Source organism: Oreochromis niloticus, linkage group LG20, assembly GCF_001858045.2.
Source record: "Oreochromis niloticus isolate F11D_XX linkage group LG20, O_niloticus_UMD_NMBU, whole genome shotgun sequence".
Lineage (NCBI taxonomy): Eukaryota > Metazoa > Chordata > Actinopteri > Cichliformes > Cichlidae > Oreochromis > Oreochromis niloticus.
Window position 1 is genome coordinate 16,649,260 of NC_031984.2, and position 116,152 is coordinate 16,765,411.

General features: G+C 40.1%; 7 protein-coding genes and 1 non-coding gene across 19 annotated transcripts; 3 read left to right on the plus strand and 5 right to left on the minus strand.

Moving 5' to 3' along the window:
* Positions 1-924: 924 nt before the first annotated feature.
* top1b (DNA topoisomerase Ib) lies at positions 925-18,781 on the minus strand. Its single transcript, XM_003439033.5, has 21 exons — positions 18,594-18,781; positions 18,255-18,279; positions 16,116-16,212; positions 15,436-15,568; positions 15,085-15,140; positions 13,785-13,889; positions 13,611-13,701; positions 13,421-13,506; positions 13,184-13,299; positions 12,976-13,097; positions 12,768-12,890; positions 12,500-12,687; positions 11,441-11,585; positions 11,188-11,331; positions 9,737-9,922; positions 9,141-9,209; positions 8,906-9,020; positions 5,664-5,791; positions 5,403-5,497; positions 5,010-5,159; positions 925-2,152 (listed from the first exon to the last, which is right to left on the minus strand). Exons 1-21 carry the CDS (start codon positions 18,624-18,626, stop codon positions 2,050-2,052), a joined length of 2,310 nt encoding a protein of 769 aa, XP_003439081.1. The 5' UTR covers positions 18,627-18,781; the 3' UTR covers positions 925-2,049.
* Positions 18,782-19,375: 594 nt separating this feature from the next.
* Positions 19,376-35,263, minus strand: ncoa6 (nuclear receptor coactivator 6). Of its 3 annotated transcripts, none has more exons than XM_019349562.2 (17): positions 35,134-35,263; positions 30,287-30,609; positions 29,677-29,832; positions 29,408-29,530; positions 29,035-29,157; positions 28,123-28,938; positions 27,860-27,991; positions 25,494-26,790; positions 25,268-25,383; positions 24,575-25,101; positions 24,242-24,481; positions 21,083-24,113; positions 20,848-20,904; positions 20,704-20,734; positions 20,209-20,250; positions 19,823-19,956; positions 19,376-19,732 (listed from the first exon to the last, which is right to left on the minus strand). In XM_019349562.2, exons 2-17 carry the CDS (start codon positions 30,567-30,569, stop codon positions 19,686-19,688), a joined length of 7,155 nt encoding a protein of 2,384 aa, XP_019205107.1. In that variant the 5' UTR covers positions 30,570-30,609; positions 35,134-35,263; the 3' UTR covers positions 19,376-19,685. The 3 variants fall into 3 exon arrangements, with proteins under 3 accessions (XP_019205107.1, XP_019205106.1, XP_019205108.1); XM_019349561.2 differs by having other exon boundaries at positions 25,268-25,386; XM_019349563.2 differs by lacking the exon at positions 20,209-20,250 and having other exon boundaries at positions 25,268-25,386.
* A 1,103-nt stretch (positions 35,264-36,366) lies between these two features.
* On the minus strand, positions 36,367-47,444 carry ggt7 (gamma-glutamyltransferase 7). Of its 5 annotated transcripts, none has more exons than XM_005448821.4 (16): positions 47,168-47,444; positions 45,924-46,512; positions 45,582-45,808; positions 45,245-45,396; positions 45,045-45,162; positions 44,857-44,924; positions 44,283-44,356; positions 44,003-44,196; positions 41,384-41,471; positions 40,837-40,964; positions 40,639-40,727; positions 40,378-40,530; positions 40,154-40,268; positions 39,922-40,059; positions 39,717-39,816; positions 37,879-38,051 (listed from the first exon to the last, which is right to left on the minus strand). In XM_005448821.4, the coding sequence occupies exons 2-16, from the start codon at positions 46,138-46,140 to the stop codon at positions 37,879-37,881; spliced, it is 2,034 nt and encodes a 677-aa protein (XP_005448878.1). In that variant the 5' UTR covers positions 46,141-46,512; positions 47,168-47,444. The 5 variants fall into 5 exon arrangements, with proteins under 5 accessions (XP_025757096.1, XP_005448878.1, XP_005448879.1 ...); XM_005448822.4 differs by lacking the exon at positions 47,168-47,444 and adding an exon at positions 46,823-47,101; XM_005448823.3 differs by lacking the exon at positions 47,168-47,444 and adding an exon at positions 46,722-47,101.
* Positions 47,445-50,843: 3,399 nt separating this feature from the next.
* tp53inp2b (tumor protein p53 inducible nuclear protein 2b) lies at positions 50,844-65,647 on the minus strand. 6 transcript variants are annotated; one of them, XM_005448825.3, is made up of 5 exons: positions 60,321-60,609; positions 55,615-55,964; positions 54,584-54,901; positions 54,328-54,484; positions 50,844-54,233 (listed from the first exon to the last, which is right to left on the minus strand). In XM_005448825.3, the coding sequence occupies exons 2-5, from the start codon at positions 55,736-55,738 to the stop codon at positions 53,969-53,971; spliced, it is 864 nt and encodes a 287-aa protein (XP_005448882.1). In that variant the 5' UTR covers positions 55,739-55,964; positions 60,321-60,609; the 3' UTR covers positions 50,844-53,968. The 6 variants fall into 6 exon arrangements, with proteins under 6 accessions (XP_005448882.1, XP_013131353.1, XP_019205507.1 ...); XM_013275899.3 differs by lacking the exons at positions 54,584-54,901; positions 60,321-60,609 and adding an exon at positions 65,583-65,647; XM_019349962.2 differs by lacking the exon at positions 60,321-60,609 and adding an exon at positions 65,583-65,638 and having other exon boundaries at positions 54,328-54,901.
* A 720-nt stretch (positions 65,648-66,367) lies between these two features.
* On the plus strand, positions 66,368-66,439 carry trnaa-ugc (transfer RNA alanine (anticodon UGC)). Its single transcript has one exon. It is a non-coding gene; the product is annotated as a tRNA-Ala (tRNA).
* Positions 66,440-68,290: 1,851 nt separating this feature from the next.
* Positions 68,291-71,791, plus strand: LOC106098628 (uncharacterized). The gene is made up of 2 exons (XM_019349314.2): positions 68,291-69,512; positions 69,658-71,791. The coding sequence occupies exons 1-2, from the start codon at positions 69,181-69,183 to the stop codon at positions 71,789-71,791; spliced, it is 2,466 nt and encodes an 821-aa protein (XP_019204859.1). The 5' UTR covers positions 68,291-69,180.
* A 9,586-nt stretch (positions 71,792-81,377) lies between these two features.
* Positions 81,378-83,948, plus strand: snai1b (snail family zinc finger 1b). Its single transcript, XM_003439036.5, has 3 exons — positions 81,378-81,747; positions 82,060-82,596; positions 82,943-83,948. The coding sequence occupies exons 1-3, from the start codon at positions 81,666-81,668 to the stop codon at positions 83,122-83,124; spliced, it is 801 nt and encodes a 266-aa protein (XP_003439084.1). The 5' UTR covers positions 81,378-81,665; the 3' UTR covers positions 83,125-83,948.
* A 15,037-nt stretch (positions 83,949-98,985) lies between these two features.
* On the minus strand, positions 98,986-111,101 carry samhd1 (SAM domain and HD domain 1). Its single transcript, XM_003438887.5, has 16 exons — positions 110,748-111,101; positions 110,557-110,623; positions 109,463-109,535; positions 107,881-108,041; positions 107,296-107,411; positions 106,994-107,064; positions 105,629-105,787; positions 104,831-104,931; positions 104,613-104,721; positions 104,425-104,516; positions 104,198-104,313; positions 103,321-103,460; positions 102,034-102,129; positions 101,759-101,863; positions 101,470-101,607; positions 98,986-99,920 (listed from the first exon to the last, which is right to left on the minus strand). Exons 1-16 carry the CDS (start codon positions 110,926-110,928, stop codon positions 99,777-99,779), a joined length of 1,869 nt encoding a protein of 622 aa, XP_003438935.3. The 5' UTR covers positions 110,929-111,101; the 3' UTR covers positions 98,986-99,776.
* Between the last annotated feature and the right edge of the window lie 5,051 nt (positions 111,102-116,152).

Below are 116,152 nucleotides of genomic sequence, written 5' to 3' on the forward strand. Positions count from 1 at the left end.
TATAAATTTCAGGTAGATAACTTTTTGAAGTTTTAGTACTGATATTAAGAGACAAAAGTGTTGGTTTTCGTTGTAGTACTGTGGTTTAAAAGTTGTCTTTCTGTTCTGCGTTATAGCTGGAAACAAAAACATTTGTGTCAACAGACTGATTTATGTCCTTCAAAGAAACCACTGACATCTTTATGAGTTTATTTTCATTTCTACCTTACTAAACCCTGTTTCCCTAATTATTCTCCAGTATTATCAAGACACCGATATTTTTTTGTATTGGCTCAACAGAATTGTGATATTCAAGTTCTCCGGCTGCCTTTAATGTTCATGTTTTATGACCCCAAAGACAAAGTGTTGTTGTTTTGATCTGATTTCCCATCTCTAAAAGTCAGTCAGTTGCCATGTGTTACAATATTCAGCTAAAATATGTGTATATAGCTGCCAATTGCTTCGAGGTTAAAGCACCATTACCTGATTTGCGTTCTAAATCCAACATATGCAAAACTCTTTTGAGGGTAAACGTTGTGACAAAGACATGCACTTAATTTGTAGTCAATCATGGCACTTCCGCTTTGACCCTGCTGTTCTGACTGCAGTTAACGGCACAAAGAGCAGTTGAAGCGAATGGTATCGGCCTCTTAAAGACCCAGACTTTTCCTGAATACAGAGGTTACTGTGTCTCCTAAACATAGCCTTGAATCAACTTTTATTTTTTTAGTTATTTTTTTCATTATAATTGTACATTTTAAAACATTGATCTAAATACTGACAGTATATCTAACAGTAGAGAATAATGATAAGTAAGTTGTTGACTGATTCATGTTGATTCCCTCCACATCAGGAATCACTTTCTCTTTATGTAATCAGACAATGAACTTATATTTAACACCCACTTGAAAACTAATCAAATATGTGAACACAAAGACGAAAAAGACAAGTCTGATGTTTTATTCTGAAACCTACAAAGCTCAAAACAAGCATTCAACTAATCAGGATTGCGATTGTGTGGTACAAGATCATATAGCAAGAAATATTAATGACAAAAGTTAGAATATCCATTCACATTTGCAAATGAATTCAAAGACACGTTCTGCTTTATCAGAGCAATACAAAAACAGTTACAACGTTACAATGACAGACTTTTGAGATCTTATTTGGCAAAAATCCACACCCCTTCTGTCAGGAGGAGCTGTCCTTTATTTATAATTTTTTTTTTTAGCTCTGGCACACAGTACATACACTGCCTTTCAGCTGCTTCAAGTAACCAAGATCCATATTACACGGAGTTCATTGTAAAACTGAGGAAACGAACACGCAAAAGTTGCATATGAGCAATGAAAAGCCTTCTGTTATAATGCTTACAGCACACATTTTAAAAAATACTGAATCAGTCACTAAAAAAACAAAACAAAACAAAAAAAACAGACAAAAAGTATATGTACATCCCTGAAAGAAACAGCAAACTCAGAGAGGAGATGGAAAATAAGACGACATTCTGTGCGCTAATAGTTGTGCGAGCATAGTGCTGGGGGGTTTCTGATCTTCACAGCAGTCTTTACCAGTCTGTCACTTCATTTCATCTTACACACTAAAATTACACAAATGAAAAGTCATCACATCATCTCTCTCTCATGTTGCGTCTCAGTCTCCCATACAAACATTTTCTGAATTCATTATTCTATGACAATATAGATTTATTTCTCAATAAATCTGATGGCTTACAAATTTCAGTACATTTTATCTCACAAAAGATAATACTAATGTGTCCGTCGCTGCTGGGTCACAGGCAGATAGCTGCAGCTACATACGCACTACTGTAGTTTTGTAAGAGAGAGATGCCCTTCGGCAGCTTGGTCAAATGGTTAAGGAGTTATTTTCCTATACACAGCTAATCCTTATGTACAGCACAATTATTCACCTGCGATCGGAGCTCGAGCAGAGGCTTACCTTCCTCCTTCGCTGCCCTGCAGCAGCAACACAGTGGAAACATTTTGACATCTCCTGCAAAACATCTTCATATCAAAGGCATGGGTATAAAAGGTAAAACATTAAATAGGTTTAAAACTCATAGTCCTTATCGGCCATGTCGATTGCCCAGGCAAATTTCTCTCTCTGGGTTTTGTTGTAGATCTTCTCAATGGGAATGCCGAACTTCTTGCACCTGGGATTGGAGGAAAGACAGACAGAATAAAAAAAGAAAGACTAGGTGAAATGCAACAAAGGCAGGTCGACAAATAGGCTGATAAAAGAGTCATTTTGTTTCAGTTGATGGCTGCTTTTAGGTCTTGCGAGCTTCCGTTAAGTGCAGTTTTCTTACGCTTCTCTATAATTATGGTTTCAGATCCCCCTTTTCGCTCTCGCTACTTGAGTGTTTCATTTGACAAAAACTATAAAACACAATATAAACAATTTAAAGATGAAGAGATTTGACTTAATTTTTCATACATTCTATACATATTGTGATAGCTTGATTTCACATTGATTTGGCCACAAAAAACATACAATGAAAGTCTGCTGTCACGTCAATACTAATACTGGATTTTATTTTTTGTTACAGTACTGGTAAATTTGCAGCAGTTTGTTGGACATTAGTTGGATATCATTGCAAGAAATTCTCGATGTCTTTGGCTTGGAGACTCTGACTGGGCCGTTTGTACTTGGTTTGCAGGTAATCTAAACAATGTGGCACGAAAGTGCCCATGTGACTCACTGACCAGGAAGGTCTATGAAGAATATTAGAGAGCAAATCAGTTTTCAGCAAACAGAAAACTAGATTCTGTTTTCTAAGAAAAGTTTTACGCACACATTCACAGAACACTGAACTACTCGTGATAGTAAAAAAAAAACAATTCACTCCGGTTACACGGCCCTCGTGTAGGCCTCTCTTTCTACCACAAACTTATCAGTAGAAACACCTCATACCAACTGTCAAGCATGGTGGTGGAGGGGTGATGATTTGGGCTTGTTTTGACCTGGGAACTCAAGTATTCTTGAGGGAGATATCAGGCCATCTGTTCAACAGCTAAAGCTCAGCACAAATATGGGTAATTATTCCAAGCACAGCAGCAAATCTACAAAAAAAAAAAAAAGTCGAGGTGTTGCAACAGACCAGTCAAAGTCCAGACCTCGACCTGAATTAAACACTGTGGTAGGACCTTAGGAGAGCTGTGCAAATGCCCACAAACCTCAATGAACTAAAGCAAAACTAAAGCTGTAAAGAAATGTGTGACAAAGTTTCTTCACAACAATGTAAACGACTGATTAAGTCATACAGAGAACAATTACTTTGAGTTACTGCTGCTAAAGGCGGTTGTTGAGGTGTAGTTTTTGAAAGCTTTCTTTTTCACATCATTGTGATGTGAGACGTCTAGAACAAAGGTACTTAAATGACACACGAAATTTCACAAGCCTGCTGCCTGTGGTAGGACATAAAACATATTTATCCATCCTTTTTTTTTAATCTGTTTATTCAATTCAGGGTCGCAGGAAGGCTGGAGTCTATCCCAGCTGCGTTGGGCTGAAAGGTACACGTTGGACAAGCTGACAGTCAATCATTATGCTCTCATATTATTTCTAATACACACAAACAAACACACAGCTTTTGATTTTGTAGATTTTACAATAAGAAACCAATTACGGTTATCTGAAGGTTAAAGCTTAACATGTTGATCCAATACTCAACAAACTAACAATCACACTTCACACATCTTTACGTGACTGTTGAGGGCAAAGTTAAAAGCATAAAATGTAGCAAGAATGGAGTAGAAGAAGAATAAAGACAAAACGAAACACACTTGATCGGAAAGCTTTGACAAAGATAACTTAATACATATTAAAATACATATGAAGTATTTATACTTCTTCTGCAGTGGGGTACTGTTTATGTAATGGTCTCAAGGGTCTTGTGTGTTATTTGGACTCTCGGTTAACATTAGTGAAAGTGAGTTTCTGTTTAATTTCTGCTGTTGCTGCTTTTAATGTTTAAGGTTTTGATCTTGGTGTTCAACTTTTGACTCCTTGCTTCAGATTTACCATTCAAGTGATTCATTTCTGATTTGTGTTATTATTATATTTTGGTTTCTGTCCTGACTCCCCAGTGTTCTTCAGTCTCATGAGTCATGTGAGTTTCTTGTCTGTGTTTAGCAGGCATCGTTCGGCTTGTGTTGGCCTCTATGTATAAACAGTCCAGCCTCCCTCGACTTCAGCTCAGAATCAGAATCCCGTGTTTCCTGTGAGCTCTTGTAGCTTTACGATTCTCTGTTTATCATTTTGGAACCAGTTTATTTTGAAACTTGTAGATAAAGACTCAATAATGACTTTCCTGGTTAAGTCATCCAAAAGCCAAAGCTGTTACTGAGATATAACAAAATGAGAGAAACCACGATAAACTAGCCAGTGTACCTTCACCTTACCCATTACTCACATATACCATAGTTTACACCACGTTCCCATGCACCACCCTTTATTGGGATCCCCATCCCTTACGCCCTACAACCAAGCAAATCACGGAGGATTCCTGTATCCATTGTGCTTGAAGAGGAGGCTCTCCATAAATAGCTGTGGGGCATCGGTTAAGGAGGGCGGCCCACCGTGTTCCCCCTCTCTGTGGCCAAGTCCCTCCATTCACCCACAGACAGCACCTCATTGCCTTCCCACATGGAGGAAGGAGGGCTGTTTTGCGACGCTCCCTAGCTTTCAGAAACAAACCCCATTGTTCCTCGCGCTCACACGCTTTTCTTCCTCTTATTTTCCTTTTGCAGCAGTTAGCTTTTTGCTTGAGCTGCTCCTTTTCCTACAATGCAAAAGCATTTCCTGCCTTTCTGTCACCAAGGGGAGATATGGACTGCACATGCCCACCCACCCAGAGACCGCCTGACTATTTATCAGCAGGGGGGTTGCTCATAATGTCATAGTATAAAAAAACCACAAACAAACAAACAAAAAAAGACGCTCTGATTAAATAATAATTAACAGCTAATAAACGCAGATACAGAATGTCTTCTGTGCACAATAAATACCATGCCACAGAGATGCGTGGATCCAGGTAATTGAGCTTGGAGGTTCCCAGAGCAATTTGTTTGTTCTCCTCTCTGTCTGTGGCTTGCACCTGGAGTTTCATCAGCTGCTCCTCTATCCTCTGTACAGCTTTACGCTTCACCTCCACAGCCCTTACAAAGAAAAACAAACACAGGGCAGAGAGAAGGAAGAAGACAGATACACAAGATGCAAAGGAAAACAAAGACGGGGGTGTACGAAGGCAGGGAGACAGAGAGAGACGAGGAATTATAACGACAGACTTAAAATGTCCTGGACACCATTTAAACTTTGTTGCTCAGGAGCAAAGATGGTTAAGTAATTAAATAACTGATCAAACTCTCTTGTACTGATTAGCGGTGCTAATATTTTCTTACTTTTTGCTCTTGTCATCATGGGAAGCCTTGTGATCAGCTTTGGCAGCCTTCAGCTGCTTCCTGGCTGCTGACAGTTGAGTTTGTTTCTCATCGATCTACAATCACAACAAATGCGCACAGAGTGAAGTCTAAAACCTGCACCACGAAAGAGTGGATAGCTTTATCTTTAATGGGTACATAAAAATGCCTTATTACCAAGAAAAAATTCTAATGGAGCGATAAATGCAAAACCAGAAACGGTCGTAAAAAACAGACGTTTACCTTGTTCTGAAGATTTTGCATGGACTTCTCAAATGTTTTGGGTGGAGCTCTCTGGTGGTTGCAAAGAATGGCTACGGCCCGGTTGGCTCGGTTGTACGATAGGATCTTTGCTGGGATGCTGTCATCAGCTGTCGATCCAAAAATAACATAAGAGGAAAAGTTGAGAATGATTTAAATTTAAAAGGACCCAAACTTTGCTTTGACTGTCTGCAGGCACAGTAAGGTTTTAGCCAATTTGCTAAATTGCCGCTAACCTGCTGTTATTATAATGTGATATTAAATAATGTAACAAAGTAGTTATTTTTTGAATGGGAAGGCGAAAAGACGTTAAGTGTACAATACTCATGTGAAGGGTTATTATTTCATTTCATTCATTTCATTTATTTGTTCATTTCAGGCATACATATATTGAACATAAAGTGCACAAAACAAAAAACAAACAAAAATTACCTGAAAAGGAGTGGGACGAAGAAAACTTATTAAATCCCACCCCTATACTCACTCATCAACAAAAACAATAAGCTTCCCGCAGCTACGCCCATCGTTGCAAAGCATCATACATATACATACATACATATATATCTACACACACGGACATATATATACATACATACGCGCACACTTTTTTTTTTTTTTTTTTTTTTTTTGAATCCATACCAGCAATGGTAAGAGAACAGACATTACAGAGCACACTAAAACCATCATTGATTATACTGTGACCAGACCAACTGTTTGTAGAGGAATTTAAATCTATGAATATTTTTGCATTGTTTCAGTTGTAAACTCAGACTGTTCCAGATTTTCACACCACATACAGACACACAAAAACCTTTACGGGTTGTTCGAATTCTGGGTAATTTGAATTTTTCGAAGCCTCTCACATTATAACCTCTTTCTCGAATTTCAAATATAGTTTGTAAATTTGCAGGTAGAAGTTTATTAAAGGCTTTGTATAAAATTATGGTTGTATTGTAATTAACCAGATCCTGGAATTTAAGTAACTTTGCCTGAAGAAAGAGTTTGTGAGTATGATCTAGATAACCAGCCTTGTGAATAATACGCAGTGCTCGTTTCTGTACTGTAACTAATGGATTAGTTGTATTTTTATATGTGTTTCCCCACACTTCCACACAATATGTAAAATATGGAAGGACCAGGGTACAGTACAGAGTACGAAGTGCATCTTTATCAAGGTATGGTTTCACTTTGTTCAAAACTGCGAGGCTTCTGGAAATTTTGGTTTTTATGTGTCTGACGTGGGGTTTCCATGAAATTTTATTATCAATTACGACTCCCAAAAATTTGTTTTCACTCACATTATCAATGGGTACACCTTCAATGATAACTGGCAATTCTATATTATATTTTAAATTACCAAACAACATTGCTTTAGTTTTACTTATATTTAATGATAATTTATTTATATCCATCCATTTTTTTATTAATTTTAGCTCCCTGTTTACGATCATTACAAGATCAGTATAATCATCGCTGCTGAAAAATATGTTGGTGTCATCTGCGAACAGTATGAGTTTAAGTACTTGAGAAACATCAAAAATATCATTTATGTATACATTGAAAAGTTTTGGTCCCAACACTGACCCTTGGGGAACACCACATATAATACCAAGTTTCTCTGAGTGGTAATGCCCTATGCTAACATATTGTTCCCGACCCGTTAGGTAACTTTTTAACCAGTTACCAGCTTTCCCTCGAATACCATATCTTTCCAATTTATCCAATATAACATTGCTCTCACAGTTTTAATGAACAGACACATGTATAATAAAATCTGTCTGTCCAGTACAAGCAGACTGGTATACAGCATGAAACTACAGGCTTAAAGTTACCTGTGGGAGAGGAGCAGGAGTCAGTACTTTTGTTTACATGGTGGAAACAATACCTTAATACCCGAACTGTAATGAACATAAACTCCAGAGTCCAGGTGTCACAAACCTTGACTGTAGAAAACAAAATCTCTTCTACAGTCACTGGTCACAACACAGCACAGAAGCCACCAGTTACAAGCTCACATAGACTCTCAGGCCACTTTATTAATCAAACTTGTTCAGCTGCTCGCAAATATCTATTCACCCATGGCAGCAGCTCAGTACATTTAGGAATGTAGACACGGTCAAGTTCAAAGCGAGCGTCAGAACGGGAAAGAAAAGTGATTTAAATGTCTTTGAACCTGGCATACTTGTTGGTGCCAGGCTGGTCTGAGTATCTGAGAAACCTCTGATTTTCTGGGATTTTCCCATAAACCATCTCTAACGGTACAGAGAACTATATGAAAAAGAAAAAATATCCAGTGAGCAGCAGTTCTCTGGGAAAACATGCCTAAGGATTTCATGTCAGAAATTAGAGAAGAATAACCTGAATGCTTGGAGCTGACAGGAAGGAAACAGTAAAAGTTAAAGAACCAGTTGTTATAGCCAAGGTATACAAAAGAGCACCTCTAAAAGCACAACACATTTAAGACTGAAGAAGATGGGCTACACCAGCAGAAGACGACACCGGGTGCCACATCGGCCAGCAAAAAAACACTGAGTCTACAGTCTGCACAGGCTCACCCAAACTGCACAACAGAAGATTGGCTCATCTGATGAGATTTGAGTTCATTCTGTAGGTTCAGAATTTGATGTACATGAAAACACTGATTCATCCTGTCTTATAATAGTTCAGACTGCTGCTGCTGGTGTAATGTTGTGGGATATGTTTTCTTGGCACACTTCAGGCCCCTTAATACCAGCTGAGCATTGTTTAAATGTCACAGCCTGCCTGAGTATTGTTGCTGAATCCATCTAACCCAGCTCCTGTCAGGATAACACACCATGTCACAAAGCTCAGATCATCTCAGTCTGCTTTCTTAAACATAACAAGAAATTCACTGTACTCAAACAATCTCCACCGTCACCAGATCTCAAACCAATAGAGAAACTTTGGAATAAGGTGGAATGGGAGATTTGAGTTATGGATGTGTAACCGACAAATCTGCAACAACTGATGCTGTAATATCAACATGCACCATCTCTGAGGAATGTTTCCAGCACCTGTTGAATCTATATCATGAATAATTAAGGCAGTTGTGAAGGCCAATGAGGGTTAAACCTGAGAGTAGCAAAGAGTACCTAATAAATTGGTCCATCACTATAAATGATAGAGATGGAAGAGACTAGCACTAACTTATTTAATGATGACAATGAGTTGGTCTATGACTGTATGAAGCCGTTTTCACTCACGACAGGTCAGCTCCTTGAGCTGCTGTTGCAGGGTGATGGAGGCGTTATAGGTACGGAAAACTTTGGCTGTAAGTCCATCCATCAGCTCCTGTAAGTGCTTATTTAGAATAGATGTCTGCAGGAAACACCGAAAAGAAGAGGGAACAACAATTAAGGAGGGCAGGTGACTCAAAATTATACAAAGTAGAAATGTAAACAGTTAACGTGAAGGCAGGTATTCTTGTGTGTTTCTCACATTCAGTCTGTCAAAGAGGTCGTCTTCAGGCTGTTTGTTTTCCAGGAACAACTGGAGGTTTTTAAAGACCTGACAGGAAACAACAACACAGATTTACTCAGCCTGAAATCGGTCACTTACATTTAACTCTTAAAACCGTCACCATGGATGCACTGACACATTGTTACCAGCAGAGGGTGTCAGCTTATTTGTGCCCATGATGACAACTGCAGGTGGTTTATGGACTGCAGGTTAGTGCGCTTTGTGTGAGTGCTTTTTAACTGGCATCTCAGAGGAAGTGCAGCCAAATAGACACGACCCAGGCGTGCTGAAGAATTTGCAATTAAAACCGAAACACTCGGTGTGTGTGTGTGTCTGTGTGTGTGTGTCTGTAGTTTGTACACTCTGTTAATAGCAGGAAACAGACCACCCTGTGAGGCAGAGCTGACGGAAAGCTATTTCTTTCTGATCACCTGCCTGTGCAAACTTCCTCCATAGATTAGAACATTTTTATCTCATTAACACTAAATTCCATATCCGTCATTACACAACCAATATCTGCCACAGCACCTATTTCTTCCCTCATTAACTCCTCCCTCTCTCATTTCTTTCCTTACCCTCTTCTCCACGGGTATTTTGTTGTAGTAGCGGATGGAGTCTTTTCCTAAAAAGTCAAACTCCACAACGTACTCCTGGTCGTCCAGCTTGGGGTACAGTTTGATGTGTTCCACTCGTAGCGAGCAGCAGCCAACAGTGTCCGCCGTCTCGCCTTCCTCCTTTTCGTTACCTGCCCTCAGAGCCAGCTACGAGAAAAACACCAAACATCACAAACATAAGCAAAACTTCAGAGCAGAACATTTGGTCAGGATTTATGTAGGCCCTGTTATGAACTGCTGAGCTGTTTGGCATGTAACCCGCCCCCGGCCCACTGACAGTTGGGATAAACTCCATGTCACCCATGTGACTCCGAACAGCATGACTAGTTAAGAAAATGAATGGAGTGGATTTGTTTGAGGTTTAATCTTAGACTTAGTCTAGCAGTGGAACTAAAGAAGGACCCATGATTTGTGTAAATTAACAGTAAATTTAATTTGCTGATACAGACTGGGTAATATGTTAGGAATGAAAGGATACCACCCTGTTTGATGGGAATTAACATTGTCAGCCTAGACAGGGTTGAATTTAAAGACATCCCAAAAACCACAAAGATGCTGGTCTTCTATGGCAAATGCCAATCAGGGTCCACGGTGCCATGCAGGGAGCACAGAGCCCAGCTCACCTTGCCCCTGCACAAAGGATACTGGTCCTACTGATGGGTTAAGGACCTTCTACGGTCAGCAAACATTTTGGTAATGACACGCAGTGATGTGCCATCCTGGAGGAGCTGGACTATCTGTGAAACCTCTGTAGGGTGCAGGTGCCGCCTTATGTAACCAGTAGTGACACTGACCCTAGCCAAAGGGGGAAGGAGACGAGGGGAAGCCGTCTAAGATAACATTTAATTGCTGCAATTTTTATAGATGGAGATGATATGACGTATGATAGGGAGCTAGCCAAAGCAGCAATGTTAAAAAAAGAGAAAATAGACTGAAGCTGGAGGGAAATTCATTCTAATTTGGTGGGGTTTATATCTCAAGTACTAACATCAGGTCTGCCTCCGCACCTGGGCCCACAACTCTGGATGTCTGGAGTGAGACATGAGACGAGGGCTCAGGAATGGCATTGTGGTGGCCTGGAATATGTTCAGCTCTGAATAGGAACTGGTGAGTGACTGACAGCTGTGGAAGACAACACATAAAGGGCATGATGGATGAAAAGAACGAGAACGTAGTGCTTGGAGGCACAGGGAATGTATGAGGTGTGAAATTTAGCTGAATTATCTTCAGGAGTTCACGTCACTTTACACCGATTTCTCTTTTCAACCTACTACTTCTACTAGTTCTACTTCTACTACTTAGATCAAAGCTACTGTAATGTACGTTCTTGTCTATAATCTACTTTATCTATTTATCTCTCTCGATTTTATCACTTGGTGCAGTCTCCATAGTTTTAGTGTATTCTTACTTACCTTGTCTATGAAATACAGCGCCACAGCTCTCTGTCTGATCCTCATCTCTTTTGACTTCCAGTCCTCTCTGTACTGAGCACGGATGCGATCCACACACTTCTTTAAACGCCGGGCAGTTTCATATTTCTGCCAGTCCTTCTCACCCTGCACACACACACACACACACACACACACACACGTAGGTCCCATCAATGGGAAAATGGTAGAAGAAAAAAAAGACTACTGGGGGATAAGGCAGCGAGAGCACGGGTACCTTGATCCTGGAGCTCGGGTTTAACATGATGTACTTGATGGAGCCCTGGATGTTCTCTGTCCAAGATGCTAACCAGGTCACTTTGTTGTCATGTCGAACCTCCTTCCATTTTGTCCCTGGGGGAGGTTTGGGGTGCTTGGAGTCCCTACAGAAAAAGAGCCAGAGTTACCAAACAGGTGCAAAACATGCTGGCACATTTCCCCTGATCTACGTTTGGAGCTTTTCTCACAGTGGAGCTTTGTGCTGATTTACAAGTTTTCCTCAGAGGTACCAAAAATTAAATAACTGATCTTTTTTCTTCAGTGTAAACACCACAGCTATGAGACAATAGTGCAAAGAGAACTGTTAGAGCAAAAAAAATAAAATCCCACCTTCCAGTACGCGGGGGTGAACATGTCCTCCCTGGCTCGTGTTATTGTTTGCACAGATACAGTTTACACTGACAGGAAGACAACCTTTGACACAGTGCCAGAAGCACATGTGTGTGTCAGTGATACATCTGCCATACTGTATATGCGACAGGCAGCACGTACAATCTTTTACCCAGTGTTTTTCTTTAATGGCAACTGACTGCTACAATTTAGTTTTCCCATAAACTCTCACACACATCCCGCCTCCAAAGCAAAAACAGCATCATCTCCACAGTCTGTAAATAAATACGGCAATCACAAAATCAAAAGACAGAAGCACAGATTAACAGAAAACAAGGCAGAGAGGTGGAAAACAAGGCGATCGATGTGGGGTAAATGCCTGTGACCTCCCGACCAAACACTTCATCAACACTCAAAGCCTCATCAGTTACTGCTTATTATATTCTTTCCACATGCACACATCTTCTTATCTTATCCCTGTAACAACAACAGTCTCATCATCTTTCAGACCTCCTCACCTAAAATGGTTTTACAGGGCCACCTTGTGGTAAAGCTCATAACTAAACACAATAACAACATCAACTTGTCTCCAGATTTTATGTTTTTGCTATCCTGCGCCTCTGAAACAGGAACGGTTAAAGATCACAGCAGCTGAGGCGGTGATAACGGTGGCAAAGAGATTTCCTACTTGCTACAGTTAATAATGATGTCTTCAGGTCTGATGCGCCGCTTCAGCATCCCCATCTTTGGATGGTCCCCCCGTCCTCGGAAAAGGCCCGGCGGCTCGATGCGGAAATTCCCGATCCTCTCCTTGTGGTTATCCATGATGCAGAAACCATACTCCTGAAGGAGCCGCTCATTTTCCTCTTTGATTTTCTACAAGATGTATGAAAATATATTGAGAAATCCTGGAGTTCTCAGGGTTGGAAGAGTGCACCTGACTGCAGCAGGCATACCTGTTTCTCCTCTTTAGACATCTGTTTCCGAGCTTCTGACTGGGCCTTGAAGTACTCGCTCATCTCACTGAAGTCACATTTATTCAGGTCAGTAATCACAGACTTCTCTTCTGATGTCATTTCCTAAAATAAAACAGAAGACATGTGAAGCCCCATTTAAATACTTGGAACTTCACACTATCTGCAGAGCCATGTCCATTTCCCTCACCTTCCTCCAGTCTTTAAAGAAGTTCTTCCTAAAGATGTCCTTCGTGGTGTACTCATGATCCAACATTTTGGCAAAAAATGTTGCAACCTCTTCAGCAGAAGCACTCAGCTTCATAGGCTTACCTACAAATACAGGAAATTACATTATTTTAATAAAAAAAAAAAATAAGTCCACAAAAATACGTTTTCTTTAATACAAACTGACTCACCATCATAGTAAAATTTAACTTTGTCTGGCAAGGGTTCGTATGGAGGTGCAAACACTGGACCTTTATGTTCCAGGAAGCGCCATTTGGAGCCGTCGGTATATCTTTCCTCCTCCCACCTAATCATCACAAACAACAACACAACCCAACCAGTGAGAGAGAAAAAAGCTGCACTTTATCTAAGTAAGTGGTTTGTAATTTCCTGAGGAAAAGATCTATTTGTGTCTATAATTAACTCACCATTTCCACTTCTCTTCTTCTTCTTTTTTCACTTTCTTCCCGTCTGTTCCTTTTTTGTCTTTTATCTTCTTTTTGTGCTTTATACCCTAAAAAAATGGATTCAACTAAATAGATCTACAAGGAGACACACAGCAGACGCCCCAACCCAGAATATATTTTTGTCATTACAGTGTATAAAAATGTAAAAAACCTCATCTTCCTCGTCTTCTTCGTACTCGTGTTTCCTCTTTTTGGCCTTTTTGTCGTGTTCCACCTTGACTTTTTTGGGCTTGTATTCATATCTGTAGAAAATTACAGCACTACATGAACAACCAAAGCAGAACTGCAACTACAAGAGTTTTGGATTCATTTGAAAGACACCTACTCTTCATCATCATACTCTTGTCTGGAGCTCTTGTTGTGTTGGGGTGAGGGGTAGAAGCCGTTGTCTTCCTCGGGTTCGCTCTTAATGCCAGCGGGGCTCCTGTCTCTAATTGACACGTCAAAGACATTGAACAGCATTTTAGTAAATGACAACAAAGTAATCACTGATCTTTAGCATAATTATTTCAAGAACAAATAATGGCTGATTCATGAGTACTTTTACTGCATGATGGCTGCAAAAGTCTTGAACCATCCCTCACTTCTTGTTATTTTGCTAGGAAGACGGGAAATGGGTGCAGTGATGGATTGAAATGTGCAGACATAAATGAAACTGCAGACTATAAGGCAAAAACAGGGTTTGTGCAATTCGAATGTGTTTGAAAGTCAATATTTGGTATGACCACATTTATAAAGTCTCTTAGGCAAGTTTTCTTGTAATTTCTTTAAATATTCAAGAATAGTTCTCAAGGCTTATAGAAGATCATTTAAAACTCTTTGTTGGATGTTGGCTAATCCATGACTGACAGTGTTTCTCTCTGCATTTTCTATTTTTCTGCTTTTAACTGTATTAGTAGTGTGTTTTGGGATAAATGGCATGCTGAAAAATAGCATGTGCCAGACTCTTTTCAGATGATATTCCAGGTTGAATCAAAATCTGATGCCATATTACTGTATTCACAATTTTATCAATTTTGATAAGAGCCCCAAAACCACTGGATGCAAAGCTTTTTAGGTCTGTCATGCCTTCTATGTTCTTGTCCAGTTTTCTTAAGGTTTTAAGGAAGCACTGCACGCTATGCTTAAATATGCCAAGTTTCCAGCTAACAGCTCTTTGAGGATCACCTTGCTGGTGCAAAAATACTATTATATGACAGTAATGCATAGACGTTGATTCAGCTAAAGAAATAGGAACAAATGTTTTGGTTCTGTGACTTTGCCAGCAACAAAGTGCCTAATGACACAATTTAAAATTGGAACTCTGCTAACCTGTTGGCTACATATTGCCATAACATACATACGGTCCAGTGAGTTAGGTGCCATTTTCATGCTTGAATGATTCATAGATCAGTGTTAAGTGTCTTACCAAACAAAAAAACATTCCTCTGAAAATGGTCGGGTACAAAGACTGGACTGAAAATGAGTAAAATAGCCAATGTCCAAAGTTAAACTGAAAAACTTTCTGAAATCATGGAAAACTATTGTTCAAGCCTATTTTACCAATGGAAGTAAAATATAAAGAAATGAAGTGTGCTTCAGGACTTCTGCAGAGTCTGTAGTTGCAACAAAGCGATCATGTTTACCTTACATATCCATTTTCCTTCTCCCTTTTAGGCTTCTCTAAATGAAATGATTGAATCTGAGAGAAACGGGAAAATATACAAAACCATGTTAAAACGTATGCCACACCTTTGCCAACTTTAAAAACAAATGTTAAACTTTAGCATATCGTCAGAGTTAACGGAAAACCAGAGGGGCTCTGGGTGCTTGTTAGTGTTTGTTTCTAATGAGGCCAATCTCTCTGGAGGATTTTAGAAACATAAAAAAACCAGGACCAAAAACAATTTGTCACAAAAAATAATGACTCACAATCTTTACTCCAAACACATATAAAGCCTATCATTTAAAGGCATACCGACGACCTATAAACAAACCTTCTCTTCTCTCCTCTTCTCTTTGTCCCTGTCTTTGTGTTTTTCTCTGTGTTTGTCTGAGCTGCTGTCGCTGTGTTTCAGTCTCTCTTTGTCTTTGTCTCTGTGTTTCTTCTCAGAGTGCTCCTTATGCTCACTAGAACACAGGAGACACAAAAGGCAGAGATCAAGCGTAAGAAGTCAGACGAGGTCCGGATGTGCAGACACAGAAGATGCCATCACAAAAAAAACAAAAAACAACCACCGGCAACGTATGCTTATCGTTTTTAATCACACAAAGGCAGAGATGCAGGCTGTCAACAATAACAGACAAAGTAATGATAGCTACTTATGACACACAAAAATAAACCATAGCAAATCCACAATGGTTCCAAGATTGAAAGATTTCATTAAGAAACTTAATTTGAGGTTTCTGTATTTATTTTAGTTAAATCAGCAGTCCCTTATTGAGTCTTTCATATTACTGTGTTTGATACTGACAAAATGAAATTTGGATTTTGTCAGTATCCTCCTCATTTAAAATGCTCCCATAATACCGCAGAAGTGAATACATACCATTACTAAGACTTAACTCTGAAAACCGACTATTTCAAGAGAGTAACGGAGCAGCCAAACATAAAGGCAGCAGTGAATGATGTTTAGCAGATCACCAAACAACCGAGACAAAGAAACAGACATCTTACCTGTTGCTGTGCTTGAATTTCTCTCGCTCCTTGTCTTTTTTGTGATCTTTGTGTCTGTGTTCCTTGTCTTTGTGCTTGTCTTTATGTTTGTGTGTGTCTACAGTACAAGGGAGAAATCAACTTGTTGAGAAGCATCTGAAGATATCAGAACAAAACAAACTTTTTAAATGATTCTTTCACAATTAGCTGTTTGCAATTTCTAGTAATTTCCATAATTTTTCAGTATGTGTCACCTCCAAGGCAACATTCACTTACCAACACTTTATTAGGTACACCTATTCAATTGCTTGTTAATGCAAATATCCAATCAGCCAATCACATGAAAGAATTTATGACCCATTTAGGCAGCATCAAAAAGGTGAAGAAAGGTGAAGTGATTTTTGATGTGGTATGGTTGATGGTGCCAGATGTCCCAGGCATTTCAGAAACTGCTGATCTACTGGGATTTTCCCACACAACCATCTCCAGGTTTACAGAGAGTGGTCCAAAACAATTTCCAGACAGCATCAGTTATCTGGGAGAAATTGTCTTGTTGATACCAGAGATTAGAGTAGAATAGCCAAAGTGCATATAGGAAATCAACAGTAAGTCAAATAACCACTTGTTACAACCAAAATGTGCAGAAGAGCATCTCTCAGCAGCAGAAGACCACACTGGGTGCCACTCCTGTCAGCTAAGAACAGGAAACTGAGGCTAAAATTTGCACAGGATCACCACAATCACCAGATCACAATTCAAAAGAGCACGCTATGGGATGCACACCTGGATGGATATGCAACTTACAAATCTCCAGCATCTCTGATGCCATCATGTCAACATGGGCCAAACTGTCTGAGGAATGTTTCCTGCACGTTGTTGAATCTATACCACGAGAAATGAAGGTAGCTCTGAAGGTAGGGCACAGCCTGCTATTAGCAAAGTGTACCTAATAAAGCGGCAGCTGAGTGTACATGCCTTGGTAAAGCTTAAACAAATCTAGTAAGAAGTGACATCTTAAGGACGAACTGTGCAACAAATGTCCGTTCCCTTACTTCTGGTTTCAAATCTCAGAGAAACACTTTGTCAACAAACATGGAAACACAAAACAAAAATCTCTTAATGCATGCAGAGATACTTGCTATGAGACAATAAGAGACGCAAATCTCCAAAGAAGAACTTGGCTGGCGAGGACTGGAGGGGTAAGTATGTTTCATACGCACCCAGCAAAACATCATTCCTCCACGGGTATTTTCCACATAGATCCATTTTGTTTTCATACACTCCTGCTGCCAGCCAAACGACTAGCCCGTAATGATTCTGCATGTTCTCCTAATATTAAAATGTTTCCTGCTGAGTAAAATCCCCCCTAAGGTAGACCTGAAACAGCCTGATCATCACCTTGTGACTCTCCGTTGTCATGGCAGTTTAATAACAGCATAATCAGCTTTTGTAATATATACCACATTTTAATAAGAAACTAATTTCCCTCTGACAGCTTTGCTTTTCATCAAATAAAGCCTTTAAACAAAAAAGGGTGCTCCCAACTTAAGTGTAATTTAAGTATAATTTGTGCCAAAAAATAAAAAATGTGGATGTTTTTAATAATGCTGTGCAACTTTTTTTTCAGTGTGTGTGAGAGGGCTTTAAGTTTTGTATGAGTATTCCTCGTTAACAGTGCAGATAAAAATCTCTTAAGCAAGGATGGAGGCAGAGCACAGGTGGTGGTGAGATAGGGGCAGGGAGAGGCGATAAGCTCCCAGCTCTCGCCTCCATATCACGGCAGACAGTTGGCTCTGTGCTCGGCGCCCTGCCTGCTTCATACAGAAAAAGAAAATGGCGCAGAGACTAAGTCCTCAGCCCCAATTCGGCCACTTTCGGCTCCAAAATTCGTTGCAATTGCACGCACGTATCGCCAGTCTAAAGCATGCAAAATTTACACGACGCCAGGCCCTTTCGGAATATCCCGTCAGATTAAAAAAACGAGACTGGCAAGTGTGCATTTCAGACCCTCTTTTTGAACAATAGCCGCAAGAGAGTGGAGGAGAAGGGACTTAGTCTCTGGGACGCCATTTCTGTCCTTTAAAAAAACTAACAGTAGACAGGTTCCAGCTGGAAATCAAGAGTCAGAATGAACAAGAAAATCCTCATTAGAGGACCTACCGCTTCCTTTAGATCCGGAATTGACCTGAAAATTGTGAAAAAAATGTTTTTAATATTTCAATTTTAAAAACGCCGGTAAGCTCGCTTATTCAAGTTTCAATAGGAATATGCGCGGAGCCTAGGAATGTGCGTATTTCTGCACAACAAAGAGCCGAGAGAGCACAAAAATGTAAAAGTTTTCTCCTAAAATAAACAGAGCAGCCTAACTTGCGGCGACAGCTAACGTTATTTTGCGCTCATTTCATATCCTGACGGTTAATACTTGCGTTATGTGTGTTATTGCTGAGAGAATTGATCCCCAAACTGTACAGAAGACACTAATTATCGGCCAAAAGCTACCTGGGAGTCTCCGCGTCCGTGGTCTCCGCTCATGGTCAAGTTGTTTTTGTTTGTTACGCAGGTAAAGTTGTTAAGAGCAGACAGCTGTTAAAGGATGCAGTCGCACAGGATGCGAGGCTCGGGGAACCCTCACTGACAGCCTGGAATGGAGTCCCGATGTTTACCGACTGCGCATGCTCAACCCAACCTGGAAGAAGGCTGTGCTTACCTGAACCGCTATCATAACACCAGCTTTACCGGTTGGTGAGGACACTGGACATAAAAGATTCGAAAACTGGAAAATGTGAAGATTTGTAACTTTTAGCTGTTTCATAAGTTTTTACAGCTTTTCCTGTTGGGCTTAAATTTGATAAATATTTGTGTAAAATTACGGAAAAAAGTTCTGTTAGCTCAGTGTGAACATTTGTTGTTATTTTACAGAATATTTCTATAGTACATATTGGGGGAAAAAAACAAAAAAACCCAGAAATTTTATTTAATTGTTTATTCGTCATTTACAGTATGAATGGCCACGGGGGAGATCCTCATCAGTAGGAAATGCTATAAAAACCTATGAAAATACAGTTAAAAGTCTAAAATTTATGTGATGTACAGTGGGTCAGATTGGGGTCTTTTGATCATCGGGCCTCATGTTTGACACCTATGTGCTACACCCAATGAACTGTAATTTAACACATTTATCATGTAGTTTCACTGGTCTGGCGGCTGAAAATCAAAGTCTGACATTCCAAACTAAAGTGAATTTAGGGCAACACACAAATCGAATGACTCATTTCCACAGACAAAAGCGGTAGAAAATTTTATTTGTTTTACATTATACCATCATGACAAGCTGCACCATCTATCTTCACATGATTAATCCAGCATTTCATATAAAAAGCACATTCACACAAACTGTATGCACACCTTCTAACTACAATCTCACGTGGACACGACAATAGCATGATTCCTTTTAAAACAATCTGTACACAGGTCTCTTCCTCTAGTAAAAATTTATAATCCTGCTCAGAGAAACCATTATCAAGTGATTCACAGCGGGGAAACAAAAACATTTACAGTACATTTCACAGGTAAACACAACTGTAGTCGTGCCTACTTAGACTTCCTTCTCTTGGCCTGTGTGGGGCTCGCTCCAGCTTCTGTCAAAGAGAAGACATGCATTTGTGTCAGGGAAATACTAGCAGGCACAGCTTGGATATAGTGATTGATACTGTGTCTTTTTTAATTACCTTTTACAGCAGCACTGGTTGCAGGCCTGGCCGATCTCTTCCTAAGGCTGCTGTCTGCTACTGGCTCCTCCTCCACCTCTTTCTCAGCCCGGGAGCTGCGCCTGCTTGGCCCTTTGGGCTTCTCCACAGCAGCTCTGGGAGAACAAGATAGAAAAGGGGAAAAAAGGAAAAGAAAAGAAAAGGAGAACAACACAAGAAAGTGTTAACAAACAGACAAAGGTGTGAGTTAACTCTGCTCTAGTCAGAGAAAGATATAATACCAATCAGGACTCTGCTGTTTTTCCTCGTCTACCACAGATACTGTCCGTCTTCATCCCGACAGCATCCACTACGCTGACATGATCACTGCTTGTGTCTTTTCAGCACAAACGTGTTAAAATACATACCTTGAGACTAAGTTGATGGGCGCCTTTCTTTTCTTTGCCCATCTGTGATAGAAGTGGAAAAACAGCGGTAAACTATACACTGTGCTGAACAAAACATGGCTTCACTTCCCCCCACCATAACACGACAATCCCCAGGAAAAGAAACACGGCCATAAAGGTCAGCGGGAGAGCTACAATTTGTTCTGTGACAGGCTGCTCATTGTTCAACCTTTTGACATGCATTAATATAATTATATTGTTGCATGCTTATCATACGTACCCGTTGCTGAAGCCACTTGGCTCATTGATTTCACCATGTATCCCCCCATGGCCAAGCAAATGAACTCCCTGAGTTTCAGTGAAGCTTGAAATGTCTAAGCATTTCTTCTTCAAAAGCATGAATCTTAAGATTAGACCAGCTTTTTCAAAGATCAGCAGTAAGGGACACCTTAAAAACCCTAGCCCGTGACACATTACACAGCAATTAACAAACCATAACATAGAACATGATCTTACCCCTGTTCAGAACCAGTCGAGGCCTCTTCACCTGAACAAAACAAAAAAAGGAATTATTCACGTGCAATTTAAATCCCAATGGCTTATATTCTATTTCGGCAAGAAGTATTTTAACAGCTCAAAAACAAGGATGACAACACTAACCTGTCTTCTCGGTGGCAGTAGGTTCCTGTGACTGTGGAGCTTCTTGTTGAATAGGTGCTGGGAGGTGAAAGAATAAAACAGTTCAATTGACATATCTAAATAAATAACACATTAAAATACACACCACTGACTGTTCAAATAAAGGCACATATGATATAGCTATGTAATTTCATATAGGGAGCTAAACAGTGGATTCTTCTTCAAAAATTCACGTAGCTCACAGCTTCACGTTTACCTGCTGTGGTCTGAGTGGTTTCAGCAGCTGCTCCAGCTGTTGGGATGGAGGGCTCCACAGCTGTTGCAGGGTCAGACTGGCCTGCTGGAACTCCGCTTGGGTTACCAGCTGGAGAGGATGTGGTCTGGGGACCCTCCTGAACAGGTCCAGGTGTGGCAAGGGTTGGAATAATGGACGGTACTGGACTTTGTACAAGGGGAACCGTGGAGAGCACAGCTGGAGAAGAAACACCAGTGGGAGTAGCAACTACAGCCACAACAGGAGCTTGAGATGTTACAGCTTGCATTGGGGTTGAGACTGAAGCTGGTGCATGTGCTTGAGTCTGGCTTATAATCTGAGTAGGAGCAGTGACTTGACCAGGAACTGGGACTGGAGATGAAACTGCAGGCATAGCAAGGGTGTTTTGGGAAACAGCAGTAGTATGGGGAGCTTGTGCTTCAGTCTGAATGGCTGGACTAGCAGGAGGATGAAAGACCTGTGGCGGCACAGCCCCTGTGTGCCCCTGTCCAGGCCTTTCCACAGAACTTTGCTGGGAGTCCGCTGTAACAGAAACAGCTACAGCAACCTGTGCAGGCTTACTTCTTAACTGGGCAGTTGGAGATGAAGAAACAGGGCTTTTCCGGACGGTGTTAACAGCCCCAGGACTAGAGCAGGGAGGAGGAGAAGCCAGAGGTGGCTGAAAGGGAGAAGATGCTGAAGGGCTGGGATGAGGAGATGGCTGTGGGACTGGGTGAGATTTTGGAGTAGAAGTAGCCTCACCAGGGCTTTCTGTTTTGTTAGCTGCTGGGTTACTTTGAAGACCTAGGGGAGGTGCTGGGGCCGGTGATGACATACTAGTGGCAATCTGAAGCTGTCCAACAGCATTTCTAGTGGGCTGACTGCTGGTCATGTTAGTCGCTGAGGACTGGGTAGAGGTTGGAGCAGCAGACAGTTGGATATTTGCATTTGACACTTGGATAGACCCCACCATGGTGACTGACTGAGATACCACTGTAGTATTGGGAGCCACAGATGAACTTGGGACCTGGAAAATTGGGTTGATAAATACAGGGGTGGTTGTGATGAACTGAGGAGGTCGGGATGCTGAATTCTGCTGCCGGATGTCTTGAGGTCTAATGTTCCTGTGAGGGACAGCCACCATAGTGGAAACCATAGATGTGGGTGGCTGTGAAGCAGGGGCAGAAGTGATAGGGTTTGAGGCCACAAACACAGTGATCTGGTTGGGGGAAATGGTGCTAGAAGAGGCAGGGATCTGTATGACTGAGTGGACACTTGTCACAGTTTTAGGACTAGGGCTTGGTTTTGGAGCTGAACCAATTTGGTTGACAGCAGAGCTAGAATTCAAACTATTACTAACAGTGGATGCAGAACTAATCTGACTGGAAGCAATTGTACTGGGGTTTACACTTGTGGTGGCATTAGTGTTGGTACTGACTGAGTGTGTAGGTGTTGGATTTACATTTGAACTAGGAATGACACCAAGACTGGAAACTGGGTTTTGATTAAGGCTGGGAGTGGTATTGGAGTTCATGCTATTGGGAGGGTGTGAACCAAGAACTGAAACAGGCAGTAAGTTAGGACTGCTGGTAGGGACTGGGACAGCAGGTTTGAGTTTAGCTTCGGTTTCTGCAGTATTAGCAACAGACACTGCCACATCTGTGCTCTGGGAATTACTGTGAAGTGGTCTTTCTGGATCAAAAGCAGACTTAGGACTGTCCTTTCCCATCACATCCCTAACAGTACTACTCTGTATGGGTCTCAGGGACATATTTGGAACACCTGTGTTATCCAGTAACTGGTTTAGGGAAGTCGGGGCTGCTCTGATAGCAGGTGAGACCTCAGACTCCTGTACAGGTGCTGAGTGTGTCAGCTGCCTATCAACAGTGCCAGTCTGCAGTTCCAAGTCAGTTTTAGGCTGATGAGGTGCAGGCAGACGAGGGCTAGTCATTCTGGGTGCTGATAACTCCCTTAAAGGCTGTGGCTGTGACTGAGACTGTGGCATCTGTCGCTGCTCTGCTGTTATCATTCCCTGACTATCCCTGACTCCATCAGCAGGGTTACCTTGAATTCCATGAAGGTTGCTCTGGGTCTGCTGCGCCTCCATGGAACCAGTCACTTGTGAAGCCATAGATACTGGACTTGGAGGAACTGAGGTAGGGCTTAGCATCATTGTTTGGCCCTGAGGACTGACCAACTGCTGCTGGTGTGGAGGGCCAGAGACAGCCATTTTTGCCCCTTTCTGTCTTCCTGGACTTGGGGTGGCTGACTTACGACTAGAGGCTGGGCTTGACCTCCTACTATTGCTGGGACTTGCCCTCTTACCCTGCACTCCAGCTGGTTTGTCCTGTTTAGCACCTACCATCCCAGCACCAGAACCAGCAGAAAATGCCTGCTGATTGTTGTTAGTGTTATTTGCACCAGCACTGCCATTGTTGTTTCCTGGTAAAGTCAGGCTAGGAGGTGCCTGTCCAATGGCTTTCAGAGTTGTTGGATTAAGACCTTGCTGATCAAATCCTCTGTTTAGGTTTGGCTGCCTGGGCGGCAGAGGAATGTTAATTTTGGGAGGAAAAAGCCCTGCAATAGAGGCATTCAGCCTCTCGGGTGAAAGGTTAATTTCTGAGGGTTCAGTACTGGGTGGACGATTGGTTGGGGTGAGGGGATGGTGGTATGGTCTGGGGCTGGCTCTGTTGGGGGTTTTAGGCCTTGAACTTTGTGAGGTTGTTGGGACATTGGGGAAATGAAGACCAGGCATGGGGCCTCCTTGTTGAGGTTGAGTGGGTAACTGCTGCTGAGGACTAGCTCCAGTATGCTGGGGCATCTGCGCGGGACCAGGGCCTTGCTTCATCATGTGAGTGTTGGAGGCCTGATTGCCCACAATCTGTTGAGGGCCATTTCCTGGTTGTCCCCCCATTTCTGGGCCACCAGGTCTGTCCTGCTTTGAGTGGGCACCTGAAGGGGCTTCTTCAGATCCAGTACCTTGGGGGGCCTGTCCTGCATCAGAATTGGACATTCGTCGTGCAGCCCCTGCAAGCTAAAAAGTAGAGAGGGAAAAAAAAGGCAAACTGTTTAAATTACATCTTTGCATTCAAAACTTAAATGCTAAAAAAATAGATGAAAATGTCAGCTCTATGTTAATTTATGTCCCAACAGGGCCCTCACCTGTGGGTTTACCATCAGGGGCATTCCTCTAGCTTTGTCAGGTGACGGTGGCACCCCTCCAGGTCCTTGAAGGCTGATCATCACAGGCATGTTGCCTTGCTGTGAGACAGGATGTCTTTGCACCTCAGTTTGATTGCCCATTCCTCGGGGAGGTAGCTGCCCTCCTGGAGGGATGGGCATACGATTCTTCGCCTGCTCCTGCTGCATCTTCAGCATCATCATCATCTGCTGTTGTTGTTGCTAGAAAGAAACATGAGGCTCACTGCTAAGTATGAACTGACACAGTGTTATGCTAATACTAAAAATTGTCACCGATGTATATGACTTCATTACCTGCTGTTGCAAGTGTGGTTGCTGTTGTGGTTGCTGCTGTGGTTGCTGCTGTAGCTGATGAGGGTGCATTTGGGGCTGGCCTTGACCTGTAGTCTGCTGCCCTGACATCCCCTGCTGCCCTGACATCCCCTGCTGCCCTTGCGCATTCTGGAGACCTTGTATCTGTTGCATGTGTTGCATCTGCTGCTGTTGCAACTGTTGCTGTTGTTGCTGTAACTGTTGCTGCTGCTGCAACTGTTGCTGCTGTTGCTGTATTTGCTGTTGCATTTGTTGCTGCTGATGCTGCATTTGTTGTTGCTGCATCTGCTGTTGTTGCATGTGCTGCATCTGCTGTTGTTGTTGCTGTGATGGTGGTTGTTGTTGCTGCTGCTGCTGCATCTGCTGTTGCTGTGATGGTGGTTGTTGTTGTTGTTGCTGCTGCTGCTGTTGTTGTTGCTGCTGTGATGGTGGTTGTTGTTGCTGCTGCTGCATAAATTGCATGGGTACTTGCTGCAATACTCTCTGGTCTCCAGGTTGGCCAGGAAAGCCTAAGTAAAAGCATAAAAAGATCCACAAATACATTTTTTTTTTTTTTTTTAAAGATGCCATGTATTAAAAAAGGTTGCTGCAAATAAATAGTGTTGGGGTATTTGCATTGGACCAAATCCAACTTAAATGCGCACAAAATATCTAGAAATGTATGTTGCTATTTACCTGCAGGCCTGTTAGCAAATTCAGGGTGTTTCTGGCCTGCGTTGTCTAAACCCATACCATGTTCACCACCTAGATTTGGCAGTTCAGCATCCTCCATGCCAGCAGCCACTTCAAGACTACTAAGAAGAGAAAGAAATTGTTGAAGAATTAGACAATTAACCAATGAGTGATGAAAATAAATTGCATCCCATGGCAAAAAAAACCTGTTACAAGTACAAATTATTACCCAAGTCCCTCTACTTGCTGTTGACCTTCTCCCTCTTTGGGCTTCTTCTTGCGTGCTGGCTTCTTCTTTTTGGGTTTGGCTGGATTTCCCCCACCTGCTCCTTGTTTTCCTCCTGGTCCAAACTGGCTGGCTGAAATATCACTCTGCAGCAGATTGACCAGCAGTGGGCTCGTCAGTGTAACATCTTTGCTAACAGGAAAGCCACCTGGCTGTCCACAAGGTCCTGCAATCTGCATCTGACCTGGAAACTGTGAGTTGAAATTCATGCCATGACCTGGAAAGTGTCCATTTCCCATCTGCATGTGCTGAGGGCCTCCCATCATGCCTTGCTGTTGCTGTGCCTGCATATCAGGAACCATTTGTTGTACTCCCAAATCTCCTGTCCCACTGTTGGGATCCCCCATTGCATGTGGATGTTGCTGAGCTGCCTGTTGTTGTTGTTGTTGCTGCTGTTGCATCATGGCTTGTTGTTGCTTCTGCTGCTGTTGTAACTGCTGCTGTTGCAATTGTTGTTGAATGAGAGGGTGCCCAGAAGGCAGTCTCATCTGTTGCCCATGCATGCCCATAGCTTGATTAGGATTTCCAGCAACAGGAACCTGTTGCGACTGTTGCTGACTCATCTGCTGGTGCTGCTGTTGCTGCTGCTGTTGTAGCTGCTGTTGCAGCTGGTGTTGTTGCATTTGCTGCTGCTGAAGTTGAGCCATTTGCTGTTGCTGCTGTGGAGTCATCTGCTGTGGGCCAACCTGACCCTGGAACTGAGCCATATTACCTGGTACATTTGGAGAAGGACCACGCATCATCTGCCCAGGCATAACCCCGGCTGGCATCTTGCCCCCGAAAGCCTGCTTGTTGCCTTGCATCTGGTTGGCAACCATTTGTTCCATCATTGAGTTTTGTTGCTGCTGTTGTTGCTGCTGCTGCTGCAGGAGCATGGCCTGGTGACCTTGGCCTCCAACCATCTGACCCTGCCCATGCATCACCCCCTGGCCTTGCTGAGGCATCATCTGCTTGGGTGGGGTCATCCCTCCTCTCTGCCCTTGATTGATGGGCCTTGAAAGGACAGTCTGACCGGCACCCTGGCCTTGAACCATCTGGCTGGGGGAGGAGGACACAGGCTGGGCCTGATGCTGGAGGCCCATCATCTGGGTCTGGAGGCCAGGCTGTTGCTGGCCCATACTAGGCCCAGCAGTTGTACCAGGCGCTGAACCTGCCATGCCACTTTGAACACCCATAACACTAGGTGGAGCATGGGGTGGTCCCTGCATTGAGCTTGGTGTAGAGGCTGATGGTTGAGCTCCTAATGCAAAATGGGTTGGGGAGGGACATAAAGACAATAACTTTATGGATTTCATGTGAGGTAATCAGCTATTATGCCTTCTGCTAACTGCACACAGAGCCATGCTTTGTTAAATTAGATTATAAGGTGTCCAGAGACAAATTACTATTAGTCTACTATAAGTCACCTACTATTATGTGAAAGGTGTAGTTAATTTGTTTGACATGAAGTTTACACAAAAACTACCATATCTTTCATCTGAATTGCTGGAGAAGTGAAACATGTCCAAAGGAAGAGTCCATTAAATTTTGGTGTGAATTCTCATCACTTTCTTTAAACCCCCAGTCACAAAGGCCTAGAGACCGGTCTGCAACCCATAGGGAAAATGTGTTATCGCTTATGCCAACCACCTAGGTTGCTGATGGGTCTCTAGACCTGCTTGACAAAATAGAGCACTGGCTTTTTGCAGAGTTAAGATCATGCTCTTATTCAAAGTGTCAGTCTAACGCATGTTGCACTGACACCGTTTGACAAATACATTCTCATCTTTATCAGAAACCGCACAGGTGGATCCATAGCATAAACAATTTAAAATACATGACTAATATTTTAATAAAAAACTTGATAATTAAAAATGATGAATTTTGACTTGGTCTTAACAGGAGTAAACTGAATACATTGCTCTAGATTAAGCTACTAATGCCATTTTTTTTAATGAACCCTTTCATATTAGTACACATGGCACTATATGGCCTACCGGCCACTATAAGTTTGTCAAAATCAAAGTTAAGGCCTATAATGAATATATTGCTATTTAATATACATAATAATGTATAATAATGTTATTAACTATTTTAAGCTGTTTCTCAGTGATCTAACAACGCTAAACTACAAACTCTGCAACTATATGCTCTAACAATACAGATATATCTATTAAATGTAAAAAACTGTGATTGTCTTAACAGTTTACTGGCCAAAAGAAAATAAAAAACTATATAAAAGATGCCCATTTTAATGTATTAGAAAGCAGATCATTGTGTTGCACCTAAGACATAAATCCCACACATGTGCAGTGTTGTAGACATTTTACCTGTGTGAGCCATTGCTTGGCCGCTCTGTAGCTGCTGGCCGGGGCCTCCAACAGGGGTTCCTGGAGTGCTAGCACTCACCTGACCTTGAACAAAGTTTGGGTTTGGAAAGCCTATGGGACGCTTTGGCATACCTGCATATATAAAACATTTTGATATTTTAGACATCTTAGAACCAAATATGTAATATTTTTCTGATAACCAAAAACTTGTTTTTTGATAGGCATTTTAGTCTGACAATAAATAATTATGAAGAGCATCTCACCTGGGTGAACTTGGGCCCCAGGCTGTCCATGCTGTGGCATTCCCATAAATGCCTGTTGCATGTTACCCTGTTGACTGAGGGCTGCCCTTCCTGGTGAACCTACACCCTGGGGGAAGCCCTGCGGAGTTGTAGGTCTCTGAGCCATCATAGGTGGTGTCCCCGGTGAACCCTGCTGAAAAGGAGATGAGGACGAACCAGGGGATTTGGCAGTGAGGTTACCCTGTGGTCCAGTAGTTGGTGGTAGGGGTGGAGGAGGTCTTGGTGGCCCTGCAACACCAGCGGCAGGCTGTTGACCTTTAGGCTGGGGAGCAGCAAACTGACCCATTCCAGCTTGTTGTTGTTGCTGTAGTTGTCCCTGTCCCATGGCACCGAATACCTGCCCAGCCTGCTGGCTGCCAACTGGGTAGGGGGGCGGAGGATGACTGGGGGTCTGAACTGTAGCAAGGGAAGGTGGGCGTTGAACCATCTGTGCTTGGGGTGGGGGCTTTCTCCAGGCAGGGCCTCCTTGGGCCGTTGGTGGTTGGAGGACACCAGGAGGCAACTGATTCCAACCAGAGGGCGCAGCCATCTGGCCTGATTGGTTGAATGGAGGTCTAGGTCCAAGTTGGGAGAGCTGAGCTTGTTGCTGAGCCTGTTGCTGCTGGTGATGCTGATGTTGTAGCTGCTGCAGTGCAGCAGGATTGAGAGGTCTCCCAGCCTGTAGAGCCTGCATGTGATGGGCAGCTTGAGGAGGCATGGGGCCTGAGCCATGGGGACCAGCCTGTTGATGCTGAAGCTGTTGCTGCTGCTGGACTGACATCATTGGATCCATCGCATCTGTGAGTCAGGAAGATGCAATTTTTCCTGTTACAGTACAGTATAAGATGCAACATATCCTAAAATGCAACATGTAGAGAAATAAAAAACTTGAACCTGTTTGTGAAGGTGGTCTCTGAAGTCGAGGGTGGATCTGTCCACTACTACTTGGTAACATAGTCTGACCTACCATGCCAGGCCCTGGAGGAACCATCGATGGATTAGCCATCCGAACCCCTCCTAGAGGACATATGCATATTTATTCATTATGAAATACAAAAATAAAAATAATACAAAAATGTGTAAATACTTGTTTGAAAACGCAACAAATTCACAATTACTAACAAGACCACATTAGGGATAACAAGAACCAAAAAAGAAGTAACCACTACAAATTTTTATTTATTGAAAAACTAGTAAAAGAACTATCAAACAAATTCTCAAGAACTTCCTATGGCTACCATGTGTGTTAATTTGAGTAAAGTAATACCTGGACCAGGCTGACCAGGAAAACCAGCATCCATTCTTATCTGACCAGGTGCACCCATTGGTCCATTCACCCTTACTTCTTGTCCTCGATTTGGTCCCATAGCCACATTGATGGCACCTTCCCCTGAACATCAATGGAGAGAAACAATAAGTAACTTAATCTGTACAGGAAGTCCTGTTTGCACGCTTTATTTTGAAGTGCCATAGGAAAAAAATGGTCTCATGCATCCTGCTTTGACGTGCAGTGAACTGTGAGGACTGTGCCGTTACCTTCTATCTGGACAGAGAGAATCCCCAGGTCTCTGAGCTGCTGCTGGTTGTTCTGGGCCAACAGACGGAGTCGCTCAGCAGCATCCCGAGGAATGTTGAAGGTAACCCGCACGCTGTTCCACGGCTCCACGTGCTGCGGTTGAAGCCGCTCAGGGCCTAGAGGAGCAATAATTAATGAGGTGGTTTTGCAATTACAGTGCACAGAATGGAAATTTTTTTTCTGGTTATTGGGGGGGGGGGGGGGGGGGGGGGGGGGGGGGAGACCGGGACAAAAATGGTAACATGTCTGCATTTGCAATCCTTGTAAAACTTGTTTTACAAGGATTGCAGTGTACCATAGATCATTAAATATTCATGACATTAGAATGCCATTTTATATTGTCGAGTGTCAACAAAACCCCTAAGAGTCAATATTACAATCAGAAACATGGAAAGATCCAAGTGGAGTCTCCTCAAGACTGATATAAATGCAGACATCAGTAGAAACAACTTTCAGTAGCACTTGAAAGTTTGCATTTGTTCATCTATTAATGAGCAGCTTTTTAAAATGCAAATTGTCAAACACAAATAACTTTTTCAAAATAAAAGCGTTAAGGGAAATAAAACTAACCCATATCGAGCACATTTGGAATCCCACTGAGGATTGTCTCAAGTTTCTGAGTGAAGTCTTCATCATCCATATTTCCTTGAAAGGCAACAAAGACTGTAAAATCTTCTTCCTCCCCGCCATCATGCTTCTCAAGTTTTTCTTCTTCTGTTACTGTGCTTCCATGGCAACTGTCAGCATCCTCTCCTGCATCATCCCCAACACCAGAGTCCCTGTCGGATTCATTATCAGCCTCTAGGTACTCTGTCCTCTGGGATGTCTCAGGTGGGGTCCGGTGGTGTGCCATCCTCCCTTCTCAGTAGGAGTGGCGTGTGAACTGTTTTATGCTGCAATCACACATTAGACATAGATTAAGAGTATAATAGGGTAGGCCTTATACAAAGTTTATGTTAAGCCACATGGTCCCTGAAAAATAGACAGTAAACAGCCTATTATTTTATTAAATTTATTTTATATTTTAACTGATACGTGACCTCTGTTGAAACCCAACCCAAACTAATTATACTGGTTCACAAAAAAGATTAAATAAATAAATGAATAAATAATCCCAAATCCATTTTATAATCCACAATGTCTCAGTTGAAAAAACTGTCACAAACACTGATGGACAGCACAAACACTGATGGACAGCATCAGTGTTTGTGACAAATAACTGAAAAATTTGAGTTATAATTTATTTATTTTTTAATTATATGCTTGATGGCTCAGCTGTAGGTGGTAGGCTCCAATGTTAAAGGGAAACAAGGTAAGGACACAAAGTACTATGAGAAAGTGTTGCGTGACCCCTCGTTTGTTTATATTTCCCATCTAACGAGTCAGACTTTGGAAACGCCACACAGAAAGAGCCTAGCCAGATGGTGTATTTGAACCCAGGCCCTTCTTGCTGTGAGGTAACAATGCTAACCACTGTCACACCGAGCGGTTTCTGAGTGGAGTTTACATGTTCTCCCCATGTCTGAGTGAGTTCTTTTTGGGTACTCTGGCTTCCCACTACAGTCCAAAGACATGCAATTAGGTTAGGTTAACTATCTAGATGCATGCTCAATCTTCCAGGTAAGTAAATCTCCGAAGTTTGATTCTGTTCATATGGACGTAGTGTTTTATGATCAAGGAACTGACCTCCCACTGTTCCTTCAGTGGTGCTAGTTTCAGTCATTATGCAAATGTATGTTTATAAGGTTGGGGAAAACTGCATTCAGCTGAGACTGAAGAAGTCACTTGGATGAGTGACGAAAATTTTCTCCCACTGAAAACACTAGGTTCCAGATGAACAGAATCACACTTGGGGGTTAGGTTAACTAGTAATTTGGTCATTCTAAATTGTCCATAGGTGTGAATGTGAGTGTGAATGGTTGTCTGTCTCTCTTTCTGTCCTGCAACAGACTGGCGACCTATCCAAGGTGTACTCAGTCTGTAGCCCTTCGGCAGTTGGGATAGGCTCCAGAACCCCAAAAAACCCTGGATAAGTGGAAGAAAATATATGGATGGAGCTACACTTTCTTTTATTTTTTAAGTGGTCTCTAGCAATAGTTCTCCAGGCTTTCTGAAGGTCTTTCAAAGATTTTCACTGGTCTTTGGTTTTTTCATTCACTGTCCATGACCATTTCAGAAGAATTTGGTTTTATTTATGAAGTCACTTAACACTGACCTATGAATCATTCCAACATAAAAAGGCACCAAACTAAAGGAATGACCTGTGTTCTGTCTAGACATAACACACAGCAAAGAACCTGTTTAAACTGCATCTTAAGGCACTTTGTTACAAGCAGCTAGAGCTGGGCGATAGAACGATAACGATATGTATTGTGAAATAACTTTTTCTCGATAGAAAAATTAAACTATTGCGATAGACCTCATCTCTCTTGTCCTCTTAAAAAAAAAAAGAAAAAAAGAACAGCCAATCCAAATTAAGTAGCTCAGAGCCGAACCAATCACAGCCACAGCGTCACGTCACGTGACTTGTTACGTGCAGCACAAGTGTCAAGGCGCACATGTGTATTTGTTTGGGAAGCAGCCAGCCGGGCTGCCTGGGTAATGGAGGAAATGAGTGTGCCGACTAGAGAAAAATCAACCGAGAGCGTGACCAAAGGTTACCAAAGAAAAAACCGATGATGGTTCCAATGCTGGAGAGCTTGTCGAACAGAATGGCCACAGAAGTTCCGTAGTGTGAAGGTATTTCGGCTATTTCAAGTCTGACAAAAAACAGAGTAGCCCGCACTGTAAATTGTGCCGAAAGCAAGTCTGGAAATACAATAAAGCGGTGCATGCTCAATCTCTGGCTGAAAGCGCTAATTCGTCATTCGGCTTTTGTCAGACTAAAGTAACTGTTAAAACTGTTTGAAAAGCTAAGCTATACAACAAGGAGAGATTGAGAATTTCCTTTTAGTTCTCAGTTTATTTGATATTGACAAAAGTTAGTCAATTTTGTCTGTTCTTCTGTAAAACAAACTAAGATTTATTTTCTAGAATTAAAATTTTGTTTCTAAGTGGAATTGACAATTTAGTAGTCTGTTTTGTTTGTTCTATTTTGAAACTTAAACGCTTTAGCGGCTGCCTTTTGTGTAGTTTGCAATATTTGCCTTTATTTATCTGAAACTGAAGTCTCATGTTCCTTAAGTACATCTACCCTGTTGAACTTATTATGGGAAATAAATATTTAAATTAAAACAAGCTGCTAATTATTTCACATTTTACTTGTGAGCAACGGCACATTTAAATCTTACAAATGTAGTTATTTGGCTTATATCGTGATATATATCGTTATCGCCTGAAATGAAAAAAACATATCGTGATATGAAAAAATCTTATATCACCCAGCTCTACAAGCAGCCTGTTGCAAAAACATCATTTGTTCCCATGCCTTTGAGGTGAAACAAAAAAGATGTGTCCTTAAAAAGGTGAGGTACAACAGAAATGACAGTCCTAAACTAAACTACATAATGCAAAAGAAGAGTACAATTCTTAAGGAAAAAAGGCAGAGGTATGCCAAATTACACATGAAATGGACCAAAAACCAGAGTGATGAACTTACAGAGTGATGAACTGAAATTTGAAAGTTCTGCAGAGCTCTGGAGCGCAACTGTGACCAATTTGGTCACACATGTGACCTAATTTCAAAATGGTGTGACTAAAAAAAACATCCTAGGTCGCACCGGTGCAACCAGCCATTCGAGTAAAAGAAAAAAAAGTCTCAGAGTGGTCAACAACAGACACACATTATGCCCAGATCGTGGTCTAAACCAATCACAGATAGTCAAGGGCAGGACCTCTCTGATTGCCCGTGGTCCCGATATTCCTGTAAGCTTACATGTGTGTACGTTTGAAAGTGCAGGCAGATAGAGAGAGGCAAGTAGCCTAGGCTGATAGAAGTGGATGTAGAAAAGATGAAAAGAACGACTGATAACTTTTTCGTTAAGTTAAGGCATGATCTGTCTGAAATTCATAGCCAGTGCTCTGACATGGAGCCATCAACATCTCAGGTTATGTCTAATACTGGTCCGGAGACAGCATCAGATAATGAGCCACATATGATCAACTCCGAGCCAGAGCCCACTGAAAGTTTCCTGGCTAAGATACAGTAAAGCTGACAACATGATGCACTGCATTTACTTTTGTGAGTGTGGAAAGACCATGGCCGGCAATACTGCATTTGTGACTGGTGCTAATACGTTTCGAATTGATCAAGAAGGCCAAATTACAGTAGTTGGCCATCTGAGGGGCATGTGACAGCAATGGAGCATAGTCCATAAGATATCAAGCTGTTCTTTTGTGCTTGTGCACCTAAGAAAAGAAGTTAGGTGCACCAGTGCAAGCGTGGCAAAAGGTTAGTCTGTGTCAAATGCCAGATAATGTATGAGAGAAGTCAGAGAGAGAAAAAGTACCCACAACCATCTGTAAAACACAGTGGAAACTCTGTCTTGGTTTGGGGCGACATTGGAGAAAAGCACCAGATTTTCATCCACTATACAGTAGCACGGTGGCATGATTGTTAGGCCTGTTCCATAGAACTATTCCTAAAGGCTACTTAAGGAAATGACTTGAATAAAAGAAAGCTTGCCTAAGAGTTTACGCTGTGTTCAAGAATAAAGATGGTCATATCAAATGTTGACTTTCAAGTTTGTTAGAATTGTACAAACTCTGCTTTTACCTCATATACTGTATATTTCCGCAAGTTTAACTAAATTTCTGCATCATTTTCCAAGCAAACTGAACAGAAATAAGTAGTGGCTCAAGACAATGGCACAGTACAGCAAGTATGTAAATGGCCATCACTGCAAATCATACGTTAACACACCTGTAATACAATGACGTCACTTTGACCGGTGATGGTGAACTTATTATCGAAGACATGTCAAATAACAGAAAATTGCTCTGTAAGAGGCAGGGTTATTTAAAGTGCAGCTTAATTTACATTACTGCCAATTAAAGTCTTACAACACATACATTTACTGCCATGAACCGTAACTTGCTTTACAACAACGGCCCAGCAGTAGCACGGGCCTTAGCGCAAACATAAGCTAACGTAAAGCGATCAAAATCCCCAGGGCGACCACATATTCCCCCTATCCTATGCTGCTGTGCATTTTCTTGCCCTCTTGAGAACACTTAATAGCCGAAAGTAACACGGTTTTCACCACACTATGAAAGAGGATAAATTAACGTCAAGGCTGTCCCCCCTGGCTTCTCCAGAGGCTCCAGTTCGCGATCGTTAGCTACGTTAGCTGGATAGCACAGAAGGTAATTCAGCATGAATGCATTGAAACGCAATGCATTAGCTTTCCAATTCGCTAAGTTTAGCTTACAACATATTATGATAAGTAAAATAGGCCTAAGAAAAGCAAAAGCCTTACCACATATATTCATCTGAAAATAAGTTGAAGCAGTCGGCATCTGCTTGCTAGATTAGCTAACAAAACATGAATCAAATACAGTGTAAATTTACAGCCAAGTTACAACTTCCGGCGATGATTTTCAAAATAAAAACCGAGGAAGTAACGTTTTTTGTAATAAAAGTAACTGAAGTAAATAAAAAAAAATTACATAATTCTAAAATTTTAATAATAACAATAATAATAATAATAATAATTATTATTATTATTATTTCATAATTCGTTTTTGTAAAATAGCAGCTGAATAATTTTAAAAGGTAGTGGGGTTGTCACATTGCTAGTTACTACCACTTTAGAAAGCATTATGGAATTCTGTCAGTATCACACATTTGACCTGACAGTCCATTTTGGAGTGGTCAGTTTGTGGGAAAAACACACAACTTTGAGTAGAGAAAGTATTTTGTAATTTTCACGGGTATGACTAATGTTTATTGTTGTTTTTGTATTAATAGATCACATAATATTAGTAATTAAAAACTAGACCCCATATACCATTTGCTACTGATTTTAAGTTCAGGTCTTGTGTAATTTGACATCCCTAAACATTTTCTCTCCATTTCCCTTCCTTAATGATTTCTTGACAGAAACACTGAAACCATTTGCAATGATGCTTCAGTAGATGTATTAACTGCAGGAATAGATGCATCTGTCAGGTCTTGTGTCAGCTCTTTAGTGGATTTCTTTTCTCTTTTTGTTAAGGACACGTCTTTGAGATACTCTTTATCTGGGGTACGTAGTTTTCTCAGCCTGGCACTTCTTCTGTCCTCCACTTGTCCAGTTTACTCAATTTATTTTAAGGATACACTCCACACACTCTGGGAATCACCTTGTTAAATGTGAAAATACAATTTTATGCCAATCAATCTGCTATATTTTGCATTTTTCATAGTCAGTTAAAGATACAATTAAAAATCCTTTGCTAAGGTTTTTGTTGTTTGAATGATTCACAGGTCAGTGTCAAATGATTTAACTGAGAAAAACAGATTCCTCAGAAAACTGTGAGTTAAAAAGATAGGAACGAAAATGTGTGGTAACGTTCAAAGAAAAACTTTGAAAAGTCTTCAAAAACCCTGGAGAACTACTGCTCAAGATCACTTTTTAAAAATTACAAAAAAAAAAAAAATCTGACAGAAATAGGTGGTGGCTCAAGTGTTTTGCTCAGTGTATGAAGGCTCAAAAAGAGATAAACAATCCTTAATGTTTAGGATGTGTGCAAACATTTTATTTGTTGGGTCTGAACAGTGCTGATTTTTGTTAAAATCAGCAAACATGAACAAACAAAGAAACAAAGAGGCAGGTGCAACATCAGACTGTGCAAATGTGTGCCTTAAGGCATGGTACTCTGCAGTACTGGAAACAAGCATCAACAGTCATATTGCACTGGTGAGGGAGAAAACAAGGTGAAAACCCCAATTTGATTAGTCAGCACTGGCCATTCTGGATGCAAAGATCAAACACATTTTGTGTTCAAGTGCAATGATTTACAAAAGTTGCTGGCTCCTGAAATATTCTAGCTAATATAACAACAAAAGTAGGCAAAAAGTAAACAGAACATCCCTTCCTAAATATGTGCCGAGTGAATGCAATGCTCCAACAGTAGAAATAATGTGTACAGCACAACAAATGTTCATATAAAAATAGTCATTACATTCATTCCATCTCTAAAGAATTTGATTAATCCAAATTTAGGAACAAGTGTACCAGCTCTAAAAAAAAAAGAAAAAAAGCCTTCACAGGTTCAAAGTGAGAACAAAATCATGCAACAACTCAAATGTCTTAAATTATGTATTTAAATACGTTCACTCTACAGTAACTGATATTTAAAACCTTTTAAACGGAATCATATCCACTTGATGAGGGAAATTGATTGAGATAGGACGGTCTCATCACATTTGTGTACGACATATAATGCGTTTGCTAGTCTTAAAAATGGTCCAGAGAGTCACTGTTTGTTTGCAACAGTTAAAGCTGCAGCAGCTGTACCAAACAACATCTAATCACAGTTACACACCATATAACGAGCAGGAGAGTAAAAGCTTTAGCCTCTGTGTTCAGTTCAGGACAGTCTTGTTCATGTGTGACAATACACGGCTTAATCACTGGTGTAAATACTATCACCTTCACCACTCCATTTGATCTCACACGCGATCTGGTTTAATGGTGAAATGTAGTGCAAGAGATGAAAAGCAATCCGGTGACTCATATGCACTTTGCACCATGCATGTGCTGTTTAAATGGTGACTTCATGGCATCATTACTTTTGTTAATTTACATAAAACCTCTCGCTCAGGTCTAAACTAGCTGCTACACCCAATAATTTCTAACCTTTAAAGATTACAGTTTTCACCACCGACCTGGAGTGTGTTGGATAATAAGTTATGAGCACACCTAACATTTCTTTACCCTGCTCTGCATAATGCAGGCTGCAGACTGATGCCACTAAGGGTAAGGGTACTGAACACACATTTTCAACACTATGTACACCGTGACTGGACGTTACATGAGGATGTGGTAGAGTAATTGATATGCAAGATGGTGACCATTTTAGTATTCTTGTGAGCAAAACAAATTAGCTATCCAGGATCCCTTTCAGAATCTTTTGGTTATCTTTATCTGATCAGCAGCCTCCTCACTCTCTCTTTAGGCGTCATACAGAGTAAGTCTTACTATCTTGGCATTATATGTTTGTACGATTGGACGGATGCACTAAGGCATATTGGACATAGTAAGGGCAGAGGCATCAGCACTACGGGGGTCCTTCACTCCAATGATGAGGTCATTAGTTCTCCGTGTGCCCTCCACCAATGACAAAATATCTCTTTTCTCAACTATGTGACCTTTGGCTTCCAGCCCCTCCACATCCTCTTCTAAAAACTTGGCTGCAAGAGAGAAAGAGAAAGTGTGAGACAGAAGATGGTACTAACATAATGTTGAGCTAATAAAAACAGTAGCTGTGGGATCACAGTGTGGTTAAACTCTAACTGTACAAGGACCTAGTATATCAGGTTTGTAACCAAGCATGTGTTTTCTGGCTTTTGACTTATGACACAGATTCAAGGGCAAGATTAAGACAAGGTAGAAGGCAGCAGAGGCTCTGATTGAGCCAATGATCATCACTCTGCTGCTCATCTACCAGTCAATAAGCTCTGGTAGCTAAGAGATGGACCATTAATTCAACCATATGATAATTCATGATTCTACATTAGGATACCTTTGGATTAATACCAATAGATTCAGGCTACCTAGATTAGCTGGACACATTTTTCTTTTGTACTTTAGTGAACTGATTGGAGCCAAATATTGGGGTTTTTTTCACAAATATTTTTAAAAAATTTTTGTAGATTAGTTGGATCTATCTAGAAGCTTTCAGTTAGTAGTTTACCCCTCTTGTTAATATCAACAGAGCCAGAGGACAATAAAGTGTATTTCTAATAAACCAGATAATTCATCTGTCTGTTTTTTGTAACACAGTATTCATCTTCACAATTTTCCCAGGCAATCATAGATGTAGAGCTGCCAAGCTTTCTTCTTTTCTAAGAGCCCATGCACTAAGTTGCTAGATTACATGGACAGCCAGCAGAAGGTGTGTACACTGTGGTCATAACAGTTACCAACAATACTTAGGTAAGCTGAGACATTTAAATGAGGCTTAATTCTTACTAAGTGGCCCAAAGTGTGGCGAGAAAATATCCACTACATCTTTACACCACCAGGACCAGATCCATGAATTCATGTTGCCAAAGTATGACTCTGTTGTCTAAATGCTGCAGCACAAATCAAGACTCATCAGACTCATCAGAGCAGGCAATGCTTTTCTTCTGTAGTCCAACAAATTTCCCACGTGTGGGACTAATAAAGGTTATCTTATCTTATCTTAGTATCTGTTAGTCTATGTATAACTAATAAAGTGGCTACTGATTCAATATTATTATTCATAAATCCTGGACGTAACACAAAATTCTCGTGGGATTTCCACATATGAAATTAAGATTTAGGGGGTGGGTGTGGCTCAGGTCGTCCACTGATTGGAAGGTTGGTGGTTTGATCACCGGCCAAGCTGCTCTCCATGGATCAGTCTGAGTGTGAGGGTGTGTGCAAATGCAAGACAAAGCGCTTTAAGGCATAGAATGAAAGCGCTGTGTATGTGTGTGTGACTGAAAGAATTAGGCGTGTAGTAAAAACCACTTTGAGTGCTCAGTTAGAGAAGTGCTATATAAGTACCAGTCCAGTCCATTTATGCTACATCCTACTAAAACTACAGAAGACTGATCTTTTAACTAAGACACTTTACTGTTCCATGGAAACACTAAACCTTGGCATCTGCTTTCCATGACAGCAGAAGTACCTGCTGCTTTTCCTGCTCCTCCTCTACTTTGCATAGTGTACACAGAGAACACAACCTGAAGACAAAATAAGCAGTGGTACAAGGGTCCTACATGTCTCTTTGCATGGTGTTTACTGCATGTCATAGCAGTAATCATGAACCAACACTGTTATGCTTGGATCAAACCTGATAAAAGTGTCTATCAGTAAGAAAAACTCACAGTCCACTAGGAGGGTGTTGGGCTCCAGCTGCGGGTGGAGTCTTCCATATGCTAAACTGTCACTCATGTTTTTACGTGAAGACAAAACATTCATCAGCACCTATGAAGGATGAGAATAACATCAAAGTAAACTTCTGTCAACGTGTATTTCCACACTGATGAAAATAACTACGATAGTTACAAATTCCTCCAGTAATTAAGCAACCTGTGTTATGCCACTGAGAGCCTTCTCTCCATTGGATGATCCAACAGCTACGTATGTGCCACATAACCCCACGGCTGGCCTCACTGCTGTGGGCATCAAGAAGGACATGGGTCTTTTCCCAGGGTGGAGGTTGTTATGCTACACCAACCAAAAGAAAACAACATCCATGAGAGATTCTGCAAATGTGTTAAGAACAAATACATTAACACTGAAACAAAAAAGTTGCAATTACTGGGTTAGGCGATGAGCCCTGTGTTTTATTAGTCCATGAGAAGTCCAGAATCTGACTATTCAAAAGGATTCCTGAAGGAGTCACTATCCCACTGCCAAAGGGTTTGTTTAACGAACTAAAACAGACAGAAGTCTTAATTTGCATTATTCATGAATTTTAATCAACTCTTAAACATCTTTAGGATTTGCTTAAATCCCCTACAGCCATTTTAAAGGGTTGCATACCTCATTACAGACACAATGAGGTCATCTGGGCCCATGACCATGACCTGGGCTGCTGCTGCACCATCCTCCAAGGTAAAGGTTGTTGTGTAATGCTGGACGGGGAATGCCTGAGAGTCACTGATCATCTCGCGAAGTTGGGAAGCCTGTGATTTACTTGAAGATTGCAAAAGAAAGGACAGAGTTCAAATAAAATATCTTACTTAATTAGGCTGTATTTATATAATATAAAAGGCAGTGGGGGTTAGGTGGGTTGATATCTACCTCAGCATCTTATCAACAATCTCTGGGACAGAGGAGTCATACATGGGATCTCCCAGCTCACTAGCCAGGCCCAGAGCTATTTTCACAGCCTGGAAGATTAATGCATAATGAACATGTTTTTTTTTAAATCCTGTCAATTAATTTAATTTACACACACTTAATAGGCTTTGTAAGTTGTGCTATACTGTTTTGCATTACCTCTGCAATCCAGTGGTAGGTAGTGTTCCTCGGCATCTGGCTGGTGATGTTGTACCCTTCAAGGATGTTGAGTGCAGTGATCAAAGCAACGCCTGCATGTGGGGCTGGGGCTGCCATGACGTGGTGTCCTACAGGAACACCAACAGTTTATTAGACCGAATAGAAATACACTGGAAATGTGTTCACCAAGGGCACCAACTCTCACTTCTGCCATGGACTTCTTCACTCTCTACACCTAATCTGATGAAAAAAAACAGGCCAAAGTCCGGTCAGGGGCTGGATTTTATGTAGCTGCTTAACAGAGCCTGAAACCCGGAGGCGATGCAGTTCCTTCACAGATCGGTTAAATTACAATATGCTGGAAGGCTGTTACGGATTTCTGTGATGATACCAAAAACATGTTGCCCAACCCAGCCTTAACACTTTAACCTTGTCAACTGCAAATGTAACTGGCTGTTACTAAATAAATACTGGAAGGACAAGCTGTGTTCATAGAACTGCTTCAGATCAGTGCTGTGTTCTTGAAAATAGCTGAACTGGTATTTACCCTGATAGGTGATTTCTGCTGGCTTCTCTAGGATTGAGCTGTAGTTTCGAATGTCATCCTCTGTGAGCACTCCGCCTCTCGCTTTCACCTATTAAAAAATGAAAGATAGACTGAAATTTAGAGGAGAATATTCTTTGTCCTGTGTGTTAATGTTACTAACTGGACATTTTAAGAGTGAGAAACATTTCATTTACTCTAATGCTTATTTAGTAGGGCTGTGCGATATGAAAAAATACATTGAATGACGAAATGAAAACATTTATCGTTTCAAATTATACGCTATTGTTTGTAATGGTGTCACAAAATACACTGTTTACGGCAATATTTTTTCAGCGGGGCACAGAGAATACCAGCATAGCCAGTGATGATGAGGCAGAAACAGGTAGCTCCAAACAGAAAGACCAGTCAAAACACATCGAGGACCTTATTCCTAAACAAGGGGCTACCTCTGTAGCATGGACATGGTTTGGTTATGAAAAGTCTGACACGGACCAGAAAACTGCACTATGCAAATTATGCCGCAAACCGGTTACCTCCACAGACTCAAACACGACAAACCTCTTCAATCACCTGCAACAATCATGTGAAAGAGTATGGAGAGAGTTCACGGATAAGAAGCAAAAAAGAGCCGCCAGGTACTCAAAATAAATCTTAGACTCAAATGTTAGAACAGGCTTTTCCCAGTAGGACGCCATGTAATAAATACTCACAAAGAAAATGGTGGCCGTTAAAACTTATATCTAAAAATTTATAGTTCCATGCATCGGTCAAAACACTCGACTCGAGGTACAAGATGCCCAGCTGAAAATACTTCACACAAGTTGAATTGCCTGGGATTCACAGAATTTACAGAAAAAGCACTATTTTGTTATGTGCTTATGTGTTATATCGGGATATGAGATTTTAGTCATATTGCACAGCCCTATTATTTAGAATCTCAGGATGAATTTAAGATGATGTAATTTAAGATTTTGTTTATAGAAAAAAGTTTTTTAAAAAATTTAGAGAGTGAAAATATCTCATCTGGTATAACCTGCTGTGATGCCTGCTACCCCACATGTTAACAAAAAACAACAACTTATGCTTAATTAGAGAACTCAAGTCCAAATTTCATTGAAATGAATTATCATTTTATTAAGCTAGTGCTGCTTGGATTATCATTACATCTACATCAGTCACTGTCACAATAAACTGCATGTAATGACCTTTTGTATTACATTCTGTCACAACATTTTCTGTTGTGAGATCTGTAATTTTTCAGCCCAGTCTCAGAGTAAAATGTCACAAAATCACAAAAAAGTAATTTCTGTGTTCATCTTCATGGACATGAATTGTAACAGTTCTGCCAGAGAGCGCAAATTTGTAACGAATATATTTAACTCGTGTCTACATTTCGTGCCTGGAGCACTTATATGGTCCAGACATAGTGGGGATGGGTCACCATGGCAACCAAGAAATCGGTGCTGTAAAAGAAGTAGCAACTGTTGCATTTTTTTTTTTCAACCTAATCCACTAGTTTTTAATTCCCAGCTCTAAACAAGTTCTTTAAAATCCCTAATCCAAATCATGTTGAGTTTGTGTACATGGAACACACACACAAAAGTAATCTTTTACACAATATTCATTATTTTACTGAAATGTAATGCAGTATTTTACTTACACAGGTACTCACCGTAGAAAATAATTTGTTACACTACTCGTTACGTTGCTTTCTAGTTACTCTTCAAATACCTGAAAAACTTTCATGTAATTACTAGTTAACAATACAAATCTTAGGCTATAGTTCCACACATGAACACAAATCCCTCTCCTAACGAGGACACACCTATTACTACCTACTGCAGATGCTTGCAAAGAGCAAATGCTGTGGTTTGCATTTTGCTCTTCTCAGAAAAAAATGAAATAATAAAAGTAATCTCAATATCTCCACTCCTAAAACAGTGGAGACCGCTCCATCATTTCCCTTCTAATGAACTAAAATCAGCTGATTACAGCACAATTGTGCAGGAAGAAAAAGGCATATTTTTTTGGAATTACTTACAGTTATCAACATAGTGATAACTGTAAGTAATTAATGAAACTAACTGTACAAATAACTGTAATGTAATTACTGAATTTAGTATCGTAACCTAGACCTTTACTGAAAAATGTTACACCCAACAGTGACAGTGGACATATGAGACATATGGGAACATATATGTTCAGAGGCCTAAAAATAATGTTGGGAAAATTGTGCCCAGGAACAAGAAGAAGTAGATTAGAGGTCATGACTATCTCATGAACTGCTATGAATATTGAAAACTGCACTGAATATTTTTTTTATTTCTGTAAGCTTTTGCTTATATGTTTTAATTTTATAGACATGAAAGTACTTCCAAAAAGAAGCAATACTTCAAGTTTATAAAATGTGTTTATTTTAATCTGAAGATAGGTAGCCGAAAGTCACAGTGAAGTTGAATTTCTCTTAAGCCTTATTTACCCGAGTCGTACAGGGAACAAGAGGACAAGTATAACAGTGACTTAGCATAGGAAAGGGACTCGCCACTGAGACTATGCAGAATTCATGACCACTTATATAATCACATCTGTAGCTTGGTGAAAAAAAATGTTTTTCCTTACTGCAGATGCCATTTCCTGAGCCACATTTCCACTGTAGAACTCTGATATCCCTTTAACAGCGACAGCATCGAGAACAGCTGCTAAATCGAGGCGTCTGGTGAACTGTCCGGTGAGGGGAACCTGATCGTTGGGTAGGAATAAATTCCGAAATGCAGCTGACACGTTTTGGCTCTTAACTTTTGCCAAAGCTTCAGCTGTGGAGAGAACAAAAGGGGGGCAGATGAGATAAAAGACAGTGACTTCACCAAGCAATTTGTTCTATATATTACCCTATACTTACCAAAGTCATGACTAACGTTAAATCCATTTCTGGCCACATCTGCTGCCATGACAACAACATCTTTCCAGGGGATCCTGATGAAATCAAAGGTCATACAAGTCTGCCTTCTTTTACAAATGTTATATGTTTCATACAGACACTCCTCATTTTCAAAGAGTATATTTTGCTAAATTGAGAAGCCACATTTTCTCCCTAAACGGATCAAGCAGGTTAGCTCTTAACAGCCGAGGCCTCTGGATCAGGATAATTACACAGCATTAGAGTAATTGCGGCTTAACAATCTGACAAAAATAAGCTACTGGCTTTTCTTTAAACACAGCTGGTGTATATTCACAATGAGTCACTGCTTTAGTTCTGAACAATGAGAGAAGCACAGTCATTGTCAAGAGCTCAAAATATCAGCTTTTGCTATTCTTGCCTTAAAAAAACAATGAAAGAAAATGATTTGTTTCATTGAGGAGCGTCACAAACAAAGTGAATTAAACAATAACCAAGAAGAAAGGAATGCAGATGATCCAGAAAGCCGCAACTATTCATGGCATAAGAAAAAAAGACTGCATGATATGCTGTTTACCTGCCATAGAGCTGGTGTGCCTGATGCAGCCCACTGAGCATGCCAGGAACTCCCACCAGCAAGCCATTCTGAAATGCCAATTCAAAGTAAACAGTGCATAAATAATCCAAAGAGTGACAAGGCTAACTTCATCTCTCTGAGCAATCTCAAATAGGTATAATAAGGAGTCCTCCAGAGTAATTCCTTACATTATCTTGAAGGTCTGTCAGCAGCATCTTCTCGTTGATCGCCGATGGTGCTGTCTCTCTGAAGTCAATGACCCTTGTCTCATTCTTACGGATGTCGTGCACCAACATAACTCCGCCACTGATCATCAACAGAGCAAAAAGTGGTCTTCAAATTCATACTTAATCTGCTTAGCAGAGATTGATCTGTTTCTAAAACTCACCCTCCGATACCAGACGTGTGAGGGTGCACAATTCCCAAACAGAGAGCAGCAGTGATGGCGGCGTCAACACTGGAGCCCTGCTTTTCAAGAACATCAAAGCCCAGAGATGTACACTGAGCCACATCTGTCACCACTGCTCCTTGGTTAAAGACCTTGAAGTAGACAAAGCAGAAAGGGAGAGAGGCAGTTAAAAAAAAACATCCAGATTGACACAAGCTTGCATGTAATGACGCTTAGAAGCATGTGGAGTCACCCATAATCCTATAATAACCCATACTTATTTGAGCAAAGCAACAGCATTGCAACATGACTGCAGAAAACAGACATGCCACCCAACCTGTGGGTCTCCAAAGTAGATCTGCATGATGAGAGCCACAGTGACTCCTGTAGCAAAGGTGAGACAGGCCGTGATGATGACTGTCAAGCCATCTCGCTGGCAGGCACATTCTTCTGTAAAAGGGTCTATGCTGGTCTCCTGCAGCGACACAGCATCATGGCTAGCTAGATCTGAAGCCGAGGAAGGGAGGCGTTGGAGGCGAGCCGACTTCAGAAACAGATCTGGGTCTGAGACACAGCACCACCATACCAAACACTATTAGTCAGCAAATCACAAAAAAGCTCCCCTGTAACCATGACTGTGTATGAGATAAACATTTTTCTTTGATAACTTCTGACTGACCTGTATCTTGCTCACTCAGGACGTTGTCATCATCCTTGCGGGATTTCAGGGTGTTTTCTCCAGACATGTCATCTTCTGGCAACCTGGGGAAGCTGGTGATGCTCATGTAGTCCACTGGAGAGTAAGCGCTCCCCAAGGTTGTCTCTGGATTGGCATCTTTATCCACCACGCTTCCACTAGGGTATCCGGCCACGATTTCTGGAGCAGCGTTGTGCATGACTTCTACTTACTGTATCTTTATCTTTGAGGACCTAATGCAGGGTATCCATATTCACTGTCCCATTTGTTTCTTGGCTGGTATGGAAAGCCACACACATGCTACTATTATCCACACTAAAACACACTAAAACACTAAAATATACCTTTATGGACCGCTAGTGTTGCTGTGGCGCTGGAGAATGACCTCATCTGCTTTATCTTTAATGTCCCAATAAATCACAGTTTCCCTACCGTGATCTATAAATCTCTAGTGTGACACTGGCACACTTACAAAAAGATCACAGCAGTCTCATTTGTCCTCCTTAGGGTAATGTTATTAATAGGCCAAGACGCGGGTGTGTAGCTCCAGTGATGGTGCATTTTCTATAACCTGCAAAGACGAGAAACCACGCAGAATAAATAGTTTTTGAGGAGGAATTTCCTTAAAGACGCACATGTTAATAACCATGCTTATTATGTATTTAAACCCTCGCGAAATACGGCTTAATCTAAATATTTGCATGTTTGCTTATAACACACACAGACAAACAAACTGTTTCTATTGCAGAATAACAGCGTTATTACCGGTTAAACACGGACCTGCCTCCGCGGCGCCTCCACCACTGCGATGCCACAAGCTAGCACATCTCCTTTTATAAATTCAGCTACAAAGCGCTCGGAGCTGGGCTAACGTCACTTACCGTCGTTGTAAAATCTCTCCAGTCAAATAATAACAGTGATACTGAAATAAAAAGTCGTTCCCGACTGTGTTATTTCGGATTTTTAAAAGCAGCAGGTGAGCTGAGGTGAACGCAGCTCCGTCGCCAAAGCTGAATCACCACCGCGCAGCTCAGGGAAGCTAGCTTCGTGTTACAGCCCACACCAAAGCCCCACAGCTCAGGATAACCGGCTGGACTTGTTCGGGATAAGGGTGTTTTTAATAATCCAGTGAGTGCGAACGAATGCTCATAATAATTTAAATATATGACACTGTAAATAAACACCACGCCTAGCCTCGACAGTCGTCCTAACAATATCAAACTTACTTTACAGTAGATAGCGTTGGGGCCTCGAAGAGCCTCTGAATTATCCCCTCACAGCTAAAGACCATTAATCCCAGTTCTGTTTTCTCATGGGTCGACCATCGTACACGGTCCACCTCCACCCTGTGTGTTTGTGAGCTGGACAAACAGGTCACAGCAGGTGCACAAAAACCTGCTCTACTTACAAAACTTCGGTCCCTCCCATAAAGCCTTATTCTATTGTTGTTCCTCCACCTGTGAAATAGGAGGCACAAGACGTCAAATTACTTCTGTGATAGAGTTGCAATAGTGGCCTGCTTATGTCATCACTTAATGGGAAATTCCTCTATTTGTTTCGTTCAAAGCAAAGCGTCTGTGGTTAGACTGACTGTGATGCAGGGAGGGAAATCTTATGCTTCATATTAAACAAGCACAATAAGCCTGATTTAAAGAAAAGTAGTCCAAATAAGGGCTAAAATTCTGACAAATATAAGTAAATTATCCATATTTAATACGTACGGTAAAATAAGGACAATACAGATATAAATCAGTGTTGAAACTGTGTAAAAAACATTTGTAAAGCAGCATATGGATGAGGTAGAGTGTTATATATTTATATTTTTGTACTGTGCATTAGTTTTACACAGTTTTACTGTGGTAGATCAGTAGGTATATACCAAGTCCAAAAGTGGTAGTGGCAAAGGGGGTAAAGAGTTTACCTTGAAAAATCCTTAGAAAATAATCTGACAGATTTCAGAAACAGCGTGCAGAGGAAAACAAACAAATAATAAACAATAAATTATACGTAGATTTCCCCAAGCATGTAAGCCACATGCTAGGAGATTATGGAGGTCAGGTCACGTATTCACTTTACTCCTCTTAGTAAGTCTGTGTGTTTTTGCATCATTTCCTGATGATAAGTGAATCTCATGAGCAAAAATCAGATGGGATTTTGTGTAGCTACTTTGGGACTACCATTGCTGATAAAGTGTTGCCTTGAAACCTGATTTTAAAAAAGGAAAAAAAACACACAAAAAAAACACAAACAGTGTCACTTGCAAAGCACTCATTATACCCCCACACCCCTAGCTTCAAGCTTCACAGCAGGGAATCCATATGCATGTACAATCAGTACACATTCTCTGTGCTCAGCAAATACATACATTTAAAGTCATCCTAGCCTCATTTTTCAGTAACTTAAGTCCTCTTTCTTGAGTTACATTTTATCTCTGTTCACTGGTCTCATTCAGCCTTGTAGTTTCTAGTCTGAAGATCTGGTTCATGCAGCTTCCTGCTGAGATATGTATCTAAACTGTGAAGCGTTGATGTACTCTATGCATGATCTAATCTCATACAGTACATCTTCTAACGTTCAGATTAGGATGGTGGTTCTACTTTATAGAATTATAATTTATCTCCAGCAGAGTATTGTTCATACACTCGGGGCATGCTTGGTAAATTCAAGCATCATTGTATATTCTCTACAAATGGAGGAATGATGTATTACAAATTAACCATATAGTTTAATTTCTGTTCTCTATATCAAAGCATAATGTTGTGTTTTATTTGCATTAGCTGAACCCTGAGCTTTGCAATTGTGTGTTTATGTATACTTCAATAAACTTCAGTTTGACTTAGACTTTTTTAACTATCAGTCTCAAATCTTTAATGAATACATCCTCTGTAACAGAGATTAATTGTACTTTCTTGCCCTCGAAGACATTTTTAAAGTTCTTGAAAACTTCTTGCACCGACTGACAGGGCTGGACTGTGGAGAAGTAGTAACTGACTTGATAAGAGTCTTGTTAGCAAGATTTAAACAGGAAAAAGTAAACAAAGAAGTGTTTGCAAATGTTATCATGGTGACCTTTATGTCTGTAAATTTTAACTTGGATCCTCTTTTGTTGTTAATGATTAAAAATATGTGGAGGAAGCTTTGGGCGGCAGGCTCTAACTTGCCAAAACATAGAGTTGTAATAGCGGAGAACTGTAAAGCCAACAGATATATGAGTAAAAGCACACACATTAGAAATGCGCTCCATACATATCATTAACACCGAATGACAGCGAGAAACGCAACCGGAAGTACTCCTGGCCGCTAGGGGGAGTAATGGGCCCGATATTGACTGGCAGCAAAGCCCTCAGAGCGTTAAAACATTACGGGCATTGTCCTTGTTAAAAGGTCATTGCGTTAGGTTTTGAAACGAGAGCATTTAAGATACGCGAGGAGCTATCCAAATAAGCTTCATTTAGATTTTTCAGCCTTTCGTCAGCCCTTAAAGTTTCCTGCTCAGCTTGGACTGCATGATAGGACTCCACCCAGGTTCAGTCCACAGACACCATTTACTTTCTTTTACCACACCTGCCTGTTCCCTTTTTGCAAACGGTTACATCTGCCTACAAAAAGCCTACTTTCATCTGCAGTTAAGACACTTAAAAATCTGCCTATATTCAAATAGGCGTACTTAAAGGTACTTGCTCCTACATTGTGGTGGCCAGATCTCAGCAAACTGCGGGGCAGACACTGTGTTTTTGGTGGACAGAGTGGAAAACATCACCATTGCCACCAATGAAGTTTTCATGCCTAGCTTGCAAACAGAAATTTGATAAAATGTATACAGTTTTATATTGTTAATTAGAGAGCACAGCCCAAATATATCCCCTGCTCTCTCTCACCCAGGGTGAGATCGAAAACCTGCAGGGAGAACGGCCCTCGCGGACTGGGATTGGGGACCCCTGCTCTAAACAAATACAACGTGTTCATGCTCTCATACCACAGTCTTTATATATTCCACTCTTTATAATAAGTGTTTTTTCATCGGCTCTTCTCTTTGCTAACACTTTCTTGCTTTCAGTTCGTATGTATCAGCAGATTGGTATACCTTTTTGAGCCAAATATGGCAAATTTAGGATTCTTTTAAAAATCTGCTTATGACATACAATCATACTGTGCCACTGCCCCTGCATAAAACAGAGAAAACATTTAAGAAAAAAAGACAAAAATATTAAAAAGGCATTAAACAAACTGACCTTCTGTGTTCTTAATGTCATAAAAAGTCTTCCCTTCACACGCATCTGGTAAAAGCCAGAATTTGGAGGGAATGTAGAACAAGTCAAAATGTGGGACATTGTCTCCAGATGTGGGACAGGGGGACAAGGAACAAAAATTCTAAAGAGGGACATCTGGTCATCCTAACCTACAATGTACAATTATTTCGTTAAATACTTCAACTTTTCATTGCATAATCCAAGCAGTTTGGATATTTACAATGCAAAGTCACAAGCCAAATATAGCTTAATATTCAAAAGTAATGCGCTTATGCATTATTTTAAATGTTTGGCTATAAAATAATAACACTGAGTGTTATAATAACAAGCTTTTTAAGTTTTCCTATATGAGACAGCATTTCAACACCTCTTTTTGCTGTCCCACATGAAAATAATGACACGAGATTCAGGTGTTAACCTGAGCATTTATTGTGATTATTGTCGTGGGGGGTATTTTTGGCGGGTACCTGTGTTTTCTGAATGGATGCTTGACAACCCATCCGTTGATTTTTGCATAGGTCTAGCCTGTCAGTGGACAACGGTCCACTTTGGGTATGGAAAAAAAATCAGTACATCACAAAAACCATGCAGAAATAGTGAAAGGCACAATCACCATAGATATCAGATACATCAACTTTTATATGTCTATATCTTTCATTTTCATGGAGGGGAGGGAGGGTGTACTAACTGAGATGTAACATGGGGGGGAAACCCCAAGTGTTTTGAAGCTGCCGTCATATCAGGGCACGACGTAAAACATGTGAAACTCCCCAGACATTCAACGCTTTCATTTAAAATATTATATTATCGAACAACTCTTCTAATAACTATATGGGAAAATACAAGCATGTTCTATTGTATTTTTATAATACATTTCTTTTTCTTTTTTTTTTTAAATATATAAACTATATGTCTACTGCCTCATTTTGTCACTATCCACATCCCACATCTGCTAAAGGCTCGACACAGTGGGTGCCCACTCCCTCCCCAGCAAGTTTTGGATGACCTCCCCTCCTAAAACCACACATTGCAATAATCACACACAACATACCTAAACATGTTTCCTTTTTACATTACACTGCTGATAAAGGAGGGAAAATAAAAGTAAATTAAATTGGCAGCATCAGAAGTATCTGCGGCGATTTGGCATACACCCATAATCCACCTGTGATCTCTCATCATTAACCTGTTTTTACTGTTTACCCTCAAACAAGATGCTTCCTCTGAGGCACAGTGAGAATAGTAAAAGCCCCTTGGAGAGAGTGTGAAAGCCTAAACAGAGATGCCTTGATGTGTATGTGTGCACGCTCATCACCTCAGATACACCCGCTGCACTTGAGAGACTGACAGGATACATTATAGCCACCCTTAAAGCAGAACAATTTGTAATTTAATAAAATTAAGTAATTCGTAGGATTATTGATAGAAAAAAAAAAGTTTAGCATGTGACTCAAGAACCACCCAGGACATCTATTTTCTCGATGTATCTCAATCTGTCCTTTTAACACTTCAGTACGGTCATAAAACTGGACCCTCAACAGCATTTACACAGCAGCTGGTGCTGTGTCGAGTGGGCCCTCTAGAGGGCAGTGTTTGCCTATGGCACGTCAACTCTTAGCCTATATCTTTTTTTCCTTTTTAAATGGTGCATCTCAACAAGGTGACACTGAAAATGGAGCGATGACACCACTTGTGGCCCTCCTGGTTTAAAAAGCAAGCACAGAGATGCGGCAGGGACTGGATTCTCATCAGTCCCGTTGGACACAATGAAGTGGACTCGAGTCCTGAGAGGCTATGACATCTAGCAAAGCATTATAAATTGTTCTGTAATATTTACAAGAAGAAAAAGATGACAGATACTTGTGTCTTTTTCGTAGGATTCAACGTATCGGGACACCTCACACACAGTCCGGGTCAAAATGAAAAGAAAAGAAAATGATCACAAAAGGAAAAAATAAAACAAAAACAAAACAAGCACACGGCACACCGCTAAAACTTTTTGACTCACAAAATGTATGACAGTGCAAACGTACATCCATTTCTCAAATAATTTACAAACATCAGTATACACTTCAGCACCATTGTTTACTATTGTTGTTGAATACATATCAGTAAGCTAGATCTTTAAGTGGACACTGTTAGAGCTGCATGTGCTAATAAGAAATATGAGAATAATGAAGGAGATATCAGCAATGCGCTGCGCGTCCATGAGGAAGATGATATTTGTTGAAAGTGTTGAATCTGGATGAAGATGCTTGTGTTAGGCTTTTTAAAAAAACATGTCCCGTGAAGACAGTGCTTTTATCCATAAAAGGGACAGATGTAAAAAATACTCTCTTTGTTGGTGTTCACATGGATAACATAAGATCACAGCGCACACTGTGAATAAGAATGACTGATGTGTGTGCTGGGCACATTGCTTTAGTTTACAGACACAAATAATGATAATCGTGCTGTTTTATGATCTGCGGGGGCAGAAACGATTATAATGTGTTGACTTTAAAAAGCCCAAATGTCTACTTTCTGTTTATCTGGCAGGGAACAGTTTAGATTTTCTCTCCGGCTGGAATCATGCAAACAGAATCTGTCCAATAAAATTACTGTTTACGAGACAAAGTAAGCAGAAAAACACATGACAAAACAAAATAAAGAGTTACCACCGATACCACTCTGCACTTACAATGACCTGCCATACCCTGTAACCCAAAGGCTAGCCCTGCATATTTCCACGGCATTTATAATCCTCATCTGTAATGACTTTAGACGTGCCAGTGACTATTTGAATATGTAAAAGCAGCAGCTGTACTTTCCAATAAAATTTGATGTTAAATTTTAAGGACTCAGGCTGCTCAGAGGGTTACGTTACACTTTCCTGTGACCCTTTCTCGTTAACCCACCTCACTCTTCATTTCACCATGTCTCTTTGCTTTACTCTTTAATCTGTTTTGCTCGTACTCTCGCCACCATCAACTTGCTCTTATCCTTCATAAAGTAAGAAGAGAGAAATGTCACGACATTTGGTTTCCTCTGATGAAATCGGTTGCTTCATGTTTCCTGGGCTTTGTCTTGTACTTTGCTCATTAGTGCACCAAATTGGAGAGAAACAAATGTCTAGTGAATTTCCTCTCCCCCTCGTCACACACGGTATATCCTTCCACCTCTTCTGAACTAAAAAAAAAAATCATATTTTGATTGAATCCTTTTATCTCTTTAACATAAAGCTTTGAAGACATGATGACTTGTTTTTGGTGTTATAAAGAAAAAATCTGTCTTGCATTGTTTCCACCGGAAAAGTCATAAAACTGTTCATCCAGCCAGAGAAAAATAAACTTCAATTTGAATTTATTGTCTCCAAAATAATTACATAAATTTAATGGAGGTGTATTAGCTGAATTAATTTCTCTAAAATAAAATGCACTGCGGAGGGATGAACTTGGGGAGGCGAGATTGGACAGAAACTTTATAGAAATCAAGTTTTTCGTGCTTTTCAAGCGTTATTATTACTACGAATAGCTTCTTTTAAGATTTTAAAGACTTTTTTTTGTGGTTTGGATACTGCGTCGGGCAATAACTAGTAAAAAGGTCAACAATATCTACTCAGAGGGCTTGGTGTCATAACACCAGAATGAGAATTGAGTCAGATTGTGTCTAAACAACAAAACACTACTGTTATCTTAAGTGCAACGGAAATTAAAAATGCTGTGGTTGACTGCGTTTATTCATGTGTGACTACTAATGCCCTCAGAGTAAACAATGCCCCCCTGTGCGCTGGGGAGTTTAGTGGCAGAAGTTACGCTTGCTGGGCTGGTGAAGGAAGGTGTTTCTGGTGTGCGCTGCGTGGCGAGGGATCTGCTCCCTGGTGCGGTTTTGGCGTTGGATGCGGTTGCGCCCCAGATGGCGGCGTTCCACTCGGGCTTTGCTACGCTGGACCCTGGCCACTTGGGTGACCTTGGCCAGAGCACCGGCCTGGGCAGCTGCTCCACGGCTCACCCTGGTGGGCATAGTGGCGTGAGTGGCAGGGACCACAACTGGTTCAGCCGCTCTGATGCAAAAGAGAGAAAAGATAAGATGGTTAAAGGGATAAAGGGCTCTGAGTAGATGTTGTAGACCTTGTATTTTTAGCCAATTGCTCTCACCTCACACTGCCTCCCAGGCTAACCATGCTTTCCTCTGCCACTGCAGAGAGGTTGCTGTTGGACACCATGGACAGGTTGCTCGGAGAGACGTACACAGACATGCTGGGGTGCTCTATAAGCAGGTCTTCCATCGGGCTGGCCTCTGCAGTGGCTCCCTCTGCAGTGAAACAGGGGGGAGGGGTGACAAACCAGCTCTCATCCATGCAGCCTCTCTCTGAACCTGCCCTACTGCTACCCCCACTGCCCCCACACTCACTCCCAGAGCCTGGGGACATCGACGGCGTGGAGGAGGGCGTGGAGAGTCTGACCCGTCTTGGCAGGGTCACGGGTGTAGTAGCACCCATGTCTGATGGGCTGGGGCTGGAACAGGACACGGGGTCTAATAATGCTACTGCACCTTGTGGCCGGCCTTTATGTGTCCTACGGCGCTTGTGATGGGGGTGGGGGACAGGGGCCGGGCATTCAGTCCTTGTACGTGCGTCTTGACGATTTGACAGGTTATTCTCTGGGAATGATTGTGTGATCAGTGGGATTCCCGAGTCTTCATCAACCTGCATCATGCAGTCAGACTCTTCTGAGCACATGGCAGCGATGAGATGGTTGGATGAGAGGGGGGTTGGGGTGGGGGAAGATGTTGCACAAGTTATGCAAATGTGGCAGATTTTTCAAAAAGCCATGCAGGTCAAAGAAGGGATCACATACGCACGCGCACACATACCAGTGTGAGGAATGTAAGGGTATTTAAAAAAATTGGAGGAAAGGAAGAGGGGGGAGGAGGGGTAAGGAAACACAAAACATAAAAGAGTCACATCATTAGTTGTGTTGACCCTCTAAAGCTGTGATTATGTCATTGACATAATTTCTGCCTTGACTCTGCTGAGAGGTACTTTTATGTTATGTTGTTTGCTTTGCTTCTTCTGAGCAGGCATTAAAGCACATTCTCATACTTTAAAATTGTCTTTGTCATGATCAAGATCATAAACAAAGTGGAAGGAGATGCATGTTCACAGGTAGTTATGTGTTTCCGCCATTTGACGGACAACACAACCCTCGGCATGGCAGCCATATGGATGAGCGGCAGTGTAACTGAGCCACGCCCTGATCATAATACTTCACCCCATCCCATCATCCCCCTGTTATTATCACTAACACTTCATATATTAGTCAGTATCATAAACATGCACAGCAGCACACAAAGCATAATTGACTATTTCCTCACTTTTGATGTGGCTTTTGAAATAACCATCCCTTCAACACAAGTCCAGCACAATGCTCTCTCTGACTCACCAGGCAGATTGACAATCATCCATCCCTCCTCGTCGGCCTCAGTCACACATGGGTTGGGTCCCTTCAGCTCAGCTGCCACCTCTTCCACCTCCCCAAACAGCAGGTTGCTAAGACGCTGAAACATTGCTGCGCGTATTGTCAAGTGTTGATGACTCTGGTGCTTTTGTTGTCGTGCACAAAGAAAAAGCTGTAGCTGCCTTTTTGAATTTCTTGTCGGTTGCTATTTCACGCTGTTCTTTGATTATTTTTTCCCCCAACTTGAAGCCTCTTGCTGGATTTGTTTTGACAAACAGGTGTGGACAGGCTTCTGTAGTGCAAATATAAGGTTTCACTTGGTTTGGAGCAAAGGCCTGGGGAGAGGGAGAGAGGAAAAGAGGATAATTAGTTGCAATGAAAAGATGAAACATACATTAGATAAAGAGAGTAAGACACAAAAGAGGTCAGGATTATTTAAAAATGCAATGCAGTCATTGTTTTTAGGTTGAACTCAAACCTTGTAATTGTTAGTGGCATTAAAAGTGTTGCTCTTTTTTTTTTCTTTCTTTTTTTTTTTTTAAATTTTGAACGCTAACAGTAATGTGTAAATTAGAAGAGGTGTGAATCTTATAATGAGTTTTTTAAACAACAGTGCTTTTTCAACAAAAAAAAAATCTTCAAGACCACTCACTTTAAACACTTTACATCTTAACACCTTTGAAAGGTCACAGAAAACTGTCTAAAAATATGCACCCCACTTTTTTTTAAATGTTTTGGCCACTTGGGGGCTGCACATCAACACTGTGCCTGTCATTCATTTGGCATCTTACTTCTGGCTGCTGTGTTTTTGGTTGCCATGCACCCCTGAGGGAATATTTGGCCTTAGCGGCTAACCGCCTCCTCATATTTGCAAGATAGTTGCTAATTTTGCCTGCCTGTCCAGGTAAATGTGTTAATGAATACATTTTGTTTTTACAGTTACTGCAGTAATAGTAGATGAAACTAAACAAAACAACAAATACTTGAAAGATGCTGAAATATTTTTTAGAGCTGAGAACGATCCAAGTATTCAATAATAATTTCGTGGTTTGTTAGTACAAGCAATCCAGTGATTTCCAAAATGTGGGTCGGGCCCCCCTGGTGGACTGTGAAGGTACTGCGAAGTTACATAAGAAAGAGTTAATCAGCAAGCCAGTGTGTAATGCTGCACTGCCCTCCCCTATTAAGTCAAGAAAACCAATCAGCTCTCAGTATCTGGACAGATGGGCCGAGCACAGAAGAAGAAGATTTTGATATCGAGCTATTACCAAGTAAATACAGGGCCATAATTACCCATACCAGTACCAATACTGATACTTTTAACCTATAAAGGCAGCTTATGTAGGGGAGAGCAGTGTGTCATGGTTTGTGAATTGAATCAACATTCATTTGCAAATTCTGTGCAAATTTGAATGACGACTATTTCATTGTAATTTATTGTGGTTGTGATTAATTATTAGTTAATAAAACAAAACACACCTTTCAGCTTTTCATGTATTTTGAAATGATTAATTTTGAAATAATTAATTATTTAACACAATTAAGTAGGCAACATAGTGAAACAAAGTAACAATCATATCGTGCTAGTATCTGTCCAGTGTTGGTATCCACCTCTAGAAAAGGCAAAACTAAAAAAGGTATATTTAATGTGTGTGTACACAAGTGAGAGATGCAAAGAAAACCAGAAACATTGTGACAGCAGGTGCTGAGGCCAAAGGACGAGGATGTGAACAACACGTGAACACACTGATGTAATGTTAACCTGAAGTTTAGCTTATGTGACAACGCTCTGCATGTTCAAAGGTTGACTTTTATTTAAACTGAATATATAGGGCAAAGAGACCCAAGAGATCACAGAGTGCAACACGCTCTGCAACTTTCTGACACAGTTATTTTTGTTTGTGAATTCAAGGTTAGTGTTTATTTACTCGAGATACTAGTTTCAAAGTTGCAGAGGTTTGATATCAGGCCATAACCTATTTAAGTAATCATCACTTTCAACCACAGTCTGATTTGCCCCAGAAATCTCATCGACTACAATGTGAAGCGTATGAAGCTGAACTTTCTCACTAAATAAATGAGAAGGTTAGTAATATGGAATGCTCGTGGGATAAGGTGAAAGACAAGGATTTACAGAGCAAAGAGTCATGGGAGCAGATATGCATGGATGCTTGATGGGTTTCTGTCCTTATTTGGAGAGTCACCATTATAACATGGAACAAAAAAGGGAAGACACATCCTAACTGCAGTCATACAGATCATGCTTGTGGGATTGCTGATGTCAGGTGCTTGAAGTGATAAGATAAGATATGAGATAAATGAAGTGAAGCAGTAACTGGTGCAAAAAGAAAAACAGCTAAACTTTTTAAGCCTTTTCTTTAAACAATGAAATCAATTTAACTTGTTATATATATAATTAGGTTACCGTCATAGACTCATTCTTTTTATTATTTATTCAGTTAAGTAACTGAGTTGTGCTGTGTTATGCATAGTACCGACGCAGAACAGTTTCCAATGTCATTGTATTGTACTAGGTATGACTGTGCAATGACAATAAAGACTTATCTTTCTTATCTCTTATCTCTTAATTAAAAAAACATCTGGGTTGCATGACCTGTTTTCTGGGTCTTGTGAGAAAAAAAACAGTGCTCAGTCACTAAACAATGACTATGAAATATTTTTGAGGAACTGTCTTTGAGCTGATGCGCTGCAGTGCATACCTCAGCACAAAGATTAATGCATTCCTTGACTAATAAAACATTAAGTCATGGGACTGTGACAAGTAAATTCTGATAAACAACGTTTTTCAGGCCTCAGTGCTGCTTTGCATAAGGTTGAGAGGAAATCCGCACAATAAAGACCCAACATGGACTCCTAAGAAGCACTTCCCTGACCATTTTGTTAGCTTGCCAACTGAGAGCTACTGATTGGCTTTATAGGTACTGAAACTGCCAAAAGGCCCCAAAGAAACAATGATGGCTAATGAATAGATGATGTATGTTTTGTGCAAACCTTTTCAAATCTACCCATTAACACAATGACAAAGATTCATGATCTTGAGTGTCCTGTAAAAAAGTAGAAAGATATGTGTTATCTGAAAGTTAAAAGCAGTAAAAGTGACTCTCGCTCATTACATTTTCCCCTCCTGTTTCTTTATTCTCACTGCTTGTAGCTGGGCGTATGTACAGTACAGTATAAAATAAGAGCTGATTGAGTATTTTCTTGTGAGGTAAATAATATTTTTATAGCACATTTTGTTTTTTCTATTTTAGGATACCTTATCTGGCCAGGGACAGCAGGTGACATTTGGCCCTCTGGGGTAACTCTAGCTCATTTATAGTTTATATGATCACTGATCCTGTTAGATAAACTAGCAAAATTTAATAAGGAGACCTTACAGGTCAAAAAGAATTTTATATATATTCTAGATTGAACCTCAGATACAGGATTGGCATGAATAATGCAGAAGAGAGCCTTTATTCTTACATGTTGAACAAAATGTTTTATGGATTTATTCAAACAATACATATTAAATATGTTCCGGATTTATAGGCAGGTCTATTGATTGAGATTTTTTAATTTTTAATTTATTTATTTCATAAGAGGAGTGGGCGGGGCTCCTGAGAAGTAAAAACAAGCTGCGTCTGACGTCACGCCACGTCACTGACACTGACAGAGAGGCTCCAGCCTATTTTGCGACCGGAGGAAAAAAGAAAATCGCTCAGAATACCAAAAAATATCGAGATTTTCTGATCGTGTGTTTGCAGTCGACATAGTTTTCGTGTTTAATCTGCATTTTGCAACACGGACCCGAAAAACCATCCGTGTGAGAGCGGCCGCTGTTGTCGACGGCTGTCGTCTGGACTTGAAACCCTTATGAAAAAAATATGCAGCGGTGTTTACATTTCCAACACAAAGAATAGGCTCTTGATGTAAAATAAAACATCGACCTCGATGCAAGAGCGTCGACGAGCCCAGAGAAGACGCGACTTTCTGCCCAGGGTATCCAGGTTAAACATGAATTATCCATATAAGCTCTGGCTACAGCTGAGGGGTCAAAGCAATGACAGTTGTGGCTCAACAACACTGCACGAAAGACAGGAGAAGAGAGGCTCCTGAATACACAGCGAGTCGGTTATTTGACAGAGCAGCTCAGGTTAGGCCTGGTGTATTTTTAGTGGAAATCAAAACCTAAAAAAGGTCGGCCTGCAACAAATACATCAACATCCGCCATCGACTCCACATCAGCATTTGGTGCAGTTTGCAAAACAACGACTGCTGGCGTCCTATAGGATTAATCTATATGCAGGCTGGTGTCATTTCTGCGGATGCAGGACGTCGAATCGACCCAACTAAGGCTGTTTATTTGGGCCTATAAGATACTGCTTCCCCATCTATTCATGTCCTATTAACAGGTCATTTCATAGTATAAGGGGGAAAAAAACACTCAAAGGCAGGCCAAGACAAAGGGATGCAATTCTGCATTAATAAGAATCCCTATGATTTCACGACAGCTGATATGTGATGGATATTTTTATGAATAACCTTAAAAGGAATGCAGCAGGTTCAATTGCAAAGATGTAGGTTAGTCTGATGCCTCTTTAAAAGCACAGTTAGACACAAAACACACCGAGCGTTTAATCTGGAAAAGGAAATAGAGATAAAAAAAAATATAAAATAAGATAGCTTACCTGCCCTTGCAGTGTTATTCAAGTTGTAAACGAGATCTCACACACAGTAGAAACGACAACTCTTAAAGCATAGCTTTAGATAGCCTTTATGTGAGGTAGTTAGAACACCATTATATAAAAATAAAAGGCTTTCTTCTTAGAAGAAGGGCTTCGTGTAAAAATGTTTACACGGACGTTTTCAGATCATAACATCTGCAGCTTTCCCCTCCTTTCCTCTAGTTTTTACGCTGCAGATTTTCCTGTTTATTGCTGCCTCCAGCTGATCCTCGGATCAGAATGTAGAGCGTACAAAACAGCTGATTGTGAGATCACAATACTCAGAGCTACGCCTATCGCCCCGCCCACGCCAAAGAAAGCGACCAATCAGAATATTACACCCGATACAAGCCGGTCTACTTGGTGACAGGGTGGGGGCTGGGCAAGATGAGCCGTCAACCTGCACCCAGATGGAAAGGGTGACTTCACTGGGAATCTGAACTTTAATCAGCTTCCACGAGCAGCATCCGTGGTTTTTGAAAGCTGGGCTGGGGGGAGGTAAACCGACCCTGGGTCTGTTTTCACATAAGTCTTTAATACAGGACCAGGAAAAAGTAGGATGTGGAATTGAAAGTATTTAAACTGTCAAGAGAATGAGAAAGAGGAATCTGATGCAACAAACCTGTTATATCACCACCTGAATGGAATTTGAACCACAGACACAACATGTTTGCAATAACTTTGTGTAATCCAGTTTTAGTGAGGCCTTTGCAGTTAATCTTTAACACATTAGGGGCCCAAATGTGATATGATATGAAATTCTTTAAACAAGATATTTAAAATATGAAACAGTATCATTTCCGGTGTAGTTTTTACTTCTAATCATATGCTGGATGCTGGACAACACTGACTACTGCAATCTCATTTGCATGTTTTTCCCTGAGGGTGACTTATTTACTAAAGCCTCAAATATTCAAATCATTTAATAACCGCAGTTTCCATCATGTTAATTTTTTCTCGTCCGGTGATGCTGGTGGTTTTCTTTAAATTTTAATTGTAAATAAACCTCATTCTCTTCCCCTTCAGCATATTTTTTTTTTCATTCCACTGGTGGGGACGACTTTTGCTTTTCAGCCTATATTGGCCAATCATAGTTGCTATTTTGAATGCAGCTTTTGTGTAACCAATGGGATTTTTAGATGTTTTAAAAACCCCTTGTGGTCACTTTTTTACCCAGCAGTCTGTAATGCAATGAGATTATCCACTGCTCTTTGTGTTAGCAGATTGTGACTGTTCCTATTACTGTGTGTGCTTTCATACATGTGTGTTTCTTTAGGTGTTGTGTTTTTTATGAAATACATATTGTATAATGGATAATAGAAATGGGTCTTGTTGGCAACATGCATGTTTATGTCTCCACAGGTGTGTACCTGCATGCCTCTCAGTCAGCATTCGGGGTGAAACATACCTCTGTTCTTCCAGCTGAAACTTAGCCAAACACATAATGACTTATTTAAATTTTATAACAGGGATGCTATAAACTTTGAGAGTTATTCAGTAGCAGCTGGTCCTCTTTAAATTAGTGGATAACTATATGTATTAACATCTTATCAGATGCAACTTGCTAGTACTGGATTGGACCTCCTTTTGCCTCCAGAGCTGCTTTAATAGTTCATGGCACTGATCCAACAAGGTGCTAAAGGTTCCACACAGTCCATATTAAAATGATAGCATGCTGCAGATTTGTCAGCTGTACATCCAAGATCAATGATGGGAATCTTCGGTTCCACCACATCCCAAAGGTCGTCTATTTGATTGAGGTTGAGTACATCGAACTCATTGCCATGTTCAAAAGACTAATGTGAGTTGATCTGAGCTGTGTTAGGCGTGGTTAGCAAGAATATTCAGGTAGGTTGTGGCATTTAAATAAGGCTTCACTGGTGCTAAGAGAACCAAAGTGTGCCAAGAAAATATCCCCAGACAATTAAACTACCAGCAGCAGCCCAAACCGTTGATAAAAAACAGGATAGATTCAAGCTTTCATGTTGTTTACAACAAATCCAACAGACTAGTGTCTGATTTTCCACAGCAGAAACTGAGACTCCTCAGACCAGCCAACGTTTGGTAAGGCCACGCAGCCTTCTGCTGCTATATCTGATTCAAGGTTTGCTGTGTTGTGCAGCTGCTTTTCTCCTTACCTTAGATAAATATGTGGTTATTATTTGAGTTACTAGCTCAAAGCAGTCTCGCCATTCTCCTCTGACCTCTAACAGCAATAAGGTATTTTCACCCAGAGAACTGCTGCTCACTGGATATTGTCTCTTTTTTGGACCATTCTCTGTAAAACCCCAGAGATAGCTGACACTGACTCAAAGTCAATGAAATCAACTTTCTTTCAATTTCTGATGCTTAGTTTGAACTTCAGGAGCTCTTCTTGACCATGTCTACATAAACACAATGTAGATATGCACTGAGCTGCTGCTATGTGATTCGCTGATTAGATATTTGCACTAAAAAGCTGGCAAACAGGCATACCTATTAAAGCGGCAGGTGAGTGTGAGAGTTTGTAATTGTGAATCTGTTGGTGTATTTCTTAAGAATAGATTATAATAAACATGTCATTAAAGGCCTATGCTTATGTTTTTAAGTTAAGAAGCTTTTACACAATGACAAGAGCATGATCTTGAAACTTTTCCATAGCTGAGTAAGCTGGAAATGTTGTCTTATATTTTGAAGCTTCTTTGAACTTGAGTAATAAGTCCAGGGTGTGTGACTGGATGTCTCAAATGCAAACAAACAAATGTGCCACACCTCTCAAGTTTCACGCACATTCTTTGAGAGCTCATTTTTCTGCTTTAGACATTTGGTATGTAATTGCTGCATGGTCACAGACAATGAGTTCAGCACGAGCTTTCTAACGTCAGGTTGATAAGGTTTCGGCCTATACGGTTACCAGGTGCTTGGCAACTCACGAAGACACAGACTCATTCACCCTGCAGTGCTGTTGATATCCCAACCCCAGTAACACAGTGAACACAAACATTCAGGAAGAGCTATCTGTGCTTGTGTTTGTTCTCAAACTAATCAGTACATGTCACTGGCTCGCTGCTCTGTATGTCCTTGTAAAACACTTTGTCAGTCGCTATTAGGTGCTTCAAATGCTTTTTAAGGTGTTAGCAATATGCTGCAATGAATAGCAGCACCGCCACACCAGCTTCCTCACAGAGAGGAGAGGCTCCGGTTTTCCATTTTCTGCCTAAGGCTATAGAGCTTTTTCCTGCATTCACAGATTCCCACAGTTTCCCCTACCAGCTGGAAAAAATATAGGTGAAAGGTCAGAGCGGTATTTCCCTCTCTAGCTCCCTCATTCCCCCTCCCTGTCTGGGTTCACGTTCATGGTCATGTTCCTATTTAACAGCAAACCTGTTCTTTTCCTGGCCGACACAGCTAACCCAGGTTTCCAGCGAGAGAAGGATAACACTGAAATACTGAGGTGCAGCAATGATTCAGCTCACTTGGAAGTCCAGCTTGTTGCATGTTGAAGCTTGAATCAGACAATAAAGTGAGTTCCTGACTGGAACAAAACAAACACTGATGGGACTTGCTGGGAGCAGGAGAGACGATTAGGACTTAGTGTTCACAGAAACTTGTGTTTTACTTCTAAACAACATTTTCAGTTTGATCTTCAGAGAATTTATTTTCTTTGTGGTTTGCATAAAACCGGCGTTTTGTATTTTGGCTCATAAATCAAATTGTCTGATCTGACATACTTTCAAAAGTATGTCACTTTGTTTTGAGTTGACTCCCAGCATGACCTTATTCACCTCTTCTTCACCCTGTTATGAAGGCTTTAATTTTGGTGCCCCTTTCTTCTTTCGGGCCTTTCTGCTTCTGCGTAGCTGGCTGTCAGCTGATGATAAGACAGTAGCCCCAGGAGATAGGAGGTCAGACAACTTACAGTGCCAGAAGTAAAGTAAATGACACACATTACAAGGGGTGGAGAACTTAAAGGTCTAGTTGGATAATCTGCGATTTTTTTCTGATATTTGTATAAAAAAATGTGTTAATGGCTTTAAAGGTTTACCAATACTATTACAGTTCATAAGGGAACCTGAGGTGCCACACTCTTTGGAAGTCATCTTTCTGATGATCTAGGTCACTAAAAGAATCATTAGGATTTATACTCTAGGAATTATGAGCCTCTGTACAAAAGATATTTGAATCTGTATAAAAATGACAGACTGACTTACATTGTAGTTTGTAGAATTTAACAGTACATTATATGTTGAAACAATTAATTACTTCCTACTTCCTCGAACACTTTTGGGTAAAACACAGCCAGAGGTACAAAACTGGCTGAACATCTCTATCCAGAAAAACAAAACAAAACCCACAAAAATCTATAAGTGGTATCATCATGCCAAAGAAGCTTGAGGCAAGTAACTTTAATGTTTAGTGTGATTCATCAGTGTCCTATGCAGTCGAAGAGCTGTCGTAAGTAAGTGAATTTCATAGAAGCTTGTAGCCTTATTTTCATTAGTTGTTGAATATGTGGCGTTATGAATACTTTGCTACATCAGTGTGATCGTATGGGTTGCATACATATGAAAAAGGTTGCATAATCCTGTCTCGATGAGGTTTGCAATGCAGCCAGTGGAGGGTAGTAAAGACCCCCAGATGCAAAGCCACAATTTGATTGTGAAGACTAGCTAATAAATGCATTTATTTTTAAGGCTTTCAAGTATATTTTTGAAATCTGGTAAGAGCTAGACTTACTGATTACCTCTGTTTTACTCTGATATGCTAGCTCTGCCACCAAAGCTCATGCACAGGTCATCTAACTTTGCAAGTGTTAAGACTACAAGAACATTGACAAAACATAAATATCAAACCATTCTTTTAAAAATCCACACTATAACTAATCCACACTAACTGTATAAACTACTGTATTATGTAATGCTGTATACAGAAACATCTGAAACTCCAAAGTTGGAGTCTTCCTCTTTGACACTGTCCAGTGTAACGTCTGGAGGTCTGTGGCCTTAGATAAAGAATTCCTTTTTGGATCTCATATTGCATACAGCTTGTCTGTACATGCAGCACTCTACAGGCCCCAGATAACCTCACCACATAACGGTTGTCAGCCTTTCCTTATTACTCAGCACAGACTCAGCATGGTGGCGTTCTGTCACCAGTCCAAATTTACACAATTTACACAATAACAGCATCAGTGGATGCCCATCCCTCCTCATCCTGGGAGAGCCCTGTGTAGACAAATTCTCTCACCCTTTCTCTTCTCCTTCCTTCAGCCCTCCTGAAGCCCTCAGGCCATGCGTGCATCCCATGGGTCTGTCCCTACATGGGCAGAGCAAACAGGGCCTGTAAGTGGTGTCCTTGGCAAGGGTGTGCAGATAAACACAGCATGAGTGAGGACAGACTGTGCTCTCCAGAGGGGGCCGACAGCCCCTCGCTCGTGCTCCCCTGGAGAATATTATGAAACTTAATGAGGGGAGCTATTTTAAATTCTCTGAAGGATTAGGGTACCTAGGATGGTGAGAAGGCCCTGATTACGTGTCAAACTCACTTCATTTCAGAATTATTATAATGAGGCTTCGTGCCTGTGTCTTTCAGCTTTAGCCCTCACCACCATCAGTTTATCTGCTTTACAGATAGCATGGAAACTGAGGAGCACATTGCTCAGATGTGCAGGCTAAAAATAGCACCAAACAAGGATTCCAAAAAAAGCAGATACATTTCCCATTCATTCATACTGACGTCAATTGAGCTCCTGTGTTTACAAAACCACTACTAAAAAAAACCACCCCTTTGAGCTGGAGTGCCTCCCGACTTTTCTTCATCTATTAAAAAAAAAGTAACTTACAGTCATGTCCATGTACCCATATAAATACTGCAAGGGTCAAAGGCTAAAGTTGTGATCTGAAATTATATAACCTGGTCTCAAGGAGAATAAAAATAACCTGCTCAACGTCGACTCATTTTACAGGAATATCAACTTCCGGTTCATGAACGCTCACTGTTATATACGCAGTAATGCGCCAGTGTTTCCAACAGGGGATGTAGCTCAGTGGTAGAGCGCATGCTTTGCATGTATGAGGCCCCGGGTTCAATCCCCGGCATCTCCACTTCTTTTACCAGGGTTTATATTTTTTGTATGTTGTAAGTGGGGGAAGGCGAACAAATAATGCGATATCTTCGCTTTTTCCGAAGCCATTATTGAACGATAATGTTTAATTTAGCAGTGATCTGATTTGGATCTAGCACTCAGGTTAAATCAGGTTGAGATGAACTTAGCTTTTATCTGCATTTATTTTCTGAGTAGAAGCCTAACAGCTAATCAAATGTACGCCTGTTTATTTTGCTTACATTGATTAAATCGCGTTTGCTTTACTTAGATTTTCAAGAGGGGGGTGTATGTGTGTGTTTTGGGGGGATTTTTGGATTTATATATATAAAAAAAACACGCGGCCTTTAGCAACCCAAGATCCACAGTAAAACTTAATTAAATAAAATGTTATAAAAATTAAACGATACACTTTTAGCATATTTTTGCTTGGCAGGTCCTTCTTTTAACCGCCAGGAGGCGCTGAATGACATTTTATCATCTCGATTTCCTTCAGCCTAACAAAGAATGTATACTGTATCTAGTCACTAAAACGTTGAGATTTATGAAAAATACAGATACAGAGAAAATAAGATACAGAGTAATGAAATATAAGGTACTTTATTTTTTAATAAATAAAAACTCTACGCCATTAAACGTGAATATTGGCTACTTGATATAAGATTAAGTTTTAATTGCTATTTTAATTCATTCGATAACCTTATAAAATATGCTTACATGTTGTGCTCCAATGTCTGCACCTGTATTTATATCGTTTTTGTTTGTGGTTTTTATTCAGTTTGAGGAAAGGGTGAACCCAGGGGGGTGAGCACCGGAGCCTCTTTGTTACATTTCTGTGTTAACAATCATCATGCAACATACTTCCAAGACGTTTTTCTGAGAAACTGAAGAGCCGTTTTGGAAATTCACGTCCATCTTTTCAGATACCTGTAACTATAAATCCCTTAATCTATCAAAGTGTGGTATACATGGTGATTTTCATGTACATGGGTGAGTTGTGGTGAGTTTTCAGAGAAAAGCTTAACAGCCACACCTAATCACCTGCATTTTCTTGTAGTATGTCATCAGGTCGTGTATGTCTCTTAGTTCTTGCAAGTCTTAATCATTAAGAGGCATAGAGTCTACAGTTCTCTTACTTAAGAGAAAACTTTGTAAGTTAATCTAATGTAGCTTAATCATTAAAAACAATCAAACAAAAAACAATGTGCATTTTACACCCACTGCAAACACAGACATTTACATTACATTTGTATTGGTATAAATTTGTCTTATTTTTACAATTATGAAACGACACTTTAAAAATGACCTGAATTCCTTTCAAAATGCTTCCTAGAAAATAATCTAGATCCAGCCTGACCCACATACTACAGCACATTATGAACTAAAAATGTTGTGTCACAAGAACCTTTCCATTTCCAAAGTGTGATACATGCATACAAAGTGTCATGCAAATATTGCTGAAGGTCGGAAAGGAGGAGAAACGTCAATCACTTTTAACACTCCAGCTGCCTGCTGCACTACGTGTTTGTCCCATTTGAAATGCACATAGTTTTTAGACATGTGTGCAAAAAAAAGTGTACCTTTAAAAAAAAACCACCCAAAACAAACAAACAACAGAAACACAGGACCCACAAGTTTAGCAGTGAAACAAGTTAATAGAGGATTTCAGGAAGAACTATATTGCTTGCAGAGATCAGAATCAGTCTTATCAAAAAGGTCAGTGTTTTATTTATTAAAGTGTTTCATAACATGTTTTCTACAGAACACATGCAAGTGTCGGTTTACAAGATTTTCTTTGATAACCACTGAAGAAAAAAACACCAATGGTGTGTTTGGAGTCATTCCACGAAAATGGCACAATTTGAGTCCCTCTCACCTCTTATGGTGTATTTCATCTATTGGGTCACCAAACTTTCAATTTAAACAGCTTTACATATATATTAAAATGTACCCTTTAATACAGTGTAAAAAAATTGAACTAATTTTTATCTTTTTATGGTAAATAATACAGTTTTTTCATTTGACACCACCTGTTTTGTCATGTCCCTCATGGCCTTGATGAAAGTTTACTTTGAAAATACCAAATAAAACTTTTTAAAAAGTCAATAAATTTTGATATCAACCTAAACATCTATTTGTGCTCTTTTGTTGTTAATATTTCTTTTTTTCAAATTTAATTGTTAATTATTCATTAAAATCACAATTATTCCTGTACCTGACTAACCCCTCAACCCCGTTACACAAATGATCCCACCCCCATAAATACAATGGTGTGATCCAGAATTCCATATACATCAGGAAGTGACATCACTGAAGTCTTTTGGACAACAGGACCACAGAGACAGGCAAGTTGCTCCCATCTTTTCCTTTATTTTAGTCATTTATCTTGTGATATTGTGGTCGTCAACCTCAATGACTCAACACCGTAACATGAAAAAAAGATAGAAAACTATTACTTATGAAAAAGTTTTTTGTTAGTTCATGAATATATGGTGATTTTGAATTTCATGGATGCCATGTGCTCTCTGTCTGGTATTCACTACATTAAGCAGCGGCCAGTTTGTGCAAAAATCTCAACCCCGTCACACTCAACCCTGTTATGTTTTTGATTGTAACGGGGTTGTGAGATTGTGATGGGGTTGAGATTTTAATACTTTGGTTGTTAAGTTATCCAATTATTTAAATTAATTATTATTATATTCAGTAAACATTCTTATACTGCATGCATGCTGAATGTGATTTATGTTCCATGTTAAGGATGCAAGTAAGATGGCACCAACAACAGCAGCAGAAAGGCAAAGGAAGTATCGTGAACGCCTTAAAGCTGATCCTGAAAGAAGGGAGAGATATCTGCAGACTGAGCGTGAGAGATGGAGAAAGAATGTAGAGGCAGGGAAGAAGAAAGCAATTAATGAACTGAGTAAAAGAGAACAGCGTAAGAAAAGAAAAATGTGGAGAGCAGCTTACCATAGGAGCAAGGAGAGGAAAGAAGTGCTCAAGAACTTGAGCACTCCTCCACAGAGTCCTGATCAGGGAGATCACCCAGAGCAGCCTTCACAGCCAAGATCTTCAAGGTTAGGGCAATGGGTAGTTAACAGTGTTATAGTGAAAATGTCATTTTATGTCACTTTCACAATGTCATTTTAGAAACAGGGAGGGCAGGAGGAAAAATGCATAATTTTCCAAACCCAAATCAACTTTTATTGCTTTATTTTATAGGCAACGTCTGGTGGCTCGGAAAAAGTACAGAACAGAAAAAAATAAGCTCAAGAGGCAAATAGCGGAACTCCAGGAAAAACTTGAAAAAGAAAGGAAAAGCAAAGAAAAATACAAAAAAAGGTGCCAACGTTCAAAGAAATTTTCGGATTCCCCACAGTCGAAAATAACACGACTCACTTCACATTGCCCCGTTAACCCCCAAATAAAAAAAACCTTACTTTTCCATGAATCACTCATTGAAGATATTAGGAATAAATACAAAAAAGCCACCAAGGACAGAGAAAGGCAGCTGATTGCCAAAGTCGCGACAGGGAGAATTATAAAAAAATACAGGTTGCAAAAGTTTGCAAGTGACTCCCTCGGATTTTCAAACAAGAATTTTAGACATCATGACAGTCTTCATTTTGAAAGAAAGAGGACCAGCAGGTTCACTGAAGACTTCAAAAAAAGAATCAAGGCATTCTATCTCATGGATGATGTGAGTAGAATGACCACAGGAACCAAACAAACACTCACAAAGAACAAATTAAAAATGCAGAAGAGGTTCCTGATGGACACAATGGAAAATATCCACAGAAGATTTTTGGCAGAAAACCCAGACCAGATGATATCCTATTCCCTTTTCTGTCATCTTCGCCCCTTTTGGGTTGTGAATCCAACACTCTCTGAACGTGACACATGCATGTGTAAGTTGCATGAAAATCTCAGCTTTCTGGCAGTGAAGCTCCGTCATTTGAAACTCATTGAGACTGCCAACATTGAAGAGTTGATAGAAAAGGTTTGCTGCAACTCATCCAGCAAGAGTTGCATGTATGGAGAGTGTGTCCATTGCAAGGACAAAACCGTCCACATCACAAGTGCATACAACAGCACCGCAACCACATCATTTACCCAGTGGGTAACAGAGGAGAAGGAGATAGACAAAAAGGGAGAAAAGGCAACTGTCAAGGTGACAGTCAAAAAACCTGTGGAGGGCACACAAGAGGACCTCATTGAGCTCTTCCAGAGCTTTGTAAAGAAATTTAAAATGCATCACTTTAATATCAAACAGCAGTATGCCTTCTGCCGTGAGCTGAAGAACAACATGTCAGGGGAGGAGGCTTTGATACATGTTGACTTCTCAGAAAACTACAGTTGTAAATACAGTTCTCAAGTTCAGGTGGTCCACTTTGGGGCTTCACATCAGCAAGCCACCCTTCATACTGGTGTGTTGTATGTTGGTGGACTCTCAGAGCCTGTGTGCTTTAGCACCATCTCCCCCAGTAGACATAAAGGCCCTCCAGCAGTATGGCAGCACCTAAATCCTGTGTTAGATTACCTTCAAGGCCAACATCCAGAAGTGTCTGTGCTGCACTTTTTAAGCGACGGACCCTGTACGCAATACAAACAACGAGGAAACTTCTACCTTTTCACTACAGAACTGGACAGAAGAGGATTCAAGGCTGGTTCTTGGAATTTTTTCGAGGCTAGTCATGGAAAAGGAGCACCAGATGGTGTCGGGGGAGCCTTAAAAAGAGCAGCTGACATGATGGTAGCAAAGGGGCATGACATCCCAGATGCAGAAGAGTTATTCAGGGCCTTGTCTGAAACAAACACAAGTGTGAAACTGTTCTTTGTGAAACGTGAAGATGTTGAGGAAGCTATGGAGAAAATGCCGAAGCAGATACCAGCTGTTCCTGGAACCATGAGAATTCACCAGGTCGTTACTGTAGCTCCAAGAGAACTGATGGTTCGTGATGTAAGCTGCATGTGCACAACACGGAAGCAGTTTAACTGCAAGTGCTTCAACACCCAGTGTTTCACTTTTGGCCAGACGAAATCTGTATCACAGACAGGCAGTGGGGGAAATCCAGAAAAAGAAATCCAGTGGGAAAGTCCAGAGCTGATTGGTAAATGGTGTATTCTCAGATATGATGATGATTTGTATCCAGGCATCATTCTAAACATACAAACAACACAAGTCCAGGTCAAATGCATGCATCGTGTTGGGTCAAACCGATTCTTCTGGCCGCATCAGGATGATATATTCTGGTACCTGTTTGATGATGTCCTTGAACTCATTCCACCCCCACAGGCTGTGACAAGGCGCCATGTGGAAGTCTTGAAAGAGGTGTGGAACCGACTCACAAGATGAATTCATGAAACAACCAGCAGATTCATGCATATATACAGATACGCACACTGATGCAGGCACACACATGCAAAAACACTCTGACATGGACACAGACACAGGCACTGATACAGACAGACACATTGAAATCGTTAACTGATTATTATTGTTATTACTTCAACCAGTTCATCAAGTTCAATTGTATGTTATCGGAGCAAGGATGAGGTGACTTTTAGCACACCTCATGAGGCTCTCTTATGCATAGACAGACACACACACACACACACACACACACACACACTCACATACACACACACACGCATTATGTTACATTTGAGCAATTCACTTTACAATGTTTGTTAGTTGTTAATATGCTGTTGTGGTTGTTTTTACTTGAGATTAATAAAACTTAATTCTACTGCAATTTGTATCTGGTGTCCTTCCTGTGGTTACATGGTGAGATATAATGCTAATGGAAAGCCCTATACATTGAATTTAAGAGTAAACAACTGTTTATATGTAAAGCTATATTTGTCTCTTCAACCCTGTTACCATCTTCAACCCTGTTATGCTAGTCTCAACCCCGTCACACCTACATTTTTATATATAATTTTCTTAAAATGTTGAAAAAAATAATTTAATCTTTGCTGATTTCTGTCTAAAATATTGAGCGCTATCATATGATCATTGATTTACATTATAATTCTTAGTTAAACTAAATTTTTGATGAAAAATGACAAGATTGCTTTCACTCATTAATACATTTCAGGATTTAAGAGAGTAAAAATGTGTGATTTTATGTCATTTTTCTATGTAAAATTATTGAATTAGTATGGGTGACATCTAACTAATGCAAACATATTGATTTCTTTAGAAATACATTTTATGATAATATTCAGAGAGCCTCCAAAGTGTCCATAACAGGGTTGAAGAATTACAGTCACTACATCTTAAAAATATGATCAATAATAAAAAAAAACTAATGCCTGAGATGGGAAAATGCATTTTTCTGATAGTTAAATATATCCTTAATGATGTGGGATATACATATAAATAATACATTTTGGTAAAAAATGTGAAAACATCCAAGTCCAATTTTAACCATTCTCGTGGAATGACTCGTGTGTTTCTGGACAGGTAGGATTCTTGTGCTTCACCCTGTCATCATTTTACCTGCTGTTATGATCCAACCTGTTTTCTCACCTAGTAATCACACATAACAGGTTAATGCGGAGCAGCCAGATTACTAGCCAGATTACTAGCCAGATTATTTGGTTGTTTCTGACCTGATAATTGATTCGTGATCACCTGTGGTATTTCTGGTCTATTGTCGCCCCCTTGTGATTAATCTTAGAATATTCCTTCTTTAGATCAGTTCAGTTTATGAACAGTAGGGGGCGCTAATTCCTCTTCTGAAAATCACTAAATTACTCATGAAAGTGGAAACAGAAAACAGAATTAGTGATTGTGAAGGCTGTGTATTGGGAAGACATATTTATCAAGACTCAAAAAGTTTCTTGTCTTAAACACAGTGAAACACAGTGGTTACCTTGAGCAATGAAATTCTTGTGTTGCGAGTTGTGTTCAATAATGGTCAGAATATAAGGTGTATTCAGTTATGCATGGTAAGACATTCAGAATGTACGAGTGTTATATAAAACTGTATAATGTTTATAACAATGATTAATATATTGTGTGCACAGTTACAAAGGTACAGGTCAGTATTGCCAGTGTAAACAATTTTTATGGTATTATTTATAGAGTTTATGTAGATATCAGACTGTATAATCAAAACAGACGTGTATAATAGGAATATAAAGGTTTTTACGGATTTTATGTTCAGTAGTTTTTTTATGCTTTTCACTTACATAAATTTTATTTATGTTATAAATAACATTTTTATTGAATAATCCCCCAAATTTGCATATATTTGTATAAAGTTATTGGCCTTCATTCCCCTTTAACTGAAAAAAAACCCCAAAACAAAAAAATTACTGAAATATTGTGTCAACCAAAGTGTCTTTTCTTTCTTTCTAATTAACTGAACACATTTTCTGCAAACATCTTTAACAAAGCTTTATGTGAGACATGAGCTTTGAATGAAAAGAAAAATAAAAGACAGACTCTGAAAGGAGTAATCTAGATTAGATCACAATATGCTGTAAAAACAAAGCAAAAAAACCAAACAAACAAAAAGCATGCACTTTCCTCATGTGGTCTTTGCAAGAGCTTTAGTTTTGCCTAGAAAAAAACTGGCCATCAGCTGACCTTTGCTTGTAGCATATATTACATCAAAGGGTGCCTGTGATTGGACTGCGGTGTCTGCATGTTATCCAGATAAGGGTAGAACAGAAGCCTGCAAACAGACGCACAGAAACAGACGCTTGAATGCATCTGGGCAAATTCCATCTCTGTCAGCATCTGGAGATGGGAATTGATCCGAGTTTCAGGTTTGAAGGCAAGAAAAGTAAATGTAAAGACACAGAAACGAACTCTGTGCTTCAAATTTCCAGATGTTGTTTTAAACAAACATCAGCCTTCATCGCCTCATTTAAAAAGAGAAAATGTTTCCATCTACGTGTTTGCTCATTACTGAGTCTGTTGTCTTGTCAAATGTTTGTTTAGATGACCGTGCAGCAGCACAACTATATTATCACCAGAGTTATTATCTGGTGGTGACAGGTGTATAAAAACTGTGCATAATCCAATACGCTTGTGCAGCATACGCACATTGATGAGAATAAGAATAACGATGATACTTTTTATTCAGCATTTGAATAGTTCCCCACATTGGTGTTTAGATTAATATAATAGTAAAGAGTAAACAATATCACTTTTATTGGTTTGTCAGACCAACTTTGCGCTTCATATTTAATATAAAAACACTCTTAATTTGTTTTTTTCATGGTAATTACTGACAGTTTGTCAAGTTATTATTTCAACTCTTTAGACTTCTGCTACGTGCTGATAGTAAAGAAACAACTGTCCTTATGATATCTGGCCTTCATCAGAACAAACTCTACATTTGTAGCATATAAAACACAGTAAATGAATTATGACTGATGAGAAAATCTGAGTCAATTCTGATCACCTGATTTGGCCACTTCAGTTCGACATCACAAACTGGACACTTGTACTGATGTTTTTGATTGCTTTCATCCAATTTCTTTATATTTCTTCATCGGTACAACTGTCCAATTTTTGTTTTTGTGCTGTAGCATTAATAGTTAATTAAAAGTTACATTATGCAAATGCTATGTTATTAATATTTACCCTGACATGAAGTGTAAATTGTTTTATAATGACGTGTTTTTTTGTTTGCATGTATGTTTTGTTTTCTTATCTTGTACATGTCTGTATGTTTCATAGTGCACTGTCAAAATGTAGAAATATACATATATCTTACATATACTGATGTAAGGAACTCAAAGGATCAATCCAAGAAAAACTGCCTTTATAAAGTGGCAGCTTATCTTCATATCATATTTTCATGGCAGGGGTGGAGTTCAGAAAGACGTTGCAGGTTTAGGAGATGGCACACGTGAGATTTGAACAGTCTGGGTCTGGTAGAAAAGCACAAAATGTAGTTATTTTCTCTGATCAAGACAAAACCCATGACATAAAAAATAAAGTCTAGCATAGAAACCCTTTCACTACAGATGTTTAATCATTTAAATGAGCTAATTCCCAAAGCTCAGGCTTTATTTATCATGATCCATGTGTTATATGGTTTATTGTAAGACTCGTAGGTTTTGTGTAAAGCTGTAGTTGAAGTAATGTGACCTTTAGTTAAATTTAATCGAGTACAAAGTACAATATTTACCACTAAAGTAAAGCACAAAATGTCTTTAAATGTGTAACTTGACCATATCCTTGATGTTTTACTATAAATATAACAACACTTTTGCACCACAGTTTGAGCGGTAGATTGTTATTGTGAACTGGCGCCATATAAATGAAAACTAATTGAACCGAGCCTTTGTAATTGTTAGTGATGATTGAATAAGCCACTGTAAATGTAAGTGAGTGTGTAATTCACTTGGCTGATTACAAAAAGAGAAAATATCCAGTTGATTGTATAAACTCCTGGTAGCCCAGCTTTAATCTGCATGATATGTCGGTTTGCCTCCCCACATCAAAATGTGCTCAAATGGGCCGGAGTTTAACCACCAGTGATTGTGTCTTGGAGAAAGAGACTGGAACAGAAACGTGCAATCCACAGAACATATGTGTCGGAGTCCACCTCTGCATTCCTCTGGGATAATCTTATCTCCCTGCTGATGAGCTTAAAGACCTCTGAACTGTAGGGCAACACTCTCACATACATGAGCACAAACAAAGCAAACTTGTGGTGGTGAAAGGATGGAGCATTTTGTGCGAGGCACCAATATTTCCCATCCTGTGAGTTGAAGATATAACTGCTCAGTTTGAAATATGTGAAAATGCATCATTTACTATATGAACCCCTTAAAAAAACTCAATAGAGCCAAAAACTAAAGACTTATCACCTCTCTTCCAGATTAAATTAGAGGCACACCAGGAGGGCTACAGTATTCCTGCCTATCATTAATCATTGTTCAAAGAAGACTTGACCTGTTTTCAGCCTGGAACTCAATATGCATAAACAAATAATGTGCTTGAGTGGCCGTTACCTGCCGCTTGACTCGACTGAATGGTAACAATGCACCTGGCTGATCAAAGGTGATCAAGGTGGTTTTAAAATGCAAAAAGGGGATTTAAGCTGCACTTGAGCAAAAAAAATATGTCCGAGCAAGTGTTTGGATGTGTGATGTGAAGATAATGAAATGTTGACTTGCTCAGAAAACAAAAGAAAACATATCAAAACATGCTAAAGAATATCCTCAGCTCCAGTAAAATTTGGCTAAATAAAAGATTTAGGAGCTTATAATGTTTTTCTTTATTGTATTATGAGATGGGATGTGTGTATTTTGAACATGTTAAAAATACTAAAACAACAACAACAAAGAAAAAAACTCACAAATAACAAAACAAACTGGAGGGTAAAATGACAAATCTTAATAAATAACTTAACATGTTTAAAATGAGTAGGAAGAAACAATCTTATTTAATCGCTCTACTTTGAAACTATTTAGTAACTTATAACCACGAGTTTCCCCCTGTTTATGCCCTGTCCTATCATAAATCCTTTCTTATAATTTGTTACATGTATTTGGTTTTATAACCTCAGTAACATGAAAAGAGATTTGCATATTTACAGATATATATACACATACATGTACACACATACATGTATAAACACACACAGTCAAAGCCCTACCTCCTCTCTGTACCTTGCAAAAAACATATTTTTGTGCTGCTGGGACAGCTCATCACTCAGCGTGTTCCACAGCTTCACTCCTTTTTTTTTATCTTGTACTGATACATGGATGTTTTAAATTTAACTTATTCTCTAGAAAACAATTTGAGCATACTGTGAGTAAGTAGGTTGTTTAAAGCTTTGTACATAAGTTGTGCTGCTTTAAATTGAACCTGATCAGAGAATTTTAGTATTTCTGATTTTAAGGATAGTGGATTTATGTCCAGTATTAAGGATCATCCTTATAGCCCTCCAGGCCCCCCACCCTTCTTCTCCCCAATATGGAACATTTATAAGCACTAATGCAACCCTCTGCATTTGAATAGAGTGATATCAGTCAGCAGTAGAGAATGTGAAGTGATTTGAGGTCCAGTATATGTTTTGCTTTAGTTAATACTGTATGTTTTATATGAGATTTACAGCTTATTTTATCATCTATTATCACACCAACAAACCTATTTTCATGAACTTCCTCCATGTCGACCCCATCTATAAGCACTTGTAAATTTTTTTTTTTTAAATTCATGACGTTATTTAACTTTCTTTAGATTTAATGAGAGTTTGTTCCTGTCAAGCTTCTTTTTTTTTATTTTGCACATTTATGAAGTGACCATAGTGGCTCCTTTAGATTAGCCCCAGAGTAAAAAAAATATTTGTGTGATTTGCAATAAATACTGATTTTAACATATCAGATACCTTACATATCTCACTTATATAAATAATGAATAATTTCTGACCCTGTACAAAACTTTGGATCTCCAATTTCAGGATTAAGTGCTTAAAAAACAATCAGTGAATCCTAAAGTAAACGTTTGTGTATGACAGCAGAACCGACTTATAGAAATGCTTTCAATCCAACATTAATGCAAAGAAAACATCCCCAAAACTTTTAAACTGTATTTTCTTTTAATGTTTCATTATTTGTAGTTCCACCCAAAATGTATTTTTAAAAAGTCGTGTCACGTTTAACCTCATGAGATCAGAGCTTAAAATGTGGCCTAATAAGCATAACACAAAATTTTAATTGTTTAAGAAACAAACAAACAAACAGTATAATAATATATAATAATTTCTTGAGAAGAACAGGGGATAAAGGTGCAGAAAAGACACAATGTGATGTCCCCAAACAAGGACACAGAATCTAAGGAAATGGGGCTGGTCAGCAGTGGTCAGCAGCTACAGAGGTTTAAAATGCCATAATATTTGACTCCCACTAATTTTATATTGTATCACTTTCACAACTCACATTTATAAAACTTGATATATACTTTGTTTACATATGCAGCTGCACAGGTAAGGCTTGCTTTGAAATGTTCCATTCAATGCATGAAAAAAGTTGTAATTTATAAATGAATGAATGCATACATACACAAGAAACACCTTTTATTTACAGTAGGCTACACTGGTGAAAAAATAATTACTAGTTTAGCAATGTACAATTCAATGAATTGACCTATTCCTGTCTTTCCCCATACAGAATACAATTTATGATGCTTTATAATGTCATAGAAAAAACAGTTTAAGTTTTTCTTAATTTCTGATAAATAATTGCTACTGTGTTCGTCTAAATCTAAAGGCAAGAAGTTCAGAATTAAACTTTATACTCTGAGTTTATTGATTTTCTTAAAGATAAACGCCCAGAGTTTAGTTTTTGTAACCTGCTCTGTACTACAGTTTATCTTTTACCCTTTGGTTTCATCCACATCTTTATTCAGTTTTCTAAAGAACCCAGTTAGACAGACAGCGTCTCATTTGAGTTTTGTGGTTCTCCACCAGTAAAGCCCTCCTAAGATGAGTCTGAATTAAGACTTGTCCTCCACAACAGTTTCCGTTTGAGGAGGCTTTGAGAACACTGGCTGCTTTATTCCGGAGGCCAGAAGAGCATCTGTTCCAAGCAGAAAACTTTTCATGTCTTCATGTCCCCACTGTGTCATGAGGTCACTCCAACCCTGTTGTGTCACAAATTGACACACTGCTCTGCACGGAGGGGCAGATTCAGCAGTGTGTAATCAGCTGTTTTCACTCTTACGACTTCTTCGATAAAGAGAGAAAATCTCATGAAAGTGTGTCAGGGTTACACACACACGTAATCATATCACTGCGCATACCTTTAATGTCAATTATTTCATTCGACTGCTTTTAAGAGTCAGGTTAAACCCTCGTATGCACAGAAGCACCGCTCAGATCACTTTCACGTGTGTCTTTGCTATTTGCTTTTGTTTTTACTGCCGACCTGCCCTCATGACCCTCCAGCCTACGTGGCGTCGGAGTCAAGGAGCGCTCTAACGACGTGTGAACTATCGGGCCTGCCATGACAATGGCGCCTTTAGACAGGTGTATATACACCCTTCACACACAACCGCTCTCTTTTGCAGTGCTAAATAGGACCAGTGAAGACTGTAATGGTCTTGTCTAGTGAATGGCATTCACGTGATTTTCACACTTAGAGGTTGCACAGTGACTAGTGGCATTTGCAAAAGAAAAAAAAAAAAGGAAAAGATTGTGGGTTTTTAACATTTTGCAGATAACCCGTTGACAAACAGTCTTTTAAACATCTGTCATTTCAGGTGGAGGCTTCAAACAGTTTTTGGCAAGGTGACTTTTATTCAATTTCAATTTCAATTCAATTTTATATAGCGCCAAATCACAACAAAAGTCGCCTCAAGGCGCTTTATATTGTACAATAGATCGCACAATAATAAATACAGAGAAAACCCCAACAATCATATCATATGACCCCCTATTTATGTATCCTTTATTTATCCAGGTAAAAAGTGTCACTGCGATATCTGGCCAAGAGAGCAGCAGAAACAGCAACAAATAGAACACAACAGTCCCCTAAAAATATTGTATCTGTCCATAAATTACACTTCTTTTGGATTGATTATTACGTAAAACACAGAATGGGTACTAGTAATGAGGATATTTACAAAAAGAGGTAATTTCTTTTTTATATATATACATAAGTCTTTCTTAAACCTTGTTGACTAGACTATATTTACCAGTATAACCACTATAAGCAAGGATATTAGAGAAAAACACAGCTTTCTAAAGTGATCATAACTGTAAAATAATTTTCTGTCATGTGATAATAATAATAATAATAATAATAATAATAATAATAATAATAATAATAATAATAATAATAATAAATCTTTGCCTGCTGATCTTTCCAACGGTCCCTGTAACCCATGCTCACTTTAATCACAAACACAACAGAGACAAAGACATGACTTTTGATCGGGAAACCTCGGGAGGAAGTCTAAAACATCATGTGATGGTCATTTGAGAGAAGCACCTAAAGTGGATTTAATAGGTCTCAGTTTACATCATCATGTGCTCCTGTCGGCTCTGTTAATTTTTTACCTGATTGCTCACGCTGTGAGCAATCTGGAGAACAGCGACTGCTTTATTCAAATGGACGTGTCCCCCGCAGAGAGAGAATGAGAGGGGTAGTCAGTGAGGACAAAACCCCAGCTTATTCTCATTTGCTTGTAAAAGTCATGTAGTGTCACTTGTTTTGCAATGAAATGATAATGGTGAAATTCTCAAACTACTTATAGGATTACTTGTGACATTTTTGCACATTATTGTGCGGGTTGTAAGAAGAAATAACAATATTTTGTGCAAATCGGTGCCACAGATCTTATTTTTTAACACTGCTTTTCGGGTATTTGTGAATATATATTGTACAAAGCATATTCTTCCACCACAAACCACTCACTGCATTCCAGTATGGACCAACAGAGGACGCTCAAGTTATTGCAGGCCCATATTTTTTTTAAAAAAGGGTTGTGACTTTGTGTTAAGGTGTATGATTTATTTCTTTGCAAAATTATTGCAAAAATGGCGAAATGCTTTGGTTTTGGTGCTTTTCCTGCAGGAAGTCCCGTTAGGATTACCGTGTTTAAACCTGGACCTATTTGAACTCATATCAGGATCTTCGAATGAACACAATATAAAAGAAATGTTTGGCCCTGAAGGCAAACTTCTCCCCCCTCCGTCTGTTTTACATATTCACTTCTCCCTCCGGGTCTTCCTCACAATAAAAAGCATTGATATGCACATTTCAGTTCAGGTAAGCTATGAAAACAGTTCGGCCGTGTTTCACATTGAATTGAACACTCGGCCGTTCACATTTCATGACAATACGCGTATGCCCGATGTTTGAAAGCCATCCATTAGAGGCGTGAAATGCATAATTAGATCAGGGCGCTGCAACAGCTTTTGGCACATTGGGCACCTGTGATGAATGGAGCCGGTGGCGCCCAGCCCGGACACACGGGGGTGTGTATGTGGGCGGAGACGTGCCCACCCACTCCGCTGCTTCTCTCCTCTGCTTACTATATGAGGAGGCAAGTTTGGGATCCCCCAGACAGATTCAACTTTGGTAGTCGTCTTGTCAATCTTCCAAGAGTTTTCTCTCCACCCCGACAGGAATCCGCTGTTTGCAGAAGGACGCTGTGATTAGAGCGCACAACGCCTTGGACTTTATTTTTCCGTTTTTTGTTTTTTTTTAAATTTTGCATTGTTATTCCATCGGTGAAGCTAGAGCTCAAGATGCCTCGGTCGTTCCTTGTCAAGAAGTATTTTCCCTACAAGAAGCAGCATAATAGGGAAAGCTACCCGGAGAGCCACACAGGTAAGTTTGCTATTGTCCGGAATTGTATGCAAGATATTTGCGAGTGCATTAGACACATAGGGAATCACAGTCATGAGCTCCTCATCAAGTTACCTGCAGACACATAACAGTCATGTGGCAGACGTGATAAGGTGATGTAGCAGCTTGGGCATTCCTAATTCTTGTCTCTGTCACCTGGAAAAACTCATGATGAGAAAGCTTGGGATGAAAATAGGCTGTAACATGAACCCCAAGAATGAAAATAGGTTTAGTGGTTTATTAGATTGTCTGTTCCATTTAACTAACCTGACTTCATTTCCTTTGCATCTCCAGCTTTTGTGCCAGAAAACTTTCCACTGGCTGAACTTCCATCAGAGAACAGCTCTGCACTGACCTGCCAACCTGCCACGCTAATATTCAGCGTGGACATCCTGCCTCGACCTCACCCCCTAATTTCCCCAGAATCTCTCCCCCCTTCACCCATGGGCCCTTTGGACCTCAGCAGCTCTCCCTCCTGCAGCAGCGGCGAGGAAGAGGAGGAGGGCGGACGTACTTCGGATCCACCAAGCCCAGACACAATTCAGCCAATCTATCACTGTTTGCACTGCACCAAGAGCTACACCAGCCTCTCCGCATTTTCCCAGCATCAGATGTCCCACCAGCTCCCCCCCTGTGCTCCCGAGACTCCCATGACCACAGAGGCTTCAGCACGCCCGGTCTTCCACTGCAAACACTGCCCCAAGGAGTACAACAGCCTGGGTGCCCTGAAAATGCACATTCGATCACACACGTTGCCCTGCGTGTGCACCACATGTGGCAAGGCTTTCTCCAGACCGTGGCTCCTCAGGGGACACATTCGCACACACACCGGTATGTTAGACAATTGATTTTTCCAAGATCTGTAGGCTTGTTGACCTAACAGCTGGTTGCACCTTGTTCTCATTGATATTCATTGATGTCTCCTGATGTGTGAGCAAATGCTAGGGGGGGCTTGGAGTTGGGGGGGACATAATCTAATCTTACTCACAGGTGCTTTGCATGTTAAAAGGCACTCTGCATTAATGAAATTAGTGTGTCCTACCACTGTTTTCTGTTATCTCTAGAGTATCTGAAAAACAATGACTCAGGGGTAAACTTTTTTTGTTAATGTATTGGGAATGTTGGGCTGGCACTGATTGTCTCTCTCTCTTTTTTTTTTTTTTTTTTTTTTAACCAGGTGAGCGCCCCTTTGCTTGTCAGCACTGTAGCCGGGCCTTCGCTGATCGCTCCAACCTGCGCGCCCACATGCAGACCCACTCTGAGGTGAAGAAGTACCAGTGTGGCTCCTGCTCCAGGACCTTCAGTCGCATGTCTCTTCTGAACAAACACAGCGCCTCTGGATGCTGTGCTTCCTCGTAAAAGTCACATTCCTCCCATTGTCCTTTCAGTTGAAGCTACCTGTTGTGATGGGAGCCAATGCTATTAGTTGCACACACACACGTGAAAAAAATGCAGTTATACTTTTATGCAAAGTGCCTTAATTAATTACAGGATCAGATTGAGGTCCTATCTGTGGCACATTTTTGTCTCATCCATTGTGATTTGAGAGCAGGTGGACATTCAATTAATTCCCAGGGGACCCCGTTGGTGCCCGCCAGTCCGGGACTTTGGCAATGTTGCAGCTGCTTGTGTGTGTGTGTGTGTGTGTGTGTGTGTGTGTGTGTGTGTGTGTGTGTGTGTGTGTGTGTGTGTGGGGATGTCCTTCCTCACTATACTATGCATACATGACATGTGTGTATCTGAGCAAATGTGAGTGTTGAGACAGCTGTCTGCATGGTGCACTGTGGAGGCAGGGCGCTGAGGGACGTGTTAGCTGTGACCTCGACAACAGGTGACACCCCCTGCCTGGTGTGCCCCTCCGCAAGCCAGAAACACTTTCAATAGACAATATGTGTATGTTACAGGACCAAAAATACACCTTGCCTTTTTACAAATGTCTCATTTGAAAAGAAAAAAAGTTGTAATTTTTAAGTGGAGAGTCACAGGAAATAGTGGAAAGATACAACACTCATAACGTGCAACAAATGGTTCAGTCAGCAAGGAGTTGAACCAGGGACTAACTGCTCAGGGTTATTTTACAATCTAAATGACATTTGTATTTTGGATAAGTGTTGACATACAGTTTTTATGAAACTGAATGTGCCTTTTTTTAAGGTTGTGAATTTTTCTGTCATTTGTAAATAAAAGCATTGTTTTAAAATAACAGCTCGTTCCCGTCTGCTTCTTGTTCTTTAAAGAAGTGTGTCAGCAGGCTTCTTATTTAAATACAAATGAGTTCATCAGGACAGACATGACAGTTTCTGAATGGGAAGATAGAGCTGTGCGTTGTTGTATATGGGTTCATGTGTGTTAAAGGGGAGCGGTGATGGGTTTGTGTGATGCTGAGTGATGAGGGGAACACCTGCGCACACCTGCCAGGCTGTCAGCATGCACAGATGGAGGACACATGCCCAAGAGGCGGGGAACACTGTGGTTGCAGGTGCGGGGGAAACGGGCAGGCAAATAAACTGGCGTCAAAGAAGATGGTAAGCTAGAAAAAAGATGTGATTTTATTTTTCAGAAGGAAATTTGTGCGAAATCAGCTGAGAAGAGTCCCACTGACCAATGTCCAGCTTTAGGAGAGGAAGCAGCGCTCTGGGGTCAAGATGACCAAATGCAGAAAAAACTTGCAGATTGTGCAGGAATGGTTAACCTCTGGGTTACCTGGTAGGAAGTTCTGGTGAAAGTGCAGTCTTCCACAACCAGCTGAATGTGAACATTCAGGGTGAACACATGGCAGCAATGTGTCTCCAATCCCTACTGCCCTCCTGACCCACACACACTGACGCCAGCATGTCTTAGTGAGGTAACAAAGTGTTTCCTCCAATAGCTCACGGTGTTGAGAGGTGGATGCATGTGTGTGTGTGTGTGTGCCTATGTGACAGGGGTTTGCGGGGGCACTCAAAAAGCTTGAGATCAGATTGCATGACTTAGCTTGTCCAATGTAAACAGCACCCGAAAGACTACACACGTGTGTGCACACATTCAAACACACACCGGCTGAATAAAGAGGTGATCAAGGGGGATTTTTTTTTTTAAACATTTGTCTGTTTTTCTCTGTCCTGGGCTCCTGTTAATTGTGAGGTGAGAGTCATTTAGTCATTGCACACCTACGCAGGCAGTGAGTCAGAAAAGCAGAGAAGCACGCCACAAGGGACTGAACTGAGCTTGAACTTGTCACTTTTATGTGTTAGAAAGATGCAAAACATGTCAAATAATGCAAAAAGAAAAAAGAAAGATAGAAAAGACAGATATTGCATTTTCTCCTTGGGACATTGAAGCTCGGCCAAACCAAATTTATCCAAAACAATGCCACCAAACAGACTGTCATTTCTTATGTGTTTCGGCCGTTTTGAAATTTAACTCTGACATCTTGCTCGGGGGGCATTTTTCCTGGTTTGCAGTGTGTGGGAGGCAGTCTATCACTCTGTAGCTTTGAGGCAATGAGATCACTGGACCTGTCACCTTTCTTTTTCGGTGTGTGTGTGTGTAATATCATATTGGTCTCCTCAAAGTGCTTTAATGTTCACATCGTCACGCATGCAGCCCCTGACTAATTTAACATTCCTGAGCCATTAGTGACAGACATACAATACCACAGCCTAACACAGAGAGGGCTGCTCTGTCTACTGTCATTGCAGTTTGCTCCTGAATTAAAGTAATAATTAGATTTTCCTGTAACAGGAAATAATGTAATGCTGACATGATTACGACGAAAAGGGGATTGCCGATCATTTAAATATACCACATGTGTTACTCTCATGGAAAGAATGCCTGAAGTGTTATTAGTTTGCTCTAACAAATGAAAACAGTGAAAATGTATTTGCCGATAACTCTGTGATTTTAAAAGCTGGACAGTGTCCAGTGAAGAGCGAACCCTGCTTTTGGTTTTGTGTATGCAAAAGCTGATGTTTGACAATACGCAGCGGGATGAGTTTTATTTTGTTAGGATGGCGTCATCCTGGAAACACAAAATATATGGCTTTCTCTAAACAATCACCCTGACTCATAAGTGGGGCTTTGCATGAGTGTAAAAGAACAGATCACAAGGCTGGGTTAAGTCCGGTCTCTGGATTTGAGCAATGGTAAGCAGCAGAGGATATCAACAATGAAATAAACTTTTTTCACACGTGTAGCATGAACATTTTTGGAACCCGATATGTTGAAAGGTTTTGGGTAATGTTTAGGACACGGGAAGTGGCCTGTCGGTCTTGTACAAACACAGCCTGTCCCAAAAAGTGCTGATATAAAGCATCTGGGTGCGGCTACGGCTGTTTGTGTGCACATGACTGCATGAGAGCATTTGTGAGTCTCTGTGAGGGGCTGATGTGTCTCTGCTGGGATTTTACAGTGGTCCATATTGAAGAAGGTATGTTGCTGAAATCAGAACTGGCAGGGGTTGCAAAACCAATTCACTAGAGGATCAGATTCAAGCCAGGAGGGTTAAGTCACTGGGTTAAAGTTTCAAACTTTTTTTTGCAAGTGGCAGAGCTCTTACACAATGCCACCGCTCCTCTCCTGGAGCTGTCCCAATGGACTCTTGTCTACCTTTGTCCTTAAAAAGCCATTAAAAAAGCTCCATTTTTTTCAGAGGGCTGACAAATCTTCACTTCTCTCCTCCAGAAAATAATGCAGGATGGGGAAAGTAACGGCTTGAGGTTTGCATGGGAGGGTGAAGTAAGGATAAGAAGATAATAACGGGAGGAGGAACAGAACGAGGGAGAGGAGACTGGACACTGGAGGAGCATGGGGGTGGGGTGGCTGGGTGGGTGTCTGGAGAAGAATGACTGTTTCTGTTTGTCGGCCATTAATCAAATCACTAGGGAGTAGAATTTACAGAGGAATGCTACATGTTGCAATGCAGACTTGATCAATGACATGCTGTGTGAGATATGCTGACTATGGAAGGTTTTCAAGTGAGAGTTTCACACAAACACACAATCAATGTGCAAAACACGTGCAGATCTTTTTTAATTTATTTTTTATTCCTGTGCCGAGTCCAAAGAAATTATTTCTTGTTCCAACTCTGTTTGTTTTAAATTCTTGTTTTTCATTACCTCTCCGAAGACATCCTCATTCATGCAACTATGTGAGACGCGCATGCAGAGCTCAGATATCTGCACAAATAAACCAGTTTTACCCAAGGACAGGATATGGCCTGCAGGAGGGGGTACACGCCGTTTCCTGCCCACCTCCGCACTCCTGCTGTCCCCTTTCAGTGGTGTGTGTGAGTGTGAGTGTGTGAGTGTATCAGTGTTATGTGGCCCGTGCTTTCCTCCTAAACACAGACACTCTGTCCCACAGGGTCAGAGGGTAGAGGATGAGCCATAAAGAAACAGGAGCGTAAACAAATGAGATACTTTGTGCCTAACAGAAGTTTCCAACTTTGTATCATGCAGAGCTCTCTACATGAATTCTACTGCTCACAAACAGTTAAAGAACTACTAATCTTTAGTTATTTACATGGGAATATGGGGCAAGAGAATACAGGGGTAGTATGGATGCAAATATCTCTCGTCAGAATAAACAATAATATATAGATGATTATGTAATTGTTAAAAACATACCAATATGTTAGGACAAAATTCCTTTAGATTCAATTTAGATTCAAGTTTGATTTAGATTCAAACAGGTCCGTTCAATGAGTCACAACATGGCAGGTGAAATGAGAGACATTCTTCATCTCATCTTCAGAATTTATGTGTACGTGACATGTACCACCCACATTAACACTGTTAAAGACCGGCATGCAAAACCCTGAAGTCAACAGCAGGACAAGACTCCCTGCCACACATAAAGAGTGCTCAAGAACGGCTGGAAGGGGAAAAAAAGAGCCCAGAGTCCCCACATCACAATGTGATCAACAATCCCTCAAGGTGGTGGAATATTCCCGATCCACGGATGCTCTGTCCCAAAGAGCTTGCTGCCAACATCCCAGTGCAATCACAGGAAGCCCCGTGAGATCCTGTGTCCATGCCCCAGTGGATCAGAGTGGTTTTGGCTGCACATGCTCAGTGTCTGCATACAGATATTCATTGTGAAGTTGTTTTACGTGTTTTATGTGCAACTTTATTTGACGTTATTTTATCTGTTAACCTGTTGCAACTGCACACTACCTGTAGGTATTGTAATGCATGTGCAAAGGGAGGCAGCATGGTTTAGGAGATGGTGGAGGAGAGGTTTTGCATACAGTATGCTCCATGAAGTTCTTACTTGGGCAAAGAGCTGAAGCACTGATGAAGTATTGCCAGAGGTGAAGCGACTGTGTGTTCTATTAAAAGTTGCTTTAATTTTTCAGTATCTTGACCTCACATACATTTGCAGTGCAGGGGAAAAGTGATTGCAGTAATGCGGTAATGTCACAGTGGTAATGTGACTGAGGCTTAGCACACTTCACTTCACTGATTAGCACGCCTTCGCCCAGAGACAGGAGGGGGGAATGAAAGGAGACCCTGCGAAGCTTCAATTTGGTGAGAAAAGTGGCTCGAAGCTCAACAGTTAAATCACCAATCTGCTGCTCTGCCAGTGGCATTGGTGTGTATTTCAGCTGTGAGCCAGCTAGGACTAACTGTGATGCAAGAAAAGGAGTGTCAGGGCTGATTGTGCGCAAACCACATGCAGGGCAAGCTAGGCAGGGGCCAGCAAGTCGTGACATGAGGGACTAAAGGAGTACTGGAGGAAGAGCAGGATCAAAAAGCACTTTCTGGCTGAGATATTGCCAAGAAAGCAGGTATCAAAATGGATATACTATATAAGCATGAGAAACATAGTGACTAATGAGGGGGAGGATATTAAAACTGCAATACCTCTCTTGTGTTTTGCTTGGATCTCTTCAGGAGTCTGTGTTTCATTTGGCAGCTGAGAGGGAAAATTATCTTGCGCTGAGTATTATTTTGTTTTGTTTTTTTTAAATTCATCCTTCTCCCCTCTCTCTCCTCGTGTTGTTTCTTTCTTTCTTGCCCGCCTGTCTCATTTTCTTTACCTCAGGTATTCAGGTATTCGCCCCCAGGGTGCTGCTGGTAGTGCTGAGAAGTGCAAGGTGCACTTTTGTCCTCTTGTCAGGGCCTGTGTGGGCCCGGCGTGGAGTGGGTGGGCACCAGCCGAAGGACCGGGACAGTTCTATTGTCCAAGCACATTCCAGTCAATGAAGGATATGGTGGGGAGCGAAGGAAGGAGGGGCTCTGGGCAGGGAGGACAAGACGGGTGGGGAACAACCTTTGAGTGAGGATCTGGGGTTTGTGTGCGTTACTGCAGATTGCCTCCCCTCTTCTTCTCCTCCTCCTCCTCCTCCTCCTCCTCGTTTTGTCCCGTCCTGTCCTGTCCCTTGAGGAGCCGCAGGGCAGGCACATGCACCTGCCTGAAATCCACACCCCAGGGCCAGACGCCTATCTCCCCATCTCCAAGGTTTTACAGAAACACCGCATGTGCCACACACACCGGTGTCCACTTACACTCTTTCAAATGGAAAGCACAGAGGGACATGTAGCAACGGTGCACCTCAAGGATCCAAAATCTGGAATTAAAGTCTGTTTACAGCTTTTAAGGATGACAATAGCGTATGTAAAAAGAAGCTGTATAACACATTTAATGGCTCCAGGGGAAGCTGAGTGAAATCCAATAAATTGCTTCAACTTTGTAACTTGAGTCAGCGTACGTTTCAGCTTAAGACGACAAGTCTGAAAAAGAAAAAAAAATCATGAGGGCTTGAGGCTACATTAGCTCTCAGACGAACTCAGAGGAGAATAAATCAGGCTCTGCTGTGATGATATTCTCAGTTAGTCAAGTACTAGCCTTTAAACATTTTGGATGTAGGGAGTTAAACTCCTCATTTCATTAGCCATCCTCTTAAGTTCATCAGCAGAGTCAACACTGATTTTCTGAGCCACCATATATTTGAAATAATGATCTATCACATCCAGACAAACTTTCTATAAGCTGCCTCTCTCTCTTTGTCATGCACATTTTTCATGGTAACCAAATATCCACACAAAGCTTTGTGTTACATATCTACTGCTTTCTATGGCGCACCAGGTTTGTCATCAATCCCAGATGGCATCGGGGGGTAGATGGTCTAATGGTGCATGTCAGAACACATGGTCTGGCTGATGTGAGTCGTCTGCATGCGAGTCAGTGTGTGTTTGTGTGTAACTAGACCCGCCTGTGCAAGGGGGGACAGGTGTGTCACCACCTGACCACACCCCCGGGCCACACGGCACCTCCTGTCCCTAACACCTGTCCCCTTCATCGGGGCAAAGACCTCCTTTTTGCCTGTGTTACACACACACACACACACCGGCTGTGGCTTGTCTATGAGGAAGGCAGGTTGCTGGGCTGTGACGGAGTGAGGGGAATCAGATCAGACGGGCTGGTGTCCAGTTTGACCTGGGCACTGAAGCAGCTGTCCCACTGAAACTAGAACTCCATCGATGCATCGAGCTCAAGCTCCCTTTCTGCCCTACAACATGTTATCATGTTTACCCACATGGTGACATTACTGCAACCTGTTCCTTAAGCTGCTTCAGCCCCTGTGAACAATAGAGAAGGGAAAAGGAATGATACCAATGTTAAGTTCATATAAATTGTAAATAATCGTGAGCATCAAAAGAGAAAAGACAGGCAATTCAATGAAATGATTATCCAGACTGTTAATTGATGTTACAGCTTCAATACTAGTGCATATTATTATATTTTTAAAGGATAATTAGAGTTTACCCTGAGAGCTAACATTTGGTTTGCTGCCAGATAAATGAGAAAATGTGTCCAATATTTGTTATTTTTTGAACTAATGTGTCGTTTGGCCTAATTTGAAGTTGGTGAAATAAATGTTTTAATAATTGATAAACTGAAAAAAGGGTCCAGGTTATAAAAATATGATATTTTCTTCTGTTATTTTTATGTGTGTTTGTGTGTGTGTGAGAGAAAGAGTCAGCAAGAGAAAGGCAGGGACAGGTCAAAGCAGCCTGAAGGCCATTGTAAATTCCTCGTTGGCTCAACCAAAGACATTCTTCGGTGCTGTTTTTCTTTCTAATCTCTATGCTCAGATTACCAGCTAGAGGGGCCAAACAGATGACAGGAGCACAGGGTGGCATGCATGCACGCACATGTGCCCGAACACACACATACAGCGCGTCATCTGACACGCACCGTCGGTTTATCGATTGAACACACCACACTGCTGGATGCCGCAGCACTTTAATGGAAGATTTGCACCTGATACGTTACACTGAATGAGGCAGAACTTTTGGTAGCACAAAGAAAAAAACCCACGCTGAAATCATTACCCGAGAGCTTGTTTTTTTGAAACCCAAAGAAAACAACACCCCTGTGGAGAATGCTGAAAGGATTCACACATGACAGCCTCCCAGTGCCACCCAAACACACACAAAATGCAGCATTTGAAACTAGAGGCTCCACACAAAGCCTTTCCAGATGTGACCAAGTCGGTTTTCACTGCAATGACGCCTCTTTAACATCCACCGTTAGATTTAACACAGTTATTTACAATACAAAACAAATACTAGGTGCAGTTATTTTTCTCGCCTGTAGAAGAAAATCAGTGCAGAAAGCATAAGTGTCAGTCTGGTTGTGGAGTTACAGTAAACATATTTATTTCAAACTGTTTCTACAAACTTAAATTACACATTATCTCATCTGAATCGCCATATTGTAAAAATTAACTTATAACTTATAGTTGAATGTGCAGTTACATTCAGGTATTATTATAGAAACTGAAACTTTTCATTATATGCAAAAAGTTGTTGTATTTAGCCCTCAGTAGTGCGAGTTCGTGTTTCATTTAATGATTTAAAGCTCATAATTTTAACCATAATGACTTGACTTTGGGTGATTTGTGGTTTGATAATTTCATTTTATTTCTAAAGCTTTATTTCAGTGTACAATATGTAATTTTCTCTGCTGTGAGTCCATGCAGCACAATAAACACATCCTGATACTACAATATTTAGCTCCCACATGGTTGCAGTCTTCAGGCTGCAGAACTCAGTGGTTTTAAAGATTAGCACTGCCGAAGCATCCTTATGCAAATCATTCTTAAAATAAAAAGTATAAAACTGATACAGACTTGATAGCACTGTCAATATTTTACTTCATGCATTCACGATTGGTCATCAAGTATAAATACGTACCTTCTTTTTCTGTCACAATCATTTCCTGAAGAGTGGCCCATATTAATATAGAGACATTAAAAGTGAATGATATTGTCGCACTAATTCTTCTAACTTCTAATTTAAATGTGCTTTTTACTTACTTTGCAGCAACAATGTCAGCTTCCACCTGATTTCACTGGTCTGTTCAAGCCAGCGTGAAGGAAAACAATGAGAACATTTGCAAGGAAACTGCAAGGGAAAAAAACAAAACAATGCAAAATGGCTGTGTTTGCAGGAAATGTCTAATTTATAATCAAATAAGAGGTCGCTGAAATAAACTACCATGGTCATCAAATAAACAATGTGAATAGCACAGTCACGAGAGTCAGCGAGGAGATAATGTGCTCACCTTGGTCTTGGGTGACAATAAAGATGCTCTCGTTTCCTACGCAGAGAACCAGAGGTGTGCAATTTAATTCCAAAGTGTGTCACACGTCACTTGATAATTATAGAAAATGAAAACAAAAACAATCTTAAATTTTTTTCCTCCCATTTAATTTTTTCTTTATTCTTTTGTTGTTCATTCGGTTCAGGGCAAAGCTTTGATTTCAGGTTCAGGCTGAAGAAAACTCAGTTCACTTGTATTTTGTTGTCTGAGCTGAATCTTTTGTCTTGTCAAAGTCTTTACCTTTCCTGACCTCTTTCTCTAACACATCCAAGGGTTACACTTGCAGGTACAAACACCAGCTGCTGATCTCCAGACACTCGAATGAACAGGTGTGTACATCATACAAATATGTTACACAAAAAAAGCTATCGTGCATCTCTCGTACTCTTCTTGGACCTTCTTTGTTTGGGGAGGGCTGTTGATCATTTATTTATGTGGCGTTATCTTATTCTTCTTTAAGAGATCTCCTCACACACGCTCCTGATAAAACCCCCCCGATAATCTCAAGACATTTATATAGTTTTCAGCAGACAGTAGTTCATCTGTTGGGCTTTGCACCAAGAGTTGACTTTCATTCGTCAAGCATACGCACAGATCCTAAACAGCTGGGTAAATCTTGAACCCCTGTTGTGGGACAACAGACAGAAGCCAGAGGGCTTTCTGTGGGCCCCATAAGGTGCTCCACCTGAGAGACCCCCCCCCCCCACTGCCTCTGGAGACATCAGTCACACTACAATCAAATCACTGGAGGTCTCTGCTGCCACTTTGATTTCTACTGCAGTAAGAGCACACAGTGCTGAGCTCTGAGCAGATGGCACAGGTGTAATGTAACAGGTTGCGTTCTGTTTCGTTCTCATCCATGTAACCTTTCTTACTTATAGGGGGTTTCCCATTTGCACTCTCACAAACATGTTGCCCCGTCCCTCCCCCTTTTTGGCATGACCTGCTAAAAGACAGACAACTCATCAGCCCAGAAGTAACACCTGATATAAAATGTGGGAATTAGGTAGGAGGACGGGGGGGAGGAGGCAGAGGAGATAAAACATACTAGTTAAGTAATTACCCACAGACTCCCACTGTTTTTGGCATAGCTTTGCTTGGCTGAAGCTGCTTGGATAAAACAGCATGATTCTTCACACTTCAACAGGTGTGGAGAGAAGAAAGAAGGAAAAAGAACGAACGATGAAAAGAAAGGAGAGAGAAAAAAAAAGGGAACACGAGCACCTGTTTTGGACTCCCGTGCCTTCCCTCTGCAGGCTGGGGCTCGCTCTGCCCCGCCCTTAACAACACATTTACGTCTCAGTGCCTGTTCAGCAATGTGAAGTAATGCCGGGGTCAATTTTCAAGGGGTTAGAGGAAAACACAAATGGGAAAATAGTCAAGTAAGACCAGCAATTATGGTCAGTAATCACCAATGTTGAGGCAGTACACAAAACAGCAGACTTCATTCTGTTGTGCAGCCTAATGGTGAGGCAACGTGAACAAGGGAGAAGACAAACGGCAAACTGCAGGTTTGTTTTATTTTAGCTTAAAAACCAAACAGGTGCATTTTGTGGCTCTGAAAAAGGTTCGACCATCTGCAGGTGAAAAAAGAGTGATCTGTGCACACACTGCAGGTGTGATAACACTGCCATACTTACAAATGTGCTCTCATCAGGAAATAATTTCACTTTCTACATGACTGGTTTGAAACATGTTTGTGTCAAAAGATATGAGAAAAAGCCTTTTACTTTAAACTAGAAGCACAAAAAAGAAAAAAATGATTTGAGTTTTTCATACTTTTTATTTCTAATGCTTGTTAACCATGCATACTGCAAAAATTATGTGTTCAAGTCCAGTGATGGCCAAAATGCTGATGAAAAACAAATTAGAAGATGGTGATTATTGATCACAGTGACACATACAGCAGCTTACAGACAACAAATACAACTAAATGGGCGACATGAGAATGTCTGCATACTTCGGACGGCGCCGCCATGAGGAGCAGGTGCTGCTTTAGCTGTTTGGAAATGATTCTAACATCCTGCTTCACACCCAAACATATGCAGCCTGGTCATGTGATCTAACCACTGCAAACTATGGAGGGTCTTTGCAGCTCAAATCTAACAACACAGACACCCACAGTTACACACAATAACAGCATAGTTTAGGAGCTCACTGAGGCTCATTAACCTCCTGGCGGGGGGTGTGGGGGTCAGGGCCATCAAAGTGGCAGGATCACCGCAGACTCACCCAGCAATCCTACCATGGGGGTCTGGAGCCGCAGCGTCTCACCCCCTAATGAGAGGCCATGACATGCACACATCCTCACACAGTTTGACCCCTCACGACCAGCTGGAAAAGAGAGTCTGACATGCCTGTTCCTACCGCCCTCTCCTCACCCTCCTTCCTCCACTTGCCTCTTCCATTCCTCTGCCAAAAATCCACACATTCCAGACCCAGTGCAGCAGTTCGCCGTCACCAGTGGGCCAGTTACATCTCACCTCCCTAACATACCTCAATCCAGTGGATATCTATCAAATAGGAAGGATTACTTTAACTGGAGTTGTGTTTGCCAATACTTTGTAAATAAAGTGACTGTTTCATGTGAAGTTGTCAAAAAGTAAAGAAAAATCTTTAAATCTTCATAAGAAAAAGTTACTTCTGTATAGTCCACAGAAATTTCCAGAAATTAAAAGTTATTATTTAGTTATCATTTAATCAAAAAATTGCCAAAACCTTAAAAAATAATCGAAATCTGCCACAAGGGGATTTTTTTTGTATATATGCTTAAAAATCGATTTAAATTACTTGTTATTAAAAAAGCAGCAGATTATATTTAATGTCTGTACAGTGTTGCTGTTTGTGGGGCAGTCTTTTCACCAATTTAAACTTAAACTGGGCTGAAAGTTGTCAAAATCAAAGAGAAGCTGGAGGTTACAGATCCACCTTGCAGATGAGCCTCAGAGTTTGCTTTGAGAGGTCAGTAAAGTCTGCCGTGACTCTAAAATGGCTATAACAATGTAGGGATTGAATGTCTTCTCTTAAATTTTTAAAAATCTGTTTCGGGATTCAACTTCAGCTAAAAAAAATAAAAAAACAACATTTTATTCCTTGAGAGGCATCATCAACGAGAGAAGACAAAAACAAAAGAGCAGAACAAAAACAAAATCACACCAATTTATCAATCAGCACAACAACTGATAGTAAACACGCTCGGAGGCATGTGGGGGGGAGGAGGAGAGAAGGAGGGTGAGTAAGGCGAGAGAAAGGAATGGGAGGGGAGGAGGGCTTTGGAATAGCTTTAAGCCAGAAAGGCAAGTGCAGCAGCAGCAGCAACAGCAGCAGCAGCAGCAGGGTGAGGGAAGGGTATAGGGTCAAGGGAAGAGGCACCTTGCAACAGCTGGTCTCAATTATACATGGAGGGACTGCTGAGTGTACAGGAGCATGTGTGTGTATGTGTGTGTAAAGCTGAGGCATCACAGGGGGAGGGCTGAGACCAGTGGCGCCAGGAGGGGTGCAACGGGTCAGAGAGGATGAAGATTATAAAAATACTAGCAGGCAGTTGGCCTTGGTCCTGCCGGTGCACAGTGTGAGTGTGTGTGGCAGATACTCTTTGCCTGCCGCAGTGCCACAGGATGTGGAAGAGTGCCCATGGTGCATCAGGGCGGGTGTTTCTGCATACATCCTGTGAGATAACCTTCCTGGTTGAGTAACAGGGGCTCATCCCATGTTGTTGTTTTTTAATCAATTACTGTTGCACCAGTTGTTCAGTTAGTTTAAAGAAGAAAAAGATTTCAAAAAAAGATTGTTTTAGTCGATCACAGTCAGACCCCAGACTGACTATGACTGAAATGATATTTAGTGAATCAGTAAAGTTTTGAATGCAAATCAATCATTTACTTTTTTCTGGCACAAAGAACAAAAGCGCTTCTTTAAGAGACATTTAAGCCCCATATTTCAAAAATTTGAAAAACAAACAAACACACAGTTTTGGTAAGTGTTGTGTATTTTGTATCACATGATTATTATTTATATTGAAAGAAGTTCAGCAGCATTTTATTTCTTGATCAGCAGCCAAAGGACTGGGGACAGATGAGTGTATGACTCCCTCTTGTGTTGAACACAGGTTAATACAAGTGGACGCAATGAGGATTGAACTGAAAGGTTGTGCAAAGACAAAAGGGAGAAACTGTCTGAAATTAGGTTTGCTGAGCTTATAATTTTGTTATATTTTTGTTTTTTACTTTTAATGAATTTGCAAGAATGTTTTTCCTCAGTTATTGTCAGATAACTTATTTCACAGACCCTTTTCAGAACTCTTTAATAAATCCAAGTCTTCCTCCATGCTTAACATCTTATTTAGCAGCTGATATTAGTAGCTGTTGTTGTTATTTCATGACGAGGACTGGGCTTCCTGGTGAAAATCTTACAAAATATTTAATGACCTAAATCAGTTTAATTCTGATAAATATCCACTACAAACTCATTTACCAAATCCCAGTGACAATAGATTAAACAATAGACTCCACAGTGTATTATTAATACTTCCCTTCCTGCTATAACTTAAGGCAAAGAGGTATATCTGTATTGATCCATCAGAAGATTACACTGACTGAAACCTAAACTAATCCTGACTCAGAAGGTAGATTTATCAGTTTAAATACATCCATTATTGGCACTAACTGTACCATAGCAAACAAAAATAACAAAAATGATTTAAGAAACAAAACAACTGATCAAATTCCAAAATTATCATAAGAAGAACAAAATGTCAATCTAAAGAGATAAAAAAGAAAGACAGAAGATTTAGAACTTCATGATATTTGACAGCAAGCAAAGAAAGATTTTTCACATGATTGATTCATTCTTTTGCACATATATTTTTCCTCAATAATAAATCAATCACTTTGTTTTAGAATATAATGAATACCTCAATTCATTCAATAGCAACAAAGAATCACTTCTCTATTTCCATTACTCTCAACAGCAGATGGGTCCATAAACAACCCACCAGATGGCGCTATAATACTTCTCTTCTTTTTAAAGAGAATCTTTCACGGAAACTATAATGACACGCCAAAACACAAATCCTACTTTAGTCTGGCACACCTCAAAAATATTAATAAGAAGGGAAATAATTTTCAGATTCATTATTTTTAAAAAAATTCTTATTAAAACAGCTAAAACATGACTACTATAAACACAACAGTAAACCTGGAACATTCCTTTCTAAGTAAAATCTTATATGAGCGATAAAAAGGTTCTTGTTACATCAGTGAACAACTTTTGTTACATCAAAAAACTTTTAGATAACTCAGACGATGAACCAGTCTTAAATTTGGGTCAAAACAGTCAATCCCACCTGCTTAAACAGGCGGATAATCTTAGATTATCATGTGATTTATAGAAGATGGAGATAAAATGGGTTCATCTTGGAGCCGTAAATATCACAACCCATGATGTGCTGCTGACTCTGAGGCCACCACAAAGACCTTATGACTGCAATATTATTGGCTCTGTATTAAAAACAGTCAGTGACCCGTTACTGAATGCATGAGTCAAGCACTTTAATTCTTCTCTTTTTACTATTTTGCTTTGGAGAACCATGGACGGGATATGATACGCTATCAGATAGAAATAAAATGACTCAGTGGATAAAAAAAATCCACACTATAACATTAAATGTACATTATTGACAAGACTGAGATCAACTCTGCAAAAAAAATGCATTTAAAACGTTTTTAAATTCATTTTAGAACTGAATTTTCATGCATTATGTTTAGACTTGTTGGATGTATACAACATTTATTTTGAGAAAGTCCACTTGTTCACTATTCAGCGAAGCATTAAGTTGTTCTATGCGAATATTGATACCATGTTTGTTTTATTCAGAACAAAATCTGTTTAGCGACACTGAAAAACTGCAGACTTTACTGTGCTTGCAATGAAATATCGGAAAAATTATAATCCTGTAAATGGATGAAAAATTCTATCATATTTGGTCTATTGTATAATTTAAAAAACAAAAACATAAAAAAACAAATGTGTACTGATCTTGGGAGTACTGATGACGTCAAAAGTGTTTGAAAGTGTGCTTCTCACAAAAGTGTTCTACATGTATAAAGTTCCTCCTTAAGTTACTATGCCTACACTGCTGTAGACTTTGGATAACCAAAATTATTGTATGATAAGCAGATATTATGACTGCAAACAAAACCTAGTTTAACTATGGGAACATTAGAATTCCTTAAACATTTATTCTGCTTTTATTGGTAAATATTAACTTGTTACTCTTGGCTTAAAATGTTTTTTAAAATCTGACATTTACATATGTATTGCCAAATATTTTTGCCACTCAGAACTCAATTCAATACAATATAAAGCTTCTATGTTTATGGAAATATGATTATTATTTCTTTTATTATAGTCAACAGACAGGAGGGTGGGTAGAGAGAGAAAGCACAGTTGAACCCAAGTGCTGCACTCCAGCCATGTGACATATGGCTTGCATGCTCATACACTGAGCTGGATCCATCCATTGAAATCAGACCACAAAATTGCCATTTACCTTAATAAACTCCTTGCCTTGCCATGACTGGGAGCATGCTGCCCTCTAGTGTTCAATAAAGATTTCATACAGAAGGACATGGTTGAAGCAAAGTATTTATTTTGACAAGATTATCTCCATCATTTTGATGGTTTTGATTCACGTGCTTTAAAAATACATATATTTTTAAACACAGCAAAAAATCCGATGATGATGCACCATATCGTGGCCAGAGAAGAATCATTTTAAAAGGTATCCCAAACACAATACCAATTAAAATGTCGCACTGAACTTTGAGGTGAAGGTGACAGTGAGCAATCTGAGACACAATAAGAAGAATAAATAAAACACCACAAAACACTCAAAAATAGAGAAAAACACATACATTCAAAGTAAAAATCAAACCAACTCTCCAAACAACCCCAAGAGTAAAAACAAATGCTCACTTTAAATATCATCAAAGATTCATATGTAACATTTTGATGTGCGTGAAAGCCTGAGAGTTCTGAAAACAGCCTCAGACTTCAGCTGAAGCTGAATAAAATACCTACATCCCAGCTGTAAGAAATACTGCCCTGAAATGTAGTCTGTGTAACATTTGAACTGACTTGATTCATCATTTGGTATCTAATGACATGATAAGACCTTTTTTCCCCCCAGAGAAGTCTAAATTAAAACAATGTTCACAAACAAAACCGAACCAAAAAACAAACAAACAAAAAACCCTGAGAGTAAGTCCTGAAAGACATCTATGCTTCTTCTCATTTTGAATATTTCAAACCTTTTTGATATAAAACAACTTGCTGTGTTCATCAGCACACTCCTCACAGAAAAATATAGCACACGGTTTCATCTGATCTTACTCCATATGTAAAATCTCCCTCTCTCACTAGAAAAGCTTAGTTTTGGCCGTCTTTTTTCCATTTAAATTGACAGAGTTTGCTTCTGTGGATGCGCCCTCTTCACTATCCTCGTTGTTGTTCGACCAGCTGGGTTTCAGAGGAGTCAGCTCTGGGGCTATGATGTCTCCATCCTGCGTGAGAACAGAAACAAAAGATACTGATGTTGAGACGAGCAGTGGAAATAAACAAGTGATTGCAGTAATTGAAGGATCTGGAAGACAATTCTTCCTTTCTAGGACATTGACTTACAGTCTTTAAGCAAAAGACAGGAGCAGCAAGCAACTTAAGCCTTTTTAAATTATGTTAAAAATGTTAAAGTAACAAGGCCTCAGAGCATGTTCTATATGATTAATACTGATACTAAATGTAAATTAAAACCATTTAAAAAAAAAAATCTTCATCTGTCACTTCCTTTAATGCACAGAGAAAACGGCTCTCTGCTGTTAGTCTGTGTAAGTGCTGTCAAACAGTTGCTTTCTTTTCAGCAACAAAACATTTGTGTTTACCCTCTATGTCCCCTCTAATATGGAGAGATGCCATTACACCACGGTACAGGAAATTATAAGTGCATAAATAGATATATTAAAAACTATTGCCTGGTTGTTCAGGGTCAGCGCCAGCTGTGAGCACCTTTTATTTACTACAGCCAGCTGTTTAGAAAACAGCTGCTAACTAAGTCATCTAGCAGTCACAGAGCAGTTTTATAATTCATCTATAGTGCAGTTTCTGGCCATGTGGCAGTACTAATTCTCATCCCACTGTTATGAGCTGGAGGCCACTGCTTGATCAAGGCAGCAGAACCACATCATCCACAAACAGCAGAGACATGATCCTGAGGCCACCACACTGGAAAGGTTTCCGGTGTTTTATGGACACACTTTCTAGGCACAGCCAAGAAATTCTGTCCATAAGAGTGATGAACAGAATATGTGACAGAGGTCTGACAGAGTTCTACTCCCTCAGTAAACAAGTCTGATTTAATACCAACAATGGAAACCAGTCTTGTGCAATGACTTAATGGGCCTTATGGGCCCAATATAAACTCCCACAGGGCACCCCGTGGGAGGATACACCAAGCCTTTTCCAAGTCCACAAAGAACATGCCTCTCCAAGTTTCCTGGAGAGGGTGCAGAGCTGGTCCAGTGTCCCAAAGCCAGAAAACAAAAAGCACACTGTTCAACTGAACAGTTATCTGGGACGTACAAAGCTCTATGAATGTACTGGAGCTTCTGATTAAGGAGATAAATTTTTTTTTTTTTTTTTAAACACTCATGTGATACAAATGGTAAAAACATCAATTATAGCTTGACTGAATCAGCTAATAATCTAATATAACTTCCCTGCACACTCTGCAGATATAACATGCTACTAATGGCCTCTTTTTAGAATTTAAAGCACCAGGTAATCAGAGCTAAAACTTAGAGATAAATTGCATAACTGCAGCAGGGAGAGGACAACTGTTACACACGCCTTTATCCACACATAATAACGTATGGATAAAAGCAATTAGCACTTAAGCCCATGCAATCCACATAGACTCTTGCATTACCACTGCAAGGGTAGAAGGCGTGGCAGAGAGGTGACAACACAGACCTATTCATTATGTGACTACATTCAATATTTTACCCACTGTCGCTGCATTCAACTGCAACTCTTTACAGCGCAGCAGATAAACAGTACCTGAGGCTTTGAGAAGTTCCTGTCCATGCACCACTGAACAAAGTGCTTCTTGGCAGCCTCCAAAGTCTTATCGTCTGTCTTCTTACAGTAGACCCTGATCAGCTGCTCAACAAAGTGCTCTGGAAGAAGTTTAGACACCTGACAAGAACAATAGCAGCCACAAATTACAGAGGCAGAGGGAAAAAAAGACACTTTAAAAAAAAAAAAGAAGAATAATAAATGAAAAACCAAAGGAAACGTGCTCATATGTTGAAGAATTGAATTTTTCGCATCTTGCTTCACTTCTGACCTGATTCTTGCGTATCTGGATGGCTTTAGTCACGTCGTTCTTGCAATAGAAACGCACATTGTTGATGGGGTTCTTCTCCTTCATCCCATAATCCATAACAATAACCTAAAACAGACAAAGTATTAGATCGAGAAGAGTCTAAAGCCCCAAAAGTACAGGCAACACCCTGACTCCAAATATAACTAAATCCAATGACAAGCAACAAAAACATATTCACATAAAAAGGGCCATGAGCAAAATTATATGATTGATATTAACATTAATTAAAAACTCACACTAACTACGAAGTCCTCTGGCTGTAGATTGACGTCCTGGGTGCCGCTCTGAGGGATGGATCGAGCCAGGTCAGCTTCCAAGCTCTTGATCGTCTCCTTGGAAACAGCAAGAAATTGCAGAGTTAACAGATGCTACTTTTTGAGGTATTGTATCATATTTCTTGTTAACATATTATAAATAACAGAAATTTTATATATAGCATGTAAATAAAAAACATAACACAGAACCACAAGATGAACTATTTGTCATATCAAATCTATTTGGCAAAACAACTGAAACATAGCAGGCAGGTGTTTCCATCTCATTTTCAATTAATGAACAGCAAAATGTCAACACTTGGCTGAAACTTCAGTACTGATCATTGTCTTTTCTGCATGCGTCAGCGAACGTAGAATATCTCTGCGTTTGGTATGTTTTGTTTCTTGATTGCACAAAACAAGCAACCAGGAAAGCTCCGACTACAACTCACATTATCAGCTGTCAGATTACGTTCATTTCATTGTTAACTGAAACATTATGTCTTTACTTTCAGGACACATAATGTCCCCTCATCACTACCATCATCATCATCTCAAACTATAAAGACCATTAGGAAGAAGCTTTAAAGTAAATGTAATTGAGTTAATGCTTTCTCCCTGCATGCTGCAGTGACGAGACAGAAAGACGGCTGCTGTCAGTCTGTAAAGTATGAAGACCGTGACAAACTGCATACATGGTTGTTGCTGTAGCATGTTCTTACGTCATTTGTGCTGTTGCTTTGCAGAAAATGCTCATTATGGATGGAAACAAGTGAAAAGATCACCTTCCTCCACATTTAAGCTCAGTTTGAACTAAGTCTTTTGGCTTTTTTTAACCACAGGAGTTTAATTAATTACTAACTTCAGCTCAACTTTTACTTCACTTGGATGCTGCCTCCTTTCGTCCCTCTGCGTGTGTGTAGAGCAGAGGCTGGAGCTCAATCACAAATAACACTGAAAGCAAGTGCATCATTTTCAATATTGTTTCATTTTAAACTTCTTTTGATGAGAGAAAACAAAGGTGGGTGAACCTCGTTGGGCCAATAAACTTGCCAAACCTGCTCCTTTTTATTGAGGTTCTGATTTACTGAAACACCCCTGTCATCTTTTGCATTTTACTTTCAACTGAACTCTTCTAAGGCAATTTTTTAACTTTTCTGAGCTATTTTGTTATGTATTATTTTATTGAGCCAAGTTGTTTTTCATTTTTTGCCTGCTATGTTGCCGATTCTTTTGCTTTTACAAGAAATCCTCTAAGAAAACAAATACCTGGGTGACATGTATGGAAGTTTCTGAGGTAGTTTGGCCCAGACACTTGTAGAGGCGCCGGCAGACGATGTTGTGCAGGATCTGTTTCGCCTCTGCAAGCTCGGGGGAGGAGGAGTTGAGTATTTGTTCAAACACATTATCTACCAGGCAAACAAAGAGGGTACAGGTAAATAAAGAACCAAAAACATCAGTAGATCATTTCAATATTTAAAAAGACCCTTCAATAAAAATGTGGCTTTCCAGTTAAATCTCTCATGTACACAATTATTGCAGAAACACAAATTAGTCTTTTTCTACTCATCTGAGTTACTTGACAAGCACAACACACACTGTATTTTAGTGCATAAGTGGTTGGAGTTTATTAGTTGATTAGAAATTGTACCTTAACACAAATCATAACCGTTTCTTTTTTTTCTCCATATATTAAAAGTGAGGTTGTTCCTTTATCCAAACTGGTATTTCCACAAGTTCACCATTAACCACAGAGGCAGTTAACACAGTGCACAACCAGATCAAGGTTGTCTGAGAGAATAAAAATATTTACTGAGGGTTTGCCAAAACTCTGTAGTCACTAAACCTGCATGGACACACTTAAATGAAGCCAGCTTCTGTAGATTATTAACAAGTAACGACAAGCACTAGTAATAAATACTGATCATGTTTAATTTAGCAGAATTTTCTTGGATTATCAATATCGATAAAAATCTTTACTATACTGTCTGTTGAAACACAAGTTTGAAAATTACAGGTTTTGACTGAAAAATAAATTAAATTTTCTTTTATACAGATTGTTTTTGATGGGGTGATGACTTGACCTCGCCTCGTTTTTTGTCCTGATGCACTACAAATATAAGCTAACAACACTCTTCATACACACCTGTTAGCTTGGTGTAGGCCACCATGTCATCAATGGCTGTGGAGAGCGTGAACATCTTCCCTTCTGTACCTTCAAACTGAAGGTGTGGGTCTGCTTTTAAAAAAGCCTCTGTGATCCTGGAGAAACATGTTTAACAGGTTTTTACATGTGAGGACATTTTGCTGTGTACAGTTAGAGAATATAAAGCATGAAGCAAAGCAAAACTATCGGAGGGATCAGCTACTCACATAGTCTCTATGATGTTGCACACTTTGTGCTGGTAGGCTCTTCTGTGAAGACAGTTCCTGGTGTGGAACATGTCATATAGATTTCCCACTTCCTGTTGAAGGGAGCGGATGTATTTTAGTGACCAAATATCTTATAAAACTCAAACTGCTGCTTAAAGTAAACAAACAGATGCAACAAAAGTTAGCACCTTGTCTCGAGTGCAGATGTGCTTCTGCCCGTCCACCTCACACACCCTGGCAAAGTTTAGGAAGCGGCTATAATCAAAGTTGTTATTGATGCCCAGGTGGTAACAGTCCCTGAGTTAAGATGGAGAGACAGAAACATAAGGGAGATAGGTAAACCTAATAGAAAATATACAAACTAGGAAATCATTTTAAAACAAAAAATAAAATAAATGAGCCCCACCTTGCAAAATAATCCCACTTATCTACGTCAATGCCATTCCTTTTGTTGGCCACGATTTCGTAGAGGAAGGACTTGTCTTTTTGACGGCCTTTATACGGCCACTGTGGAGATGATTGTTAATATCAGAAGTCTGATTAAACAGGGCAGTTATTTGCCTCAATTTCCAGCTGCTGGGTTTTTATAGTGTCAAAAACAAATGCAAAAATATACAAACAGACAAAAAAAAAAAAAAAAAAAGCATGAACAACCAAGGGAAAACATTAGGAAACAAACACACAGCTCTGAAACGCATAACCTGTATAAAAGTTGTTTAAGTTCACAATTAATGTGATGGCACCAAATCAGGTTAATGGTTAACCCAATAAACTTGCACTTTATGCTAAAGGAGACTTTAAATAATTACATGTTAAAAGTAAAATCATCCAAAGAACCTAAGAAAAAAAAAAGTGAAGGTTAAATATAAAAAACTCAACTTCAACAAAACTGTATCCAGTCTGGGCTTTTTTTAACCTGAAGATTTTGGAATATTCTAAACCTTCAGCCTACACTGTCGTCTGATGTGCCCAATATAGAGAAGCTCTAACAGAAGTCTCAACATAAAGATACAGTTTTCACCTGTGATGGTATAACAATGCATTGCAGACACACCAGTGTGTAAATATACATACAGACTAAAGTGTAGATTTAAAGCAGGGCTCTAAATCCTGGTTTACTCCATACAGAAATCACACAGTGATTTCTGGACAGTGGAGCATTGAAGTTACTGACATGTTTCATTCAGGAATAACTGATAGGTACCTTTTTGGCCTTAGCTGCTGTTGTGTCTAATGGTCCAGCGATCTGCTCCTTAATGAAGTCCAGGTCTTCAGGCAGCACCAGCCCGTGCTCCTCCATCACAGGCCTCAGGCCGTTGGCCTCCACCAGGTAGTCAAACATGGAGAGAGAGGCAGTCTCATGCTGGGAGATACACAGTGGATTGAACTATCAGTGACTCGTTACTCAAAGAGAAAGTGCTGACTTCAGAATAAACATGACAGGAAACAACCGTGAAAGCTCGTCTTATCTCTCACGTTTGCCAGACAGCGGGCCTGTGGTCATAACTTACACAATGACCGTGTGCTTAGCGTTCTTATCAGCTCTCCTTATCAGTCTGAACACTACAATCGCTATCTTTGCCGTTAACTGAGAAAGTATCAAACCAGATAATGTACCCTGCTTTGTGCTTAAGTCTTGACCTGCAGTTGTTATAACTGCCAATAAAAAGCTTCTGTAAACAAAAATCGCCAGCAACTGCTGCAAACTGATCTTCACTGTCCAATGAGGTCAAGTGGAAATCATTTCAGAACTATGATTTGATTTTAAAAAACTGTTTCAACTATTGATAGAATGAAGGCAGTTGAGCAGGTAGGCATTTTAAAAGCCTACATCACCAATTAAATATTAACATTTGCTGGATGTCTTTATGTAGTAGTGAAATAATTTACACAATAGCACTCAAGCTTCATTATCCTCCGAAGTGGGATGACTTAGACAACTCAAGGCCTTTTCCAGTAACTTCCCAAAAGAGCCACAACAAAGATCGCCTGTTTTCCAGACAGTAGTCATCATCTGTCTGGAAAAAGTCACATCCAGTGTGGTCTTATTTTTAAAAACATCTTGTTAAAGCAGTAACTTCCTCATTTTAAACGACTCAGAAACAGAAACATTATTTCCTTTAGAAATCATATAATTAGCTTCAGGACTTCAGGTCAAGTATGATGGCTTTTGGAAAAAAGTATTTTTTCTTGCATGCTTAAATGCAAGTTCTGGCTAGTAGGTTGTAGATGTGACTCATGGGTGGTGATTCTCATTTCTTTGTTTGCCATATAGTTTTATTAAGACTCACTGCAGCAGCTAAAACCTCAAGAAAACAACACATGTCAACAATGCAAGAGTTGTTTTAGGGAAAATGAAACTGAGGACATGGAGAGGCTCCAAGCTGCTACTGAGAAAAAGTGGAGCTACAAAAATATATAATGATATATTTTTATTTTGGGTTACACAGAATAAAGTGGTGCTGAACCACTGCGACTCCCACTGTGGCTGATACTGCCCTGTATGCGACCTTGTGTGTTCTCCTTAACTGCTGTTTTCATTTAACATTTGTGCCACGGAGTTCAGTACCTTCCAGGTTATACCAGGACGTGCTTTGGGGATGAACACACCATCGAACATGTGGGAAAATGGTCCATGTCCTGGAAGGGAAAAGTACATAATGTGTTTGTGTTAACTTTGCTCCACTGCAGTCTGGTAAACAGATGATAAGAATAAAATAACACAGCTTCACTTATTTTAACTTGTGCTCAGACCCAGTAAGTAATCACGGTAAACACAGCATTGGTTAAGCAAATTGCCTTTGGTCCATTTTAATTTACGTCAGTATCATGTGACACGTTTTAATAAGTTTCTTTTATAACACCACTTACCCAGGTCGTGGCACAGCCCAGCGATCTGCACGCACAAGATGTCTCTGCGAGAGATAAGGAGCTCTGGCTGCCTCTCGTTTAGAGCTTTTACAAGCCGTCCAGCCAAGTAACCCACACTGTGCCAGGACAAAACAAAACCGCTAATTTAAAACTAGATACACAGTGAAACTTGATTGTGAGATAAATTTCACTTTTAGTTTAGCAATTTCAGGTATTTCAAGCAATGAATTTATCTGAAAAAAGGTTGGGAAGGTTTAAAAAAGTGTGACACATCTATGTTTCACAGTCATTGACATGTTGACTTTGTGTGTTGTTATTCCACTTATTTTCTGCCATACACGTCTTTGCCAGTATAACATATAGCTGTTATTAGCCATGAGGCAGGCAGGGATGAATAGGTTGTTTGTCACTGTAAAATACACTTGGAGCTAATTTTTCTGTGTGACCTGTGAAAAAACTCTAATACTATTATATTAGAAAGAAAGTAGCTCTTCGGTATGATTTTACAGCTTTATGTGTCATTAACAGCAAAACAAAATCAGTTTAACATTTCTCAATAAATCATCTGTTGAACTAAGAACATACCCAAGCGAATGTTCAAATCGGTTGTGGGACGCTCCAGGAAAGACAAAGTAGGTCCCTCCTAGCTGCTTGATGTTTCGCAATCTTTGGAACTGAGGTGTGTCTATGATTTTGATGAGAAGCGGGTGTAACGCCACATGCCCGTGGATAGGATCGTTAAACACCTGGAAGCACAAACAATAACAAACAGTATGAGTATACAACCACAAAAGACATTTATGTGGCCGTACATACAGTATATTCAACACAGCAGTGTGCAAATATGCTCAGTTTACACTTCAGTGGAAATGTTGGCAAACATTTCTTAGGCTACGTTCACACTGCAGGCGAAAGCGCATCAAATCCGACTTTTCTGACCCTATGCGACCCATATCTGATCATGGTATGACAGTGTGAACAGCACACATCCGATATTTTCAAATCCGATCTGGGTCACTTTCGTATGTGGTACTGAATCCGATGCATATCTGATGTTTTAGAAAGCGACTGCTGTTTGAACGGTCATGTCGCATTAAATCCGTCTTTTACGTCACTGACACAAGACAGACGCCAATTATCAGCGCCGGAGAAGCGCCCGATAAGACATCGCGAACGCTTCCTGGCCATCCAGTGTAGATGTCAGTGAAACTGTTGGGAAGACAACGTTGGAGAAACGTGAACATTTTATTTGTATTGTATAATCTGCAGATTCTGACAGAAATCTGCAACTATCCTTTGAAGCACCGCTCCTCTCTAAAACAGCAATAAGGGTAATTATAGGCCATATGTAAATGACGAAATAACTTTATAACTTCAAGCAAAATTGGGAAACGTAAAGTTTGAAACAAGTCTTTATATTAACGGCCATCAGTCAAACAATACTGTTTGGTCTGGGTTTAAACAGAGCGCGTTGTGTGTGACAGCTTCTTTTGCGCATGCAGGCCGCTTTGAGGGCCGTGAATGATTCACACTAGAGCGCGTTTGCTGTCACATTTTATTTGTAGTGTGAACAATCAGACAAAAAACCTTATGATTACCAATGGATATATTTATATAGTCCAAATGTAGATGACTTCAAGAGCCAAAAAGACTTTCTGAAAACCTGTTTTCAGCAAACATGTTCAATTTTAATCTTTTAAGGTATGACTAAAATACAGCAATTAATGCTTGACATTTCCTGCCTGAAAAAAATGGCAAAAGAGGCGTTATCAATATGGCTGCATAGTGACAGGAATTTGGTTAATTTAAAAAGTTCGAAATTTTTCTTAGTAGAACTAACAGGTAGGTCCTTCTGCCTCGTTCACAGAAACTTGATAAAAATTCACCTTCGGGGATCTGGACCTAGTCTTTCTTCATTTCATACAAGAATAACCTTACTTTCTTTCTTTAAAGAAGGAAAGGAAGGTTTATCATTTATCTCTTTTGACAGCTGAGGCCAATGAGGACAGAGAATGTCTTTCATTCAGAGACTGTGGTGGTGTTATGCCACATTTCCTAACAGCTTATCCAAATCAGGGTTGCGGTGCTCCACGTTTCCGTTTCCCAAATTGTGCGTTACTTATCTCCACAGCCTTGGAAGTGCACAATACAGTGAAACAACTGTTACCTTGCTTGGCTCAGTTTCAATCTGCCACAGCTTCCTGAGGCTGTTTAGGATCCGCAGACGGTCACCCAGACACCTTGGAAGAATAAAATAGAAAAAGAAGAGGAAGAAATAAAAGTGAAAAAGTTGCAGGAATATCTGGTGAGATGCATAAAATGTCTTGTGCAATATTGATAAAATTAGAAACGTCCTGCCTCAGAGTGATGCTGAAAAACCTAGTCCACCAGGTTGCTGTGAAAACAGAAGCAGAATGGGAGGCTAGGAATTCAGTTTTTGAGTTCTCACCTGTGGAACCAGTTCCACTTTGGGTTCAGGAAACAGACACCATCTCTTCTTTTAAGATGAGACTTGATAAAGCTCATAGGTGGGCCTGGATCAGGTGATCCTGAATCATACCTTAGTTATACTGCAGCAAATGGCTGCCCCTCCCTGAGCCTGGCTCTGGTGTTTTTTAATGGGTGCTGTACATACACACCGAATTGCCCTTCTTTGAGACTACAGGTGTGTGCTGCTCTCTTTAATGGGTTAACCAACTGTGACACAAACTGATTGCTGATGTTTCTATGCATTTTTTAGGTCTAATAACTTTGACTATATTGATAAATAGCCTGTAGTAAGGAGATTTATGAAGGGTTATATGAAAATATAGAAATTACCATTTTTGTTAAAGTAGGTACAATAATGCAGATCTGCATTATTGTACCTACTTTATGTTCCACACTGTAATCCAACCCAGTCCTTTTAAACATATTCATATACGTGCTTTGTTTTATTTGTTACAATTTATACAGCCCTGTCAGCCAGATCTCTCTTGAAAGAGACATTTTAAATTTCAATGACATGAAAGATATGTAAAAGTCAGCTTGTACCCTGTGACAGGGATGCTCTCTCTGGGTCAAGATGTACTGTATGTATGCATGTGACAGCTTACAGTCCAGCGTGTCGTTTAAAGTAGTTTAAATACTGGTAATCGTTTTCTGGCAAAGAAACCGGAAATTGCTTTTTGGCAGAGGATCACTTTTTGGCAGGACACCAGCTTTTGCCAGACTTCCTCCAGTCCACATGCCCAACCCAAGCTTTACAGAGAACACACTTACTTTACGCCAATCTTCTCCAGGTCAGCATCCCTAAGATCCCGAAGCCCGACACCTGTTATTTTTTGCGCTGTGCAACACAACAGTTTCAAAGTTAGCTTAGGCGTTACAATAAAAACAGAAGTCCGCAGATTAGCGCTAATAACAATTAGCTTCGAGCGCCTAATTTAAGATGGCAAAAGCAGAAAACCAACCCTTGAATGTATCCACCCATTCTCCAAGATCTTCTCTTCGCAGGTACTGGCACATTTCCTCCACTCCCCACTGCATGTAGTCCGAATCCGACACCCGGACCACTGACACTTTCTTTTCCGGCGTTTTGAAGCTATCGTCTGGGCTTGAAACAGCTGCTAATGGTCGCTTTCGGTTCTCCATGGTGAGCTAAAAAACTGGCACCTTTTCGCTTTAGATGCGCAAGTTAAAGCACGACAAATTATAGCCGATAGCCGTTCTCCCGTCGACTACCGCAGCTGATCTGACAACTGTGCAGAGAAGACACGAGAGAAGTGAAAAATACCGGGGTTTTTGACTTTTCCCAGGGAGCCACAAATCATAGCGAAACACTAACAGCGCTTCCGGGGATTCTTTTCAAAATAAGACTGATTTGTTCACATCATTGACTGTTTTCTACAGTCAATGGTTCACATGGCTGACCGACCAAAACGGTATGACTCATTGTTTTCTTTTAAAGATAAATTATATTATGCTCAGCTATAGTGATTTTTTTTTTTTAAAAATTGCTCTTCACGTGAATACAAAATGTGTGTGTCCAAATAATGTTTTCAGTATGCCATTTTAATTGGATATTGCAGCATAAAACCCAGCTTAACGCCCTGCTTTTTGGGTGGCATAAGTAAAAGGAAACGCAAAAGCAAAGATCCCCCCAAAACTATTATCGTTCCACATTTCCATCCCCCATCTAATCTGGGCTATTTTTAGTACTGACTGATCAGTAATGGCACTGCAAAATTGTTATTTGGGCTAAAAGTCTATGGTGTTCTCCACATGAGGCCCAGAAGTTATGAACTGCGTCTGTGCCACCTGGGTCTGCTATAACCAAGTGTTATAAGACACCTGATATCTCTGACATCTGGCTTGTACTGTAGGGCAGACTTGCAGCTGACCTAAGATTGACCTGAGTCGAGAATATCAGTCAGGGTCAGGTTTGACTTATAGGAATGGCACATTTGGGCCACTTTTGAGCCTGACATATCTGTGTTTACCTCAAAAAGTATTTCCATAAAGTTGTGGGTCTTTATGACAGCAGTCTCTGAATACAAAACAAAACCAGAAGCCCGTAACTCTGACACTTATAGACCAAAGACTATCGTGTTGAATTATAAAAGTATCCAATGACTAAAGATGCCTGAAAAAAAACAACAACAATTTTATTCCTGCCTTTCTGATACTCTCCCTACTTCATTTTTTAAATTTTATAGATCAATAATCCCTTATAAAAAGTGCTGCTAAAGTATTGGTTAATAATTAAATAAATGAAGAAGATCTTCTTGATACATATTTAAAAAATATGCAAAACATTCTGCTTCCGGTCTTTAACTCGCTACTTGCAGACAGCTTGATGCACGTGGCAGGTACTTGGATGACAAGTAGGGGGCGGAGCAAATTGCGATGAAGCGAATGAAGCCTTGAATTACGTAAAGTGACACGGTGACGTAAACGCGTAAAAAAGGCGGTGTTATGTACAGTAACTTCCTATCGATTAAAAAAGTCGGAGCAGTCAAGGAGAGACGGTCATTATCATGGACGCTATCCGGTAAAACACATGGATCAAACAACACTGTATAATAGTCTGCTCTGTTCTTTAAATATTTAAAATAAAAGTGTAGCAATTTTCTTCTTTTTACTTTGATTAATTAATTGAATGGTTTATAAAACAAGTAAAATAAATATTTGCATAGTTATAATTTTTTTCTCTAATTTCTTATAACTATATCTAATGATACTAATGTACTAATGATAACCCCACCTGAATCAATTCTACCATCAGTTTTGGTGCTTACAATTCACACTGATAAATGTAACTGTAAACCTGCTGCTGGATTTTTAGTCATCCATTATACCTTGACCTTGTTCCTATCCACCATCAGTAATTTGATTTAGTGTTATTTTCTCAAAAATCACTATAAACCACATGTTTGGACATGTCCTAAAGCTCTACCTCAGTTTTCTAATATCTGGCTGTGCACTCTATCCCTCACCAGTTACTTCCTGTATGTTTTGCCTGTAGATGCTTGTTTGCAGTAGTAAGGTGTGGACCTTCAAGTCACCAGCTGTTGTTAATCAGCTGTTGTCATAAATACCTGGTGCCCACTCCAACACCCTGCCACATTGTAGACTGATGTTAAAACACTTAGTTGAATATGTAGCTGTTAAGAATAGGTGTATTTCTAGCCTGATAGGATTAGTGCTTCTTCCCCAGCCTAATTCCTGTAACCTCCCTCCTTTGGCTCAGCCTTGGATGATCTTTTTAATACTAGTTTATCATCTGTTATTGATCGGAGAAAATGCCCCATAAAATGGGAAATAGAAGGCCTTTAAATTAGGAAAGTATGGTAAACTAAAATGTTTACTTTTTTTCCATCGTATGTATGGAAAGTCAATATATACTTTTATAAATATAGCATTATATCAAAATTTCTTCTTTTGGTGTAACTTCAAAATGATACAACAGAAAGAGAAAAGGAGCTTTATTTTGAATAGACCAGAAATCAACAAACACATCTAAACAGTAAAACAGCTAAAAGTTTTAATAAACCTTTGGTAGGTTTTCATTTAGAGACCAAGTATATAATAAAGAATAAATTTTCACACAATCAAAACTCACAAGACTACCCAATGCTTGTCTTAACAATATATTGATCAGAGCTGAGCTATATGATATAATATAATAGTGAAAATTGCGTGATATATAGTTTATTCAATACATGACTTGTTGTAGATTTTAGGTTCTTACTTCACATTGATACATATTGAAGAAAGTGAAAAAAGCCTTGCTAACCACAAAACCATGTCAGCTAGAGATGAGGAAGATTTAGAAATCATTCAGTATGTAAATATATTGGTTATATTTAATTTCCAAACTAAACCACTTAGGTAAAATAAAAAAACAAAAAGCAAAAACAAGATATTGTAAAACAGACAAAGTACTTAAGTTTTATGATTTAAATTCCTGTTTCAGAATATCTGCCGTACGGCTAAAACTTAATGTCTGAATGTTTAACATCTTCAGATTCACTGGGCATCTCCTGGTGTTGCTTTTTTGACGTCACTCTAATTCTCCTCCACCTCCTGTATTTATATAAAGTTCATTAGTACAACCAAAAAGGCAAAGTTATAAAACTGTACTCAGGACTCTGACAAGAGTTTTTAACTGCAGCTTGCATGCTTATCTTCCCACCACATTGCTGCTTATGTAGTAACACCACTGCCGTTAAATAGAATAGTAATACCTTTTTCACAGCCTTGAAGCACTTCTTTGCATCTTCCAGACTCTTATCATCACGTCTCTTCCAGTAAACCCTAATATGCTTCTCAGAAAAGCATTCTGGGAGAAGATTGGATACCTGACAACAAGGACAGTGACATAAAAATGACAAAATATGCAGCAGAAAGTTTCCCTATATATGCACTGTGATTCTGACCTCTTCTGGCTTGATCTTGAATCCAATGGTAGGGTTAAACTTGCTGTAGAAATATGTATAGTTACTGATCGGGTCTTCATTTTTCTTTCCATAGTCAAATTTGGCAACCTAAAAGAGAAGTGTGACAGAGAAGGTGGTGTTTATATTCACATGTAAATTGGAGGTTCGAAACGTCTTTTGAATCAAATGATTATTAACAAAATCCAAGATATTAAGAAAAGACTTATTGAAGGCAATTAGATTAAAAACTCACTTTAACTTCAAAGTTGTCGTTTTCATCCTGTTTTCCGTTGTTAGGAATGGTTTTAGCCAGTTCTGTTTTTAAACGTTTAGTCACGTCCTGAAGTAAGGAAGAGAGAACCTGAGCCTTTATCGTTATAGATTTGTTAATCTTGTTTTACGATGAGTTCTCATTCTTACCTCTGCTTTCTCTTGGTCTTTTTTCTTGAGCTGAGAAAGTCATAAAAATTGCAGTGAGAAGACAGAGATTTGTTCATTATCGGTAACAGTAAGAGAACCTTCACATTACACTCCATCCATGTGTTTCTCAATTTTCAATTTTTTTTCTGTTTGAAACTGGATTTTTCTTAGATTCCTAAATTCAAGAGTTTTTAGGTCTTCCAAGACTTTAAAATATGTAAATCTACAGCTTTGTGTTTTAGTTCACACATAGAAAAAATACTCGGAGAGTAGTAGTAGTGTATACCTGCCTAGCTCCTGTTAGGGAAGGGGTGGGCAACTCCAGGCCTCGAGAGCCAGTGTCCTGCAGGTTTTAGATGTGTCCTTGATCCAACACAGCTGATTCAAATGGCTAAATGACCTCCTCAACATGTCTTGAAGTTCTCCAGAGGCCTGGTAATGAACTAATCATTTGATTCAGGTGTGCTGACCCAGGGTGAGATCTAAAACCTGCAGGACACCAGCCCTCGAGGCCTGGAGTTGCCCACCCCTGTGTTAGGGCATGTGTGTAAAGGCAATGTCAGAAAAGCCAGTCACATATCACATGCTGACACCAGCCTTTATATTAGGTTGATTTTTTTTAACAACAACAGGGAATAAACATGGAGGTTAAACTGGGCTAATAAGAGAGGTTTACTGAATAACTATTAAAGACTATGTATTGAAATCCCTTTCGTCAAGCAACATTAGCAACAAAGATTTATTGTTGCTAAACGTTTTTAGCAGCAATGCACATGAAAAACTTGTTCCATTGTCAAAACTTTTGGCCATTACTGCATATTCATAATGTCAAGTTTAGAAATTGTAGATAAGAAAACACCATCTTCAGCTGTCAATAGTGAACCTGTGATACAAACACATGAAAATCTAACTGCAGACCTTTATTTCACCCACAAGCTGGTACAAATCTCGACACATTATCCTCTGTATAATCTGTGCTGCCTCCTCCAGAGAGGAAGAGGTGGGTTCATAACAAGAACAAGCATCATGGTGGAGTATTTGTTCAATCACTTCATCTACAGAGCAAACAGAACAAATAAAATGCATGTATAGACAACTTCAGATGTTTTAAAAGTTAAATGAGTAGTTAATTTTAAACACCACACTTCAAATCCTCTACCTGTCAGCTTGGTGTATGCCTCCTTGTGCCTTTTAGCTTCGGAGAGAGAGCACATGTTCTCTTCTGCCCATTTAATTTGGAAGTGTGGATCCTGATTTGCTTTTAAGAGAGCGTCTTTAATCCTGGATAAAAATGGCCAACATGTCAGTTTTAGGTCAGACAGTAGACAAATTAAATGCTGTGTAGTACTGACACCTGAACTACAGGTACTCACATAATCTCTACTGCCATTTTTACCCTGTGCTGGTAGGCTCTTCTGTGGAGAGAGTTTCTTGTGTGGAACATGTCATACAGATTTGCCATTTCCTGTTGAAAGCATGCCTATAGTTTAGTCACAGATAATGAGATAAATACCTCG

What these genes read in the sequence shown, in the direction of transcription:
- samhd1 (XM_003438887.5), bottom strand. Translation starts at nt 110,928, where the DNA reads ATGGAGAACCGAAAGCGACCATTAGCAGCTGTTTCAAGCCCAGACGAT. An exon ending in GGCCTACACCAAGCTAACAG is followed by an intron (nt 103,461 to 104,197) that starts GTGTGTATGAAG and finishes TTTGCCTGGTAG; the next exon opens with ATAATGTGTTTGAACAAATA. An exon ending in TCCAGATACGCAAGAATCAG is followed by an intron (nt 101,608 to 101,758) that starts GTCAGAAGTGAA and finishes TGTTCTTGTCAG; the next exon opens with GTGTCTAAACTTCTTCCAGA.
- top1b (XM_003439033.5), bottom strand. Translation starts at nt 18,626, where the DNA reads ATGAGCGGAGACCACGGACGCGGAGACTCCCAG. An exon ending in AGTTAAATTTTACTATGATG is followed by an intron (nt 13,098 to 13,183) that starts GTGAGTCAGTTT and finishes CTGTATTTGTAG; the next exon opens with GTAAGCCTATGAAGCTGAGT. An exon ending in AAATACCCGTGGAGAAGAGG is followed by an intron (nt 9,210 to 9,736) that starts GTAAGGAAAGAA and finishes GTTTCCTGTCAG; the next exon opens with GTCTTTAAAAACCTCCAGTT.
- ncoa6 (XM_019349561.2), bottom strand. Translation starts at nt 30,569, where the DNA reads ATGGCACACCACCGGACCCCACCTGAGACATCCCAGAGGACAGAGTAC. An exon ending in TCCTGGTCAGCCTGGTCCAG is followed by an intron (nt 29,158 to 29,407) that starts GTATTACTTTAC and finishes TATGTCCTCTAG; the next exon opens with GAGGGGTTCGGATGGCTAAT. An exon ending in ATTTGCTAACAGGCCTGCAG is followed by an intron (nt 25,102 to 25,267) that starts GTAAATAGCAAC and finishes GCTTTTACTTAG; the next exon opens with GCTTTCCTGGCCAACCTGGA.
- ggt7 (XM_025901311.1), bottom strand. Translation starts at nt 46,140, where the DNA reads ATGCACAACGCTGCTCCAGAAATCGTGGCCGGATACCCTAGTGGAAGC. An exon ending in TGACAGACCTTCAAGATAAT is followed by an intron (nt 44,925 to 45,044) that starts GTAAGGAATTAC and finishes TTGGCATTTCAG; the next exon opens with AATGGCTTGCTGGTGGGAGT. An exon ending in CTCTCAGTGGCATAACACAG is followed by an intron (nt 39,817 to 39,921) that starts GTTGCTTAATTA and finishes CATCCTTCATAG; the next exon opens with GTGCTGATGAATGTTTTGTC.
- tp53inp2b (XM_019349962.2), bottom strand. Translation starts at nt 55,738, where the DNA reads ATGTTTCAGCGTCTTAGCAACCTGCTGTTTGGGGAGGTGGAAGAGGTG. An exon ending in GATGATTGTCAATCTGCCTG is followed by an intron (nt 54,902 to 55,614) that starts GTGAGTCAGAGA and finishes CCATGTGCTCAG; the next exon opens with AAGAGTCTGACTGCATGATG. An exon ending in AGCCTGGGAGGCAGTGTGAG is followed by an intron (nt 54,234 to 54,327) that starts GTGAGAGCAATT and finishes CTTTTGCATCAG; the next exon opens with AGCGGCTGAACCAGTTGTGG.
- LOC106098628 (XM_019349314.2), top strand. Translation starts at nt 69,181, where the DNA reads ATGTTCCATGTTAAGGATGCAAGTAAGATGGCACCAACAACAGCAGCA. An exon ending in TCACAGCCAAGATCTTCAAG is followed by an intron (nt 69,513 to 69,657) that starts GTTAGGGCAATG and finishes TTTATTTTATAG; the next exon opens with GCAACGTCTGGTGGCTCGGA.
- snai1b (XM_003439036.5), top strand. Translation starts at nt 81,666, where the DNA reads ATGCCTCGGTCGTTCCTTGTCAAGAAGTATTTTCCCTACAAGAAGCAG. An exon ending in CTACCCGGAGAGCCACACAG is followed by an intron (nt 81,748 to 82,059) that starts GTAAGTTTGCTA and finishes TTGCATCTCCAG; the next exon opens with CTTTTGTGCCAGAAAACTTT. An exon ending in ACACATTCGCACACACACCG is followed by an intron (nt 82,597 to 82,942) that starts GTATGTTAGACA and finishes TTTTTTAACCAG; the next exon opens with GTGAGCGCCCCTTTGCTTGT.